Below are 126,550 nucleotides of genomic sequence, written 5' to 3'. Positions count from 1 at the left end.
GCAGTCCTCAATCAGTCTGTTAATGGAAAAACTCCGATCGACGAATGACCACAGACAAAGAATAGGATCCGTTGAAAATAATGCTGCCTTCCGAGAAAGTGTGTATAAAAATATTATATGCTTCAAAGTGAATAATAAATTATGTTTGTTTGTTTATACTTTTCTTATTACAATTCAAAAATCCCTCACCCACACGCACAAGAACACGCACACGCACACACACACTTACTGAGGTACTCTCACTCTCAATTTACCAGAAGAGTTCAGGTTAAATTTATATATATTGAAAACTAATATAAACAAAAAAAAGATTTTGAAAAAATAAACAATATAACACACGTTCATGTAAAAGATAAAAAAACAGTCAAAACTAGTATTTCTCGTACATATTCGTTTTTTAGAAAAGTACATTTCTGACAAAAAAATCGGGATTGCATTTTTGTTTTTATTATATAGTGAAATTTTACGTCTCACTCGAGAAATATAATATTCCCTATTTGCTTTTTTCAAATTTGAAAGGGACATTTAGGGCCAGGATGCCGAATCGATTATTAAAAACGCCATCTTGATTTTCGTTGAATGTTTTTTTGTCCCTTTCAACACCCTCTGCTTTTAAGTTGAAAAAATAAAATTTGTATTTAATTTTTTTTCTACTCCCTTCTGTAAAATATGCAATTATACAAAGTGTCATTTTGCGACGTCATTTTCGTTACCCACAGATCGGAGCCTCTTCGAACATTTCCGAGATATTACCGCACGGGTTTGGGAGCAATCGTGTATTTTCGGAAATATTACTGCAGGGCTTAAATTTTGACAGTAATGTCAGTGAATGTAAAAAGTATAATATGCAACACGTTTGGTAAAATTTTTAAGTCACTCGTTTATTAAACACTCGCTTCGCTCGTGCCAAATAAACTCGTCAGTCAAATGCCGTTTACCGAAGTGGCTCGGATCCCTGGAACAAAAACCTCACGTGGTAAAGTGGCGCTTCCCTCACGCTAAATCAGTGAATTTTACAGAAGGGAGTAGAAAAATACTATTACAGTACAATCAGTCAGTAGCCCGGTTCTTTGCCCACAATTTTTTAGACACCCAAATTTTCATATATTTTGTTGTTTTGTTGGTAAATAACATAATAACTGAATATCGAGCCAACAATTTTAACTTTCATACATTTTTATGGACGAGCTTTACTTGATGGATACATTTTTTCAAAATCGCACGAATAATCGATTTGAATAATCGAACAAGTAAGGCACAACTTACTCATTGGGGTAAAGCATGAGACAATAGTATATTATACAACAAGTGCGGTAAACAACAAACAATATACGAGTGAGATAAAGAGCTTACTAAACGTGTTGCATACTATACTTTTTCTACGACCATCACTAAAAAATCATAATTTAACAAATTAAAAATAATAACAGATTATCGGATCATTAAATTTCTAGTTGGCATTAAAGCTATTCGTTTATCGTTCCGATCGGTTCTGCTATTGTTGTCTCTTTTTAACTTTTTAAGTTTGACGGAGAGAAATATATTATCGGATATGTCATATAAACAACGGAATAAACACAATTTTAAAACGCTATGTTGTTAGTTTCACTTTTACAATCATCCAAAAATCATTCAGGGATAGAGCGTTTAAGATCGCATAAACCGAAAAACCGGTCTTAACCTTCAATTTGGTTTTGTTTCTAGGTACTGATGAAGCATGGATATTTGAAAATCGTACAATTGGTCTTGGAAACATATTAATATAAAAACTGTAAAAACCACTAAAGTGCATGTAAACGGTATATAAAATTTCTGTGGGAAACTTAAATTATAAATTTCACTTTACTTACCGACTAGTCCATTAGATTTTAATTGTAGCTTATAGCACGCAGTATTTAAATTGTTTGATATATTGCATAACATTTTTCTGTGTATTAGTTTTTGGGTACATTTTTACAGAATTAACAAACGTCAAAATTCAAACCGTGTTTTAAAATCTCCTAAAACATCCGATTGCTCCCAAACCCGTGCGGTAAAATCCCGGAAATGTCCGAAGTGGCTCGGATCTGTGGGAAACGAAACTGTGGTGGTACAGTGACGCTTCCCGCACGCTAGATCGGTGCGTAATTAGGCATTTTACAGACTGGAGTAGAAAAAAGTATTTTTTTAGTTACATAATCCCATATCTAAAGTGCCACTAGTTTAAATCGTGCAAAATAGTCTCAACTTGCCAAAACGTTCTTCTGGAGTAAAAAAAAACATTAATAAAGAAATTTCATTCAAAAATTTACAACGTGTGGGAGGGTTTTTTTCAAATAAATTTATTGCAAACAGAACGACAACGTACCTGGTGTCTGATATTGGTAGTATATATATATATATATATATATATATATATATATATATATATATATATATATATATATATATATATATATATATATATATATATATATATATATATATATACAGGGTTTTTCACTTAAAACTCCGCACCCCAATAAGTCCAAAACGAAAAGAAATATTTAATTTATGTAAAAAGTAGTCAAAGTGTGGGGTCAAGTAGATATTTCCTAGAGTTTAAAAAATTCGACGCCTGCAAAGAGCTGGGCGTCGCGACGCGTCGAAAAATTATTCGATTGCAGAGACTTTGGAAATACGCACATACAAAAGTACATATTATTTAAAAACTTTTTTGTTATTTACTCAAACTTATTTACTTTACCCGTTTCTAAGTTATACCGATTTAAAGTAAACATTTCTTGATTAATAAAAAATGTGATTAACGCTTATTTTTACAAGTATGCCATGAATGTTAGTTACTATGGCAACCATTGTTATCGCAGTTGTTTTAAGTGCAATTACAAACGTAAGTTGTTATTGCTGTATCAAAAAATTGTCACATTTTGTCACAAGAAATATCCAAATTTGTTCGGTTTAAAAAAAACTAAGAATTATTATGTGAAAATGGTGCAATTTAGCAATGAGGAAAAAGTAGACAGAGTTTACGCACGGCGTTATCCGCATAGAAGAGTCCCCAATGCAAAAACCTTTTCAAGTTTATGTAAAAACTTAAGAGAATATGGCAGCTTCATAAAACCTAAAAGAGATAGGAACAGGACGGCTACAAATGATGAAAATACTGCTGCTGTAATTCAGCAGGTTGATAATAACCCCAAGATATCCCTATCAGAGATAAAAGAAAATACCGGTGTTACCATAAGTTCTTCGTGGAGAATTCTACATAGAAACTCTATTCACCCGTACAAAAGTAAACTAGTTCATAAACTAGAACCAGGCGATTATGCTAGAAGAATGTATTTCTTAGCGACATTGTCCGATTTGTATAGCCAAGATGCAAATTTTCTCTCGAAAATTTTATGGAGCGACGAAAGTCGATTTCAAAATAATGGAATCGTTAATAGACACAACTGTCGTTTTTGGTCCGAAAACCGTCCTCGTTGGATTACAGAAAGAGGTAACCCACGAATTTTTAGTATCAATGTTTGGTGCGGCATATTAAATGGATTCCTTATTGGACCTTACTTTTACGAAGGAACTTTAAATGCAGATCGCTATTTAAGATTTCTTCAAACTACACTTCCGGAACTATGAGAACAAGTGCCTCTTGACACTAGAATGAATATGTGGCTACAGCAGGACGGAGCGCCTGCACATAATGCCCAAATAGTAACGAGGTATTTGAACCGAGAATATCCCAATAGATGGACATTACACCACCAGATTATTTTCTTTGGGGCTGCCTAAAAAACGTTATCTACGAAGAACCTATCGAAGATATGGCCGATCTCATTAACAAAATTAGTGCAGCGTGTGCCGCTATCACAAGAAGGACTCTCCTACAAGTGACCCAAGCTCATCTGTTAAAAGTTTTTGATCGTTGTGTTCGAGCAGATGGACATAATTTTGAACAAAATTTTTGAAATGTCTTATTATGTAGTTAATTGCAATAATAATTTTGGTTATTAACTTGTAGGTATTTTACTGTTTTTTCATTTATTTATCATGTTATCAGAACTAAATCGATAAAAAATAATAAATAAAATCATACTAAAATAGTTGAAATCTATTGTTTGTAATTGCACTTAAGACAACTGCGATAACAATGGTTGCCATAGTAACTAACATTCATGGCATACTTGTAAAAATAAGCGTTAATCACATTTTTTATTAATCAAGAAATGTTTACTTTAAATCGGTATAACTTAGAAACGGGTAAAGTAAATAAGTTTGAGTAAATAACAAAAAAGTTTTTAAATAATATGTACTTTTGTATGCGCGTATTTCCAAAGTCTCTGCAATCGAATAACTTTTCGATGCGTCGCGACGCCCAGCTCTTTGCAAGCGTCGAATTTTTTAAACTTTAGGAAATATCTACTTGACCCCACACTTTGACTACTTTTTACATAAATTAAATATTTCTTTTCGTTTTGGACTATATATATATATATATATATATATATATATATATATATATATATATATATATATATATATATATATATATATATATATATATATATATATATATACTCTTATTCCTATAAGTTACTAGAAGCTCTAAGACTTTGGCAGGCCTGAGTGGCACAATCTTGTAAGAATAAAGTAAATATGACTACCACTAAATGATGTTGTCTCTAAGTTCTCTTGCCTAAATGTTTCGGTCTAAATGATAATACCAAAACATAGTTTAAAACTATTTAAAAACAGACAAAGCTTATCAAAGTTTTTAATCAAACTGTAAATGTTTAAATAAAAAATCTTTAGATCTTCAATTTTTTTGTACTCGCTATTACAGTAGCTTATACTTTTTATTTCAATTGTATCAATTTTTTTCTTTTTCAAAGTTTTGTATGTAGCTGTCCATTTTGAGTTTTTATGTTTATAATGATAACATAAGTTAAAATTTCAAAATCTAAATCTATGAGATAAACAAGTAAAATTCACAAAAAAAAAGAAATAAAAAATCTAAAAACAATAACAGACAGTCAATAATTATGACAACAGTGAGATTTAAAACGGTAAAAACTAAATGTCTAAAAAAATAATTAACAACTACAGTAAAAGCATAAATAATCAAATTTGGCAAAAAAAAAACATTCATCCTAAGAGTAAGATTACGTAGACACTTAAACCTAGCTTAGCGAATTTAATTAATTTTTTATTGGTGGTTTGTTGGGTTAATGGTTTGTGACCACTAGATTGTGAATTTGTTCTGGGGTCTTGTTTTTCTTAGTTTGGGAGTCTATGAATTGAAATTATTTGTTGGTCTGATGTTCTCTTCTTACTTCTTTTAGCCCTCTCAGTATGTGGGGTATCCTCTTCGCTTACAAATACTTCTTCGGAATTCTTAAAGTCTTGAATTGGTGTTTGTGTTGAGGGATCACCGTTGTTCAGAAACAGGTTGTGTTTATCAACCTATCCAAAAGCAGAAAGTCTTCTTTGTTTAAGGTTTTCAATGTTTCAATGTTATAATATTCGTCATCTACTAAGAATTTATTTTTCGAAATTTTCGCTGCACTCTACATGTACTTTGCAGCCCTCATAAAATCGTAAAGTAGTGTTTTTAAATTTTCAAAATTGCCTTCGTTCTTTTTTATTTCATTAATAAATTTTGCCAATAGAGGTCTTTTTGTTTCATGCTGTTTACGCCCAACACGAAACAAATTATCAAGTTCTGCTTTCCTCATATCAACTTGAAGTTTTCATTTAAAAAACTCAAGCAAAATCCATTTTTCTGAAATATTTTGTACTTCAGGCAGTCCAAAAATTGTTATGTTCCTCCCTTTGTCTTTCTTGTTTTGACTCAAGATAGATTCTTTTAATTTTCAATTTTCTGCTTCTAAAACTTCGACTTTCCCTTTCAAGCTTTCAAGTTCTTCCTTGTAATTTTTCAGTTCAGATTTTATTTCCTGTACATCCTTGCAAATTTTGTTATTACTATCCCGTACGCCTTTCAACAGTTCAAAGATTTCATCATTTGATACTATTTTTTAAAGTATCTTATCACCACGGGTACTGTTTTTTGTTTCAATACAGAACGATTTATGTGAGATAAAATTTAGCAAAATAACGCTTTCGTTATTATATTAGGGAACTTACGTACAGAATCACTTTTGTACCAAAATTTTGGATTGCACTTTTAATGTAAGCACTTCTTTTTCTTTTTTTTTTTCTTTTTCTTGAGAAAAACATATGTTTTCGTAGAGCACATTTTTTTGTTAAATTGCTCACATAATTATTTAGAACTTTCATAATGTAATCCCCTGTATCTCCTATGCTTTCCGATATCCCCGTGTTATCCTATCCTTATATTGGACACACTGTATTCGATGAAAAATTGTAAACACAATATTATACATTATTTACTTAGTTGGCATACTTGAATATGTCCATTTCGATATAAATGTGATGGAAAAACTCCACAACTTTTCTGATAACTCTGAAAATTTTAAACAATTAGTTTAATTGTGGGTGCTTCAATTTTTAAATATATTTGAACCTTGAGTTCTTCGAATCGGCTGTACCATGGATCATTGTATTTGATTCCCATACTGAAGAGATATTTTTTATGAATTTGGTAATTTTTTAATATTTCTGAGCGGGTGTTACTACAGCAAGAGTTATGTTATTTTAATTATTGTAATTTATAGTTATTCGCGACGTACATTTTGGAGATTGCTTTTTAATTAAACAAACATTCATTTTATAGCACATTGAATTCCAATCATCTCAATTTTACCTACCTGAAACCGTTTTTTAAACTTTTGAACAATAACCATTTACTAAACACCATAAAACTTAACATTAAGCCTACAACAAGAATTCAAAATCCGACCCCTAAATGACACTTAGTCGAAAGGGTTCTTTAATGCTTTCTTTCTTTGAGATAGTCCTCCGGCAGATTTCACCGTAATATTCCTGCACAAATGGATATTGCTTTTTTCGTATTATGCCAAATGGCGCAAAGTCAAAATTGTCTTGGCATTCGAAAGTTTCATCTTATGTTTGCTAACTTCGACGTCGTCGTCGGCGTCGCCAGATTGTGCACTCCTTAAACTCATCATATGAAAACTGCTCAGAATAGCAGATTTTTTTCTGAAAAAGAACGAACCCAACGTTGGTATCACTGATTCGGTCATGATCTCATACGCAATGTCCTTGTAGAATTGCACTTACCGTTTGGCATAATTAAACGGAAATACCAACGATAGCGGTTTTTTCTCGAACAAACCCGAGTTTATTATCGACAAATTTGATTGGAGCCTCTGATCCTGAAGTGTTTCCGGAATATAATCCGCTTAGAAAATTGAGTATATTGGCAGACCGGTACTGTCCAATTCTTCAATATTCCTTATGGGATCTTTGTACTTAGGTGTTAAAATGTCGCTCATCATGAGGGATCTCAACAACGATGACGTAAAGGAACCAGCCAAAAAATTCTTTGAACGGCATTGTCAAAAAACTTCCGTAGTACATAAATATTGAATTGGTGATATTGTGGGATTTAAAAATCATAATATCGACGACTGCCAGTGCTAGAGTAACCACTGTAGAAAGCATAAATATCTTATCGCATAAAATCGTAATTACATAGGTCCAACTAATCAGCAATCGGGGTTTGGGAAGTCTCGACGCTTTTCCATACTATAAGCTTGTCTAGAGCGGCATCTATGGCGTTAAGGTGCAAGTTTTGCAGCTTATCGGGAAATAACTCACCGTATTTTTTCGGTCCGCTTTAGTTTATTATTTTTGAGTCGTGCTTTGTTCCCAGAGTACGTTAAAAAAATCATTCACAAATTTCTAGTCCTCGATTTCTTCGCACAGTAGAAATACAAACTTGCAGAAATTTCGCACCCTCCATTTTTTTAAAAAAGATGGCCAATATCACTACCGTTCTCAGCATATTCGGTTACAATAACCTCTATGTTGTACTCGTCGTTAATAACCATAGAAACGAGTTGCTTAAATTTGTACATTTACTTAAATTGGAACAATTACTACAATTATGCCCATTTCCCAACCTTGGCCATATTTTTGGTTACTTTTGGTTAGACAACGGCACTTAAATCGGTCAAATTTATGACAACAATTTGGCTCGAATTATTACATGAGTTATGTCCTGCCGGAGTATGTTATCCATTAAATTCTCGCTAGATATATTGATGTAAGCATAATATTCTTTTAATGTGGTCGGTTTACGACATAATTTACGAAAGGGATCATCATATTTAGATCTACCAAAATGAAACTCATATGCAGATATTTAGAATTAGAACAAGTCTTTATTAACGATTTTATGACATAATTTGTTTTAATAATTACCTTCCAGCAGCCTAATAATTATTGAGTTTACTTTGTATCATTAGGCTGGTTTTTAGAATGCTTTGAGTTATTAATAATGCTACATGCTTTTTACTGTTATTGTTATTAGTATTGTTAATTTAATATTAATTTTGTTACTTTGCAACCTTCATTAAAAAGTTTGCTATTATTAGTAGAACTATGATAATATTTGCCTCTCAGTTACTTGAGATGGGGGCCATGATGGCGATTCCTGTACATACATAAGGGAATAAATAAATACTCATGTGACCTAATTAATTTTTTTAATTAAATAATTAATAATTAAACCTGAACAGAAAGTCAGATATATGGTTAATTACGATAACATGAAATTCAATATAACCAAAAATGAAATCCTATATACAATATCAGTTTTATTACAAAATAGCCATTTGGAGGTTTAATTTAATACTCGTGTTCAAATAACAAGAAAATGTAATAAAGAAATAAACCACTTTATTTATTTGTCTTCTATACTAAATTAGTGGTGAGGTTTTTTGAACACTGAAAACTTTACCAAAAGGCCACATTTGCGTGTGTACTATTTATGTTAGCCAGTGATGTCTTCGGTAGTGTTTGAATGCTATGGCCAGAAGTTAATGCTAGTAATGAAACTAGTGTGTAACTAAAATTTTGTAACCTAAGGATTTTAAATTATTGACAATCTCCATCAAAATCTAAAATATTTTGATCTGAACTATTTATATACAATAACAAAAAATGAGCGTATTATGTTTAATGCGATCATTGAACTTTTTTTTAATTTCTAAGAGATATAATTAAACATTTTGTAAGAAATATTCTATAGGATCTGAGCTTGTTCTTGTCAAACAGTTATTGTATTGCTTCATTACCTCTCCGGATAGGGAGATCATAATTGTAGATACTGTTTCCTCGGGAATGCCCTTTAACCAATCAGATCTCCATAAAACTTCCCTGCTATCAGAAATGTCTTCTGCAGAAAGGGATTCAATTGCTCAAACGGGGAATAAAAAATATAATTCGTGTAGGTTAACTATATTTTTATACTTAAATGACTTATTAAGTTGCAAATATGACAATATGTCTTTTTTATCACACAATATGCAGAATTTTCTTAAATAAGTTCTTTAAGTGTGTTTAGTAAGAGTAAAACGATCGGTGGAGACAATCATCAGTCTTTTTTTTTCCACAAATATTCGGAGATTCGTATTTGGTATGCCAGGTTAATGTTTGTTCGGTATTTTAATCCGTCCGCTTCCTCCAACCTTGCGCTTCCAAACAATTAAAAAGAATTATGTTTTGTTAGAAAACTGCTTTTAATTCGAAAACATTGCCGTGCAGGTGTAGGAACATGATATATAAAAACTATATAAAAAAAAGTTTTTGCAATTTTTTTCTAAAACGGAAGAATTATAATTTTGTAAACCCTCTGTCCATCGCGGAAGAGGAACAACTACAAGGAATTTGTTTCCAGGATACTAGAAAATTGCGGGCAAAATATTAGTCACCGAAATATTCAACTAAGCTAGCAATAATAATTTAAATTAGGGACTGCTCGAGCCAAAAAATAACCGTTAAAGAACCGTTAAAGATATAGAGAAATTGATTTGCAAAAATGATCCGAAAGTGACACCGGAGAGAAAAATATAATTCCTAGAATTAACTACTTATCTCAAACGCAATTTGGAGACCTACATAAATTACAATTTGTGCGGTCGTTATTTAGGGTCTTAATAAAATTGATGTTTTTGCAAAACACTGTATATTTATAATGATATATTATAATTGGACTTCCCAAAACTGGATATTTCCATTTTTCAAAATTTCTCGGAATTATATAATACAATAATACAACTTATTATATTTTTATTTTGAATATTTTGCTTCTTTATCCAAATTGTATTACGGTTTCCCAATAGGAACATTTAATATTTGGCATTAACAATTTTATATATGCTTAAAATGGTTAAAAAATTCATAGATCGACAGAAAGATTATTGGGAAACCATTTACAAACTTCAATAAAACTTACCTAATCTAAATGTTTCTCTATCTTCCTCTTTGTCAGAACCCACAGACGCTTCTTCTCATTGTTTATTTCCTTTTAAAAAGAAGGGTATAAATCCTACGAAAAATTGTACTTTATTCTGTTATTAACGCAGTCGACCCACATCCCGTATAAAAATACTAAATTTTTAAAAACATTAAATTAGTTTTAGTCGTATTTTTTCAATTACATAATTGTGTTTGACAAACTCCACAAATTATCTGTTCAACCAAAAAAATTCACCGAATTCAAATACTCATTGGAATAACTACATTATCCCGTAAAAGAACTGGTTAGTTGAGATCGGATGATTTTTTTAAGATAAGATAAGATAAGATTTTTAAGGCTGAAAAGATATTTTATAAAAAATTTGCCAATTTTGTAATATTTCTTCCCAAGCCAATGTTGCCATATCACGTATGATTATTTATATTTTATTTAATATAATTAATATAATACATAATATAATATATTTTTATATTATATTATAATTAACCATTCAAGATTAGATATTTTTGAGAATTGATCGATTTTGAAACCATCCCATTTTCTAATATCTAGTTTTTTTTTAATTTTGCTTTTAATATTAACCAACCAAAGATGACAAAATTCAAGGTCAAGCCGACAACAAATATCATAAACTTCCCCGAAAAATAGTGCAGAGTCAAAGTTGTCTTGGCATCCGAAAGGTCCATTTTGTTTGTTAACCATTAATTTTAAAACTCTATCTGAAACCGTTCTTTAAACTTTTGTTTTTTTAATATTAACTCTATCACAAAAACTACAAAACTCAATAACAAGCCTACAAAAAGAATCAAAAATTCGCCTGCTAAATGACGCACAGTTAAAATGGTCCTGGCATCCGAAAGTTTCGTTTTATGTTTAGCTCTGAGATCGTCTTCGACGTCGCCAGATTGTGCCATTCTTAAACTCATCATGTGAAAATTACTCAAAAAAGCAGAATTTTTTCGGAACAAGAAGGAGCCAAAAGTTGGTATTACTGGTTCAGTCATGATCTCGTAAGGAAACTCTTTGTACGCAATGTCCTTGTAGAATTGAACGAACCGTTTGGCATAATTGAGCGGTAATATCAACGAAACCGGTTTTTGCTGGAGCAAAATCGATTTTACGATCGAAAAGTTTGATCGTTGAATCTGATCGAGAAGGATCTCCGGAATGTCTTGCACTGGAAAAACTGAATAAACTACCAGGTCACTGTGATCCAAGTCTTCTATTGTCCTTATAGGATCTTCGTACTTGGGTGTTAAAATGTCGGTCATCATGAGAGACTTCAATGCCGCTCCAATAACAACGATATAGAGAAACCAACCGAATGCGGTTGAAGATCGATACCTACCGAATTCCTTAAAAGGCATTGTCAAGAAGCTTCCATAATACATAAATATGTAATCAGCCATATTTTTACTTTTATAAATCAAAAAGTCTAGGGTAGCCAGCACTAGAATGACGACCATAGATAACAGGAATATCGTTTCGGTAAAGACCGTTATTATATATGTCCAGCTAGTCAATGGTCAGGGTTTAGGAACCAACGCTACGAAATCGTTGTGCGTGGTAGGGTAGGAGTATTCCACTAGATTGTTTGAATATGGTAGCATACCAACCAAGACTGGACAAAACTCCACCATTCCCTCCTCCAACAATTTCAAGGCTTCCAATCTGGACGATTTTCCAGTCAAGTATGTAATATTCATAGTTCCATTGAGCGCTTCTATTAGATTGAATAACATCCTTTCAGTGACAGATGATGTGTCAATGCTTTGCCCAAGTATAAGGTCGACTTGGACGGCATTTACCAAGTTAAGGTGCATGTTTTGCAACTTATCAGGAAATATCTCACCGTACTTTTTCGATCCGCTGAAGTTCATTACTTTTGAATCTTGTGCATACGGACTGTACGATACTACTTGTAGACTGAAGTAAAAATAAGCCAAAGTCAATGATTCTATGATTCCAAAGTTCGTCGAAAAAATGATTCACAAATTGCTCATCACTGGGTGTCTTGCACAAAATGAAAACAAATTTACAGAAGGTTCGAAAAAATGAAACATCCTCCATTTTTTTAAAGATATTTCCAATATCCTCGCCGTTCTCAGCAAAAACAAAAAACCATGTCAAATCGGTTACAACAATCTCCAGATTGCACTCGTCGGTGATAACAATTTTTGTAGCCGTTCGAGTGTCGGCAATGAACCAGTCGCTAAAATCTAGGCATTTGCCCTCTTGTCTTACTAGAATTATATCTTTTGCGTGGTACTTTCTCGGCAGGTATGAAAGAAAATCTTGTAAATTTGAAAGAGTAGTCGCCAAAACTGCAAAACTGCATAGCGACGGGAGAACTAGCAAGATCCCAAGCCTGGCCATATTTTCTATATTGAAATCACATTTTTCCTAAAAAATATTTCCGATAACAAATTTCTTTCACTAATATTATGAGATATACCCTGTCATAAAATAAATTACCATTTTGCTAGATATATTACTCCATTCAATTAGTATAATTTACAAAAAGAATGAGTAGCTTATTGACCCGACACCCGCCCACGGCGACTGATACATTACGAATATAAGAGGTTTCTGGAGTATCATTGAACTGTATTCAAGGAACATTAATTTATTAAAAACTTAAAAAAAAAATTACGCCGAACGAAACGTCTTAACCTCTAAGCAAATAAAATGTATTTAGTATATACAGACATCATTTTTAGAATTTATGCCCTCAATTTGCAAGGTGCAGATATTTTTCTCCTAGTAGCTTAATTTTAGTTAGTTTTGACAAAATGCGTCACATCTGAAGTAAAAACTCGCGAAGTGACAGTGAGCGGCCATGTGGATTGTTGAAAGCCGCAAAATCTTATTGGATGAAATTGAATGCACATAGTCCATGTCCATTGTCAACGAAGTAGGCAACTTTATATAAAGTGATCCATTTTTCAAAGCATAATAATATAAAATTATCAACAATAGAGCTGTTCCTATTTGAAAAAAAAAAGTCTTTCGTCTATTTTTCCTTTAAATTTTATTAGGAAGTCAATCAAAAATACATAACAAAGTCTTAAATATAAAATAATATGCAGGGTAATTTTATTAATATACATATTTAGTATATTTAAAAAATCAAAAGTCCAAGTAATTCCAAACAACTTTTGTGTTTCAGTTTTTTTTATATTTTTTATAGGATCTGAGATAAGATGTCATCCTATAACAGACGAGCCGACCGTGACATTTATTATTTATATTATAGCACATTGGATCCCAACCATCTCGATTTAAAATCTGTATTGAAATCTTTTTTGAAATTTTTTTTTAACACTAACTCTATAACAAAAACAACAAAACTCAACAACCAGCCGAAAACAAGAATCAAAAATCCGCCTGCTAAATGACGCACAGTCAAAATTGTCTTGGCATCTGAAACTTTCGTTTTATATTTAACTTTCATATCTTCGTCCACGTCGCCAGATTGTGCCATTCTTAAACTCATCATATGAAAACTACTCAAAAAGGCAGAATTTTTTCTGAACAAAAAGGAGCCAAAGGTTGGTATTACTGGTTCGGTCATGATCTCGTAAGAAAACTCTTTGTAGAATTGAACGAATCGCTTGGCATAATTGAGCGGCAATATCAACGAAACCTGTTTTTCTTCTAGCAAAATCGAGTTTACACTCGAAAAATTCAATTCATGTATCTGATCCTGAAGGATCTCGGGAATGTCTCCGATTTCAAAAGTCGTATACACTACCAGGTCGCTGCGATCCAAGTCTTCTATGGTTCTTATGGGATCTTCGTACTTGGGTGTTAAAATGTCCATAGTCATGACAGATCTCAATGCCGCTCCAACAACTATGACATAGAGAAACCAACCGAACGCGGTTGAAGATCGGTACCGATTAAATTCCTTGAAAGGTATTGTCAAAAAGCTTCCGTAGTACATAAATATGAAATCCACAATATTTTTACTTCTGAAAATCATAAGATCCAGGCCGGCCAGTACTTGAATGATGATTACAGACAACAAGAAGGTCTTGCCGCTTAGGATTGTTACTATATAGTTCCAACTACTCAGCAGTAGGGGTTTGGGAACCAACGCTACAAAGTTATTATACGTAGTGGGGTAAGAGTAACCTTCTATATTGTTTGCGGGGGATAGCATTGCAACCAAAATGGGACAGAACTCAAACTTCCCCTCAGTCAGTAATTTCTGCATATCCTGCCCGGCTGAATATGTGATGTTCATAGTTCCATTGAGTGCCTCTATTACAGTGAACATCATCTTTTCGGTTGCAGATGACGTATCAACGTGTGGTCCTACTATAAGCTCGACTAGAACGGCATTTATCGAGTTATTGTGCAAATTTTGCAGTTTATCAGGAAATATTTCACCGTATTTTTTTGGTCCACTGAAGTTCATTATTTTTGACTCTTGTGCGTAAGGGCTGTACGAAACTACTTGAACACTGTAGTAGAAGTAAACCACTACAAAATTAATAATTCCCTGATCCCAAAGTGCGTCAAAAAATGCATTCAGAAATGAATCATCCTCGATTTCTTCACACACGATAAATACAAACTTGCAGAAAGTTCTAAAAAATGGAACACCCATCATTTTTTTATAGAGACCGCTAATATCACTACCGTTTTCGGCAAAAACAAAAAACCATGTCAAATCGGTTACATCAATCTCTAAATTGTATTCGTCGGTGATAATAACTTTTGGAAACGCTGGAGTATAGGCTAGGAACCAGTCGCGTAAATTTAGGCATTCGTACTCTTTATTTACCACTATTATGTGCTCGTCCTGATACGTTTTCAACAAGTATGAAAGAAAATCTTGTAAAGGTAAAAGAATAGGCTGAGAAACTACAAAACAGAATAGCAATGAGGGAATTAGTAAGATCCCAAGCTTGGACATGTTTTTGGCAGTCTGACACACCGTAGTTTTATGATAAAATACATTGGTCATATTTCTGATAACCGTTTCCATCGAATTATAGTATGAGTTATATCCTGTCATAGTTATCCATTAAATTCTCGATATATGAATTACTGTAATCATCGAAATAATCTTTTAATGTAGCCAGTTTACGAGATAATTTCCAAAAAGAGAGTAACAAATGAACGGAGAAACTTTTCCCACAATTTTTGCCGTGAAGGCAAAATATTAAATATATTTTAAGTTCTTGTCTCTTTCACCAGGGCCCTGCTTTCTATATATAGAGAGAGAATATTACGTTTTCTACAACATTTTTCAAAACTGAGTATTGACATGAACTTGCCCTTTTCATACTTATATAAAAGTCCATTATAATGATTATTGTTTTGTTTCAATTAAAAAACCGTTTACTGTCCAGGTATACCAATGTCATAAGCTCTTTCATCCCCTTGTTTTCCAACCTCCATTAAAGAGTTTGGTATTAGTATTAGTAGTTTGATATGTACCTCTCAGCCACACGGGGATTCATAAACGCATTTGTCTCTACTAGGATAACGATTAAATTAATTGAACGTAGAAGCTATGTGATTTGTTTTGATTTTAAATTATTCCGTAGGTAGGAAAAATCTACACACATTCTTCGATCTGCAAAAAATTAATTATGTTCAACCACGTAAAATTACAAAAATATTTAGATTTTTCTGAAGGATTTATAAATTCATGTCTTTATGTATTCCACCTAAAATAAGCAAGTAGGTACTAATTAACGATTTTTGTATAATCCCAAACCTGTTTGTTACGCAAAAGACGGTCTGACCCAGAATAATTGCTTATCGTTCTCCACAATTTTTCGAGCTGTTCAATGACAGTTATTGATACCCAGGAAAGGAAAGCATAAAACACATAATATTTATACATATGCAACAGATCAATAACAGTTAATTAAAAAAAAACAAAATAAATGTCGATCATTCTAGAAAGGCTTAGGCTATCTAGACTTTGCCAATGATCGTCTTCCATTCGCCTCATCTCATCAGAAACTGTACAGCCCATTGAACACATTGCTGCTGGCCGGGAAAGTGTTCATGAGAATTCAGGACAGTCTAAAGTTCTACTCACCAGGCAAAGACGCGATGGACTTTTAAGTGACATGATTATGAAAAACACTACATATGCCTTAAAATACACATAAACTTTATTTACAATTCGTGTGCTCTGATTTAGTGACCATGCACACGAACATGGCAATGTCAGTTTTAATGAGGGGAGATCTTTTTAGAGCCGACGACCATGATGGGGCCACCAAAATTGATTTCAACCTTTTGAAAGGGGCAAGATATTTGCAATAATTTAGAAAATCGAAAAAAATTTGTAAAAATTTGGTGCTAGTGCTCTCGTTTTTCAAATCAGATATGTTGCAACCAATGTCAAACTGCTTTATTTTTAACTCGGGATTTAATAAGAACTTAGAGCCATTCCACCAAAGGTTGGATTTTAGAATGACTTGTGGAACTAAACCTCTTGAAGCAATATCAGCGGGATTGTCTGCAGATTTTACGTGTCTCCACTCATAGCTTTGTGTCAACTCTTGAATTTGAGATACGCGATTGGCTACAAATGCATTCCACCTACTGGCGTATGATTTACACCAACTTACCAATTTGTGAATCTGACCAAAGACTGACAGAAGCAATGTCTAGTCTATTACAGTAAGCATTCACAATTCGCTCGTTTAATTGGGTTAAGAGCAACATAGCGCATAATTCTAATTTTGGAAGTGACAGTTACTTGATGGGAGCGACTCTGAACTTGGAAGACACAAGGCGCACCAATACTGAATCATCATTCATGCTAGATCGGCAAAACCATGCATCTCAATATTCTTGATTTTTCTGTCCAACAAGAGCGGTCTGGGTATGTCAAGAAGTATCGACTCTTCTGCGACTTCAGCGTCTCAACATGACTTTTGAAGCCAAAGTTTTTGCAAGAGAATATTGCCCCTGACTATAATAGGGTTAACAAGACCCAGTGGGTCAAAACGTTGTGCTATTGTGGACAAAATTTTTCTTTTGGTTATTGGACCTTTCAATGATTTATGTGGTGTCGAAATTAAAAAAATATCAGATACAGAGGTCCAAGTTAGACTAAGAATTTTGCTTGGGGAATCGTCTAAATTCGTGTTGCGTGTAAGATCCGCTGTGTCAGGCATGTGATTAAGAAAATTCTTTGAATTTGAGGACCAGCATGATTCATAATACATGTTCGTTGAACAAAATTGACAAGTCTATCTATCGTCTATATAACAGTGGTTCAACAATGCGGCTTTATACCGAACGTTAACACTTAAAGCTTTATACGTTTAAAGGGGAGCGACGGTTGCTCACGCCGAAGTATGTTCTGTAAGAAGATTTGTGTGAGATCAACTCTAACTTGTTTATACATTTTTTTGATATCACAAGTTTGCACAAACTTGAAGATTCTGAATCTGCAAAGTATATCATGAAATTCCGGTTGTACTTAATAACCTTTCAAAGTTGTATCGTTTAGGGATATTCCAGAAGAAATCAAACAAGAAGCGCCAAATACAAATAATTTGGTAGTCACGCTTGAATCTTTCAAGACGCACAAATGAGGGATGAAATATTTGTTGGGGGTTTTCAGAGTTAAAGAGATTTCCTAGCGTGTCCTGTATTCGAAGAAAATAGAGGGATCCTATTCGAATCTTCGTTCTGGTGTCATAAATCTTTCTGATGCACTCGAGAAAGAATTTCGGAGTTTCTCGTATTCTGTGGGAGATTTAAGGGGAATACAAACTTGATATCTATCACCTTTTAAGATTTTAGTAGTCGAAGTGAATATTTTTTCGGCAACGGACTCTCTTTCATTTAAGAAGGTCTTAGACGGCATTTACTCCAGTTCCCAGAATTTTGCGATTGTTTTTCTCTCGATCAGAGAGAATGTCGTAATAGAGGTCTGCTCCAATGAACATATCTATATTTTTGGGGATATGAAAATGTGGATCTGCAAGTTCGATGTTTTCTGGTATTTTTAAGGAGTGAACATGAACTTCTAGTGTAATTTGCAAGTAATCTTTGGAAGAACTGCACACGTGATCTTAAATTCCACATCAGGATTGATATCAGAGTACATAAAAATGTTTACCATTATATGTGCCGCTACACAGTTTTTGGAAATTCCGGAAATAGACAACAGAAACTGTTCAGTTACAAAAGAGCTTTGACTGGCAGAATCCAAAAGAGCCTTGCCTTGAATAGGAGTTCCATCCTTCAAATACACTGTGACTAAAGCCGTAGCTAATAGTATTTGAAAACTTGATGTTGAAGCGTGTGAAAGAGATTGATTTTTAGGACTTCTCAAGTCAGAAAATGTCGACGGATTACTAGAGTTGCTCGAAAATGTTTGTTGGGCACAGCTAGAGTTTCTATGAGTTTGAGCAATAGACCTTGAAGCATTTGATACCTGTAAAAGGGTATGGTGATTGGAATTTTGGCATATATATTGTGTTGATCGACAATTTTATTGCCTAAATGAATATAACAAATATTGTATGACTCTACAACTTCCTGTTTTTCAGACATCGGTATGTTTTTAAATCCGTAGCAAGTATAAATACGATGGACCTTCCCTAGTGCAATAGATGCATGAACTTTGATTTTGGTGTTCTAAGCATTATTATTTGTATATAAACTAGTTTTATCGTTTTTTTTAAATTTGGTTCCAGAAACGAATAAATTTTCTAAAGAAACACAGCGGCTATCAAGAAATGTAAAGAAATTGTCCAAAGTCGATAAAGCGTGTTTATTAATGTTCTTACCTCTCTCCTCCTCAAAAAGTTTCTTGGATGTGTAGTCTAGTTTCTTTTGGAACAAATTCCCATAAATAGTTCAAATAGTTGTTTATCAAAGAAATCCAGATTTTTTGAATATTTTTCTTACAATTTACTACAGTCTCTTAAATTCTGTCCATTACATTTTGTTACAGTCGGCAAATCTAATAGCGAATTTAACACATGGTTTAAAAGTAAACACTTCGTAACACTAAGGGTATCTATGAGTTTTAAATTTTCACCTTTCAAATAAGATTTTTTAAGTACAAAAATCTTTGAATGTCACTTAAACCAGGGTTATTAATAATTAGCGCATTAAACAGCTGATAAAAGGCCGTCCAATCATTTAGATTATTCCAAAAATGGTTGATTTGATCTCTGGTAATTTAACAGACGGTATGTTCGAGACAGAGTTAGAGCGTGTTGAAGCATGAGGAGTTCGTTGATCATTGATAAATCCTTAAAAAAAGCGTTTCAATACAATCCTTAACATCCCTATGTTCTGAAAATACTTTGTCTAATTTATCATCGCGCAGTTGAAACTCAATTTTTTTTTGACAACATCTTGATTGAAGTTTACCCAGCTACAAATTCTGGTTATCGAGCTGCTTAAATGCGCTCTTTGATTTTTTAAATCTTCAATCGATTTGGTTGACATTTTAAATATATTCGAAATTGTTTAAAATGAACATAGAAAATGTTTTAAATCCACAGTTGCAAAAACCTGTGTTTTACTAAATGTGGTTGTAAATGTTTTTCGCAGAAAGGCAATAAATACAGTGAAATGGTGTCACAACGCAAAGTGTGCACAAATTTAAACAGGAAATTGCGACGAACGCGTGTCCAACCTCGCGTCAGCTATTTTTCGAAGGTGAAACGAACTTGGGAGCAGCTCCGCTGCAAAGTCTTCGGGACGTCGACTCTATCGAAGGAGCTTATTTGGTTGCAGAAACCTTGCGATGCAATGAGAGTGAAAACATTTTTTCTAACTATCCAAATATCCGGTTGCTATGGACCAAACAATGAGGGAGAAACTTTTCCATTTGCTTCGCCACCATCTAACGGGGTGTTTGTTGAGGGTGGGGACTGGGGTTTATTTTTAAATTATAGCCGTTTAACACAACACAAACTATATTCAGTTACAATGCGACGACGGTACAAAGTTAAGACGTTTAACAAATCGGTTTAATTCGCGTAAATCACGATCACACAACTTGCGTTTAAACAAAGACTAAATTCCCCAAAAAAATCTTTTGAGAGGCGAGCCTAAACAGGACACCGAGTTATAGAGAAATATATTAATAGTGAAAAGGGCTTAAAGAGAGGACGATTTTCACGTGCATATTGTCAAGGGCGATCGTGGTCGACTGGCTGCTTTTTGCATATAAAGCGTGATCAAGGGAAGCGATCAACGTTGCCACGTCTAACGCTAAATTAGCGTCTTAGGGTATTAGATTGTTTCATCAACACCTATTTCTAGTTAAATGGTCTGGGCAAATGAGTTATGTGTGTAGAAATCACTGTTTAGAAAGAAAATGGTGCACAGTGCAGATTAGTTAGTGCAATGTAGAGGCATGCCTGGAAAATTATTACCTTCTCTACGAAAATATCAATACCGCCCGCGGTGCATCAATTTTTACCTTAGTAGGGCCATTATATTAGTTTTTATATTAAAATTGTTGTGCGGTATCGAAGGACCAGTCAAAATTTTGAGAATTTCACGTTTTTTAATGGATTTATTGCGAAGAATAATAAATGAGTACAATCGTAGCTCTAAGTATCGCTGTTGTTATTGCACTTGCGGGAGCTTAACGACCCGTTATCCTGTTCGTTTTCGTTCGGGAAAGTTCGGTCAACACAGTTGTCGGTCTGGGCGCTTGGCGCGTGATTTAAAATTTGAAATTAGTCACATTTGCACTAACAAAAATCTTTTGATATTTTTTATAAGTTGTGGTGGTATTCCATAATAGAGGCATCACCTGGTCCATTTTGCAAATTTTGCAATTTGCAAATCAGAAATTTATTGTCCTCCCTTCATTTTTTTAAAGATATGACCAATATTACTACCGTTATAGGCAAAAACCAAAAACCACATCAAATCCATTACAATAATTTCTAGATTGTACTCGCCGGCGACAATAATTTTTGGAGTAGGGTCAAGGTGGCAACAATGGTCAGGTCGTGCACAATGGATCACACGCTATTCCTGCGAAAGGGACAGAGATATCTGCTTTCTCTCTCACTCGTTACTTCTATTCGGCAACGGAACTCGTTCGAACTATTTGGTGTGCGTCGTTGGCCAGGCTGATTTGTGCTGATCATTGTTTTTGGTTCTTGGTTGCAAAAATACGAATTAGAAGGTAAGACTTGAACCTTTCTATCATGTATTTTCATATCTATAACTTAGTGCTGGTATACGTGCCTTAAAATGTACTTAATTAGGCTTATTTTCCTGCAGAAACTTTTGATTAGTATGTTTAATTTACGGCTGGGTACAATTTTTAAATATTAATGGCGTCCTAGTACACAATGGCTCAGTCTTCGTAAGTTTTTTTTTTCACGCAGTGTTTGTTTCCAGAATGCCACGTCCAGAAAGGCCGCGAACAAGAGGGAACACTGCCGCAGCTAGTATGAAGGCAGGTTTATTAAGAATTGAAATGGATGATAGCCTCCGCAAAGTGTCTGGAACAACTGGAATTCCGTTTACAACATTAAGACGGTATTATTTTAAGTCAAAAGCACAGGGCACCTAAATAAATAAATAAATTTCGAGTTCCCAATGTGCCTGACATATCTTTCGTGAAAGAAGATGACGTCAAATTGATATTACCAAAGCCAATTTGTAGTGGCAGTACCTCAAGACAGCAGTCTTTCTATAGTTTCCCATTAGATTTATCTGCCCTCAACGTTAATTAAGTCATTTTTTAATTCTGTTTGTTTGTTTATTACTATAATCTCTAATATCAGAAGTTATGTTTATGTCGATTGTTATTGCGCCTAGATGTAAGAAATCAACAATATTTTCAATTTTAATTTAAGTTTCGTTGTGTTCTTTTTTTCTAGTCCTTAGGTCAGATAGTTTAGTTACTGGTTATGACCTAGAGAATCAAGAAGCTGTCATTTATGTTTTGTTCAAGTTTAGTCGTTACCAAAGTGATATGTGTTTAGTTATTACTAAAAGAGTGAGTTATCATTTACCTATTCGTACTTGACTTATTAGTACCTAGTCTCAAAATATAGTTGCTAATTATAATCTAGCGAATAAGGGATTTGTCAACCAATTACTTATATACCTGAATTTGTTTTATTTTTATAAATATAAATAAAAAATTATATCCATTTTAGTATGTCCATTCTTTAATACTTATAAAAATAATTATCCATTGTGTACTCCAGTGATCCATTGTTTACTTAGGGGTGAGCCATTGTACCCTAACCTTAGTACACAATGGATCATTTGCAAACTTAAAAAAAAATGGTCGTCATGATGCAACCAACCTATTATGTCAAAAAGTAATCGTGGGTAATTAAAGTAGTGGAGCCATAGTTTGTTGAAAATAAAATGAAAAGTTATAACTTTCATAACTTTTTTGCTACAACGTGTCAAACAAAAATTGATCCATTGTTGCCACCTTGACCCTATTTGAAGTATAAGCTAGAAACCAGTCTCCTAATGCTACACATTTATCCTCTAGTCTTACTCCAATTATGTCTTTTTGCTCATTTTGCTCATTTTGCTTATAGTATGAGTTATGCCCGTCGGGTGCGTTATCCATTAAATTGCTATAATGTAATTTAAAATAAAGTTCACACGCATCACAATCGTGCCCAAAAGTCATCGGTTATCAACTCTCTTGTTTACAGAACCGTAAAACTATCTCAGCCCGAGTCACTGAACCCAGAATTAAAACACCTTACCGCTCTTCTTCTCTCTTCTCTCTCTAATAATTTCCACATTAAAGATATTAAGCGTTCGATCAAAAAATACACTTCACCGCAACCTTCTAATAGCAATGAGGCCGAAAGCAATCCTACACTTGCCACTTACATTCAAAATATCACTGACCACATATCAAAAGTCCTAAAGAAGTATAACGTCAAAACCAGATTTACCACTTGTCCAAAATCTCGCGACATATTCGGTCCGTCAAAGATAAAATTCCTCAATACCAGGAGTTTACAGCGTTCCATGCATATGCGGCAAAGAGTACATTGGAGAAACCGGACGAAAAATATCAACTAGGCTTAAAGAACACGAAAGAGCCTTACGACTAAGACAAAGAAACTCATCAGCTGTTGGTGAACACAATCACGAAACCGGACATAAAATTTTATCCGATAAAACTAAAATTGTTGCATGTAATCAATTCTTCTACCAACGAAAAATCCGAGAGTCTATAGAAATCTATAAACAAACTAACAATCTTATCCACGACTCTGATCTTTACCTGTCACCAACATGGGAATCGGTCATCCGAGACAATGTTTCTGCCCCTCATTTAGCTCCGCCCCCCTCAAACAATATGTAAGCAGGTACAGAGTAAAATAGGAGCCAGTTTCAGTCAAGCTCTGAAGAAGCCAACAGGATGATTGGCGAAACGTCAGCAAGTTCGACTCAGCAACAACCGACGCAAGAGAAATCCAGAAGTTTTGTAAAAAGTAAATACCAATATTTAAATATTGTTTTTTTAATATTGTTTTCTAAGTTCTTGACGGTTAACTTATTTGCAGATCAATAAATTATTGTACCAAATTAAGAAAAACTGTTAATTTAGAAATTAATGTCATTTTCAATTATTTTCTTTTACGAGGCCAACTGAGGCATCATATTACTATGTTGTGTGTGTTTAATGTTGGTCTAAAATGGGCCGATGTTAGTTATTTGGAATATTTAGGAGGAATAATTACTGTTTAAGTTTTAATAAGAAGAAGGATTTTTACTTTTTTTTTTAAATTATAAAGAACACAGACTACTGCGAGGAGAGTTGGATTCGTTACTCGTCAAAATTAACATTTTCTTCAGACAGCTATTTACAAATCTTCTAGGTCCCTTCTGCATCGGCTTCTTTAGAGCTTAAATGAAGCTTGCTCATATTCTATTCTGAACCCACTTATACACTGTTTGAGAGAGGCGGAGCTAAAAGAGGGACATGAACATTGTCTCGCATGACTGATTCCCATATGAAAGGTAAAGATCTGAGTCGCAGTTAACATTGTTTTGTTGCTTATAGATTACTCTGGATTGGCCACCTCCCTCAAACAATATATAAGCAGGTGCATACATGAACATTGTGTTGGATTTCCAAATTGGTGAAAGACAGAGTCACGGTTAAGATTGTTTGGTTGTTTAGAGATTTCTATGGAATTTCGGATATTTCCCTGGTAGAAGAATTGATTACATTTATTAATTTTTATTTTGATCGAATGAGATTTCGGTTTCATTATTGTTTTCGGCAACTGCTTAGTCGTATATTTTTTGTTCTGCTTATCTGGTTAGTTTTGACATAGCTCTTTCAGATATATTGCAATTCGGGAATCTGGAATCAAACCTATTCAACCGACTTGAAAAATGCTTGTGTGGAACATATTTTTCTTGTAACGGTCAAATTTATGAACAGGACCAGCTGTGAGATCTCCAGTATGGTTGGCGAAACGTCAGCAAGTTTTATCAACCACCGACGCAGGTAGAATGCAGAATATTTGTAAATAGTCTTACATTATTCTGTGAAAGTTTCCTTAAAAAAAAATCTTCAGAAATCTTTGCTAAATAAGTTTGATAAACGCCATATTAGTTTATTTAGCACGAACAGAGCGAGTGCTTAATAAATGAGTGACTGAAGAAGTTTACAAGGGGTTGCATACTATATGCGAACCTTTACCATCAGAATTGACAAACCAGAACCCTAGCTAATATATCAACGGAAATATCCGAAGTGGCTCGCAGCCCTAGTCTTTAAGCCACACTGTATAATGGATATTTTAGATCAGGAATTTGAAATGGAGATTTTTTTTAATGAATTTGGGAAAAGAATTTAGGTGGTATCCAAGGAACTAACTTTTTATCCCGAGGCAAAAGTGTATAGAAAATATGTCGAAAATCAAAAAAAAGATACTTTAGTTCAGAGGTTTATAAACTAGTTATGCACTTTGAGAGTATATTTAGAAAAACATTGTTACGGCTTACGTTTAAGTACATTAAAAAAAGTAATATATCAAAATATTGTTCGCTGGCAGTGGTGACAAATTATTCCGGACTTTACTTTTTATCCCTCTCATTCCTTGATGAACTTTATTTTTATTTATATCTTAGGGGACATTGCATTAGATAAATCTTCAGCGTCATTAAGCAACATTATTAAAATAATGTTTTAATTAAACAAAGTGGCACAAACAAGTTTTGGTTTTTTATATGCGAATATTATGCAATAACTTCTAAATCTTCTTTAATTTTTGGGTACATTTTTAGAACTATTACTATCTTCTGAAAATTTCTGCTAAATACTATTTAGAGCGTTGTTCGAAATATTAAAAATTTCGAATATAAATATTTCTATTACAGATATATTCAATATAAATGGTTGCCTAATGCAATAGGAAAAGAAGTTGTTGGAATTTTCAAAATTAAAATATCATTTGCTAAATACTTATCTAAATAATTGGGTAATAAAGTATTTTGATTTTATCGTCTAATAATATTATACCTATATTAATAATAATATGTCGCCATTAAAGTCCGCAACATATAAAAAATATTTGAAACTATTTTATTGAACGATTTAAGTTCTTGTCTCTTGCTTTTAATCAAACCAAAATAAATGTGATGTCTCTGTTTTGGTAAAATTGATAATTTTGAAATGAATTTTGATGAAAGATATTCAATACAAATGTTTTTTATAATAGTTAGTTTCTTTTCTTCATTTTCCCCTAAGATAAAAATAAAGTTCAACAAGGATTGAGAGGGATAAACAGTAAAGTACGGAATATTCAATATTGTGTCACCACTGCCACCGAACAAGATTTTTTTTTGAGGTACCTAAACGTAAGTCGTAACAATGTTTTTGTAAATATACTCTCAAAGTGCATAAATAGTGTATAAACCTCTGGACTAAATTCATTAATCTCCTTTTCAAATTCCTGCTCTAAAATATCCATTATACAGTGTCGCTTAAAGACGTCAGTCTGTTACCTACGGCTACGAGGTACTTCGGATATTTCCGGGCTAATGAAAGACTATTTACAAATATTCTGCATTCTACTTGCATCGGTGGTTGATAAATCGAACTTGCTGACGTTTCGCCAACCACCCTGGAGAACTCACAGCTGGCCCTGTTCATAAATTTGCCCGGTATAAGAAAAATATGTTCCAGGCAAGAATTTTTCAATTCGGTTGAGAAGGTTTGATTTCAGAGTCCCGAATTGCAATATATCTGAAAGAGCTTTGTGAAAACTAACCAGAGAAACAGAACATAAAATATACGACTGTGACAAATAAACTCGTAAGCAGTTGTCGATAACAATAATGAAATCAGACATTAATTATGCAGTCAATTCATCAGTCAATCAATGTAATCAATTCTTCTACCCAGGAAACATCCGAGAGTCCATAGAAATCTCTAAACAACCAAGCAATCTTAACCGCGACTCATGACCTCTTTTAGCTCCGCCTCTCTCAAACAGTATATAAGTAGGCTCAGGTAAGCGAGTTTCACTTAAGCTCTGAAGAGGCCATCAGGATGATTGGTGAAACGTCAGCTAGTTTTATTTATAAACAACCTATGCAGAAGGGATCTGGAAGATTTGTAAATAGCCTTAAGAAGAAAATGTTAATTTTGACAAGTAACGAATGCCGATGTCATCGCAGTTGTCTGTGTTCGTTATAATTTTATAAAAATTTAAAAAATCCTTATTTTTATTAACATTAAAATAGTAACTAATAATTATTCTTCCTAAATATTCGAAATAACTAACATCTCCGTGTGGGGATTTGTCAGTTACCTCCATTGGGTGCGTCCCTATTGGAATTCGGGGAAGCTCGCTGGGTCTGCAAGCCAGCAGATTCAGAAGGTAGTGGGGATATAAAATACTCACCGTGAAACAAAAACTGACCTGGTCCTCCAGGTTGCGAGTTAAGGCATTAGACTGGTTCTCTAATACTTGGAAAAATATAAATATACCAAAACGCCTAAACAAGGCCTCGGATCACTTGGACGACGAACTAAGCAACGAAAATGGACGATGAATTTTGGCACATGGAATGGAACGAAAAATTGATTTGGCAGCCTTAACGGAAACCAAGAAAAAAGAAAAAGGTACCGGTTTTGTCGGAGACTTTGTCCATATATTTTCCGGAGAGTCAAAAGAAAAGAGAGCAGCGAGAGGAGTATCAATACTAATAAGAAAAGATTGGAGGAATAAAATAAGTAATTGGAAAGCTGTTGATGAAAACATTCTAACAGTTAACTTGAAACTACATAGCCATAACATAACAATAATCGCAGCCTATTCACCATCAGAAAATATTAGATGGAATATTTACAAACACTGGACAAAATAGAGAAATTGTGATGACTTCAATGGAAGAACGGGAAAACAACCAAATAGTCCAATCGTGGGACCGTATGGAGAAGAAACAATCAATGATAACGGCGAAAGGCTAATTCATCTTTGCGAGACCCACAACCTAAAAATAAAGAATGGTTTCTTTAAACATAAAAATATCCATCGCTATACATGGACACAGAGTACTCGAAACCTTAAATCCATCATTGACTACGTGATTAGTCGACAGAAAAGAAATTTGCAAATTTACGATGTGAGAGTCCTAAGAGGGAGCACCTGCAGCTCAAATCACTACTTAGTGAAAGCCAAGATAAGCCTTCATTTTCGAAAAACTCTAAACCTTCAGGGAGTTCAAAACAATAACATGACATCCACGGAGACAATTGTTACACCAAAATACAACGTTGACAGTTTTAGGGATGAGAGCACAGTATTTCTTTATCAAAGACGGCGGACAGTAAACTGCTCAGTCCTGATGGACACACGTTTGACGAAATCTATGAGAACATAATAACGAGTCTAACAGAAGCTACGCAAGAGGCAATAGGAACAAAAAGGAACAGCACCAACAAAAAACATTGGTGGAATGAGGAGATAGCGACAATGGTTCAAGAAAAAAAACAAAAATATCTGAAATGGCTGTCTACAAAAAATGAACAAGATCTTGAAGGATATAAATACATAAAGAGGAAACTAAAAGTGCAGATTAACAAGGCAAAAAACGAATCTTGGGATAGGAAATGTTAAGAGATTAACAACTATATTGGAGAAAGAAAATGCTCAGAAGTGTAGAAATTCATATCTACTGTTAAACACTACAAAGATCTACTTAAGGAATCTAGACCAGAATATTTAACTGAATCTCCAGGACACTTACAAGGAGAAGAAGTTCCCCAGAAGGAATATACTCCGAAATGTTAATATGGAACTCACAATCTTTTCAGAAATCTGTCAATTATTATTAATAAATGCTTGAATGGACATCCCGTTCCCAAGGAATGGAAAGTGGCTCTTATCTCCTCTATTCACAAAAAAGGAAATAAACTGGAATGCAATAACTATCAGGGCATTTCGGTTACAAGCACAATGAGCCGACTGTACGGCAGAATTTTACGTGATCTCATTGAGGAAGACTATAAAGAGAAAGAGGAAGAAGAACAATGTGGTTTCAGAACAGGAAGATCATGTACTGATAATGTATTTACCCTAAAACAAGTTATAGAAAAGAGAAGTGCCGGGACCTTGGAAACGCACCTAACATTTGTTGACCTACAAAAAGCATACTACACAGTCCCAGTAATAAAGCTATGGAGGGTCTTAGAGCAATCCAACAATAATCACACCTACCTAGCAGCCCTTAAAGAACTATGTAGGGAATGAAAATCAAGAATAAGGGTCGGCCAATGCATTACGGAGGAGTTCGTGGTGAATAAAGGACTACGTCAGGGATGCTGTGTCTCCCCCACCCTTTTTAAAATATATGTGGCAATGGCACTAAAAAAATGGAAAAGAAAGGTTCGGGGCATGGGAATAGAAATTGATGGTGGATGCTGGTTTACTCTTCAGTTCGCAGACGACCAAGTCATAGTAACCAATGATAAAGATGATATGCAATATATGATTCGAAAACTAATAGAGGAGTATAAAGAATGGGCTTGATAGTCAACATGGCAAAGACAAAGTATCTATCTAGAAATCCTTCAATGTCAGGAATATGAATATCTGGGCATCACATTCGACAACACTCGAACAGATGCAAAAGAAATAGAAAAACGAATAGTCAAAGCCAAAAAAGTAATAGGAGCTCTGAATGGTATCCTATGGAGCAAAGAAATATCCAAGAAACGGAAATTTAATATCTATGAAGCAATGGTAAAAAGCACCCTTCTATATGGATCACAGACATGGAGAATTTCCGATAGACATAGACATAAGAAAAGGGTTGAGGCTATCGGGATGGATGCATTTAGAAGATCAATGCGCATTTCACGAAAAAAAAGAATTAGAAACGATACCATAAAACAACGGATGGGATTAGAAGGCACAATTACGCAGGATATAGTGAAAAACAACTTATTTGGTACGGACATCTGGAAAGAATGTCAAATACCCGATGGCCGAAAAGGATACTCCACTAGCAACCAATAGGTAGAAGAAAACGAGGCAGGCCAAAACTAGAGTGGCAAAAAGCTATGCATACGCCTACATATCAGTATCACAAAACTTCAAAAAATGATCTTTGTAAAATATAGCCAAAGGAAACCCAACGCCATCTCTTTTACAAAACACAAATATTCATTAGAGCAATCATCGAAATAATCATATAATGTGGCCAGTTTATGGAGATAATTTACAAAAACGGTTTTCGCCATGGACACGAAATCTCTATTCCTGTAGGGACCCTAATTTCTATGGTAGTACAAAGTTATGCCTGCTACAAAATTTTTCCTTTTCATTGAATTTAATTTGTTTAAGTAATTGTGATATGCAGCCTGTAACGCTGTAACGCGTAAGTCAAAAAAACTGTAAAAGGGATTTGCGACCCGTCGTCTCGAAATGTTTAATCTTACCGTAACAATAGAAAATTTATTAACTTTCGTAACATTCTTGCGAATTTTTTAAGCTGCTGAAAATGGTCTTCTTGGAGATATATTTTGTAAAAATTACACACATTAAAAAAGTCCACGTATTTAAATTTAGATTTTAGGAGTCAGTTTTCTTAAATCTTTTGGAGCATTTTGTACATTATATTTTTTTGGAGTAGCAAATAAATCAATCCATGTTTTTAAAATTTCTTCTAAAATTGTTCCGACAGTAACTTGCTTTAACACATTGAGCATAAGCAACATTTTCGTACACAGAGAGCGTAGTAAAATGGTAACTGTTACCAGACAGAATACAGCTATACCTTCCACAAGCGTTTTCTTTCTGAAACGCTTTTAATTGGTTGGAAAAATCATTTACTAACTGTCTTTGTCTTTCAAGTTTCAAATTCACATCATTCAAATAGCCTGTAAGGTCAACCAGAAATGCTGAATGAAAGTAACATATCCGTTTGGGCCACCCAATTCAGATAGTGGATAATGATGATTTGCTTAAAATCCGCTATCTCGTTTCTAAGAACGTAAAACCATTTCACCATCACAATAATATGCTAATTTATCATATTCGCCTGATATTTCATCCAACAGCTCCTTGAAGTGACGATGGTTGAGAAATCGATATCGAATAAAATTTATGATTTTTACCACCACATTCAAAACATTCTGGAATCCAATGGACTTAGAACACAAGTTATGATGGTGGATAATACCATGAAGGTCTATCAAATCATCAAAATTCCGATGAAACCTTTAGCCGACGATAGAATGTGGAGCATCTATGCATATTATCACTAATTTTGACCATGGCAAGCCAATACTAGCGGTTCCTTTTAGCTGCTGTAAAGCCAGCAATATATCAGTAAGAATTTATGAACACCTCAAATGAATATAACTATTAAACTGTTATGGATATATCGGTGCTCTCATCTAATGTTATTGAAAATGATTCAAAACCAGCCATACGGTCAGTCACTGTTGTTTTTTATTATACGTCGGACAACAGTTAGACTGCCAAACTACCTATAAAACTAGCTTTCACAATATTTTCATGTTTATGAAAGATTTGTTGCTGTTTTTCCAAATTTGAGGTAACATTCTGGATTTTGTCTTTTATTTGTCCTGTCAGTGAATGCAGCATCCTATGCTTGAGTAATGTCTCTTTATATTGAATTCTTTCATCACAGGAAATAAATAGGCTTAACATTTTGCAAGATGAAAAAGAACTCTTTAGTTCATTTTTCTTGAAACTGAAAACTTTTGCATTTACTTTTCCTTGCTTTTTTTTTTCGTTCGATAAGAAAATAATTAGTAAGCACTGAAAATGCACTTACACAAAAGAAATTGACTAGAACTAGCAATTCATTAGGTTATCGTTTTCGAAGTTACCACCTCGATAGCTCGCAATAAGAGTAAAAACAGCGACTCAAAATGAATAACAAAACTTGCATAGTGAAAATTTTTCTATCACGCTCCAACGAAAAACTCCAAGTTTTGGTTTCTGAATACTATTTATGTACTTTTGAACTTAAGCTCCAGAGAATCTGATTTCTGATAAAATGTATGAATTACATACGACCATCTTGTTTTTGAATTTATGCACTTAATTTGCATAGTGAACATAATTTCCCCTATGATGGTTAGTTTTAGTTAATTTTGACAAAATGCGACCACATCCAAACTGAAAACTCTCGAAGTGACTGGGAGCGGTCATTTTGATTGTTCACCACACATATTCAAATGTCCATTCTCAGAGCATGTTTCTTTTTGAGGAGAAAACAAGACCTTTTGTCAATTTTTCGTTTAAATTTGTAATGTTATTATGACCACATATATCCAAGGCTTTCAGTATAAGAAATCGTCAGATATATTTTGACCTGCAAATGTCACTTCTGCCATAAAACTTAAAATGTCTCAGAATCGTCAAGACTGAGATATAGGACATTCAAATAGGACAAAAAAATAAAAATGCCTTCATATACAGGGTGATTTTGTTTATATAAGAAAGTCTGTCCACGAAATTGCACAAATACAGTATTTTTTAAAGATTATTGAACAGAGAATATTTTAATTATTTTATAGCATATTGGATCCCAAACATTTAAATTTAAAATCTGTATCTGAAACCTTTTTTTAAACATTTCTTTTTAACACTAACTCTATAACAAAAACAACAGAACTCAACAACAAGCCGAGAACAAGAATCAGAAATCCGCCTGCTAAATGACGCGTAGTCAAAATTGTCTTGGCATGTGAAAGTTTCGTTTTATGTTTAGCTTTCATAACTTTGTCGACGTCCCCAAATTGTGCTCTCCTTAAACTCATCATATGAAAACTAGTCAAAAAGGCGGAATTTTTTCTAAACAAGAAGGTGCCAAAGGTTGGAACTACTGGTTCGGTCATGATCTCGTAAGGAAACTCTTTGTAGAATTGAATGAATCGTTTGGCAAAATTGAGGGGTATTACCAACGAAACCTGTTTTCCCTCGAGTAAAAGCGAATTTGCCATCGAAACGTTTGATCGGTGTATCTGATCGAGCAGGATATCGGGAATGTCCTGTGTTGGAAAAATTGAATACACTGCCAAGTTTCTACGGTCCAAGTCTTCAATAGTTCTTATAGGATCTTCGTACTTGGGTGTCAAAATGTCGGTCATCATGAGGGATCTCAATGCCGCTCCAACAACTATGACGTAGAGAAACCAACCGAACGCTGTTGGAGATCGGTATCCATTGAATTCCTTGAAAGGAATTGTCAAAAAGCTTCCATAGTACATAAATATGGAATCAGCAATATCTTTACTTTTAAAAATCAAAAAGTCTAGGCTGGCCAGTACTAAAATGACGACCACCGACAACAAGAATATCTTATCGCTAAAGATCGTTATAATATATGTCCAGTTACTCAATAGTCAGGGTTTAGGAACCAACGCTACGAGATCATTGTACGTAGTAGGGTAGGAATAATCTACTACAGTGGCGAAGTATGACAGCATACCAACCAAAATTGGGCAAAACTCCACCTTTGCCTCTACCAGCAATTTCTCGCCTTCCATTGAGGATGATTTTCCTGTCAAGTAAGTGATGTTCATAGTTCCATTGAGTGCCTCTATTACAGTGAACAGCATCCTTTCGATAGCAGATAAGGTGTCCACGCTTGGCCCAACTATAAGTTCGACTTGGACGGCATTTACCGAGTGACGGTGCATGTTTTGTAATTTATCAGGAAATATCTCCCCATACTTTTTCGGTCCGCTGAAGTTCATTACTTTTGAATCTTGTGCATATGGACTGTAAGATACCACTTGTAGACTGTAATAAAAATAAACTAGCACAAAATGTATGATTCTATTATTCCAAAGTTCGTCGAAAAACGGATTTACAAATTGCTGGTCGCTAGGTTCCTTGCACAAAGTGAAAACAAACTTACAGAAAGTCCGAAAAAATGAAACGTTCTCCATTTTTCTAAACATATTTGCAATATCGGTGTCCTTGTCAGCAAAAACAAAAAACCACGTCTTGTCAGTTACGACAATCTCTTGATTATACTCGTGGGTGATAACAATCTTAGGAGAAGTTGGGCTGTATTCTAAAAACCAATCGCTTAAGTGTAGGCACCTGAGCTCTTGTCTTACTAGAATTATATCTTTTGCCTGGTACGTTTTCAAAACGTATGCAAGAAAGTCTTGCAAATGTAAAAAAGTAGACTCTGAAACTATAAAGCAACAAAGCAATGAGGAAATTAGATAGATCCTAAGCGCGTTCATATTTTTTATAGCGAACTGGCATTTTCCCCAAAGGTATCCATGTTTCCGATAACAATATTTCATAATTTATCCTATGAGTTATGTCCTGTCATAATTTAAATTAAATTTCGCTAGATATATTACTCCTATAACCGAAATATTTTTTCACTTAGTCTAATCTACAAAAGGAACCATATCGCCAGAAAATGATATATAATAATAATGATCTTCCGCGCATACCCCTAAATGTCACACGCTAAATTGCACTTTACTTCATTTTCTTTTTAACCAGCGATCTCCACTAACTAGATTTTTCACTTAAAATTTAATGGGACCTGTGCACATTTTAACAAAATGCAGCCGAAAATTGCCACATCAAAACAACAACACTTCAAGAACCATTACCAGATCTTTTTAAATGTACCATTGTTTTCATAGAGACTTTATCATTATGTATTTTAGTGTTATTCTTCAGCCAGAATAATTACAAGTCGGTTTAAGTAGCACTGAATAAGAAATTAATAAATAAAACTACTTTGGATCAAACGATGTGTTTTGATTTAGCGTAATTTTGGTTCATTCCTACAATTCCCTTTCTAAAAAGATAGTGTGTGAGTTTCTTCAAAGTTGACTGTATTAATTATGCAGTACCGGTTCTGCAGAATGTAGCTATTTGAAAATACAGAGAAAAACCTAATACACAATTCTTCGAAGCTGGTCAGTTTCTTTTCTATTTTTCAATTAAGATTGAAAATGAGAGGACGATAATAACAGAATGAATATAACCAAAAGCGAATAACCATGCCAGTTTACATATCTTTTTGTTACACTTAACGGGTTTCGTGCGATGAGCTGCACACTAGCTATTTACATTACCACTAAACATGATTCAAAACAATTGGAATACTCTACAGCTAGTGACACGGAAACGGGTTTTATAATTATTAAGTGCATAGTCTCTAGTTTTAATAGCTAGATATCATCTCACTCACATAAACTTAAATATCATCCTATAAAAAAACATAAATAATTTAAATATTTTGATCTCACAAACTAATTCTAAGACTGATAACAAAGGCAAAACTAGAGGCAAAACTATTGACACGTTTGCCACACGAATACCGTTGCTTTTAATTTGAGGTTTTTTCAGTATCAAATGTAATCCAGTAGCTACCGGCATTTATTCTCCCTTTCGTGATGACTCACCGGTCTCTCGATTCACAGCGTTATTGTAGAGGTCGTGTTGGGTTAGGTCTTATTGGTTGAAAACAATATTTGATAATGACTTACGCAAGTGTATATTGAATGTTACTTCTCAATTTTTATACCTATTAATACTTTCGACCGTTGCTTCTAGTCGCTATTACATATCGCTGCGGAAGCAATAATTAAGATATTGACCCGCTGCTACTGCTACTAAATTTTTGATAGACAACAAGTTATGCGGTGGCATTTTAAACTTAACGTTTAGCAACAGTTTCTTCAATACTGTCTAAACTTCCGCAGCCTTGGCCAATCCTAATGAAATTTAACAGAATAAAGTTTCAAACGCATTTATTTGAATCGACCTACTCTGTTATTCTTTTACAAATCTATGTTTCTAAAAAATAAATTATTTTTATTTAGCTTAATTATTCTTTCGGGCCCTGATGGGCAATACTCGTTACTATTCTACGTCAAGAACAAACAAGTTACGAGATCGAGAAGTTATTAAAGTATATTCTGAATTTCATTCAGTTTATGTTGCGTAATGTACAAAAACATTAAATTTTATCAAATTGCCACTAAGTCAGTAAAACAATACTAATTAGGTACTGCGTAATAAAAAGTAATTAAGTAGTATAATACTTAAACCGCTTCCCATCAAACATTATCATTTTTACACTTTTGACTAAAATAAGACGCTCTATACCAGTTTAATATATTGCAGTGGTTAAACTTAATTTCATATACGGATTAGCGAGTTGTGTTAATTATAATCAATATAAGAAAAATAAAACTAGTCAAAATTAGATCTTAAAATACCCAATTATGCACTGATCAACGGTGCGCAAGTTTTACTTTAGATCGTGAATTCGTTGACATTGACGTCCTTAGTCACTCCATTGTTTCATAATATACTATAGACAGCTGATATTACTTGTTCCAAAATCATTGTTACACCATCATTTAATTTATTGAAGAACAACAATTGGAAAATAACAAAGTAGCACTTCCATAAATTCTGGCTCAAGCAGAGAAATAACAGAAATAATCAATCATATCAATCGGATATCCAAAAGCGTTTCCAATTGCCTCATTGGCCCCCATATTGTAAAATATACATCATTGATATAAAGACAAATCCGTTTTTCAAGAAACGACCGTTTCACGATGCGCCCTCTGGCATTGAGGTGGGAAAGGAAATCGGTTACAATATAGAGATATCCCCATAATCGGTGCTGACTTTAAATAACATGCCAACAGATCTAAGCGTTTAAATGATATGTCTAAATTGTTAAGAGTAGCAAAGGTTTGCCATGCCGGATATATGCAACGTTGTCGTTTGTGCTTGAACATCGCCGCTTTAAAATATGTAAATTTAATTTTTTGTAAGTGAACGAGGTCTTATTTATTTATTTCATTTGACATAAGACTTATCTTCTGTTAAGAACATATTAAGTCATGTTCGTAGTACAACTTTACTTACAAATAAAACAATTAAAATATTTTTTTTAGATGAACAAATCTTGGGTATAATTAAATGTAATATTGTTAGTATGAGTAAACATGGACATGCACATTGCAAAATACCTATGAGCTATACTTACATATTTACGTATTTGCAACCTAATAGGAAATCTGACAACGTCACATGCTACGGCGATAGGAAATTTGTCCCGAGGAATCGAAACAATTTGCTTTGGAAATCCTTTCTTTTACAGAAAAGCGGAAATGCAGCGGGAATATTCTAAATATATTATAAATTCGAAGTCATTTTTTCGCCAGAGGTCCATAAAAGAAACTTAATTTGTTCTTATCCTAGGGTGGCCAATTTTATGGTTAGGCGGGTAATGCGTGATTGTGTGTTGATTTCATACAATTTTTTTTACGAAGAAGAAAGTTTCTTCACTGAGATCGTAAATGCGAAAGAAACAGTTTGCAAAATATACCTACAAAGTGGTCCATATTGAATGTCCTGTAAATAGATAAGAATACTGCACGAAGTTTGGTAGGTGATCATAACATGTAAAATTTTAAATATATTTTTAGAAATGCAACGTTGTCAGGTCTACGCGAAATCAATAACAACTTTCTTTCGAAACATTACAACAAATTCAAAATCAGTATACTTGCTTTATGGAGGGTAAGATTTTCGAATTCGGTACTGGTTTGAACCTAATTCCTAAAGAACGGAAAAGGAAATATGGAAGTGACGAAAGATTAGACAAAGTGAGAACTCTGACTCCTTTTTTGTAGTTAGTTTTGACTAGTTAGTTATCAATGAGTACATTAGTGGTTTTGAAATGTCTTTTCAAGTCAGGTGCTTAACAAATCGAACACCAAACAGATAATAGCAAATCATCGATGACATTGCAAAATTTTAACAAAATCTTTCAAAAAATGTAAAACATATTATAAAAAAGCTGTTTTGTTTTTAATATTTCACACCACGTTTATGGACATATACACTAAGCATTTCATACGTTTATATAAACTGTCTTTCTTTTATTTGAATGAGGAATCTCTAACCATAAATAAAAAAAGAGTTTTTCAATTTTAATAAAATGGAACTTTTAGTAAACCTGTAATATAGTGAGATATATACAGAGCCTAGGTAGATGTTAACAAGTTATTTATAATTTTTGATAATATTCAAATCTGCCATAAAACCTTAGAATACGTGTTTAATTTTACATTCCAAACTTTAATGTGGTTTTGTGTTTGAATTTTATTAGGACTTGCGCAGCTAACTTCAAAATTTAAACTGCTCAATAAATATATATTAACATAGATAAAATGGTATTCAAAGTATAGATAGAAGATAGAAGCGCTTTTTCGTAAGCAATGTTTACTTATTTGATAAAAAGGTATTACGAACAAAGTTCCGAATATTTATTTTAATTGATTTAAATAGCATCTGGTAGCTCCAGTATCGAAATGAAAAATGTTAATTGCCCAATTACCAATTTAAATATCGACGATTCATTTTCGCTTTCGACTCGGTAGTTGAACTTAATTTACTTTTTCCTTTGCTTTTTATCTTATGCAGCACGCACTTAGTTTCGTATGCATTTGCATAAAACCTCTTTTGCCTCATAGATATGAATTCGAATCTGTAATACAAATACATGGAGAGAAACAATAAAGTGTATGCATTACCTGGGAAATGCGCGTCATAGGAAAAAAGTGAATTGTATAAAATTTTTGCTCAATAAACGCAAAAATTCGATGATAGAAAAAGATCAGTGTTTCTTTGTTCAGTAAAAAGATAAAAACGAAGATTTTCGGTTCACCAAAATCCAAAGCAAATTATCGCCAACAACGTATTAAGAAAGATATAAAAATTATAACATGTTTTCTTTATTCGTTTTTTATCAATTTCGAACATTTTGCAGGTGTTGAATGAAATGATGTTTCGCAGAAATTCACCTAATAATAATTGTTTTTCGTTTAAGGCTTATTCACCTAGGTATTAATATAAAATGGTGGGGGTGATTCAATATTTTTTTAACAAAAACAAACTTGGTCTGGTTGAAAAAAGAATTTGTTGCTCGATTTATGTTCATCTGATCTTAAGAACCAAATTGGTCCACTTTCTTTTCATCAATTTGGTAATACATTTTTTTAACGCAAGTCTTGGTGACGAATAGTAACTTGTACACTGATGCGGCCACCCTGTACAGAAGGTGACAGGCAATATCTACAAGACCACTCGACCCGGGGGAGCTTTTTTTCACAAAAATCAAACATTTTCCAGTCAGTAGAGGTAGAGATTTTCCGAGTGTCCATATTTTTGCACGTTTCCATTTTTTTGAGGGGTAGAAATTATTTAAACAAAATATTCGGTTTGGTACAAATTAAAACAAACATAATTGTATGGAACACTTAATGATGTTATATTATTTAAATAATAATAGCGACCGTAACTATGGTAAAACTGATGCACCTCAGGTGGTTGTGATTCGTACATAACGAAGAATGATATTCCGTCCATGCCCCTAAATTCCACATACTAACTTGCGTTTGACTTTTTGATATTGTATATGTTAAGATGCATCCAGACACAGTCGTTCTGTTTCCGCCGTTTTTAAATAAATATACGCTGCGGGTTGATTTTCTCGAACATTCTCTACGACGGCGAATCACAAAATTGTCAATTTTAACTACCTTTTATGTTGCCAGGTGACTCACTCAACAGCTTCTACAGTAGATATCAGGCCCAATAATACTATTTATCTCTTACATGGCCTTCTATAGTTTTTATTTGGAGTTAACTATTGAAACGCCCTTACACTTTGTAAAACAATTAAAAATTTAAATAGTTAAAATTTAAACTATGTATTTCTTAGTGGATTTTTGTAGTGCAATTTTCCAGAAATTCTGTTTTTTCTCCCCTCCCCCCCTCAAGCTCAACATTTTTTGGGGCAGAGAATGAGAGAGAGAGAGAGAGAGAGAGAGAGAGAGAATGAGAGAGAGAGAGAGAGAGAGAGAGAGAGAGAGAGAGAGAGAGAGAGAGAGAGAGAGAATACGTTTTGCTCTCGGCTGGGCCAACTGATAGAGGGAAAAAAAATAAATTGAATATATGTAAGTATATGCTAACATAAAATTACAAATATAACTTCATAATATACTAAATAAACTTCACAATAAAAGGACAACAAATTAAAAATCATTAAAATACAATCAACTGGGCAGAGTCAAGTAATTGATTTACTTCAAAAAATTTATATAGCCTCTCTTTTAACAGGATTTCAAAAACTTTAGAGAAAACTACAATGATAGAGATAGGACGATAATCGACCAACATTTGTATTTATAGGGTGCCTTAATAAAAAGGGACTGACGAATTCATCACCCTCCGAGGGGAGCGGAAACAACAAATATGAACACTATTCAAAAAACTTTAACGGATAGCAAAAAAAACGTCGCTGACCATTCGGGCCCATCCGGCCTCCCTACCGCCGTGAACAGGAAAAAACCTTTAAAACTAACACAGACTAAACACTAAATCCACTCAATGGGAACCGATTTCAAAGTTTTTGGGGACGATTACAATTGATTCTGTCGGAAGCGAAGTGAGATTAACCCGCCATGTCCAATGCTCACGACAGCGGCAGAGAATGAACCATGTCGAGCTGCCACAAGATGTGCACGCGAAATTACTTGTACCTGACTATTTAAAGAAAATCCCCTAAGTAGAACAATGATTTTAATTGAAAATAATATTAGCAACTATCCTTTTTTTTCTATTATACAATGAGCTCGCGTCTTTACTTAGACCTCTGCCCAGATTATTCCATATATCGACGAGTAAATTAGGCAATGTTTGCCAGTCATTAAAATCGGACACACAAATACACGCAAGGCTCCCGGTGGGAATGGAACCCACAACCTCCGACAAGTCAAGTTGGCAGATCTAACGGCTTAACGACCGAGCCATCCTCGGTCCCCAACAACTATCCTATTCATCTTGTAGGATGTCTTCGGTCTGTCATCAGTTAAGGTCTGTGGCATGGTTTGACAGAGTTTTCCCTTCTGTGATCTGTGGTTATGTGTCACTTAAATGAGATCAATCTTTAGAACCTCAGTAGTTAATTTTATTTTATTATTATAAAAGTATCTATAAAATGTCTTATATCACAGGTCCAGAATACGTTCTCTACGCCTGTACTTGTGGCCTTTTAAAGCCTATCACTCGTCTATATTTATGTAGATATTGCAGCGAGTTACGCTGCCACTTTTGTCTCTGTCATGAGGTACACAATAATATCGAAAGTAAAAGATTTTTGACTTAATATAAAATTATTTTAGGTCGATACAATCTTCTGCGGCAAGTGTTCAGAAAATATTCCATCGGCCGAAGCCCGGATTAAGAAAAATCGATGTGCTAACTGTTTTATTTGCCCCAGCTGTCATCAGGATCTTTCTACAAGGAGCGCTGCCAAGGGACCTGTAAACCCAGATGATGCGAAATCTCCTATTAAGAAGACTCATTACTTGTGTTGTTACTTCTGCAGGTGGAGTTCCAGAGATGTGGGAATCCCAGACCAGCCCTCTGGTATTATTTTAGTTGATTATAGTTATAGTATATTAACTATTGTTTTTTTAGCAACTGGAGGATGGCCAGTGCGTGAAAATGTACACGCGAATCATCTTCAAGAATTGCTTGATACATATAAACAAATGATGTCAGCAGGTAAACAACAAAAGGAAAATGATAAAAGGAAACATAGAACAAAATTTGTCAGTTACACGGTATAGTATATTGTCGATCAAAAAGGTCTACTAAGTCTTTATCATGTTTTTATGTTACATAGGATCGAACAGGAGTCACAGCATCAGCACTTAGAAAACGTTTAGGTTTGCCTGATGTGCCCCACACAATGTTAAAGCAGCCAAAACCCCCCGAAAGTGCTGTAGCCAAAACTGAAGTTGAGGACTTACCAGATAATATCTTTACCAAACCTGTTAATCTTTTAGAAGGTTGTAGTGATTATTGGATAAAATTAAAAAGTTAAAACTTATTTTTAGTCACAACAATTGAACAGAGATTATTGCAACCTGAATCTCAACCAGAGACTATCGACAAGTTGTTCCCAATTCATAAGCAGTTGTCTATCAAACAGTCTTTGAGGTGTCGTCGATGTGACCACAATGTCAGCAAGCCAGAGTTCAATCCAAATTCGGTAAAATTTCGAATTCAGCTATTTGCTTTGTAAGTAGAATTTGTTGATTAATAATCAACTCAATGAATCAATGGTTTTTAGTTACCACATTCCGGAAATTCGCATAGTGACGATTGAACCTTTAAGGGCCGGTATTACTTCTGAACTTATTTTAAAGTTTACAAATCCAACACAGTATCAAATTAGAATTAAAATTTTGGACTTGGATTTGGGAGGGCAGGCCCTTCTGTGCGAACAAGCTGCAGAGGAGGTTGCAGAAAGTTTAGAGCAAACCTTATCTATGGAAGAAGTAAGTATTAATGCTTTTCCAAACTAACATATCTTACAAATAGCAATTATTTGAATTTATATGTTTGCCAGTGATGATGTTCTGTTCTATGGTGTTTTTTATGCTCTTTCATTATGATGAACGTTTTTTTTTATTTTTTACTAACTACTACTCAGTTTTATAACAAGTGACCAAAAAAAAAAGTAAAAAAAATTGTCAAGTTCATATCTATGCCACTAGGGCATTATAGCTATGGTCCGGTAAATAATGCATTTTACTAAAGCAGTGTTTTATTAAAAGCTGATAACAGAATATGGCCATTGTAATATCTAATTCCATAACTATAACACCCTCTAGTGGCATGGATATGAATTGAAAGTTATTTTCAGTATTTTATTTTGATCACTTACATTTTTAAAAATTTTAACGCAAGTCTATAATTTGTGGTTTCGAAGATAATTTTTGTTGACCCTATACAAGGATTGTTTCTTTGACGGTGTAGGATGTACTTGATGCTTCCTAAGATAATTTTGCAGTAAATAAAATTCCCAATTTAGGCTTCATGCTCAGAAGAAATCGTAATTTTGATAGAATTCGGTTATATAAAGAATAATATCAGGGGTCCAAACCTCATCTCTAACAGTAATTTTAAAAAGCTCTTTTCTGACCCATGACGCAAGTAGTATAAGTACTAAAAATTTATTGTTGACTGTATTATCGGCTTAGATGAATATTTCTAAAAACTTAAAAAAATATGTTTTTGGCACAGTGCCCTAAGGATTACAGAATTGGCAAAGTTTTGTGTGTTGATGTATTATAGAAAATTTAAGACACATGTTTTTATTTTGCAGGTGCGCTCTGTTGTGCTAATTTTCTTGGTAAGTATTCAATGAAATTTTCTTTTTTTTTTAGAAACAACCGACCTCTCTTCATTCGTTGCCACTATCTTCGAGCCAACCCAGCAGTCTATTGAGCTTATCATCCAAACAACCTTCAATTACAATCAAACCCAGAAAAATTATTCAAAAAGTGAACTGCGATATTGCAATGCCAGAGAGTTCTTTTATATTGCTGCCAAGGGATGATGCAGCTGAATATGACGATTGTGGAGATCCTCATAATATAGAAGATGATATTAAGTATGAGGGAATGAATTCTTTCTGTTTTTTCTCTACATTTCTTTTTTCAGATTGGTAAAATTTAGAAAATCCAACAAAGCATTTATAAAATTGGCTGCAACTCCAAAAGTTGATGCAGCGTTGAATGATGAAGTGGTCTGTGGTTTTACTATATCTGCTGTGGCTGTGGACTCGGAGTCCTCCCACAAATATGATCACAAAGTGAGGGTATTTGTAAGATTAGGCAATATTGTTGGTTCTGGGTGAATAATATTGTAATTTATTTTAACTGTATTTAACACCAAACTTAATCTTGTAATGATTAATTTTTTGTCTTTTTGAGATTCATTTAATTTAATAAATCAGATAATAATTATTTGTTTTCTTTTGCTCATTAACCAGTTTAGAAAATAAATGATATAACAATACATGCAACTAGGGTAGGATCGCAGTTATAAAAGGAACCCAAAAGAAATTTCACATAAAACGGTAGTTTGTGCCAGAGGCTTTAGACCTCAGCATGCCCATTTGATCTCTTTAAGCTCATGCCTTCTTTATCATGTATTTTTAGCATTCTAATTAGTAAGGTGATAAATTTTGGATATCAAAACAAGATTACCCAAAAATTATATAACTGCAGCGCAAAAAATGAATGAAACTCTTAAAAGCATTTCACATAAGCTCATTCCAGACAAAAAATTACTTGGGAAAAAGTACATTGACTGTGCTTTTCTTCAAAAAAAATTGCGATTTGGTCTACTCTTTGTATTTGAAATACCCTGTAACGCTATGAGATAATAAAAACAGAATGTTAGATATTTTTACGTAGCACCCACAGGCGTACTCAATTTTTTTGGAAAAATTAGATAGGAGTCATTTATAAATGGAACACACTCTGTATATTTTTTAAAAATTTCATTGGGCCTTTTATAAGTTTTTCAAAAATGTTAAATTGTCTGGATATATTACTATTCTCTACCTGCTATTTTATCCTAATTTTATTCCACTTTGTTAATGTTAATTTTAGAAAATTATTTTTTTATTTTTCTAAAATTGTTTTTATTCTAATCAAAACTAAATAGAGTACTTTGGTTAACTATGTTAAGTGAAATTTTGTGTCAATATTAACTTTGTAAGAGCTTGTAGAAAGGTTTACCACATAACAGGAAAACAATATATAGTACCTTAGCCATTGTTTTTATTTCAACACAAAGATACAAAATCAAAGTCGTAACTTACAACCTACGACCTCTGCGACCGCCCTTTCTACGAGTCGAGTCAGATGGGATCGGAGTAACATCTTCAATACGTCCAATTTTCATATTTGAACGGGCTAAAGCTCTCAAAGCACTCTGAGCTCCCGGACCTGGAGTTTTCGTTTTGTTGCCCCCCGTAGCCCTCAATTTAATGTGAAGTGCTGTGATTCCCAAAGATTTGCACTTTTCAGCTACATCCTGCAATAAAGGAAACTAGATTTGACGCGCTGGAGCTATTAAGGCTTTATTCGGGTTTGCGCCAATGGTGTTCTAGAAGCGGTCACTTTGCAAAGACAAGACGTTTTGTTAACAGGACCGTTTAGAGACCAGCAATTTGGCGTTTAAGTTTATTTTGACACAATTCTAGGACTGTTTTAGAACCAAACCAGTCAATGTTGTTTCAAATATTTTGGAACTGCTTTTTCTTTCTCAAGTACTCACAAATAGGACCAGAATCTTCTGTTTTTTTAAAGATGGAAACTTATAATAAACAATTAATTCTGGACAAATACAAGAAATTCAAACAATCTGAAGATTCAAATTTCAACAAGAAAAATTTTAAGTCTATTGACGCAATGCTACACTTCTTTAATTATTACTTTTGCTACTTTTACTTATTTCAATAAGAGAAAACATGAACTTCAATTAGTCAAATTTTATTAGTGGCATTAGTTAATTATCTCACTGCCCAGAAAAAAATTGGGGAGCTAAAAGCTAACAATCTTAACTTACACCTGGTATTTCTCAGCTGAGGATAGTTAAAGTGGAAATTATAGCATTTTTACTGTTTTAAATTTAATTTTATTGATTGGAAAAGAAATTCATCGAAAATTATAGTAGTGATGAAAAGTGTCTACATATTACTATGTTTTTGGTAGGTTGTGATAAAATTTATAAAATAATAACTTGCAAAATCTTTCTTTTACTCTATTCTGTGCAATACTGCCCCTCATTTGTTCCAAGCATATTCAGATTTCTTTTAATAATAAATCCACTGTCCACAACACAAAGTGCCCCTTTATTTGCAACATTTTATATACCTTATAAATTCAGACGGTGGCAAAATGCTATTATTTTGTAAATAAAAAGCACACTATTTTAAATTACTGAGGGGCTAGACCAATAAAATCGTCAGCGTTTTGATAAAAGGACACTTAAATAACATGAAAACATCAATAATAAGCTCCTTCCTGTACAAAATTTTCAACAATCCTTAATAAACAAACTTACTTGAGCAGCTAACATAGCAGCATAAGGGGAGGCTTCATCTCTGTCGGCTTTTACTTTCATGCCTCCAGTCACTCTAGAAATGGTTTCCCTTCCAGACAGATCAGTAACATGCACAAATGTATCATTGAAACTAGCAAAAATATGTGCTACGCCGAAAACGATTTCGCCCTCGCGAACCTGGGGTCCTAAGGACACTTGAACTTCCTCTTTCTGAACTTTTCCCTTTCGTGGAGCCATGATTCAAACTAAAAAATAGAACAATTGTTCCCGTACCTCAACTACCTAAAATGTCAATCTGTAATCATCGCCACCAGTGACAAACATTTTCATAAAAATTAGTTTTTGAAGAAGTACCGCTAGGGCAACAAAGAAGTGTAAAGTAATATTTTTGCATTCGTACGGCTTAATTTTCACGTTTTAGTAAATGAAAAAATACCTGCAACGCCTTTCTTTACAAAAAGCTTTTGAAGAGGTCGCCACGAGCTAGAAACTTTGTCATTTTAATGTCAAATTTAAAATGTACAGAGATAAATAAATGGTAATTTAACACGTTTGCAGATTCTTGCTTCCCGATAAAGCATAACCGAGTGTGTGACGTACATGTGCCCTCAATTCCAAGATTTGTCTTTAATTACATGGGTCTTTAATAGCAACTTGCTATGCGAAATTGATTGCATTAATCCAAAATAACAGCAGCAATACTTGCTACATATTTTATGTTGGGAGTATTTTTGAAACAAAAAAAGTTACTTTTTTTAGGAATTTATTATACATTTCGCAAGGTACCTTCGATCATCCTGTTAAAAGGTTCGATAGGAGGGAAGCAAAGACCGTTTTTTTTTCTCCGCATATATTTTTAGAGAATATTCGTTGGGCCATGTACCCAAGGGCAATAGTCGTCACCCAGTTGCGCCAAATACTTATTTAAGGAAGCATTAGGAATAACAGTTCCGGAAAGCGTAATTTTACGAAAACATTTTTCTAGGAATGAACAACCACAGTTTTGTTTTTAATTAATATGAAGGTTAATAACCATATGGCTACTAAATATATATAGGCTCTGTCTATGCTGATAATACTGGAACTTATGAAGCAACGATGAAAACATTTTTGAGGAAGTCCATTCAACATGAGCATGCACAAGATTTAAAATCTCGTTTTTAACCAAGGAGTCTATTAGCTAATTGATTCAGTGAGCGAAATCGGCTCGTCCTAAAGTATCAAGATGAGATTTATTACAAACAAAAATGGTTATTCTCCACATAACTATTAGAACATTGAATTTCTTCGTAACAGTAATGGCAATGGCAAAACTATAGATGCCAGGAGAGTGCATTAGTAACCATCCATGCATAATCCTTGATCAATGTCGCATAAGGGCGACTTATCTTGGCAGGTTTGCTTATCTCTATTAGTTTAGTGATACATAAATGAAGATGAATTTGTCTGCCAATTTTTATTGACGGAAATATTAAAAAACATAGACCAAATCTTGAGTCATTTAATAATAAATTCACACAAAAAAAATACGGACAGGCCCTATAACAATAATCAAACAGTATTTCAATGTATGGGTAAGTTAACAAAACAAGAAATATCACAGTACGCATCTTACAAAACTAGTTTGTCAAAACCCTTTTTTCAGATAAAGCCATTGCTTTTAATCTTAATGACACAAAAACCCCAAAAATTGCTGGAATTACAGCCACAAGAATCACAGAGTGTTCTCCAAGCTTATCGGCCAAAATTCCACTCAGTAATGGTGTGATAAACCTGGAGATAGACATAACACTGTTTGAGGCTCCTGATAATGACCCTCGATGCAATCCTGAAGTTTTTGCTAGTATCAATTCCATAGTAACTACTCGCAACACAGTAGATGAAAAAGAGAGTGGTATTAGGGCAACAAGAAGTATATATAAATTAGGAGCAATATAGATTGTCAAGATACAAAGAGCTAGAATAATAAAAAAATGAAAAATCCTTGACAAACAATCACCACTTTTGTATAACCCATTTATTTTGTCCAAAAAGAAGGAGGAAAAAAGACCAATGGTGCTAAAGTAAGATATGACATAGCCTATTTGCTTTTGAGTAAGGAGATATGTCTCTTTAAGTAGCAAAGACTGGTTAGTAAAATATGTGGAAACTGACAAACCAAATAAAAAACGTAATAAAAATGGCTCATAAAACTGATTCCAATCAATGGTATACATATCTGCAGCAGATTTTCCTAGTTCATGTATGACTTGAGTAAACAGATTTTTTTCTAACTCTTCTGTGGTGTTGTGGTTGTCATTTTTCTTATTTGAAACATCTGGTAAACATAATATCAAACCTGGAAAAGATTAAATAGGCCAATTAAAAATTCCGATTGTGAAAATGTGTGTGTGCAATTCAAAATCTTACCTATATTAATGAAAAACAATAACATCGTAAGCAAACCCACATACATGAAGCCATTTTCAAATTCTGCCAAATGACCTCCAATAAATGGTCCAAGAATAAAACCTAATGCAGATACTGCATTCGATTTTCCAAATGCTTCAGTCTGATTTTCAATAGGTACGATATCTGCTATCACAGCCTTGCATATGCTTTGAATGTGCTTAACACAACCTCAACATATGAAAAAGAGTTCCTAGACATAACAATTCACATTTTTGTATTATTTAATTACCTAATACAATCCTTATTGCAAAAATAAATGATAGGGAATCTGTGACACCCAATAAAGCATAACAGAGTCCACATATCAGTGATACTTTTACCAAAACAGATTTTCTCTCTTTGATGTCACTCCATCCTCCCTAAATATTTAAATAAAATATTCTATTCAAGTGAAGTACTTAATAGAGACTTACAACTACAGGACCTGACAAAACCTGAACTCCTGAATAAACAGATGAAAACACACCCACTAGTGTATGAGAAGCGCCCAAACTTCTTAAATGCGTGTTTAATACAGGAAATATTATCCCAATAGCAAATAGATCCTAAAAAAATGGTAGGACTTGGAAAATTTACCAACATTTTTGGGGCAAATAAATACCGTAAAGGAAATTAAATATATCACATTTAGGGCATTCTGAATTTTCATCCTGTCCTAGTTTACAACCAGTATGTCAATGAAAGAGTCATCCTATTAAATTAAGAATGGAGGTCTTAAGTGATAAACTAGATTAATTCGCTAGTTATCATTATTTACCTAAAATCCATTTATTTAAATTTTTCGAAATTATCATAACACATTAATGTTCCATGCCTTAGATAATGGAAACATTAACAACCAAAAGCCAATTCCTTTCTGGACATTACATTTCATAGAAATGTAACCTGGTTTCGCATAACAGGTTACTTTGAATGGTTGAATTTCAGTCAGCTGTTTGGTCGCTTTTTTATAAACGCTTAATTGGGCTAATCTCAAATTTCCGGCATCTGCCGATGAAAATTTACCGATAACAATTCTTTTACTCACACAACACCTCCCGGTGGCTCCCGGTGGGAATCGAATCCACAACCTCTGGCAAGTCGAGTTGGCAGGTTTTACGCCTTACGAATCGAGCCATCCTCGGCCCCGTTGGGTCGTTTGTCTTATTTAATTTTTGGAAATCATGAAACTAAATCACAGAAAATGTTGAAACTGAACGATATACTTTGTGCCTTTTTAAAATTTACTTGTAATTATCAAATATATTTAAATTGGGAATGTAAGGTATTTTCAGTAAAGTGTAATGATAATTCCGTAAATTAAAACAAATCTTTACGAAAATCAGAAAATCATTAGTCATTAGGCATTAGTCTAACGCCAGTTTGTGAGGTCACGCATAACTTTCAGTTAGTTAATTTCAAGTATATTTAGGTAACATCGCCTAAAGTCATGTTTGCTATTATTCTATGGTCTCTGGTCATCCAAATAAAAGCATGGCGTTCCCTTGAGGGGGCATTGAATGTTTTACCTTAAAAACCGACGAACTAGAGCCGGCAACATTGGATTGCGGTCAAATGTTTAACTCCTTCTTATACTTGGGTGAGCTTTTATAATTTAACTTCAAGGAATTGAATATGTATTTCTGGTTAGTTATTAATTTGTTTACCCCCCGTAATTTGTGTGCCGTTTTTGTAGATGAGACGACAATGGAAACCCTTTGGCTTTAAAAAAGGACTGGTTTAAGATTTTTTTATAATATTCTTTTTTGGTGTTTGGCGAATAATTTTTGCAGAATAGAAATATCACTAAAAAGAAGAGGAGAAAATAATGTTCCTACTATGATATTGCTATGTTAGCCTAGAACATTGATGGTAAGCACGAACGACTTAAATGAAACAAATTTCACCAGTGGCGTAACTAGTGAAAGAAACTGACTCAACCAATTTTTAATTTATTATAAAATAATATATAATCATAACGAATCAGCTCACAAAAACATCTGTGGGATAATGTTGCTTGTATCTTTTAAGATGATCTTCCATATCAGCCTTTTGTTTTCTAGAAACGATAGTATTTACGACGTAATTCATATATTTTCTAGTTTCTTACTTGATGTGTTGCGGCATAAATTTATAAACGCCTTCATACATTTCAGTCCACCTGGGTTTCAGTTTTTTTTCGCCGGCGTTGAAAGCAGTCAGCACATTTTTTCTCGATTCCTCAATCAGAGCTTTTTCTTGTTCGTCGTTCCATAAATTTTTGGTTTCCAAATAATATCGCAATTTTTTGGTTGGATAGTCATTAGTCGCCCACTGCGATACTTCTGTTGGCGACCTATAAGCCGAACTGTCATCGGAAGTCGAGTGGTCTCCGACTCTACGATATTTAAACAGTTAGTTAATATAATCCCATTCGAACAAGATCCTTTTTAAACCTGTATGTAAGCGCCTCAATCAACACCGGTTTATTTTGTTCGCTAGCGTAGTTTTTCGCAAATTCGGTAGCCTTGTAAACCGCCAAAACGTCGTTCCCGTCAACTCTAATTGTGTTTATACCGTACCCAGGCCCCCTGGCGGCGATACCGTCGCCTCTGTATTGCTCATTGACAGGGGTGGATATGGCGTACCCGTTATTCCTGCAGAAAAATATAACCGGACAGTCGAGCGTTGCAGCAAAATTTAAAGCAGCGTGAGCATCTCCTTCAGATGCAGCTCCATCGCCGAAGTAACAGATCACTACCTGTTTCGTACCTAAAGCCAAACCAAAAATCACCATTCCAATATCTGAAAAACGAACCATTTTTGGAGCCTAGTTTACAAGAACCTTTATCTTTATTTTAAGATGTAGAATACCTCTAATTGACGTACGTCCAATTGAAGTGACATCTAATTACTATTACTATTTCTTATTATTTAATCCTATTAAATATAGGTATGGTGTAAATGGTAAAGAAAACACAGTTCTGTAACAGATTTGACGAAGAGATTTGTGCTTTTGTATAAAAATTAAAATACCTTTTAACGCGTAAGCAGAGCCAACAGCTTGAGGCATTTGCGTTGAAAGCGGACTGGATATTGTAACAAAATTCAATTTTTTGGAACCATAATGAACAGGCATCTGCTTTCCTCTGCCGGGATCGTCAACGTTGCCGTAACATTGATCGACAAACTGCTGAAGAGTATATCCCCTCCAGAGTAACACCCCAACTTCGCGATATTGCCCGTAAACTACATCTTGAAGCTCGAGTGCGGCGGCACTGCCAATATGGGTGGCTTCTTCTCCGTAATTTGTCATGTAGAAAGATATTCTCCCTTGTCTGGTATGTAGAAGATGTTACACATAGAACAGAGCATATGACACCACATGTATACCTCTGAGACTCATACAAAACCTTATCCATTGAATTTAATAATACCATATCTTTGTACATTTTGAGTAACGTTGCATTTGGCAATTTGGGATCTTCGGACGGAACCAGGACGTTGCCTTGCCTATCCATGACTCGATAAACCGGTATCGGCCCATATGAAGACGGTTTCGTAAAATACAGTGATTCTGTCCACGATGTTCTTGCGCCAGGAAAATCCGCTACTTTCGTCGAAAGAAACTTCTGTAATTACATTTATTTATTAAATGATTTTTTTATAGTAAACAATATACAAAAAATTACACTGACAGTAAGATGATGGTGTGTTTTCTATTCCATCCCAATTTGAACGATTTTTTCATCTAGATCTAGAGATGTTTGAATTTTTTGCCAGTGAACTCGATCTAAACGGAAGTGTGAGGCAAATGTGATTTAGAGGGAGACTAGCAGTCGTGGGTATTCTTTTCTTTGTTACAGCAAATAAGTATAATAAGAGAGTGTTTTATATTATTTCCCAATTTTTCTACCTGATTGGTGTTTTTGATGGTGGTTGGAAGATGTGTTTATATTACACCAATTGCACATGATTTATTTTTATTTTATAAATCAATAATAACAAATAAATGAAAATATTAAACAAAACACAAAATAACCATAAAGCGAGTTACATAAATAAAATTATATATATATATATATATATATATATATATATATATATATATATATATATATATATATATATATATATATATATATATATATATATATATATATATATATATATATATATATATATATATATATATATATATATATATATATATAATCTTCATGTAATAATGAAACCGACTACGCCACTGCTTTCCGAAATGAACTTGGAACTCGGCGTAATTTTGTTAGGTTATTCGTCAGAAATTCATACAATGAAATCATTGAATTATTTGTATTATGTATACATATAATTCAGCAGATGAGATACATTTTCTTGCTTACCTGGTAATTCTTTTGCTTATTTACTTTCGTGAGAAATCTAACAGTTTTACTTAAAACCATTTTCAACGGGTTAGGAAACTTTCACTATTTAAACAAATGGAACAATATGTAAACCACTTTGATGACGCTATGATAATTGCTGATAAACGAGGTTTTTGTTTTTGTCGTTTGACCTTAAGAAAATTTGATTCATGGTGAATCCGAACGAATGACATACATCTGTGGAGAATATACAGGGTTCTCGGGAATGGTAAAAGATACTGGATGCCTCAAATTAGCAAAAAATGAAAGGGCCTTATTGGTTCTTGACGAAATAACCATATGACTTAAAAACGTGTTTCGACTCTTGATAGCGTTGTAAGTTTTTGTGTTATAAAGAATTTAGAGTTTTATTGAGCGAGTGATCGGGTGATATTCCATTTTAAAAAATGAAATGGTTTCTTGAGAAAATAATCATATGACTTAAAAACGTTTTTCGACTCTTGACAGCGTTGTAAGTTTTTGTGTTATAAAGAATTTAGTGTTTTATTGAGCTAGAGAACTTTTTCATATTTGGTAGACAATCATAAGAGGTGATGATATTTATTTTCGAAATATTTTGGTGCAATTATATTCACAAAATTATTTAGAAAATATGTTCAGCATTGAATTATTAATCAACCCAGACAATATATATATATATATATATATATATATATATATATATATATATATATATATATATATATATATATATATATACAGGGTTTTTCACTTAAAACTCCGCACGCCAATAAGTCCAAAACGAACAGAAATATTTAATTTATGTAAAAAGTATTCAAAGTGTGGGGTCAAGTAGATATTTCCTAAAGTTTAAAAAATTCGACGCCTGCAAAGAGCTGGGCGTCGCGACGCGTCGAAAAATTATTCGATTGCAGAGACTTTGGAAACACGCGCATACAAAAGTACATATTATTTAACAACTTTTTTGTTATTTACTCAAACTTATTTACTTTACCTGTTTCTAAGTTATACCGATTTAAAGTAAACATTTCTTGATTAATAAAACATGTGATTAACGCTTATTTTTACAAGTATGCCATGAATGTTAGTTACTATGGCAAGCATTGTTATCGCAGTTGTCTTAAGTGCAATTACAAACAATAGATTTCAACTATTTTAGTATGATTTTATTTATTATTTTTTATCGATTTAGTTCTGATAACATGATAAATAAATGAAAAAACAGTAAAATACCTACAAGTTAATAACCAAAATTATTATTGCAATTAACTACATAATAAGACATTTCAAAAATTTTTTTCAAAATTATGTCCATCTGCTCGAACACAACTATCAAAAACTTTTAACAGATGAGCTTGGGTCACTTGTAGGAGAGTCCTTCTTGTGATAGCGGCACACGCTGCACTAATTTTGTTAATGAGATCAGCCATATCTTCGATAGGTTCTTCATAGATAACGTTTTTTAGGTAGCCCCAAAGAAAATAATCTGGTGGTGTAATGTCCGGGGACCTCGCCGGCCACCTTACCGGTCCATTAGTACCAAACCATCTATTGGGATATTCTCGGTTCAAATACCTCGTTACTATTTGGGCATTATGTGCAGGCGCTCCATCCTGCTGTAGCCACATATTCATTCTAGTGTCAAGAGGCACTTCTTCTAATAGTTCCGGAAGTGTAGTTTGAAGATATCTTAAATAGCGATCTGCATTTAAAGTTCCTTCGTAAAAGTAAGGTCCAATAAGGAATCCATTTAATATGCCGTACCAAACATTGATACTAAAAATTCGTTGGTTACCTCTTTCTGTAATCCAACGAGGATGGTTTTCGGACCAAAAACGACAGTTGTGTCTATTAACGATTCCATTATTTTGAAATCGACTTTCGTCGCTCCATAAAATTTTCGAGAGAAAATTTGCATCTTGGCTATACAAATCGGACAATGTCGCTAAGAAATACATTCTTCTAGCATAATCGCCTGGTTCTAGTTTATGAACTAGTTTACTTTTGTACGGGTGAAAAGAGTTTCTATGTAGAATTCTCCACGAAGAACTTATGGTAACACCGGTATTTTCTTTTATCTCTGATAGGGTTATCTTGGGGTTATTATCAGCAGTATTTTCATCATTTGTAGCCGTCCTGTTCCTATCTCTTTTAGGTTTTATGAAGCTGCCATATTCTCTTAAGTTTTTACATAAACTTGAAAAGGTTTTTGCATCGGGGACTCTTCTATGCGGATAACGCCGTGCGTAAACTCTTTTTGCTTCTCTACAATTGCATCTGCATTCTCCAAACACCAGTAACATGTCTACTTTTTCCTCATTGCTAAATTGCACCATTTTCACATAATAATTCTTAGTTTTTTTTAAACCGAACAAATTTGGATATTTCTTGTGACAAAGTGACAAATTTTTGATACAGCAATAACAACTTACGTTTGTAATTGCACTTAAAACAACTGCGATAACAATGGTTGCCATAGTAACTAACATTCATGGCATACTTGTACAAATAAGCGTTAATCACATTTTTTATTAATCAAGAAATGTTTACTTTAAATCGGTATAACTTAGAAACGGGTAAAGTAAATAAGTTTGAGTAAATAACAAAAAAGTTTTTAAATAATATGTACTTTTGTATGCGCGTATTTCCAAAGTCTCTGCAATCGAATAATTTTTCGACGCGTCGCGACGCCCAGCTCTTTGCAGGCGTCGAATTTTTTAAACTTTAGGAAATATCTACTTGACACACACTTTGACTACTTTTTACATAAATTAAATATTTCTTTTCGTTTTGGAGTTATTGGCGTGCGGAGTTTTAAGTGAAAAACCCTGTACATATATATATATATATATATATATATATATATATATATATATATATATATATATATATATATATATATATATATATATATATATATATATATATATATATATATATATATATATATATATATATATATATATATATATATATATATATATCTATATATGCTGACATTATATTCCGGGATATCATCCGTTCGCTTGTTGAACTCCGACTGGAATCCTGCAGACGTTTCGCCAAAATATCACTTGGCATCTTCAATGCTCGCGCTCCGAAAACACTTCGAACTGTTTTCGGAGCGCGAGCATTGAAGATGCCAAGTGAGATTTTGGCGAAACGTCTGCAGGATTCCAGTCGGAGTTCAACAAGCGAACGGATGATATCCCGGAATATACCACTTGTCCAAAATCTCTCGACATCTTCGGTCCGTCAAAGATAAAATTCCATATGAGATGCCAGAAGTTTACAGCATTCCATGCATATGCGGCAAAGAATACATTGGAGAAACCGGACAAAAAATATCAACTAGGCACAAAGAACACGAAAGAGGGTTACGGCTAAGACAAATAAACTTAGCAGCTGCTGCCGAACACAATCACGAAACCGGTCATAAAATTTTATTTGACAAAACTAAAATTCTTGCATGTAATCAATTCTTCTGCCACCGAAAAATCCGGGAGTCTATAGAAACTTACAAACAATCTAAAAATATTAACCGCGACTTAGGTCTCTACCTGTCACGGTGTTTATGCCCCTCATATATAAGCAGGTACAGAGTAAAATGCGAGCCGGTTTCAGTCAAGCTCTGAACAAGCCAACAGCAAAACGTCAACAAGTTGCAAAAACCGACGCAGGGGAAATCCAAAAGTTTTGTAAAAAGTATTACAGTAGCCTGTGGAAGATTCTTTGAAAAATTAATATTAGTATTCATTTTCAATTATTAAGTTGTAAAAAAATGGTGTAGATTTCACTTTTTATGCAAGTGCAATATTTGTGGCAAACATATTGCATTAAAATTAATCAATCGGGCGACGTATTAAAGAAAACATCTACACAAAGAAATTAAGTTTAGCAAAGAGCTTTAAAAACTAACAAATCTACCAAAACAAATATAATAAAATAAAAATATAAAACAGTTCGCAAGAAAGTCTTTTCCAAAATATGGCGAAAATATGAATCGCCTTATACCCGCTGTGCACCGTCATGTTAAAAAGGAGAAGCGTGTCCTAAATACGATATCTATTTATATGTACTTTAATACACAATCAATCGGGCAACGTTGCTCGGACGCTCAGAAATCTGCGCAATAAATGAAAAATATACACAAGGACGCTGGGATGCTGGAATATAAAAGTTTTCCCGTGTATATTGGACGCTAGCAACTCATCTCTATGAAAGGACGCCGACATATTAGTATCACAAAACTTCATAAAAATGATCTTCATAAAATCTGGCCTAAGGAAACCCAACGCCATCTCGTTTACCAAACTTAAAAATATTCACTTGTTAAAGTAGGGATCTTGAAGAAAACGATACTGGACGCTAAGAGAGCGATCCATGAAAGGACGCTCGGAAGATAGCGGGATCTAAATATATATATATATATATATATATATATATATATATATATATATATATATATATATATATATATATATATATATATATATATATATATATATATATATATATATATATATAGATGTTACTAACTACAAACATCTCCGGCGCTTTTCAAAAGTTTATAGTTTATTAACTGTTTATAAGTTATCTAATATAATAAAAGGTAATTTTGTTTTGAAGTCAGTGCAGAATTTGTAAAAACAGTTTTTCAAAGGTTTCAAAGGTAGTTTTTTAAGTTAAAGTTAGTTCTTAAAGATAGATTTTTATGAAAAACTTCTACCTGCTTATCTGAAACTGGTCGCTAAAGTGTGTTTCCAATAAATATTCATTTATACCTCTTTGGGTGTCCCATTCTCCTTTGCACATGCTCAGACCATCTAAGTTGATTTATTTAAAATGCCTTCCGTTAATTTCTGCTTCTGCTTCACTCAAACAGTTGTCCATTTACAGATAGGGACTGTAGCTTCAAGCATGCAATTAAGTTGTTTAATTGTTTGTTTCCCATGAGTATTTAGGTGCTTAGTATATACATGCTAATATACACGCCAAATCAATGATTTGGTAGCGAATACGGTTGCGAATGAAAGCGACTTTCTGTGGAGGAGAAAAAAATTCTCCCTAATTATAACACCACTTAAGGAATTTCTGGAACATTTCAATCATCCCAAGATAACGAGTTGTATGATTTTTTCTCTGTTAAGTAACAGAACTACATAAAATAATGATAAAAATTGAACTATGTGATGAATAAATTCACCTGTTTTCTGCCATTTAACGGCAATGGACTTTTTGCTAATAACAGGCTTATCGAGATATATTTGAGAGAAATGGAAAAAGTTTTTGAGGAAGTGGACACAATAGAAAGAAAAACATATAAATATGAAATTAAAATATTCAATGAAAGACTTCAATGTTTTAAGGAGCTTCAAATCCCTTCCTTTTCCCTCAGATAACTTTTTTAAAGCTATTTGACCAACTACTTTGTGAAATTTAAATTTAGTGTAGGGTTGTCATTTATAATTTGACCGTACCCTTATTAGACTGATTTAATTATTATTCGATTCATATTTTTATTGTTTTATAATTTCGTGATCGTGACTACATCTGGTGGATGCCTATGTGTTATTGATAGTTTAAAATAAATAATGTCTGAAACCTTCACGAAATAAACCTTGACCAAAATCAACCGAGTTGCCGTTAACCTAGATTGATGATATCGTTCCATTAATTTTTGATTACGACCTTTTGGAGTCTTAGAACCCCATGTTCGAGTCAGATCATAATAACCGGGTCGGACGGGTGCACGTGCGGAAAAATTTAAGATTCATAACTCGATTCGAAAATGTTACGGGAAACTCTGGAAATAATAATTGGTTCATATCGAGTTTACTTTATAAAAAGGGCAGGTTCTTCGATTTGACGGATATGTTGCAGACATGCTTTTTGGTGTTATGTTTGTGATTTGTTTGGTTTTTAATTATGCTCAGGCAGACAGTTTTCCTTCTCTTCTTGCTACGAATGCTACCTTGGGTAAGTTTGGTTTTGAAAATTAGTGCAAAAACAGTTTGATAGATCATTATACTATGAGAATTATAAAGCACTACCAAAGTTTTCAAAAGAAGTTGTAAAGTTAATTAAACATTAACCGAAGAGGGTAGTAGCTTTTTCCGCTAATTTAAAAATTCGATTTTATTTGTGTGCATTTATGAATAAATACATACCAACAGTTTCAAAATATCAAAAAATTTAAGATTTAAGAAAATAAAAACAATGTTTATTATGTGGAAATTAAAAAGAGTAAAAAGAGTAAAAACTGACCAAACAACAAAAAGTGCCAGTTTCCAGTTCTTCTATTCGTTTTTTTTTCGTTTGAGTATTCCGTAAGTATTGTTCTTGACACAGTATCTACCCTACAGCACGTACATAGTTGAATTGCCTGGTTATTGATTTCGATAAGGCCCTTGACAAAATACAAGAAGAGACTGTGAAAAATTAAGACAATTAAATACAGACAAGATGATAAAACAGACTTCGGCGTTTTCAAAAGTCAAGTTAAATAAGGCGTAAAATAAGACCAGAAAATAGGGCAAGTATCGCATTTCAATTATCTTGCATGCGATATTATTTATGGTTCATAAATTTTAATATATGTGACGAGCGACTGAAATTTGGACGTAACGCGTAAGTTGAAGCGTAATTATCATCATCTTGGGGAGACGGCTAGAATATTCGACCTCTATCGCGAGAAGCTCCGCTCCCTAACAAACTAGTAGTAGAAATATAAATAGTAAATAGTGACTTTGTTAAGCGAGTTCAAATACATTGTGAGTTGCGTTAACATATATGCAGAGCGACTTGTTTAATGAAATGCTTAAAAGAATTAAACATTTTCGATAGAAAAATACGTCCCTCCATCACATAATAATAGAGAAATATTGATATCTGCGACACTGAATAAAAAATTGTGAAATAGGATGGTGCTTCACTCCTCTCCAAAGCTTGACACCCACGCACTGAATCTTAACTTTGACAGAAATATGGCAATGGCCCGTCCTCCAAAGAAATTAATAAAAGCGTTGTAATAATTCAATAAATGATGTCAGTTTTCAAAAAATTGAACAATATGTAAATCTGGAAAGTCCAGTTATTCAAATGATCATAAATTTTGTTTGAAAACTGACAATGGAAACACAGCAAATTAATGTATTGTCTTTTAATTCAAGCCGTCGTACTAGATCGAGAATATCTTGCTGAGGAATATGAAAACGTACGACTAAAAATTGAAGAGTACCTTGTTTACGCGAAGCGAGAGATTTTACGACATGGAGGAGTGAACGTAATCTACTATAGTTGGACGGCAATTAATACAAAGCGAGGTAATATTCGTAGGGTACATAAAAATTTCTTTGAGTATTCTGACATGATCGAACCGATAGTTTTGATTAAAATTAACCCAGTGATAAATTAATCATCATTGATCCGACCATGTCTTATTTGAATGCCAAGTAATACAGGAAGAAAGTTAAAATTTTAATTATTAAATTGCAGATTTAAAATTTGTTAGCTTTATATCATTTGCTACAAGAAAACGAATGGGCAAGGTTTAATGTGTGGTATTTAATATCAAATAGGCTGCAAAATCGGACAATCTTGCTTATATTTACTTTTTTATATGTAAACGTTTATAGCAACCTTTTAACTTAAAAATGACTGAGAAATCACCCTGTAAACTAACGGGCACTCATTAAATAACACCCTGTATATTATACTTGAGCCAACGTATGGTATCGTAGATCAAATAAGAAATGATGATTACTACAGATAGATTAGGGTAAAGAGAGACTGTAATACTACTACTAATTATTAAGCATCGTCGTAATTGTGGAAAATTATGCTCGACTAACTGAAAGGAGTTGGTTGCCTGAATTTAAAAAAGGGATGATCATCTGAGGCTTATAAAAGTGGGTGAATCTGTTTGATCTATTTGTTTATACCTAATTAAAATTATATTTCTTATTTAAAAAATAAATAAAAGCAATGGAATTCTAAACAAATATGCTTGTGAATATTTTAATTTTTAATTATTTAAATCACTGTGTGATCATTAGTGCTTGATAATTATAAATGAAATTTATAATTATTTAATTAATTTAAATAAAATTATTTCTGGAAAATTGCAGTTCGAAATCTTCGTCCGTTTGTAAGCTAATCACAAGAACAGTTTGATATGCAAAAAAAATCATAGTTTCCTGACTTAGTAATTTGTTGTAGGGTTTGGTAACAACGAGTTTTCATGTTAGTCATATTTCGTAGTTGTCTGTACACCTTGGCTTTATAGATGTTCAAAATGACCAATATTTTGCAATATTGATCTTAGATTCGTTCAGCTGTACCAATTTATTAGTCTGCATTGAAACTTACATCAAATGTGATATTAGAAGTTCTTTAAGTTAAGTTCTTAATTTTTTTTTTATAAAAATTTAATCTACTATTGGATTACGATATTAAAATTATATAGATGCATATCAAAATAATTTTTATAGTATTGAGAATTGTACGTACATCATACGTTGGAAACCAGACACAAGTGGCTTATTCGAGATGAAGGCGCACAAGAGAACGATAATACAAATATGTTAACGCATTATACTGGTGAAATACTTTTCCTAACGAACCAAGTATCTAGGTTTATTAACGTCGTTATCAATATGATAAGTGCATCCAATGTAACTCTCAGATCAATGGTATTCGAAACATCATCTAGAATATGGTGACGAATTTCATAAACATATTTTGTAGGAGATCTTGATCTAGAAAAGAAAATGACTGCATTTCCAAGGGTCAATAAGATCCATGTTACTTCTGTAACACCAATCAACTAAGTTATTGCATTTTTTATTAACAAAATCAAAAAATTATCAATTAGGTATTGAATTGACTAACAGGATACCCATTGCAGATATTACAGCTATACTGAGTATAGCTTCTTGTTACGATACATGGAGGTTATTTCACAACGCCCGCAGCGAAAATGTATTCCACATGGCGATTTCGGGTAAAAGCAGTTTAAAACGAAACTGATTATCCTGGATCACTTATTAATAATTATAGAGGCCGACTGTCCACGATTACCTTCCGACGAGGCCATCACCGTTCCGATATTAGAAGCCGGACAAGAAACTCCTCAGCTATTGTTGGATCTACGCACTTCGAATATTTACAAATGGAAGGAGATCGTACTAATCTACGACAACACCATAAGTAAGTAACGATAGTTTGAACAGTTGTCACCAGCGTTCACATATCGGTATATTTTAGACAGCGATTTACTAACTAGAGTAATCAAATCGTTGACTAAACCGGCTAATAAAATGTCAGCTTCAGGGATATCTCTAATGGAATTGATTGATTTTGCGACTATGGACGAAATACGCCTAAATATTAAGTATAAATTGTCGACAATCAGTTCCACACGGGTCGGTGGTAATTTCTTAGTAATAGTTTCGTACAAACTGGTCGACTTAATAATGGAGTACGCTAAGCAACTAAACTTGGTGGACATTAAGAACCAGTGGTTGTACGTTATATCTGACACCAACAGCAAAATCAGCAATATGAAAAAATTCAAAAGACTGCTGAAAGAAGGCGACAATGTCGGCTTTGTTTTTAATTCGTCGGTATCCAGTCACATGTGTGAAGTAAAACAGATACCTATTTTTCCTTGTGAATTCCAAAAAGTATTAAGTTTAAGGGAGGAATGGTGTGTCACGTCGAACAAATTCTTGGCGATTTCATATTGGCATTGGATGATGCAATCGTTGATGAATTCGAAATGGCCGCTCAAGTTTCGGAAGAAGAATGGGAAGCCATACGACCTACAAAACTGGAGAGGAGCAACTTTCTGCTTCAGAAAGTCAAGGTGCTACTGAAACGCCGTTTTATCAATCAACTGATTAATCCATATTTATCCATTTTCAGAAATATCTTGTCGATCTCGGGGCCTGCGATAATTGCACAAAGTGGACTTTACAGACATCAGAAACCTGGGGAAGGGAGTATCAGACCCAAGACTACCAGTCAGATTCTATCGCAGAAATATTACCTGTGGGAACTTGGAGACCTAGTGACGGTCCCTCGATGAAGGACGAGTTATTCCCTCACATCGCCCATGGCTTTAGAGGCAAAAACTTACCCTTTGTATCATTTCACGTGAGTATTCTGATCAATTGATTTCTATAGAGCTTTGAGATGCCTGTCCTATATAAAGTTCTAAAGGACTAAATAGGTCTTTATTTTTAAATTTGGTAAATGGGTATAGTGCGTCATGATCTATCTTTCTGAAGTATTTACGCACTTGTAGCGTTGCCAATTCAACTGGAATTAGATGACAACTTTGAAGATTCAAGTGGAGCAGCATATATAGCACGTTTTCTGGTTTTGCGCAAAATTTTGCGTAACGCTTGTTAATATTTGTCTATGCCCATCTCTTTCCCTGACTTTAAACAAATGGGATGATTATCTGAGGCTTATAAAAGTGGGTGAATCTGTTTGATCTATTTGTTTATACTTCCATTGCCTTTAATTGAAATTATGTTTCTTATTTAAAAATTAAATAAAAGCAATGGAATTCTAAACAAATATGCTTGTGAATATTTTAATTTTTAATTATTTAAATCACTGCAGCTTCTAAACAAATAAATAAAATTTGTAATTATTTAATTAATTTAAATAAAATTATTTCTGGAAAATTGCAGTTCGAAATCTTCGTCCGTTTGTAAGCTAATCACAAGAACAGTTTGATATGCAAAAAAAATCATAGTTTCCTGACTTAGTAATTTGTTGTAGGGTTTGGTAACAACGAGTTTTCATGTTAGTCATATTTCGTAGTTGTCTGTACACCTTGACTTTGTAGATGTTCAAAATGACCAATATTTTACAATATTCATCGTAGATTCGTCCGGCTGTACCAATTTATTAGTCTGCATTGAAACCTACATCGAATGTGAAGAAGTTCTTTAAATTAAGTTCATAAAGTTTTTTTATAAAAATGTAATCTACTATTCGATTACGATATTAAAACTATATAGATGCAAATCAAAATAATTTATATATTATTGAGAATTGGGCCCCATAGCAAACGACTTTAATTTTCATTTCAAAAGCGATTCTGCGTTTATTAATATCAGATAAGTGGTTTTCGAAGAAATTGTTAATTTTTTGATTCACCCTATCAATTGCGCCTCGTTGTTGTGACACGCAGAGCTTAGCTTTTGATTAGTTTTAAATTTTCGTGAAGGTTTACGTCAAGTGGTTTTAACGAAGCGCTTGCTTATTTTTCCAGAATCCGCCTTGGCAAATACTAAAAACGAACCAAACCGGAGACGTGGTCGAATATGGAGGTCTAGTGTTTGATATAATCAAGGAACTAGCGAAAAATTTGAACTTCACTTACACGGTAGAGATCGTAAAGACGACTAACATCAACTCAAACTTATCAAAGTTTACCAATGAAACCGCGACATCAGCCGAGACGTCAAGCATAACCACTTTCAACATTCCCCGTGGTATCTTGGAGAAAGTGCACAACAAAACGGTGGCGCTTGGCGCATGCGCTTTTACCATTACAGAAGATAATAAGAAGTTAATAAATTTCACTGTGCCTATAAGTATTCAGCTCTACACTTTTTTGGTAGCCAGGCCGAAGGAGCTGACTCGAGCGTTATTGTTCACTTCGCCGTTTAAGGGTGACGTAAGTACTCATAGCATCACTTACTTAAATATTGACGATTCAGTGAGGCCCCTGCAACAATAAATGGCATTTGAGTCACGAGTTTATTTGGCACTAGCGGAGCGCAGCGAGTGATTTAAAAAGTTTACCAAACGTGTTGCATTTTTTACGACCGCTAGCTTTGGGGTACATTTTTGCAAAGCAACGTGAATGCATCCACCGACATGACCTCAGAATTGACAAACGTCAAAATTCAACACGTGGGAAATGTCTCCGAAAACATCTGATTGCTCCTAAACCCGTGCGGTAAAATCGTGTAAATGTCCGAGGTGGCTCAGATCCGTGGGAAACGAAACTGACGTGGTAAAGTGACTCTTCCCGCAAGCTATATCGGTATGTAATTAAGTATTTTTTCTACTCCCGTCTATAAAATATCTAATTACACACGGATCTAGCGTGCGGGAAGCGCCCCGCTCGTGTCAAACAAACTCACGAGTTTATTTGACACGAGCGGAGCGAGTGTTTAATAAACGAGTGAGTTAAAAAGTTTACCGAACGTGTTGCATACTATAGTTTTTCTACGACAGTCAGTTTTTGGGTACATTTTCGCAAAACACGAATACATTTACTGACATGACTGTCAGAATTGGCAAACGTCAAAATTCAAAGCGTGAGAAATATCTCCGAAATCATTCGATTGCTCCCAAACGCGTGCGGTAAAATCCCGGAAATGTCCGAAGTGGGAAACGAAACTGACGTGGTAAAGCGACACTTCCCACACGCTATATCGGTGCGTAATTAGGTATTTTACAGACGGAAGTAGAAAATATACTATTTACCCAAAAACTAATGGTCATAGAAAAAGTATAGCATGCAACAAATTATGTGATAGAATATGCTGATGAAATGCTAGCTTCAGTATTCCCAGTATCTGCGACGCGACGCTTGCATAAAAACTTTATATATATAACAACTTTGTACATTGCGTCCAGTTCTCCTTGTAGCAGGTTAAATAAAACCTCGTAGTTCTATTTGTAATATAAAAAGTGTTTTTTAAAAACGAGATCCTTCGTTAGAAAACCTTAACTGGCGCAGTCAGTAGGATTTGGGGTAGTTTTCGGTCAAAGCCACGTCATCGGGACGATTTGATCGCGAAACGTGGGTTTCAACCCTTAGACTCCAAAACGAACCAGTGATAGACTGTCTGACAAACCCAACGTGATTGAGTTCGACTGAGGGCAAGGAAGGCAAGAAATCACCCCCGCAAGCAGTGCTACGCAAGGAAAATTCCAATAGGAAGAATAGGCTGACGACTAAGAGAAATCAAGGTTAGTGCCCAAAATTCCTATTGTTCTCCTTTCATCTTCCCTGGTTAGGACGGTGGAAATAATTTTAAGGATTCTTAGTTTTAAGTTCAATTTTAAGAAATTTCAAAATCAATTAAATTTATGAACGAAGATAAAGACGTCGACAATTTAAGTGCGTTTTTTACTTCGTTAAATTTAGTGGAAAAGAAAGTAGAGAATAGTCAAATCAATTTGAAAATGAATTCTAATCAATCGTCGAATTCAGGTGTAAATTACACTTTGTTAAAAATGTTTATAGATAGTATTCTGCCATATAATGGTGATTCCAACACTTTAAATAGTTTTCTATCAGCTGGAGATTTCCTTTTTGATACATATGGTCAAGGAAACGACGAAATTTTAAAACAATATTTGTTAAGAACTATAAGAATGAAACTTGTTGATCGCGCACAAATTCTAGTAGGCTGTAGAATGGAGTTAGTAACGTGGGACAATATTAAAGTAGCTTTGTTAAATTGTTTTGGCGATAGACGAAACTTAGAATGTTTAGAACAGGATTTGTTTATGGCCACCCCCTTTAAAAATGAACATCCTTTAGATTTTGGGAAAAGATTACAAGTTTTAAGAAGTATCCGTGCTCAAAAAATTAATGCATTTCCTGCCGATACCATGGATAATGCAAGCAAAGTAATTCATTTACGTCAATACGATCAAATTTGTTTAAGGACGTTTATTAGAGGATTACCAGGACAATTACAAAGTATTATAAGACTTAAAAATCCGAGCTGTATAGAATTAGCTATGACCCAAATTATTGAAGAGGAAAATTTTCAATATACACAAAATATCTTCAGAAGTCCAATTCAATCAAAAGTTTTACCTAATACTTCTATCGAACCCGTTAAACAATTTTCACAAAATCCAAATTATCTCCCCAGACTAATAGTTTTCCCAGAGATCCAATTAATATGCCTCAACCACGCGAAGTTCCAAGAAATTTTCCTACAAATAGGCAAGTTTTTGGCCCACCTAAAAACGTATTTAAACCGACAGGTCAGATACCTAACAATAAACCCGAACCTATGTCAACAAGAACAAACTATACTATACCACGTCAAAATAATCAAATTAACCATTTCAAACCTACTGGCCCTAGAAATTTTATTTCGCAAGAATTATACCAAATCGACGAAAGTAACGCGGTACAAACAGATGAAACATCTGCGGTATTTCAAAATGAAAATATTCACCAAGACGAATACTCTGAAATTGAATTTTCAAATCAAACTGAATACTTTAATGACACTCAAAATTTTGACGAACACCCTGAAATTGAAAATCAAATCTCTCAAAATTTTACAACAACGAGCCAATGCGACTCAACGAAATGACATTAGAAATGTATACCGAAATTAATAATAGTTTACCGTACATCCAGATTAAAGAACCCGCAATTAAACTTTTAATTGATACTGGTTGTTTTCACTCGATTCTTCGACCTTCCATTGCAGAAAAATTTTATTATGAAAAAATATATCATTCCCCAACTATTATTAAAACAGGAACTGGTGAAAAGGAAACTCTATTTAAAGCAGATATTCCGGCTTTCCCAGAATTAAAGGCTAATACCAACCTATCTTTTATTCTTTTTGACTTTCATAAATTTTTTGACGGTATAATAGGATTAAACGACCTAAAACGTTTTAATTTTTCTATCGATCTTGTCAATAAACAATTAAGGAATAATACAACTAATATACCAATTTTATTTAGACAACCACAAAACGAAATATATTGTATTACTGTGAATGCACACGAAATTGTTAACGTAAGAATTCCAGTAACACAAAACAATGATGTTATTATTCCCGAGCAAGTCATTGAAGGTCTCTATTTTCCAGAAACACTTACTACTGCAAAAAACGGTTTTGCGCAAACAGAAGTTTTTAATTACACTGAGAAAAATATAACGTTAAATTTCCCACAACCTCTAAAAGTTTTATCTTTTCCGGACTTTCATAAAGAAAATTTTGAACTTTTTAATTTAGAACACATCTTATCAAAACATAAAGAACAATTTAGTAAATGCGACATTTCCAAAATAATTCGTTGCGAACATTTAAATTTAGAAGAAAAATCTGCTATAATAAGGCTTTGTAAAGAATATAACGATATTTTCCATCATGAAAACAAAAAGTTAACATTCACCAATAAAATCAAACATTGTATAAGAACAACGGATGAATTGCCTGTATACACTAAATCATATAGATACCCCTTTATCCATAAAGAGGAAGTTCAACGGCAAATTAACAAAATGTTAGACGACGGCATTATTAGACATAGCCAAAGCCCTTGGAGCAGCCCCATTTGGGTAGTCTCGAAGAAACCTGACGCCAGCGGCAAGCAAAAATGGAGGATTGTTTGTGACTTTCGTAAGGTAAATGAGAAAACGATAGACGACCGCTATCCATTGCCTAATATAAATGATATACTCGATAAATTGGGAAGGTGTAATTATTTTTCAACTATCGATCTTTCATCTGGTTTTCATCAGATCGAAATGGATCCGGAATCAATTGAAAAAACAGCCTTTAGTGTCGAGAATGGTCATTTTGAGTTTGTTAGAATGCCTTTCGGATTGAAAAACGCCCCCGCGACATTCCAGCGCGTCATGGATAATGTTTTGCGTGATGTACAGGGAAAGGTTTGTCTAGTATACATGGACGATATCATAGTATTTTCGTCATCCCTAGAAGAACACATCAAACATCTTAAACTTGTTTTCCAAAAACTGCGACAGGCTAGACTAAAAATTCAACTAGATAAAACGGAATTCCTACGAACCGAAGTAGAATTTTTGGGTCACATAATAACAAAAAACGGAATTAAACCGAATCCCAAGAAAATTATTGCAATCCAGAAATTTCCTGTACCGAAAACAGCAAAAGACATAAAATCCTTTCTAGGCCTTCAAGGATACTATAGAAGATTTATTAACGGATTTGCAAAACTCACCAAGCCATTCACAAATTGCCTAAAGAAAGGAGCGACCATCAAACACACGCCAGAATTTCTAGAAGCATTCGATCTTTGTAAAAATATCTTGTGCAATGATCCAATACTACAATATCCAGATTTCGAAAAACCTTTTATATTGACAACGGACGCCTCTAATGTTTCTATAGGAGCGGTTCTCAGCCAAGGAAAAATTGGTAGTGATCTTCCCATAGCCTTTGCCTCTAGGACATTGAACCCGGCTGAAAGCAATTACTCAACCATAGAGAAAGAATTACTAGCAATGGTGTGGTCAACAAAATATTTCCGACCATATTTATTTGGCCGAAAATTTGTGATAGTTACCGATCACAAACCTCTACAATACCTGTTTAATATGAAAGAACCAAATTCCAGATTACTAAGATGGCGACTAAAACTGGAAGAGTTTGATTACATAGTTCATTATAGGAAGGGCAAACTGAACACTAACGCTGATGCCCTATCACGCATCGAACTAAATATGATAGATAAAGAGTCACTTTTCGGAAATCCTGGAGATATTAATGAAGATATCGATAAATACATACATGAAGAAGATCAAAATATAAGCCTTGAACAATTGGAACAAATTGAAGACGTGTTTAACCCTCTAGAAAATGTAAACACTCCAAAAATTAATATCATCTCGGACATTCAAATTAAACCGCCAAATATTCCTAATACTGGTAAGACAGTACACTCAGCAGCTGAAGATCCAATATTAAATATACCAATTACCGAAAATATTTTAAATACTTACTCTAATCAAATAATATTTAACCAAAAAACAAACGGTCGTTATCACGTGATTAGGAGTTACCCATTCCAAAATAAATCTAGATTTTCGAAAATATTTTAAATACTTACTCTAATCAAATAATATTTAACCAAAAAACAAACGGTCGTTATCACGTGATTAGGAGTTACCCATTCCAAAATAAATCTAGATTTTCTGTTTATTTAAGTCAAAACTATCAAAATGAAATAATTAAATTCTTTTTAGATTATTTGGATCCAACAAAAATGTACTGCCTTTATGTACAAAACACCGAAATAGATTTAAATCGAGAACTATCTGTTTTGTTACCAAATACATTTAAAAACCGTGCTTACAAATTGGTAATATCGAAAACTCTTTTAACTGACGTCACTGACAGGACAAAACAAAAAGACCTAATTGCATATCATCATGAAAAAACCTGTCATCGAGGAATTAATGAAAGCCTAATAGCATTAAAAAGGCTCTATTATTGGCCAAATATGAAAACTGATCTAACTGAATATATTAATAATTGTGACACGTGCCAACAAACAAAATATGATCGACATCCACCAAAATTAAAGTTTATGTTGACACCGACCCCTTCTGAACCATTAGAATCCATCCATATGGATACTTTTCAAATATGTAACGTAAAATTTCTTACAATTATAGACGTATTTTCACGGTACGCCCAAGCTTATCCGTTAGAACCCGCTTGCACAGCAATTGCTATCTTAGACGGTTTAGCGACCTTTATAAGTCATCACGGCCTACCTCAACAAATAACGTGTGATAATGGTACGGAATTTAAAACGTCTTTGCTTTTAGATTTCTGTAAATTGCATAAAATTGCAATTCATTTTACAACTCCCGGCAATTCTAATAGTAATAGTCCAATAGAGAGATTTCACTCTACTCTTGTTGAATTATATAGGGTACTAAAATTAAAAGAACCTAAAGAAGCCGCTAAAAATTTAATAAAATACGCCATTATAGGTTATAATTCATCAATGCATAGCGTAACAAAACAAAAACCTTTTGACGTTATTAATGGAAAAGTAAACGGTTTAGATCCCTTTGATTTAACGGATGAAATCATTGTAAATAATTATATCACAGATAGACGTGAAAGACTAAAAACTATCTATCAACAAATTTACGAAACATCGTTAGAAACAAAAATACGTTTAAATGAAAAACAAAACGAAAAACGAGAAAATCCACCTGAAATGAAACAAAATACAAAGGTTTACGTTACTGACAAAACAGCAAAACGTAGTAAGGACAAACCCCGAAGAAAACCTGTTATTATAGATCAAGATATTGGGAATAAAATTATTACAAAAAATAAAAAAATAGCTACGCTGTTATTAGTGATAGCGAATAATGATATTGAAGTTATCCCAATTAAAACACCACTTCTCCCCTTCCGCTTAGGAAATGCTCGAATAATTCAACATCAACATACATTTTTGCATTTTGTAGAAACATCTCAACTTTTTAATCAATTACGTAATTTAGAATACGCTTACGCTGTAATCTCAAAATCATTAAACTATACAAATAAACATAATTATCAGAATGTACACTATATTAATGGAAATAATTTACTTAATAATGTTCGATATTTAATTACTCAAGTAAAATTTAAACTTGGTAACATAAAACCTAATAACCGTACAAAAAGAGGTTTAATAAATGTTGTAGGTAAATTATCGAAATGGCTTTTTGGCACTCTCGATTCAGAGGATGGACAAAAATACGATAAAATTATCACAGAACTTGTGCGTAGTAAACATTCATCTGACATCCAACTAAAAAAGCAAACCTCGTTGATTCAACAGCTGATTGACAACTATAATGATACTATAACACTTCTACAGAAAAATCAAGAAGCTATTAAAAAACATATAGACATTTTTGAATATAATTCAAATAAAACTATTACTGACATAACTACTTTCATTAAAGCTCAAAATACACTAATGCAAATTATTCTAAATTGCCAAAGTTTTATAACTTTTTTGGATAATTTAGAAAATGCCATTACATTTGCGAAATTAAACACATTACATCCTGTAGTAATATCGGCGGCTGAATTAGAACAAATAATTTTTAAATTGACTGTTCTCTATGGTGATGATCAAATTCTAATTTTTGAAAATCAAAATAATTATTATCAGTTAGCAAACTTACAAGTTAAATTTACAAAAGATAAAATAATTTTTGCCGTCCATATTCCGATTTTTCTTAAAGATATTTTTGAAATATTCCACCTGTTCCCAGTACCTGTGAATCACTCCTTAATTATACCTAATTCACCCTACCTAATATTGGGCACTGACATGCAACAATATCAAGAATCAATCTGCCCAATCATTGAAGACACCTACGTTTGCGAAAATCAACTTACCCAGCCCATCGGTGATTGTGTGACAACCCTCATTAAATATGCCGAAAACAAAAATTGCCACGTAGTCAATGTAAATGTTTCAACGCATATAATACGACCAATCACTAGTAGATTTGTTTTGATAATACCATCGGAACAGAAACTTAAATTACACATGAATTGTCAAAACAAAGAAATAGCTTTTATTGAAGAAGCCCGCCTAATCAATGTTCCATATAATTGTGGTATAAGTACCCAAAATACTGAGCTTTAGAATAAAGAAGAAATTTTTAAAGCAAACCCATTCTCACTGCCACCCATTAAAATTGAAAATATGGAACATCACGATGTAAAGTACCAGCCACTCCAACTACAATCGATTGATCTCAATACGATCAAAAAACTACGAGAAGCTGCGAAATCATCGATCCCCGACATTGGTTATGAAATTCATCCAGTCACTTGGAGTCTCGCCACTTCAACAGGAATGATGTTTATTTTAATCTTGTTAATAGTTATAGCATGGAAAATCTACAAGAGCCATTTGCTGCAAGATTCCAAGAAAACCCAGAACGACCAGTCTTCCGAAAACAACCCTTCGTCCCTGTCCCTTCGGAGGGAGGAATTATGCTGATGAAATGCTAGCTTCAGTATTCCCAGTATCTGCGACGCGACGCTTGCATAAAAACTTTATATATATAACAACTTTGTACTTTGCGTCCAGTTCTCCTTGTAGCAGGTTAAATAAAACCTCGTAGTTCTATTTGTAAAATAAAAAGTGTTTTTTAAAAACGAGATCCTTCGTTAGAAAACCTTAACTAACACGTTCGGTAAATTTTTAAGTCACTCGTTTATGAAACACTCGCTCCGCTCGTGTCAAACAAACTCATAAGCCAGATACCGTTTACCACACTTGTTGTATAACATACTATTTTCTACTCTCGTCTGTAAAATGCCTAATTACACACCGATCTAGGGTGCGGGAAGCCTCACTTTACCGCGTCACTTTCGTTTCCCACGAATCCTAACCACTTCGGACATTTCCGGGATTTTACCGGACGGGTTTGAGAGCAATCGAATGTTTTCGGAGATATTTCGTACACTTTGAATTCTGACGTTTGTCAATTCTGACAGTCATGTCAGTGGATGTATTCGTGTTGTTTTGCGAAAATACTAACGGTCGTAGAAAAAGTATACCGTGCAATACGTTCGGTAAATTTTTTAAGTCGTTTATTAAACACTCGCTCCGCTCGTGTCAAATAAACTCCTGAGTCAAATGCCTTTTACCGCGTTTGTTTCATAATATACTATAAGTCACTCTTTTATCATTATGCACTAGTTCCGCTGGTGCCAAAACTAAAATCGTCACTCAAATGCCTTGTTGTTGTACTAATTAATTCAAGTTAAATAAGAAAAGCAGCCTAAAAAAGTGCTGCAAATAACATTTAAGTCACGAGTTTATTTGGCATGAGCGGAGCACAGCGAGTTCTTAACAAACGAGTGACGAAAATTTACCAAACATTTGCTTACTGTACTTTGTCTACGATCATTAGTTTTTGGGTAGTTTTTTGCAAAACAGCATTGTGTATTTTAAAAATACATTTACTGACATGTGACTGTCAGAATTGACAAACGTCAAAATTCAAGCCGTGGGTTATATTTCCGTGGGTTCTTCTGTCATTTTTCACAAAACACGCACTACAAAAACTCCGAACGTAACTACGAATAATGTTTTACAGATAGAATTTGTTTAATTTTTAATGCAACTTCACATTGTTACTAGTTCAAAACAAAAGCACCAGAAATATTTATAAGTCCGAACGATTTTCACCGACAGATCAATTTTATTTTATTTAATTTTTAATTAATTCCAAATACGAGGCATTTTTTGTAGACCTGGTTATGTCTTGCGGCAACAATTATTTCCATGGGACCGATACTGTTTTATATAAACAAGATGAGCCCCGTATACGAATACAAAGGTGCGAAGATTAAGGGTGGTCTCTCGACAGTACAGAACTGCATTTGGTATATGTATGGCGCTCTTCTGCAACAAGGTATACTGGTATAAGCGGTGTTCCTCTATTTATTCAAAATGTTTTTGCTGATGAAACGTTGTCTATTCGATTTTTAGCCGATTGGAAAAATATTTATTATTCCAAAATTTAAGTTAACACTTTTCTATAAAATTTGAATACTTCCAATTTTAAATCTTTCATTGGAGGGGCAATGTCAAAGCAAGTCATATACAAAAATTATCAAGACGCAATAGCAAATTGGAATAATATTCAGCAAGAACTTGCTTTAAAAATCAAATTTCTCTACATACATCTTATCTACCGCCGTAAATCATTCTACTATTTGGTGTGATATCATTTGGTGGCATACCTAACTTGTTAACATAGAGTTTCTTCTGCATAGGTGGTATGCATCTTCCTTACGCCGACAGCGCGAGAATCCTAGTGGGATCGTGGTGGTTGGTAGTTCTAATTATAGCAACCACATACTCCGGGAATTTAGTAGCTTTTCTCACATTTCCGCGAATTGACACCCCAATCACCACCCTTGAAGAGCTAATTCGTTACCGAGAAACGGTTACCTGGAGTATAGCAAAAAACTCGTTTTTGGACGACCAGCTGAAGGTACACAATTTGTTATTTAGAAACTTTTACCCTATGCAGCCCATAACCTTTTGATTTGCAAAAATTTGCACTTTCGGTATATTTGCAGAATGGTCATATGTCCTGCTGTTTCTAAAGATCAGGCTAACGTAGCTCGGGTTGTGAGATTCTACGTTTCACTCAATCCGAAGAGTTTAATAGAAAATTGTTTTTTGTCAATATTGTTTAGTTAGTGGTGTTTCTGCATAGTGCAAGTTATTTAGATACTATAACAACCGAACAAAAACAATGTCTGGGATTTTGGGTGCTTCAGAATAACGTGCCTAAGGGTGTTAAAAGAAAAATAAAAATAAAACAATGTCCTAAACCTATTAAGTTTTGAATTTTTTGACCATGCAGTACGAACCTTTTCCCGTGAAAATAGTACATTTTGTTGTGCATAGCAAAATATTCGTTCAACAAAAAATATCTAGAAATCAAATTTTCCCTAAAATTATTAGAGCAGCGCCCAAAAACATTAAAGCAAATTTCATGAATATATTCAATATATCAATATATTTAACCGAAACTTAGTTGTAGCTCAAAATTTAAGACTTTTCGGGCGGAGGTTTATTAGATATTTTCTTCTCAAAATTGAAAATAAATTTAGACCCTTAACGCTCCGCAACTTGTTCTGACACACCCTGCAAGTGCTATGTGTGCAATAATAATGATAACAGAAATCATTCCCAACTGTACTTTCCACTTCTTCATTTATAACAAATTTAGCTTGCCATACCTATGCGAATTTTGTCAAAGTGCGTAATTTTTTTCTCAATAATGTATTTTCAGGATACGATTATATGGGGACCTAAAATTTTTCTATTCTAATAATATTAATAATAATACTATGTAATAGACAATATTTTTAATGTATTAACTTCAAATTAAAAAACAAAGTTTATCTCAGTACTCACGTCTATAAGGTATCCTCCAAATTAACCCAAAACTAGAACTACTGATGAGAGTTTAATAAAAATTTACCACGAGAGGGCATATAAATAAACCAGAAACATAATGGTTACACTACACCAATTAGATAAAATACCTACGTTTTAATGGCCAGACAGATTAAGTTTATTTCGAAGACAGAGTACAGTATAAACATTGCGGGAAAAAACTTTAAAACATTAAGAAATATGTACATATAAATGCTTCTGACACACACATTTGCGTGCGGCAGTTCCTCATTAGTTGGAGATGATTAGTTTTCTGATGTATCGTTGTGGATCATTATAGTTTTGCATTATGTAATTGTTTAGTGATAACTACAATTATTTAGAGTAACAAACAACAACCATTTTAAGAATCCAAGCTTGAATAATTTTTACCCGAAACTTTTGTAGACCAGCACCGACGAAACCTACAAACTCCTCTACGATGAACAAATAGAAATTGATGATCAAAAGCTGTTGCTAGATAAGATCAAGTCAGGGAAGCACGTTTACATAGATTGGAAAATTAAGCTGCAGTATTATATGAAACAAGAGTTTTTAATTAGTGATACCTGCCTCCTTACTTTGGGTGAGCACCACTTGATTTTAATCCATGTTTGCTTGGGTTAGTTTGATATGACCACAACCAAATAACAGTTGTTATTTTTTTCATTATAAAAAAATAAAAACAGACTTATAGAATGAGAAAATATCCATTAAAAAACAACATCAAAAACGCAGCAATCTTTCAATCACATTTTGAAACTCTTCCAAATTTCAATAATATCGGCAAAGGAAAAAACTCCAATTTTCTTTCTTTTCGACATACAACTTCTAAACTGTTGATTGTTTATTAATTATTAAAAGGCGTCAATGGAATGCTGAAACATATTTTAATGGTACAAATAATGTGAAATTATATGTGGTCGATATAAAAGACTGAACTATTTTTAGGATCAGATGAATTTCTAGATGAAAAAATTGCTCTAATTGTGGCACCTGACACTCCTTATTTGAGTAGGATAAATGAGGAGTAAGCTAAAAAACAAAAATGACAACGCATGTGAATTCTATACAGATTTTTTAAGGATAACTAAGTTGCATCAGGTGGGACTGATTCAAAAATGGCTCGAGGACTACTTGCCCAAAAGGGACAAGTGCTGGAAGAGAAAAAGCTCGGTGGAAGTTAACAATCACACTGTCAATATGGACGACATGCAAGGCAGTTTTTTCGTACTAGCCCTTGGTAAGGCTCGAGTTTTATCCAATGATTTTTTTTATTATTCTGAAAATAGACCTTAAGTTACTGTTAATACACACAGTTTTTTGTGAATAAGAGCTTTCCATTTTTGTGAGTATTAATTCGAAACCCACTGCATTTAAATTATTATTAGGAATATTTGTGTTTTTAAAGTATCTTTTGTAAATTTGTAGATATTGTGACATAACTGTGCATTCGGCACGATATGAACGAATTTAATGGTGACATCTATAGGAATATTATTCCATTCTTCTGTAAACGCTTCGTTGGTGGATACTTTGGTTTGACGCACGCACAGATGTTCTATGAGGTTAATATCTGCATATCTGAATATCTGAATGTATGCAGTTGTTGTCGAATGTTAAAAAATTAACGAATCTTGTACTAGTGTAGTCACCTAATCGCAATTTTTGTATACTGGCCAGGTAAACATGGTGGTCCATAATGTCTTCTATAAAAGTAAAACAGCTGATATGCATTTTCAAACTACAACATTGCCGTCATCATGGCTAATGGGTGGACCCAGATGAACAAGTTTAAATGGTGTTTTCCTTTTCCTTTTTGCCCACTCTCGTTTGCCCACCGTATAGACGGTGAACATCACATTTTCTCAAAACTTTGTAAAACACTTTTTTTTTTGCAAAAACTAATCGTTTTGCTCCGAAATGGAAGCTTTTCTTATCAGGACTCAACTTAGGTTTATTCATTATTTTCCTAATGGTGCTTCCTCACCAAGAGGTAACTTCTTGAACAACCAGGCTAACTATTTTTGAATTTTACTGAACAGAAATATTGTGGGCAAATAGCCAAAAGTGGATGTGTTTAGCTAAAATGTTAAAATGCAGTATTCTCGAAAAATTTGTATTAAAAACAAAAAAAAAATTACTCCACCAGTAGAAATCCCTTCTATTGGTCGCAAGTGAATGAAAATGGGAAAAAGACAAGATTATTACCTACAAATTTATTTTTTGTGAGTTTTCACGATGCTAGTAAATTAACGAACTCAATCTACCCTTTCTTACTTTCATTTTATTGCAGTCGATAATAAATAATAGCTTTCTTGGAACAGGTAAGTACGATAATGAAATATAAGAGTGGAACTACTTTTTTAACCACTCTATTGCACACCATTGCAATTCTATTTAAAAGGAATTTATTATTTCTCCCTGTTTTCTTTCAATTCCTTTCATTTTTTTTAAACCCCGATTTGGGTTTTTGGTTTCCATCGAAATTTTTATTGAATAGAAATCTTAAAATCTGGAGAGAAATTTTTTTTATTTTTCAAGAACGGAGTTTTACTTTATACAAAGTACCGAATTGTTTCGTGTATTTTACCTATAGTTGTGTAACACTTTCATTCACCCATTTTTAATAAAACTTTTTTTACTATTTACAAATAGTTTCAGATGACGTGTAATAAATGGAAAATTTTTATGTTTTTTAAAAATTGGACAGGAAAAATAGGCTTACTTGTTAAACTCATGCGGCACTATTACAAAAATCATATAATCTTGTTTAGTAACTAAGTAATAACATGTTTGTTCGTTAATATATATCAGATGTAAGTATATTTGTTTTTATTTTATTTGTTTGTAATTAATATTCACAAAAATTAAGTTTTGTTTTGTATTAACAAATAGTATGAAGATTTTTTTGATAGAGGGTCTTTTAGAAATTTTAATGTTAAAATTGTTTTCCTATTTTAGGGTTCTTCATAGCATGTTTGATCATCGCATCGGAGAAATTGTGGTTCAAACAAGTAACAAAACAAAGGGAAAATGTACACGAATTTATTTCATGAATAATCCCATCCCATCAGGTTATATAGTCATATTAATGTATCAAGTTTATTTCTACAAGAATATCTACGTTAGTTTGAGGGTGTATGAAAATAAATTTTTTAACAATAATGCAGGTTGGCAAAATGTTCCTTGTTTTTGAAAGTTGAACCCCACGCTCCATATTTGTCCTCTTTCTTTGAGGTCGTCTCATTTTGTTGCTTCTTGGAATTGGCTGAAGCGGCAACGGGTTTTCTATTATAAGTCGGTATGTTATATGCATATTTATCAAAGTGATCGAGTGAATACTTACTTAGAAATATCCCAGTTGTTGGGTAACTGTTTTGACAGTGACGAGTATTTTGCGCTTTGAACCATGTTGAACGATGAAACACGAAAATGAGTCTAAATCACTAAAAAATGATATGCTCGCAGCTGTTAATGAGTAAACACTAATAAGGCCTCGTTTTCCGGCCTATCGCTTTAGGGCACGTGGTGGATTTGAGTCAGAACTTGAAGTTCCTTCCTGTTGCCCGAGTTTCCTCTCCTGCTACCCTTTTTGGTGCACAAGTTCTTCTCTAAGCTGAAAGTTGACAAAAGAGCGTATACATGTCTTGGTTTTAAGAATACCGACATGGATTACCTAACAACCTGATGAAATTTGGAATTAACCAAGAACTGGAGAACTCTCATTGACACATAAATCGTTTGAAAATAAAGAAATAGAAAACAAAACTGGAAATAACACTCGCAGCGCGCAGAACGAAATATACTAAACTTGGTTCGCTCTTTCTGAAACGTTTTTATATTGCGGGAAACCGGAAAGTTGCAAAACTTGATTTTGATATCGCGAATGTTAATTTGTCTTCGTATAAATTTTAATTTATTAAAACATTCCACGTTTCTATTAGCTGATCTCGACGCTTTAAAAACACAAACATCAACTAGTTGTTTCATTGAAATTTGTTTTGTTGAAAAATCCTTATTAGTGACGTAAGATAAAGAAATTTATTTCCTATACTAACGTGCATTATTACACGTACAAGAACTAGATATTAGTTTTTCTAAAATTAAAATGAAATTACCACTTTTGCTTTGTTTACAGGACTATGAGTAGTTAGTTTGTCTCTCATGGAATATTTGCAAATGTTAGTAGTCGACTTCGATAATTCGATAGCAAACCAATGTCCCACTTGGTCGAAAATGTTCTCAGAGTCGCAGTGTTGTCAAACCTACTTAGGTCATAAAAGTTTAGAATTATTATAATAATTATGTGTAAGCAGTCAAAAACTTATGGAAGTAAGAATAATATGAAAATGAATGAATTTAAAAAAATCTACCAATTACAATACAACTTATGGAGAAATAATAAGGGACTCTAGAGTGTTTTCTAACAGATATTATTTTGTCCATGGTAGGTATTTTTATTTTTAAGTAAGACAAATGTATTGTGTTCTTATGATGGCAGTCCTTTCATCCTCATTTATTGCAGTTTCTTTGCTTGCTGTACGTCGCTATGGTGACCTAATAGGGCCGCGTTTAGCCTAGTGTACAAGTCGATATATTGTTGACTCCAGTCATATTGCAAATATTTTTCCAATTCCGAATTTTGCGTTTTGGTGGCGAAGAGCTTTGAATACATTGATCATAATAATACTCTCATTTTTAGAAAGCGCAACCTAAAAGCGATTGCCTAAAATTAACTATAATTCTAATTTTAAACACAAACTGGTCAATTAAGGTCAACTATCGATTCGTCTACTTGCCACTTTCGGGGAGCTTGACAATCATCATACAGGGTTAGTAAAATGTACCGGGACGCTTAAATATCCAAAAAATTTCATTCATTACTTGGACGTTTTTAAACAATCAGAAAAAATTAACATCTCAGAATTTTGGAAGTTTTTGAATTTTCAACTTTAGAAAGGTATCAGATTTATGAATATCATCAGAAATCTGACATTGCTGTTAGCATGTTTGAATGCTAAATGTTCGAAAAACCGCAGGTATTTGAGTTTTATCGTCCCAGCTTTGGCCGTTTTGGGGATATTAAAGCGTCCTTTACTTTTTACTGCAGAATTTTAAAATTGTGAGATGTGACGTAAAATTCGTAAATTTGACAATATTCTAAACATTCAAAAACGCCAAATATTGAATTTTATCGTTCCAGCTTTAGCAGTTTTAGGGATATTTAACCATTACGTTACTTTAATACCAATAAATTTTCCAGTTCGATAATATTTTATAACTCTCTCGAGTTAAGAAGCAGTAGAGATATAGAATTAAAAAGATAGTTTCAAATTAGCAGCATGAAATTGTTATTTTAAATTATCGTGTGTTTTATAGTTGTTTTGTCTTATTTAAGTGGCCAAGCCTTCAGAGTAATGCTTATGTTGGTTATAATCAAAATTTGTACATTTGTAGGTAAATAGTTAAGGTTAATTGAATCTGTGAGCTTATTAAATATCCCTTATCAACACTTTTTATTGTTGACTTATATTTCAGTTTTAGGAATGAATGAAATAAAAGGTTAGTTTTGGCAACATTCATCCTTCACGGTGATGCTTCGTAAGGAAGTGGGGGTATATATAGCCCAGTGATGGAAAAAATACAAGCAAACATTTTTTTTAACCATGATTCTTTCCTAAAAGTGTTGGTAATTTCAATTCGCCGTTGTGTAGTCTACAGTCAAATGTTATAAAATAAATCCAGTTTAAGATACAAATATTTTGAAAAATTAAACGAATTAGTAGTTGTGGGTATACCACACACTGTAAGTATTGATGTTGCTAGTGTATTCTCATCTCATAAGCCATATTATACTCAGGGTACCAAACGAGTAACTAAAAGAGATAACCTCCGAAAGTCTATTATCTATAAAATCCAAACCAAACACCTTTGTGATGAATCCGATTGCCAGCCTTCCACATCAAGACGCAGTAACCCAACGGTTTCAAAGTGAGTAGAGTCCTGGTATTGTTCAACAGATTTACATCAGGTTGTGCTTCGTTTGTCTGACATATTACCACGAAGAGAGGTCGACCTAACATCAATGCTCAAACTGTTTCTAAAGAATCGTTTCTGTTTGTTTTTTTCTGCAATTTTTTAACTAGGGTAATATGGACACCCATATGAATGTTTTTATCATATTTTACTTTAGTTTGAAATATCTACTAATGTACCAACTAACATAGTTGGATAATTAGGCCAGATGACAAAAAAGTTATGCTTGAAAAATGTTTCACAAAACACTTGTTGTTTGCTTGTACCAAATCAGCAGCTATTGAATAAAGGCAAAATTGCTATAAAAATAGAACAGAACGCCGCACGCAAGGTGTGGAAAAAATGCATAATCAAAACCCATGAATAACCGCTTATAAATATATTTTCATATCTTGCCAACAAATTACAAATCAGGTACCAGAACAAAACTTTCCCATGCAGGCTGACGATACCAAGGACCGTTATTGCATCATCCTATTCGCGTATAAATCTCCACTCAAAATTTTTACGTAAATTCACACCGACGACGTGATCACAAACGTTCTTGGCCGAATACCATTTCGACAAACCTCAATTCAGATATTTGACTTCTTTTGAATAAATGTAAAATGCGCAAATTTTCATTAATTAACCTACTATTTGCGGCTGACCAGGCTGCACAAATATTTTTAACAAAATAGTCAGATTCTAACCCCGTATTCTAATCCCGGACTAAAAGTGATAAAAAATTAAAATACTCCCAGCTCGAAAGTCACCTACTCTATAAAATTTACCCTGTATGCGTGATCTTTGCCAATGTGACACATATGAGAAACACGAAAAAAACACCCAGAGGTTAAATCGGACGGAGGACTAGTCGAGCTTGCGTTGACCTTCGGAAGGACAAGCCAGTTGGTACAACAGTTGTATCAAGGTACGGGTTGGTCTTCCCGTCATTCGACCCTTTGTCAGATAAGAGTAGTTCTTATGTTCGCTTTTGAAGCCGACTCCCGTCACGTCGAAATGGATCCAGTCTACACAATCTATGAACTCGTTCAAAAACGCCGCCGCTATGCAGGAGGATCCGTGCCCGAGGCCTTTATTGTTCACGTCGTGCGATCTGAACTTTGTTACCTTGTTGGTGAAGTATTTCCAAAGGGGAAGCCGCCAAACCCTGTCCCCAGTTATCACCCCCGCCTTGCGAACCTAAAAGTGCTTGTTTGTAAATGGCGCGATATCTACGACATATTTGCAAGAGGTTTTGGTAGTAACATTGCCAATTTTGGTTAGTTTTCGGTCCTCTTATCACCATGGCAGAAAGTTATTTATACATCGCTATAAATCGTACTGTCTACTAATCTTGCTAACTTGTCGAGAGTAGTACAGGGGTGGTTTACTTTGATTAATTTGTATTTATATACTTCGCAAGTTCAGTTCAATTGGGTGCCCGCCACTGTTCTTTTTGTCGTTCTTTCGAGAATTAAAAAATGCGGATTGCAAAATCCACTGATACTGCAATTCAAGGACCCGTTCGCATCATAGGTAAAATGAGACTATTTCCATCTATTTTAATTGAAAATCCTCACATGGCCGAATAAGTATTTTATTATAGAACCACCTTATCTGAACATATATGAGAAAAAATTCATTCCCTATTTCCTAGACTCGAATTTAGCTAAAAAAGTCTTGGCTCAAACGAAAGTTGGCTATCTGACAACGTTTGGTCGCTAACGAGTGTTTAATAAAACAACGCAATTTAAAAAATGCTACGCAACCTTTATATGGAATATGAAAATGTCAAACATTTTTTCTACTTCCTTTTCTAAAATACCCAATTATAACCGAACTAGTGTGCGGTATCATTTTATCACGTCAGTTTTCTTTCCTACGGCCAGGAGCCACTTCGGACATTTCCTGGATATTACCACACGGGTTTGGGAGCAATCGAATGTATTCGGAAATATAATCCACGGCTTGAATTTTGACGTTTGTCAATTCTGACAGTCACATGTCAGTAAATGTATTTTCAAAATACACAATGCTGTTTTGCAAAAAACTACCCAAAAACTAATGATCGTAGAAAAAGTATAGTAAGCAAACGTTTGGTAAATTTTCGTCACTCGTTTGTTAAGAACTCGCTGTGCTCCGCTCATGCCAAATAAACTCGTGACTTAAATGTTATTTACAGCACTTGTTTACGCTGCTTTTCTTATTTAACTTGAATTAATTAGTACAACAACAAGGCATTTGAGTGACGATTTTAGTTTTGGCACCAGCGGAACTAGTGCATAATGATAAAAGAGTGACTTATAGTATATTATGAAACAAATGCGGTAAAAGGCATTTGACTCAGGAGTTTATTTGACACGAGCGGAGCGAGTGTTTAATAAACGAGTGAGTTAAAAAGTTTACAGAACGTGTTGCATACTATACTTTTTCTACGACCGATAGTTTTTGCGTACATTTTCGCAAAACACGAATACATTCACTGACATGACTGTCAGAATTGACAAACGTCAGAATTCAAAGTGTACGAAATATCTCCGAAAACATTCGATTGCTCTCAAACCCGTCCGGTAAAATCCCGGAAATGTCCGAAGTGGTTAGGATTCGTGGGAAACGAAAGTGACGCGGTAAAGTGAGGCTTCCCGCACCCTAGATCGGTGTGTAATTAGGCATTTTACAGACGGGAGTAGAAAATAGTATGTTATACAATAAGTGTGGTAAATGGTATTTGGCTTATGAGTTTGTTTGACACGAGCGGAGCGAGTGTTTCATAAACGAGTGACTTAAAAAGTTTACCAAACGTGTTGCATACAATACTTTTTCTACGGCCGTTAGTTTTTGTTGTTTTTCGCAAAACAACACAAATACATTTACTGACATGACCGTCAGAATTGACTAACGTCAAAATTCAAAGGGTGGAAAATATCTCCGAAAACATCCGATTGCTTCCAAAACCGTGCGGTAAAATCCCGGAAATGTCCGAAATGGCTCGGATTCGTGGAAAACGAAACTGACGTCGTCCCGCACGCTAGATCGATGTGTAATTAGGTATTTTACAGACGGGAGTAGAAAAAATGGAAATGTCCGAAGTGATTCGCTTTTCTGGGATATTACCGCACGGGTTTGGGAGCAATCGGACGTTTCCGGAGATTTTGCCGCACGGTTTGAATTTTGACATTTAGCGTATTGTTTTGCAAAAATTTACCCAAAAACTAACGGTTGTCGAAAAAGCATGTTTGATATTTTTTTACTCACTCGATAATTAAACACTACCTCCGCTCGTGCCAAATAAACTAGTGACTCAAATGCCGTTTACCGCCGTTGCATAAGGTATTAATTCCATTACTTGAAATATTTGTTTAAAAACAAAGTAAAAATATATTTTCGATTTTTCTACACAACTTCCCGCCTAAGCGCCTAAGTGATACTAACGTAACTAATACAAACAAAACCAAAAAAATGTTATAGCAATTTAAACTTGCTTCCTTCATTTCGTAGCAGATTTCACATTTGTTTGAGTCATCAGAGTCTATTTTGAGAAATATGCAAATGTGCAAATCTAATTTTATTGCGAAAATACCAGATCTGAGTAACATCAACATTCACAATCCAGATTTCGATTAATTCTCGATTTATTTGTTTGTTGTTTTGATGTTTACCACAGCGGTATCACTATTCAAAAAATGTAAGTCAGAGAAAGATTTACGGTATATTCTTTTCGCGCATTCCAGCACCACGGACCTACTTGAGACTAGCATTATGTCAAGTTATTCTTCGTGACTTAAAACATGTGCAAAAACGATGAAACGTAAACATGACGATTTTTGGAACGTTAACCTCTGGTACACGGAACTGCACGAATTAAAATTTATAAATATATCTAACAACTTGGATTTTATGTGGACTGAACTGGACTGCAATTAAACTTGGAAAATTTTACATCAAACTAATAAAAGAAAATTACTATACGAATTTGGGTTTATATCTACCTGTTATTGTGTTTTTAGTCAATAACAGGCAGCGCTAAAAATTTGCCTTTATTGTATTATCCAATACAAATAGAAAAAAAAGAAACAATAACAAGTCTGTTATTAAACAATAAAACTAGATCATAAAAGTAATGGAGCCCAACATACCAATAGAGCAACTAGGTATATATGAATTTTAAAATTCAAATTTTTGCCTAATGCTCTTTGGTCTACCTTGCTGAAAGGAAAGTCGGGGTAAGTATTGGAACATTTTAACTTATTTAAATTATTATAATTTAAATTTTAACTTAAGCTTGTACTACTTTTCTGATATAATCGCATAAAAAGTATATTTTTTATGAGATATATATGTTTAAAACTAACCAAAATTGATTAACAAACGTTGCAAAATACATTTTGAATAAAAATTGTTGGTTTACAGTTGATCGCTTGAAAGACGACTTAATTTGTCTCTAAACTCACTTATCAAATGGATTTTTCTAAAACACAGAGATTTACCTTAAGGTGGGAAGCATTATAAAGTCTATTCAAAAACCCTATCAACAAATGAGTGGGCAGACAAGTAAATTTTAAATTAAACCTTTCGCACCACAATTTTCAATCATTTTAAAAGCTTTATCGACACTGTGGGTTTGTCTATATTATATAAAAGCTACCAACCTGTGACCACATCGTCTGAGAATTGCAATATACCCCACTAGCCGACGATCCCAAAGCAGCCTTAACGCCGGGAGTTAAACTGGCAACATCGATAATTAGCCGGGGTTGAAAAGCCATTTGGCCGTAGACCAGAGCGTCCGCAAGTACCAACCGACCTTCGTTGTCCGTATCGGTGATCATGATGGACTTGCCGTTCAAACCCATCACCACGTCTCCGCATTTCATTGCCATACCTATCGAAGTATATTATTGTTCATGTAGGTGACATTACTTATAAGTGGTGCAGGAATAGTTTCTTATCACTAATATGTAATAGGTTACATGCCTAATGCAAGACATGTCACTTCCATATAAAGTTGTCGTCAGAAAAATTCATCTTTCATTTATACAATAATTTCTTGTTTCTATAAGCCACATTAATCAGTGAGTTGTAGGATATATTCATTTAAAATTTAAAAAATTGTAGTATAATTATCCATATGCAATTGTATAATAAACAATGCAAACTTTATTTTTTAATAAAAGGTCTCACCAACCACATTAGATAATTTTCTTCACAATTTGAGCGATATCATTCAGGAATAAGTTTAACAAGAAACTGTCACATAATGCATCGAGGAATTCACAAAAGAAAAGTATTCAATGACTATTATATAATAATAATAATAATATTAAAAATACATTTATTATGTCACAATTTCAATAACAACAATAAAAATGATAATAACAAAAATAATAAAATATATATTGCAAAACAATAAGAAAACATTTAGGTAAGGCAAAATTTATTGATATATATTAAGCCTTTACCGAGTGCTTTTATATATACTTTTACTTTTATACTTAAACTAGCAACAAATCATTTTTGTATTCAATTTACTATAATTCATTATTATTAAATGCGTTTTCGCATACGAATTCGAAATCAAAATTATTTTGATTTTTTTTCAATAATGTAATAAAAACAAATCAATAATTTGTTTTTTTTTTTTTTGAAAATAGCTCTTTTTGTTGTTTTTAAACAATATTTTTTACACTTATTTGCTTGATTAGTATTGTTAATATTATTAGAGTATATATATATATATATATATATATATATATATATATATATATATATATATATATATATATATATATATATATATATATATATATATATATACAATTTATAATACAAAAATATTAAATTTAATGTAATATATTTTACTTTTTTAACTCTTTAAACCTGTATTGGATAAAAAGGGAAAAATTGCAATGCATAAGTAAACACTAAAGAAGATTGTTCGAGTGCAAGAGACAAAAAAGCTCGAATATACACATGTGGATCACTAGTGTAAATCGTAAACTAAGTTTACACTTTGCACTTGCTTAAAAAATTGAAGTAAAATAAAGACAACAGAAGTTCGAAGTTTTGTCGTTCAAAAAAAATATGTATATTGAATATTGAAACTAAATAAGGTCAAAGAACTTAGACACGCTTACCGCTCGGCATATTTTCGCACAATGGTATAACGGCCTCGATGTTGATGGGGAGGCTTAAAGCGGAAGCAGCGCGAATTGCAGCTATTATCGCAGCAGCCCCGACCATGTCCGCCCTGTAGTTATCCATCCCTTCGCACTTCTTCAAGCACAAGCCGCCACTGTCGAAGGTTATACCCTTGCCGACCATCAGAACGGGCTTCTGGTCTTGATGTGCACCGCAATACGAGATTTCAACGAGGACGGGAGGCTCGCAGGAACCTCGCGCGACCTATCAAAATCAAACCCAAATTCTCGTAAGCACACGTTCTCATAGGATGTACCCACAAACTAACCAAAGCTTTATATTTTCGTAATAACAGTCTTATTTAGTAATCATATAATAATAATAATAAAAATAATAATAATAATAATAATATTAATAATAATAATAATAATAATAAAATAATAATAAAAAAAAGAGAATGAGAAAAATACAATAACACCATAATTAAATAAATTAAAATAAATTTTCGCAGTTAGATGAATATTTAGCAAGACTTCTGTAGTTTTTGAAACATATTATTAATCTAGGTAAGCGATCGTTAAAAATATCACTGCAGTGACTAGGCGAATTGCATCGATCGAGCATAATCGATACAGGGGGAGGAGGGAATCTACGCAATAAATTGGGGAGGAATTCTTAATGTGAACGTCAGAGTTCAGTCAGCAACAATCTATATAAAAATATTTAAAAAGCCGTAAATTAAATATCAAGATTGTGGGTAGACACTATCCCTAATAAAAGCAAGAAACTTTACAAACGTCTTTGAACGTACTAAAAACACCGAATATGAGTTAAATAAATTGGTGCCCAGATTATGGAAGCATATTCAAGCCTTAAATCCAACCAGCGAATAATAAAGTTATAGCAGGAATGCCAGAAAATGCTGAAAAGTTACCAAAAATAAATCCATGTGATTTAAGAGAACAATTGACTATTATATCAATGTGTTGAACAAACGAAGGCTGTGAATCGAAAGTCACACCCTAATCTCTAATAGAGCTTACATCTCGGTAAAGTAGTGTTATTTAAGTTATAGAAAAATGAGATAGTTGCAATATTTTGGGTGTATGAACAGACTGCACTTTGAGATCTTGAGTGCAAGATTATACTTATAAAGCTGGCTTTGAACCGTGATAGCATCTTCGTAGGATATAATTTTTTTATTTATCTGCAAATAGTATGTCGATATTTTCTAAGGAGTAAACCGCAGCTTTGCGTGTATCATCCGTACAAAATGATCTCGACCGCAGACTACGGTTTTGTGAAACTAGGATCGAAATGTGCACCTTAAATAAATGAAGCCACGTTTATATACCTTATTTCTTCGATCAAAATCTTAATGAAGCTCGATATTTACAATTTCTTCAAAATGACTAAATTCTTACTCTCGCACTTTCTTCAATCAGTCTGATATTCCAAAATAAACAGATTCAATGTCAACAGGATGGTATCGCCCCATTTTGCTCGACTCATGAGTGAACATATTAAAACAGTATTTCCTGGACAGACGTCTGGGATATTTAAAATCAAAAGTGTATGAGTACTAAAAAATTTAGATGATTTAAAATTGAAATTAAAAAATAATCTGAGTAATGTTGAAAGGGTTCTAAACCGATTAGCATATTTTCAGAATAATGGTGAGCATTTTTACACCTAATATAAGAATGTCTTTGAGACTGTGGATCTTATAATGAGTATTTTTGGACATTTTGGGTTTAAAAAAATGGAGAGAAATCCATCAATGGAATTTGAAATATCAACTCTCTCCCTATTTTTATGATCACAGATCACAGAAAACCGAAAAGGCAGAGATAACACTCAAACAATCTCAGAAAGAAACGATTTGAAGGAAATTATAGATGTTACCTTTTGCCCTTTTAAAATGTTGATGAGAAATGCTCTTCTACAACAAAGCATGTAATGACAAATACAAACATTAAACTGTTATGGTAGTACCCAAAAACCAATATCTTTGTTTTTCAGTTTGCGTCTCAGTACAGAATGTAGTTTTAGACTTAAAGACGTCACGTATATCCAAAGGAAACCGGTGTCATTGGATCAGGTATACACCGTTGCCCAGAAACATCGTGAACAATGTAATTGAGAATTAACGCCAGAAAAGTTATTTGGCATCACCATGGATGACAGACAACAAACAAACCAAACAACAAATAATAAATTATAATAAATTGATTTGCCTGGCAACGCTAGATTCCTAGTGAAATGTTGACTTAACCGATATTATGTCCTCCTTGCACGACAAAGGTAATATGAGATAGAAACTAGTGTAACTTTTACGGAGATCAAGGAAGTAGAAAATAATACTGAGTTCTTGATTTTATGTTTGCCATTAGTTGAAAGGAAAAGGAAATGAAACTGATTACAACCAACAACCAATTTTTATTTTATAGAAACTACGTTTGAATAGATGTTTCCAATGTTTAAAAGTTTTAATGTGAAATGCAGTGAACAAAAATAATGTGACTATTTAAGAGGTCTTTTCTAATTTCTAATTTATATTTTGCAATTTTCTAATACCACACACTACAATATCTTATTTCTGTGATTTAACAAAAGAAAAATATATCTAGGCATAAGAAATAAAGCGTTTAACATCGTCTTTGAACGTCTCGCTGTAAACCTTAAGTAAGGACGACTTAGTAACGCGCTACGGAAACTTGTTGACAATTTTAGGACAGTTGATAATGCATCCTGGTGAATTTTAGCATGGAATGAAAAATAACAAAAGAAAAAAGAATACACATCCAACTCTTTGCTAATTACTCCTTGAACAATAGCCCGGGTCGACGATAATGATTTGCATTTGCATTGAGCATTTGAGTTCTGTAGGCACAATGATGTAAACAACGATTTCATTGTTGCTAATATTTTCTTTCCCTTACTTCCTTCTATCCACAACAAATAACTTGTTGAATACAAAACAAATAAGTTATTCCTTTTCAACAAAACTCCGGTCTTTGGCTGTAACCTAGAACGCTAACTGTGCTAAATGTACTTACCGTCAGAAAACAGTTCATCTTCTTGCTCTCCACCCAATCTTTATCGTGCACCATCACTTTTATTCCACATGGGCATAATTCGTTAACGGTTTCCTGAGCGAAATGCAAAGGGGTCATTTGATTGGCCGGCGTGTCCGATAGTCGTCGGGCCAAATTCTGAGATTCAGCTTTAAACAGTCCTCGCTGGAAGCTCTCAGCGTCGCTATCGTCGAAAAGCTCCAACGTGGGAATGGCCGTCCAATGTTGCCTCGATCGGTTCTCTTGGTACCTCCAAAGCGCTAGGGCACTTCCTTCTGCCGCTTGTTCTGGGTGTCCCAGACCTTCGATTAAGATCCTGCCGACGCATTCCCGCTTAAGGAGCTGCGCGCCAATACCCGCGGCTTCTCGCACCGCTTCCAGCCCTTCGTCGATCGCTTCCATTTCGTTGTAGCCGAGTTTTTCTTTACCCAAACCTACTATCGCGACCGACCAAAATTCCTTGTCCAAATTGTTGTAAACTCTACCTTGACCTCTTTTTATTTCGCAACCGCCGCTGAAAAAAATTATTTGTATTATAATTTTCGTTGGTACGTAAGTATTTCATTGAAATTATAAAGTCAAATTATGTACATAGGATTAAAAAAACCTTAACCCTATACCTAGTTTAATTTCAACGGTCCATGTGAACTAGGAGCACCCGTTTAAAATGCGATCTTGAAGCAGTTTTCTTTTTTGTTGTACATAAGAATTTAATTTACAGAAAAATGTTAAATACAAAAGTTGTTTGTTTTAACGTGCTGAAGGCTATAAAAATAGTTGCAATTACAAAAACAGCGTATCTCATACGTATCTCGCAGCAAGGAAACCAGACGAAACCTACCTTGAAATCTAAAAATAATATAATATAGGGGGTGTTCCATTTAAGATAACGAAGTTGTGTTGCACTTTTGTATTTCAAATTATTTGATAAAATAACAACTTATGCAGATGTAAAAGAGCCCGGCATAATTTCTTTACAAAAATTATTTATCAATGATAACACCATTTTAATCTTGAATTTGTTAAGTTTTTTATTTTGCACACAATTAATAATACTTATTATAGGCTACAATCAAATAATAATAATAAACTTTCTTGTTTTCAATAGAACATCCTCTATATTAAAACATTTCATACCCGGTACCTAATTTCTACCGTTTGACATATATTGAATTTTATGTCAATAATAACGACTGCGGGTCTAGATATATCTATCGATTTGTCAGACTTTTAAATGAAGAAATTGTTAAAAATATTTTATTTAGATAGTTCATTCAAATTTTATCATATTTAGCATTTCTTAAAAATTGTTTTTTTTATAAGTTTGCCTATTTCAAAAAGTTTATTAGCAATTAGTGATTAATAATTAGTGAATCCAAACAACTTTTCTCTTTAGGCTTTTTTGATATCTTTTAAAGGTTCTGAGACAAGATGTCATACCACAATAAGCGAGCCACCTTGCACATTTACAAACTTGTGTACATTGAGAAGGATTTCTTTTTTGTTTCAAACCTAATATGTGATTAACACGTTTGAAATTAATTCCGCCTAATTAATTAAAATTGCCAGATTTGTTTATATTTCGGATGACGGGCTAGAGGCTTTATGTCCAATAATACTTCAATTAGACTAGGGCACTAACTTGAACTGAATAAAATGAAAATTTTAAAGAAAACTATTTACATTTGACTACAGGAAAACTAGATAAATCAGGTAAAATCTTGACTTACGTTTTAACTAATTCCAATAATTTTCCATTCAGATGATCGTTAAATTTGCTTGCTGCTTTCGTAAATACGGGTTCCTCGTTTTCGCCATCGTACACACCGAGAATAAGTCCTTTCTATTTAGGAAACGTTCCATTAAAGTAGTTCATTATCGAAAAACGTCACATACCTTTTCGTCAGGACATTCGTCTGAACAATATCGCCTACCTTTGAAGGCACGGGGTAATTTCGACCGAAATACGTTTAATCTTTTGATATATCCCACGGCGGACATGTTTAATATAATTGTTCACAAAATAAGCATTTTACGTAAAAATTTTGGCAGTCTAAACATATGAAATTGTTTCGAGATTTTGTTTATACTGGTTGCCCGACGTTTTGTTTTTGAACATATGCCAACTTTAATTGCCAGGGGTTTTTATAAATCTGTCACACAATGTCAAAATTTGCGGAAACTATTTGCATAAAAACTTAGCATTTTGCAGTTCGCCAAAGAAGGTGGTGCGTATATGTAAAGTGGTTTTATATTTTGGAAGACCTCTAAAAAAGAAAAAGCTAATATTAAAAATGACAATGACGTTATGTATCAGATAAATTAGGAGAACGAGAATTGAATAGCCTAGTCGCAATAATAAGCGAATATCTGGGATAGAAAGGGATCGAATTGATTTTTTTATCTCCAGATATCGAAGCAACATTTAATGCGCTCCCGAATTTCTCTATGAACCCCAGAGATTGAATACATTATATGCAAATGGATACGCAATTTGCTACAAGATTTAGATTGAGGACTAGAGGCTTTCTTCAGGGAAACTACTGGCGAAAGTCGACTGCCGACTGTACTCTCACTGTAGGGAAAGGTCCAACATCCAGAACTAATACAGAAGAAATACAGATTTAATGAGTGTACACAATAATACTTTACTAAATAGTTTTATAAGACCGCCGTTCTCATATGCTGGATTTTTGCAAAGTTCCAGATCCGTTCAATTATTTTTATTGTTTGTATAGACGATTGATACCATTAGTCACAATATTCTGCTCACTATTCTTAAATACTTAGGTTTTGGGGAGACACCCGTAAATTTAATTAAAAACTACTTGATAGGGAGAAAGCAAAAGGTGGTCCTGAACGGGGTCGAGTCTGCTTGCCTAGACATAAGAAGTGGAGTTCCTCAAGGCTCAATTTTAGCTTCTGTTCCGTTTATTATTTTCACAACAAAATTCTTAGATTAGACAAGCAGCTCTACCACGTTTTTGACCCCTCTAGGTTGCAGCTTGAGTGCCAAAATATAAACAGTGACCTTGAACGAATTGACAGAATTTCTAAAGATCACGGTTTGCTTTTAAACCCAAAAAAATCTTCTGTAATGTTTTTGGTCGGCCGGTGGATGTTAAGCGTCTTGCTTCTGAAGTAATCATAAAAATAAACAATATTACTCTTCCACTTCAAAACTAAGCAAAAAAATTGGGGTTACTTTTAGATACAAAACCTCGTTTTGAAAAGCATATCTCGATTTACGCAAAGGGCTATTGACCGTTTAAAAAGGTTGCGCGATGCTCTTGTTCTCTCCGTGTTTAATCACTGTGATGTCGTATATGAGCCTTGTTTGACAGCTAATTCGTCACAACGTATTGAAAAAATTCAAAAATGCTGCTTGTCGTTTATTTACGGCATCCGCCGCAGAAGACCTATCAGCTACAAGCTGAAGGAAGCGGGTTGGACGAACATGAAGACGCTTGATCCATCGCTATTGTCTTTATTTCAAAATAATTAAGACAAAATATCCCGAATACCTCTCCGAAAAAATAACTTTCAGAACAGACGTGAATAATAAATTGGTTAAGGCTTTCGCGGCCCGTTGATAAGCTATTATCTTGATTCGGGTTTAAAGGCCGTCATCGATTGGAATTGAATTGAATTGAAGAAGCTCGCCACTCGTGCTAGCGAAACGTTAGGAAGTAATTCCAATCGACGACGGCCTTTAAACCCGAATCAAGATAATAGCTTAGACGTGAATAACTTAAATCTAAGATTTAAAGGGGTCATAGTTCCTCGTCACCGATCTGGTATATTTGAAAGATCATTCAGTTACGACTTGGCTAAACTATATAATGACGTGCCCCATTCCGTTCAGAATGCGACAATAAATTCTTTTCCAAATAAACTAAAAACGTGGTTATGCTCTAGAATTTAAAGAGAAAAAAAAATGGAAAAAACATCGTAGATCGCAGGAAGAACCAAACCAATGTACACTACTAGAATTCTTTAAAAATTTGTGGTACTTACAGTACTTTAGCCTCGACTTTAGTTAATAGTTTTTTTTATTTACAGAGGTAGATTTAGGTTTTTCTTTCTGTTATATAATTCAGTGGGTACTTAAAGCAATTGCAAACATTAATTAAAACCATGGTGTGATGTTATGTGTAAGGATAAGTGTAGGAATCAGCAAGCAGATACGTTTGGGCGCTGCACTCTTGCCTTTTCTTGTAATTTTACTTGTCGAAGTTACCTGAACAAAGTATCTTATTATTATTATTATTATTATTATACGATTACATCTCAACTCTCACTGGTTTGTTTTCACCCGAGGCTTTGCTTGCTGCGGGCTCTCTGAACTGGCGAGAAAACAGTTCAATTCCTCCCACTCAATTCAGAAACTTACGAACAATGTGGCATGTCTGTAGTATGACAGCCTTCTGTCCGTATTCCACGATGTTCGGTGGAAGTCCGATGTCTTTTAAATTTTTGGAGAAGTTTTTGGAGACAATTCCCTCCGCCGAAATTACAAATGGGTAGATAAACACTTTATTGAGCTGCCAAATATTTTTCAGTTCCACCGCCAAATTTTCGTATTTTTTCTGTTTCAGTTTTACTGATATTGTGGGAGAGTGGAACAGCGATATCAATTATGAGGGCATTTTTCTTTTCTTTGTCTATGCCGGAAAATATTCTATCCAGAAGTTATGCAGTCTGTCCGATCCCGGAGATTTCCAGTTACTGGTCTTTCCTATAGTGGAAGCAATATCTTCGGCTGTTATATGATCCAAAGTCATATCATTAATTGTCAGTGCGTGTTGTTCAATTTCAGCTATCCAGTCAGCGTCCCCTCTGAACTGCTTTGGTTATGACCAGATATCTCTCCAGTAATCGCCAAACGCGTGAAGGTCTGGTTTATGCTTTTGTGTTTCTTTTTTGTCTTTTTCTTTGCTCTCCAGTTTCCTAAAGAATTTATTTCCGATTCGATGTAAATTCGGAGTTCTGTTTTTTTCTTTTAGAGAGCTCATTATATCTTCGAAGTCTGGCACCCTTGGCCTTTGCTTGTTGCCTAAATCGGTCTTTCAGTTGTAAAAGTCTTTGTTGATGTTGTGCTGAGCGAAGGTTTATCCCAGCTGCGTTGGAAATGACTGCAATTTTCTTAGTGACTTTTTTAGATTGATTATTTTTTAAGTATTCATCTATTATATCAGCTTTTCCTCTGAGTCTGTCTATATCCAATTCTAGTCGCTTTCGCCAAGCTGGTGGTTTATTATTAATTTGGGCTCTAGTTGTTGGTACGTACATCCTTTGTGCGTTCAGCTCGATGACAGTGATAGCTGCACAGTATATTGCCAGGCGGGTTTCCCCCAGAGTGCGAGGTGAAGACAGATATTCGCCCACTGCTGCGTTGGTTAAGGCTATGTTCTCCTTAGCCTTGTCAATTTTCCTGAGTATAGGTATTACTGGACGAATTAGAGGGTCAGTAGCTTCATAGTAAGACAAAAGGCTATTAAATTTATCCGGTATTTGTCGATATTTTAGGTTTGCTTGGGGTTTCTTGTCTTCATCCGACATGTGCATTAGTTCCGTCTGGTGTTCCTGAATGTTGTTCGGAAGGACCTCTTCCTGATGATGATGTTGCCAATCTCGCGTCTAATAATCTCTAACTCTACTTTTGTAAGGTATGATTTTCTTATGATGACATTTTTCCTGTCAGCTAAGTTTTGTTCTGTTAGTTGTAGTTCCGGGTGTCGTTTAGAGAATTCGGCATGGAGTGAGTGTCTGCATCCTGGAAGTGGGTTATCAACACACCGGTTGACATAGTAGAATGCGCGCATAACGTCGTAGTTCAGTTCGCGGCTCCATTGTATACGTCCAGTGTGGCCTCTCCTACGGACAGTCCTCCTTATGGCGGACAAGCCAGCAGGTAGAGTGGCATTACTTTCTTCTGCCATATCGTCGTGTTCCACTTCTTGTTGTTGTCGGGCTTTAGTTTGTTGTTCGACAGGGGCCCGCCTCCTCAGCACCCTGCCACCGATGGATTGTATGCTGTCATATCCAGCGTCGACACCAGATACGCCCTGGCGCTCCCCAGGCAGCGGCATTTTTCCGAGGCTTGTAGTATTCTCCATTATTATTATTATTATTATTATTATTATTATTATTAATATTATTATTGTTATTATTATTATTATTATTATTATTATTATTAAAAAATTTTTCTCATTGGAAGATGGAGTCCTCTCATGTCGGCTAGGTGAGTAGCAAAACATGAAATGTGCGCTATTGAAGTTGAGGTTGATTAAGAACTCTTCTAATTATGTTGCAGGTAGCTAGTACCACAGACTTCTGCATTTCAAAGTAGGCGCCTGGTTTTACGGTGAGTAATGTCAGGTTGGTTCTGAGGGACTTTGGTATTTCTCCCATTGCACCGATCACTATAGGAACAATGTTAACCCTATCGACACGCCATGTCTGTTTTATGTCATCCGCTAACGATATGTATTTTTCTCTCTTTTCACGTTCTTTCTTCTGTAAGTTGTTAGGTGCGGGAATTGCAACGTCGACGAGGGTCACCACCTTATTTGCCTTGTCCTAAATAAGAATATCTGGCCTGTTATGCTGGACAGTGCGATCGGTCTGGACAGTTCTGTCCTAATATATCCTAAATCCCTCATTTTCAAGCACGGATTCTGGTGAGTATCAGTAGTACGGACACTTCTCTTTTAGAAGTTTAAGGTTGATGGCTATTTCCTGATGGACTATCTTGGCTACGTTGTCGTGTCTTGTGATGTACTCCTTCGGGGCCAGTATCCGGCACCCACTGATGAGGTGCTCAACATTCTCATGGCTCTCTCCACATATGCCACAATTCGTTGTTGTTACTGTCGGGTCCTTGATTATGTGTTTAAGATAAGACCGAGTGGGTGTGACCTGATCCTGAATTGCACACATGAAACCCTCAGTCTCGGGGAAAAGGTTGCCGTTCGTTAGCCAGCCAACTGATGCGGGTTTGTCAAGGTCAGCACTATCAAGCAAGTTTGGGTATCTGCCGTGTAGTTCCGTTCCCCGCCACTGGTTCTCGAGCTCGAAAATTGAATACTTAGGGTCGCACTGACAGTGTGTGACCTGCAACATGAGGGGTGTAAGTGATCTATCTAGACCTGTCACTGCTCGGTGGAGCGCTGAGCTCTCGCTTTTTTGATGGAAGTATTTCTGCAGCCGCTCCACCTGGGTCTTGTGGCATATTCGCAAATCCGAGAATCCCCTGCCTCCGATGTTTCGAGGTAGATGTACCCTCTCTCTCTCTATTATTATTATTATTATTATTTTTATTTTTATTTTTTTTTCTCATCGGAAGATGGAGTCCTCCCATGTCGGCTAGGTGAGTAGCAAAACATGAAATGTGCGCTATTGAAGTTGAGGTTGATTAAGAACTCTTCTAATTATGTTGCAGGTAGCTAGTACCACAGACTTCTGCATTTCAAAGTAGGCGCCTGGTTTTACGGTGAGTGTTGTCAGGTTGGTTCTGAGGGACTTTGGAATTTCTCCCATTGCACCGATCACTATAGGAACAATGTTAACCCTATCGACATGCCATGTCTGTTTTATGTCATCCGCTAACGGTATGTATTTTTCTCTTTTTTCACGTTCTTTCTTCTGCAAGTTGTTAGGTGCGGGAATTGCAACGTCGACGAGGGTCACCACCTTATTTGCCTTGTCATAAATAAGAATATCTGGCCTGTTATGCTGGACAGTGCGATCGGTCTGAACAGTTCTGCCCCAATATATCCTAAATCCCTCATTTTCAAGCACGGATTCTGGTGAGTATCAGTAGTACGGACACTTCTCTTTTAGAAGTTTAAGGTTGAAGGCTATTTCCTGATGGACTATCTTGGCTACGTTGTCGTGTCTTGTAGTGTACTCCTTCGGGGCCAGTATTCGGCAACCACTGATGAGGTGCTCAACATTCTCATGGCCCTCTCCACATATGCGACAATTCGTTGTAGTTACTGTCGGGTCCTTGATTATGTGTTTAAGATAAGACCGAGTGGGTATGACCTGATCCTGAATTGCACACATGAAACCCTCAGTCTCGGGGAAAAGGTTGCCGTTCGTTAGCCAGCCAACTGATGCGGGCTTGTTAAGGTCAGCACTGTCAAGCAAGTTTGGGTATCTGCCGTGTAGTTCCTTTCCCCGCCACTGGGTCTCGAGCTCGAAAATTGAATACCTAGGGTCGCACTGATAGTGTGTGACCTGCAACATGAGGGGTGTAAGTGATCTATCTAGACCTGTCACTGCTCGGTGGAGCGCTGAGCTCTCGCTTTTTTTATGGAAGTATTTCTGCTGCCGCTCCACCTGGGTCTTGTGGCATATTCGCAAATCCGAGAATCCCCTGCCTCCGATGTTTCGAGGTAGATGTACCCTCTCTCTGCCAGCTCGTGGGTGGTGAGCGCAGAATTTAGTTAGGGTTGTCCTTGTCGGCGTCCAATCGACGATGCCGAAGCTGTACGTCACTGCAGGGACGGCGTAGGAATTGATTGCAGTCGCCATGTTACGGCCTACCAATCTTGTTTTTAAGATGTGCTTGACTCTCTCTTTAAATCTCTCGGTGAGCAGCGTCTTGACACTTTTAGAATCTATTCCTCGCGCCTGGGCAAGACCTAGGTATTTATAGATTTCAGCTTTATCCAGCGTCGTTATTTTTCCACCACCACTATGTTGTGTAAGCTGATGGCCGTCCATCCGACGCCACTCTCTTCTATGAAGTCTGCTAACTTTACACTTCTCCAGACCGAACCTCATTCGAATATCATTTGAAAAGTTCTCGATGCATCTGAGCTGCCGGTTTAGTCCCTTCTCGGTGTCCGAGAATATCTTGAGGTCCTCCATGTACATTAAGTGGGAGAGCTTAAGTTCTTTATTAAGTGGATATCCTTGTTTGAGATTATTGAGAGCGGAGGAGAGTGGGTTTAACGCTATGCAGAACCAGAGGGCACTCAGAGCATCGCCCTGGAAAATACCTCGTTGGATTTTTATGCTGACCGGCGCCCCCTGGTCTCTCGGAATTATTTGCGTCTCCCACTGGTCCATAACATGCGTGAGAAAGTTGATGATTTTGGGGTCGACTTTATAGACAGAGAGGCACTGTAGCGGCCAAGTGTGCAGAACACTATCAAATGCCTTCTGATAATCAATATATGCAGTAAGCTATTGCGTTGCGGGTGACAACGTTGTCAATTGCAAGTTGTTCCTTACACCCCTGTGCATGCCGCCTGCACCCCTTCTGCTCTTCAGACAAAAAATTGTTATCATCCATGTGTTGGTATAGTTTGTTAGCTATTATTCCATTGAGAATTTTGTATATCGTGGGCAGGCACGTTATGGGTCTGTATTTTGAGGGATCTTTAATTGGGTAATCTGTCTTTGGGAGAAGGTAGGTCATCCCTTTCGTCAGAAAGGATGGCGCAGACTGAGGGTTATCCAGTATCAGGCTCAAGATGTCAGCAAGTTTGGACCTTACAGCGGTGAATTTCTTGTACCAAAAGTTCTGTATCCCATCCGGTCCGGGGGCTTTCCAGTTTTTAGCTTTCGCCAGGACTTCATTTAGGTCCTCTACGACGATCACTTGAGGCAGCATGAGTTTTATTCTTTCGGTCTTCTTTTGTTCGCACTTTATCCACTCAGCCGAAACTTTGTGATTGAAAAGGACCTGCCAGATGCCTCTCCAAAATTCCCTGATACTTTCTGGTTCCGGGTATTGGCCCTTGTCGTCGGTGGTTGATGGCGCCAAGTTTCTGTAAAAAGCACCAGGGCTCCGGTTAAAGAGGTTATTATCCACTCTTCTATGCCATGATTGCTTGTATCTGCGCAGTCTATTTACATATACCCGCAGTTTCTGCTTTAGCAGATCCACAGTATCCACAGTATGGTTTCCAGAGTCTCCGTATTTTTTTTGCACGTTATCGGCATGCTTTTTGACCCGTTTACTTGGTTTTCTGGGTTCAAGCGTTTCAGTGAATATACCGATCTCTCTTCTCAAAGTCGCAATTTTGTCCTCCAGTCTTCTCTGCTATGGGGGGAGTTTAAGCGTTTTTTTTTGGTGAGTTAGTGCTAGAGGAAGAGAATTTCAGCAGGATGGTTGCCACAACGGCGGAGTACACCAGATCATGAACAACAGTGAGGTCATGACAGTTATTAATTTTTAAAGACAGTACGTTGTTCATTGATTTAAGTATGTTCTTGGTGTCCCGATTTGTTCTTAGTCTGGGTATCCTAGGTCTACTAAGCTGGTCCAGGCCAGCGTACCTTTCAAGACATTCCTGAAGGGTCTCATGTGCAGACTGGTCAGAAGGGTTGACAAGCTGAGCGGCATTCCCTGAGGTATCATCCCGTTGTTCGGTTGTAGCATCCGCTGCGACAACGACTGTCCACTCCAGCTCTAGAGCCACCTGTTTTCTCATAGTTTGAATCACTTCAGGTTTAAGCCGGTGTTTTACAAATAGTTGTCTTCTTTGGTCTAGGATGTTCTGGATGGTTTTTCCCTGTAGAGCGGGAAATCTTTGAAGCATTGCTTCATGTAGTCTGTGGCCGTATGGGTTCTTATTGGTCTCCATTTCGGTTATGCGTAGATAGGTACGATAAAGGTAAGTATTCATGTCGTCTGACCATTTAAATCCTAATATTGTCCCCGATCATGGGAAGACGCTGAGTGTCTTCAACATTTAGCGGGGTCGGAACTTGTTCTTAAAGGGAGTTGTTTCGGTCGTTCCTGTTGCTTGTGTTGGTGGATTCCATTCGCAAGTCAGTGCCACCCGTTCCACTGGGGCCTGCGCCCGACTGGGGGTCTTCAGGATGCTTCCGAACAGAGGTAGTCTGGTCCTCTGCCACTCCCGAGTACCTGTTACGCCTTGTTCTGCCAGCGATCGCGGTTCACGCGAGTTGAGCTGCTACCACAACTCGCGGTGTGCTGATTTTTGTCCACCTCGGGTATTTTATTTCCCCGATACTCTTCAGTCCAAAAACTGACGAGCGTACCCCATCGCCAGGGGCGGCCCCCGATAGCAGTTCAGCTTCAGTCACGGGTTATTATTATTATTTTTTTTTTCCGAGGGATAACGCTGGGAATCTTACATCAGCCAAACACCAGCTCTAGCGTGCTGACTGTCCCACATAATGGGAAGACCCCGACGGGGATGCGCACCCGTCGGGAGTGCCGGATTCTTACCGGCTAAACCCAGCAAACCCTTCGTCTTCACCACCTAGCTGGGAACTGTTGTTCACATTACTTCCAGCTAGAAGGCGTGTCTGTGCCACGTGGCGTTCGTATCTCGGCTCCGTACAGGAGAATCGAGTGGGTTACTGTCATCAGTAGTTGTCGCGTCTTCTGTTTTGGTCCCCTCGTGTTTGCCATAAGGCGACTGAGTGCTGCAGTTTTTGAAGCTGCCTTGTTTATGGCGCGCCTGATGTGCGACCAGAACGTCAGCCTCGTATCCAGGTAGACACCGAGATACCTGACCTCGCCTCTGGTCGCCCTCTGGGTCCCGCCTACTGTTATTTGCACATTCGTGTCAATGTGCTTTCGTGTCAGGTACGTCAGTTCGGTCTTCTGTATGGCTAGGTCTAGCCCTCGTCCCCGTAACCAGTCTGTAATCTGTCCTAGAGCTCGATTCAGCCGGAGCTGCGCCCAACGACCGTCCCGTGCAACTATCACGATCACGACATCGTCCGCGTATGCTACTAGGTGCACTCCCGGTGCCATCGGGATTCTCAGGATCCCGTCATAGTCAATATTCCGCAAGTCCGGGCCCAAGATCGAACCCTGCGCCATTCCAGCCGTAAGTCGTCTCGTCCTTGTGCCTGTCTCCGTTTGGTACGTAAGTGTACGGTCCCGCATGTAGTCCTTCATAATGCGGCGGAGGTATGGAGGCAACCTGAAGCTAGTTGTTAGCTCCCCCACGATGTCCTTCCACCTCGCCGAATTGAAGGCGTTTCGTACGTCGAGTGTTGCCAAGAGCACTATTGGCCTGTCTTTGTGGGGCTTTGTCTGTGCTCTGTCGAAAGCGTCCACCACGTTCCATATCGCGTCTATGGTCGATCGGCCCTTCCTGAAGCAGTATTGCCTGTCGTGCAGGCCACCGGCATCCTGTACTGCCTTTGGATTCGAGGCCGGAATAGCAGCTCGAACAGCTTGCCCAGCGTGTTAGATGGCGAATCGGGGTCCCCACCTTTTTGAGGACCAATCGTGCCTTCTTCCATTCTTTGCTAAACAGGCCCACCCGCAGGCATGTATTGTACAGGGTGAGAAGCCACTTTGGGCGTTCTCTGGTTACTACGCGCAGCACTTCTGCTGGGATGCCATCAGGGCCGGAGGCCTTTTTTGCCGCTAGACGAGAAACCGCCTCGCCGAGTTCCACTCCCGTGCATTCTGGCCCCGCTTCGTCTTCGTCATCGTCTTCCGGCCACTCCTCTTCAGGATGTGTCGGGAACAGTCCGTCAACAATTCTGTCCATGGTCTGTTCGTCTTTGACCACAGGTGGCTCGTTCATACCCAGTTTCTGAGTTACAATCTTATAACCCAGTCCCCAGGGGTCCCGGTCCACCTGGTCGATCACGTCCTGTTGATTTCCCGTCTCAGTCTTTTGCGCATTTGTTTGTATTCGTCGGAAGGCCCCACGCCTTCCGACCTGCGCTGGGTGCGTTGTGCCCTTCGTCTGAGTCGGCGACATTCGCTTCGTAGGCGAACGATTTCGTCTGTCCACCAGTATTTGGGTCCTTTGTCCCGTGGCGTCTGCTTCCTTGGCATGAAAGCGTTGCAGAGCCTTCTCAAGAGACCCGTCGTTGCTTCAACCAACTGCTCCGTATCCCTCCTCCCCGCGATGGCCCCGGAAAGACCCGTGGCTGGATCAGGCTCGTTTCTTATATGTCTCAACAGTTTGTCGTGGTCTAGTTTCCGGACATTCCACCCTAATGGTCTAATTTGGGTCCGTCCCTGTGACCGTGGCGTCGTCCCGATGGTAAAGACGATATACTGGTGGTCGCTGGCTCGCCATCGCTCCACTCTCGGGACCAGTCTCGTCGACGCGAATGTCACGTCTGGGATGGATTCTCCGAAACCCGGTCTCCTGTAGGTCGTCACGTGTCCTTCGTTCACTAAAGCTAGATCTAGCCTCGCAGCGATTTCCAGCAGTAGCCGTCCGCGTTTGTACGTCGTGGTCATTCCCCACTCGATAGCCCTGCAATTAAAATCTCCAGCGATGATTAGCTCACCGGTGAGTCCCTCTATCGCGTCCTTTGTTCTCGAATTCCGCGGCGGTGCAATTCGGGGTAAGATACACACTGACGTATGTAACATTGGCTACTATGGCCCACACGTAATCTAAACCCTTCCCTTTTTTCTGAATGCCTACGTTCCGCCGAATCCACAGTGCCGCGGAGCCGGAGTCACTGTAGAGCCATGTCGGTGCGTCTTTTCGTCTGTATGGTTCACTCAGTATCTGAGGCAGCAGCTGATCAGCCAAACCACTGCCATTCAGATTGCCCTGTAGTACAGTCGTCATCTTGTCTTCGTTCTCTTTGCCTCCGTCAAAGCCGCTGAAAATACGGAGCACCGGGCAGTGCCCGGCACGTGGCCAACATCCTTCACGCCTTTTTCGACGCAAAGGAAGCAGGGCCCCGATAGCGAGCATGCCCTAGCTGCATGCTCCGGCTCTCCACACTTCCAGCAGCTCTTCTGTCGGTCGGGTCCAGTGCAGTCCTTCCGCGGGTGGCCTTAGCCGAGACACTTGAAGCATCTCTGAACCATGACCCGCGGTCTAATTCGGCAGTTTATCAGTCCGATCCGTATCCGTCCTTTTTCCAGTAGTTTTGTCGCGTCTGTACTGGTCACTTGCCAGATTGCCATCCTCTGCATTCGGGTATTGGGCCCAAAAACAGAGATTTGGCGATCTCCTGTCTTGCCGAGTTCTTTGTCAAGAGCGTCGGTCACGTCTTTCTTCTCTGTGAGACAGTCCAGATGCAAAATGTCTAACGTCACTTTGGGTGTCAGGTCTTTCAGCGTTCCCTGAGAGCCCAGCGCTTTCCGCACTCTTTTGCTGAAGTCCGTTACTGTACTGTCTTGTCCAGTCGACCTCGTTCGTATTAGTACTGATCCGTCCTTTGTTTTTGCGATGGTTCTCAGCTCGAGGTCAGTGCAGTCCATTCCTCTCATCAGTCTTATTATGCCCGCGTATGAATTCCCCTCGTTCGGTTTGATCAGAACCGTACCTCCCTTTGGCTTCGGGGTTGTGCGGTTCCGCTCAGAGGGGGGCCTCTGCGTCGGTCTTTCCTTTGTTTTTTCTTCTTTTTATTTGCCGTCCGGTTCTGCCAAGCTTCGGCTACTGGACCAGTGTCAGTAACTGCCGCGCTTGGCCCGGACTCGGGAGCCTGAGAGACCACGATTTGCCTCTTCTTCGGTATTTTCTGAGCCTTCTTTTTTTCCTCCGGCGACTTTCCAGACTCCTTGCTCACTTTCCACCTAGGGGGCGGGTTTTCGTATTCTCATTTGCCAGGGCGTCTCGGATCTTGTGCATCTCTTTCGAGATGTCAATTAAGCGGTTTATTGCCTCCTTGATGAAGTTCGAGACGTTTTTCTGCACCTTGAACTGGCCTTTGATTGTTCTGAGCTCGCTGTCCATTCTGGTAACTGCTGCCCCTAATTTGAGGTGCAGCGATGGTGTTCCAGTCGAGGCAGCGTCGCTCAGATTGCTAACAAGACTCACGACGCTGTCCGAACGTCCTCGTGGCGTTGGTAACGTCAGAGTCTGTCTGTCACTTGGCGCTTTCCCAGTGAGTCCTCCGGCCAAGTGGTCAACCGGAGGCTGGGTTTGCCGCGGATCGTAGGATGACGGTCGAGGGGCGCTCGGCGGCTGACGCACCACATCGACCGATACTTCGCTCGATTTTCGTGTCCTCTTGGTGTCTGTTTCGTTATTTGGTGTGAGAAAGACATTATCTGCTTCTACAAAAAGTGGAATTTTCATGCCTTTTGTTGGCGTTCTCTGTAGAGAGAACCGCCTTACTGTCAGGTCGTCTACAACTTCCCAGTTGTAGGCTGCTCTATTATCTTTATCAGTCAGCAGTCTTTTGGCCTCTTCTGCTCCTGCTGAGCTCCTTCGCTCGCCTTTGGATACGTGTGATTGGTCCCCCCCAGAATCCCTGGGACCGGCGCCGACCACCGGGGCTTTCACCCGATCGGAATCGGCGGTGAGATTATTACTCACCTGGGGTAAGTATTTCGTTTTTTATCACACATGTTTTTTTTAGGGTTGGTTTAAGGTGTCCTTTCGTAGCCCAGGTTCGTCGCCGGGTCGTTTGTTTTGGTTAGTCTAGGAAGGAATAGCTGTGAAAAGAGAGAGACCCCTAGCCCTCGGAACCTAATAGCATCGGGGTCAGAAGACAACAAGAGTTAGCCCAGGGGAGGCCGATAGGATAGAAGAAAGAAGAAGAGGAGGATCTCACCCATGACTAGTTGAAACAAGGTAAGAATCCAGCTAGGGCACCTCGGGACCGCCAGGCCCGTACTCACAAGTGTGAGCCCCTGAGGGGATTATTATTATTATTATTATTATTATTATTATTATTATTATTATTATTATTATTATGATTATTATTATTATTATTATTCCAATACAACATAAAGCAATGGGTTCAGTGACACAGAGCAGCTATATGACAAAAATATTTAGATAGTTCCTAAGCGGTGTAGATTCAGAGTATTTAAATTTGTTACCAGAAATTCGTCATATAGGCTTTTCTTCTTTCCTTACTCTAATATTTATATAATAATAAAATTCATCAAGCATGCGAAAAGTGTCACTTCGGTTGTTTCCGGTACTCTAGTCGGGAGATTTTAGCCATGGCATTTTCACTTTGGCCAGTTCTGGCGGTCACATTACACGTCACTCAGCGAATATACCCAATAATTAATAGTCAAAGGAAAAGCGTAGTATGCAACATGATAAACTTCTTCAGTTGCTAGTTTATCAAGTACCCGTTCTCCACTCGAGCCGAAATAAATAATGTTATAGATCGATTGCCTATTTAAAAAAAGTTTGCAGCTCAATAAAACGGCGGAAAAATCTTTCAAATTTTGTAATGAAAAGAAACAACTTTTATGGCGTATATTTTTCATTATATGTCATTGCCAAATTTTTCAACAAAGTTTAAGCGAACAGGTAAAATTATCAAATTTATCTGTATAAACGTATAAATGCATAAAAAAAATTGGAAGGTAAACTTATTGAGTCATGATCTTTTTAATAATATTGTGCACGCTCAAAAGAATTTGTCTGCAGTCCATAGATAAATATCTTATATTAATCGTTGTGCAGTCCAAGAACTGTAAAGGACAGTTACTTCTCCTAGCGATAGATTCTAGTCGACCGCAAAATGTCAAAATAACAGCATTGAATAGCTAAGCGATATGGTTATTCCCCTTTACAAATAATGTATGAAATCTCTCTAGAGTGGGCAAGATGACGTCATACTAGCAGTAAGCGGTTGCACTAAACTGGGAGAAATAGTTTTTTTATAAACTTTTTAATATTTGCCTACACATTGATACAAATGTCATGTTAAAAGCGTAGCATATGTAATTGATAAAATTTGATAGTAACGAATAATTTTCGAACTATGCCGGCAAAGGGCGACTGAACTTAATAATTTTGCTCAACCTCTGTCAATAAAACATTTAAATAAGGAAGAAGTGCAACAGACCACTTATAGGGTTAGTATTTTGTGCCTGTGCTTATTGCGTGATTATTGTGAATGTCATTTGTCAACTTCTTTTATAAAAAGTTCTTGTTTATCAAAAGTATTGAGCATTTAATCTAAATTTGTGATGTCAAGTTCGACTCAGAACCTGCCAGTTTCCCAGATTCTTAAAACTAAAAGTGAGCTAGATGACGAACCGAAAAAGAAATCCAGAGAAGATTGGCGGAAGGCGAAAGAATTAGAGGAAGCCAGAAAAGCTGGAACTGCTCCCGCTGCTGTAGATGAAGAAGGTAAAGATATAAATCCCCACATTCCTCAGTACATATCAAACGCGCCTTGGTATTATGGTACTACTGGGCCTACCTTAAAACACCAGAGGCCCCAAGAAGAGAAACAAAGGCAGTATTCTGGAATTGATGAATGGTATAAGAGAGGTTTGGATACAACGAAAATTGTAACAAAGTATCGAAAAGGTGCATGTGAAAATTGTGGCGCTTTGACTCATAAAAAAAAGGATTGCATGGATCGTCCTAGAAAAGTAGGTGCCAAATATTCTGGTACAAATATGTTACCTGACGAGTTTGTACAAAAAAATTTGGCTTTAAGTTTTGATGGAAAACGGGACAGATGGAGTGGTTATGATCCTGGCGAGCACAAGTCAGTTTTGGAAGAATTTCAAAAAGTGGAGGAAGCAAAAAGGCAATTAAAAGCAGAAAAACTGGATGCAAATCAATCAGATGAAGGTGAAGATCAGGATGAAGACAAATATGTAGATGAGGTGGACATGCCTGGTACAAAAGTCGATAGCAAACAAAGAATTACTGTGAGAAATTTGCGTATAAGAGAAGATACAGCAAAATATTTGAGGAACTTGGACCCAAATTCTGCCTATTATGATCCTAAAACTAGATCGATGAGAGAAAATCCCAATCCAGGGGTTGATGAGACGTAAGCTTAGTTGATTTTTCATTTTTTTCAATATAATTTATAATATATGTCTTTAATTATTCAATAACTGAACATTTCAATTGATTTTTTATTTATTTTATAGTTACCAAGGTGAAAATTTTGTGCGCTTTACTGGTGATACTAAAGGTCATGCCAAAGCACAGTTATTTGCTTGGGAAGCTCACGGGAAAGGTGTTGATGTACATTTGCTAGCAGAACCTACAAAGTTGGAACTTTTGCAAAAGGAATATGAAAAGAAAAAAGAACAGTTTAAAACGAAAGTGCAGTCAAGTATTTTGGACAAATATGGTGGCGAAGAACACTTGGATGCTCCTCCAAAAACATTACTGCTGGCCCAAACTGAGGATTATGTAGAATATTCTCGATCAGGTAAAGTAATAAAGGGGCAAGAAAAGGAAGAAATTCGATCCAAATATGAGGAAGATGTTTATATAAACAATCACACAAGTGTTTGGGGTTCATATTGGAGAGGTGGTCAGTGGGGCTACAGGTGTTGCCACTCTTGTGTAAAGGTGAGTAAATTTAATACTGAGTGAGACAAGAGATGGTGACAATATATTAAACAGTTTTTATTAAAAAATCTGTATTATTAAACTATAAAGGTTGCAGATGAACATTTTTGGTAATGGGTATTTCATATTTACAATATATTTAGTTATATCAATTTAAAAAATTATTTCATTGCTGGGATATTCTGTTAACTCAACTATTATTTATTTTCACAGAATTCATATTGTCTTGGTGAAGCAGGAAAAGCTTCTGGAGACACAGTTATTGAAGATAAATTCAAAGAATCGAAAGAATTATCTAACATTAATGAAGGCAAACCTAGTGAAAGCTCGAGTTCTTCTGAAGAAGAAAATGATGTTAGGTCAAAGACAGAAAAGAAGAAAAAGAGAAAGAACAAAAAAGAGAAGAAACGCAAAGAAAAAGATAGAGATAAGCTTGATGAAGCTCTTGAAGCAGAAGAGTTGCACCAGAGAAAAGCTGACGCATTGTTGAGGTTAGATGAGAGAAAGAGACCATACAATAGCATGTTTGAAGTAAAGAAACCTACTGACGAAGAAATGGAAGCTTATTATCTCAAGAGGAAAAGAGGAGAAGATCCTATGAACCAATTTATGTAACATAAATAACAGGTGGAAATATTATGTATATTATTTAATATAATTGTTTAACATGTGATATATCTTCTATTTTTTGTGACAATAAATTGCTAAAAATATTTTCTACTGCCTTCAGTAAAATATCTAATTATACACGGATCTAGCATTTAGGAAGCCTTATTTTGCTACATGAGTTTCTTGTTTCATGGACCCGAACGGCTTCTGACATTTCTGGGATATTACCGCACGGGTTTGCGAGCAAAAAGTATAGAATGCAACACATTGGTGCCAAATAAACTCGTGACTCAAATGCGGTTTACCACACTTCTTGCGTAAGGTTCACTTGTGCCATTTAGAAACCTAACTTTTTTTTTTGCGGAGTTCAATAAAAAAAAATAATTGACTTGCGATCCAAATTCTTCCCTGATATTATTAACAGGCAACAAAATTGACACCCGACTAGAAATATGGAATAAAGCAGGTTGGCCAAAAAATCAAGTCTTATAAGGATGCCACTGAAAAGATCCAAACATTTTTTTTTAGGACTACTTGCACAAAGGGTTGTGACTTTCTACCATTTTATAACTTTTTTCTTTTATGTTATCTTCAATAAAAATAATTGACCATCGAAATCTGATTTGTAATAAACGCAGTAATATCCAGAGTGCCGCAAGATAATGTGACAAATATCTCCTTAATTTGACATAGCAAAATTAGCAAAATTGTTTTAACGAGTAGTAGTAGTGTTTTATCCAAGGATATATATTTTAAATACATTTTTGAATTGTACAGCATAGCAATAAAAAATATATTTTTAAAATGTTTATTTGTAAGACACTATATGGTGCCATCTACGAATCACTAGCCGAACAAATATCTATGGTATTAATTTCTCTTGAAATGCAAATTTTGCAGATTTCTTGGAGCGAGAAAAAAGCAATTAAGCGGTACCTATCAAACAGTTTTTAAATAGTTCTGTTGTTTAGGGCCAGGCATCGTCACTGCAGTCTACGAAGCCCTAAATTTGAATAAAAAATAAGTTTTTCGTTCCATAATTGATAGATTTATCTAAATCTTCGTTTATATTAGGTTCCTTATAATAATAATGTTCTGCAACAAAATAATTAGGGTCGTGGTTTACTATTTTCAAAATTTGAAGAATTATTCACAACAGAGTATCTATGGATATCTTTAAAGTTAATGTGATTTGAAAAAGAAACTCTATTTTGTAAATGTTTAAAAGATCACATGGTGTATTTTCGAAAGATTAAGTCACCCTTTTGGTGTACCTAGCCTTATTGAAATAAAAATTAATTTATACGACTGTTCGATATATAATGAGCATGCAAGATTAGTAGAATGCTTTGCACATACCGGAGTATACTTCAGAGTTCTTAGTTCTTAGCGAGTTTGTTTTGTTTTCAAGTACAAATGATTGGAACATTAATTTTTTTAACAACAAATTGTATTAAAAAAAAATCATGAGCACTTGAAAATGAGAAAAGATATGTATATAGCATCCAACATAATAAATTAAGAACAAATTCAAGTTTCTTATGTCAAAAACCACCACGTATGTTCAAAAACCATGCGTTGTTTAGGAAACGCTATGAAAACTCTATGTATCTCGAAAGTTAAGCATTTTATATAACTTTTTACTTTAAAAATACTTGAGAAATTACCCTGTGAAATATCGGATACTTATTAAAAAACGGCTTGCATGCCAGATGGTCTGTCCAAATAGTTTTGGTTTTTCCAATTTAATAAATGAGTGACTTAAAAAGTTTACCACACGTCTTGCATACTATACTATCGTTAATTAGTTAATTCAAACAAACAAACAAAACAAATTAAAAACAAACAAAATTTCAACAATTTTTGTACTTTCATATAAATAGTTCTTATACGGCTAAGGTACTACCGCAAAGTGATCTGTGACTAAACTGATAGAGGAGCCTCAAAAACCTTATTTCACCAAATTTTCAGAAAGCTGCTAGATAAAACATGTTCCATCCCCTTTTCTAAATTATTAAATATACTTTGACAAAAACGTGGATTTTATTTTAAAAAGGGAAGAGACGGCTAGCAGGTAAATTAACGCGCAATAATTTATTTTAAAATAAGGAAGATGGTGCCGAATTTATGTAGTGACGGCAACACTTTGCTACTGTTTTACTTATAAATGCCTCAATTGCTTCTATTGGAGTACCGTAAACCATCGGCTATAGGTGTCCTCATAAATAAAAATCTATTGGATTTAACTCAGAGTATCGAAGTGGCCAAGCGGTGGACAGGTATACTAAACTCTAGGGTGCATACATTTATTTTGTTTCGTACATTTAGAGGAACTTTTTCTAACAGGATCGTTAATTCTTATTGAAGAAACTCCACTGGACTTAATAATTTTAATCTGTTGCGGTAAAATTAGTTTAGATATTAACAAAAACAAATAGTTATGTTTATCTTACAACTTTTTTCACCACTACTACATGCTCCAATCATAATGGGGAAATTTTGTCGAAATGTTCCTCCCTCTCCCCTCAGTGGTAATAATGTGCCTCGTACGTTTCGCTGGCGCAGTCAGAATCACCGAATCGGAAGTGTGAATTTCGTTATTACGTAACTCTTATTGGCCAAACATTGGCAATGGGGGAGCAGCGGCAACCGATTTGTATCCCCCTCGCAGCGGGAACCGTAATTAAATCTAATTAGGCTTGGACGAAATGTATTTTGTGGATCGCGTAAACTATTTGTTCAATAAACATTTCTGCTGGTTTTATTGTGCGTTTGCGATCTTTCACACACAAAAACAAAGGAAACTGGAATGTAATAGTACATATGCGAAAATAATGTGATATCCCAAAAAGGAAAAAAAACGAAGACGTGGAAAAATTCGATTTGAAGGTAAATAATAATAATAACAAGTAATAAGAGTAATAAAACCTCATTATAAAAAATCATATTCTTCGTCATCTCCTCTTGAAGTCATAATTAACGCATCGATGGTTTCATCGATCAAGTAGCCAGAAGATCCCACATTTGCTCCTCTTCAATGACATTCTGAACTGCATTTTGTCAGTTCTTAGTGACATGCCGGTGTGCATGCGCATCTGTTATAACTTTCAGGCCGTATCTCATAAAACGATGTTTGTATAAATTTTCAATTTCCTGTGTTAAATTATCTTCAAATTCGAATATTTTTGGCAGTTAACCAGTCGATAATTTCTTGTTTTCTAGTATACTGATTCAGCTGGAAGGTTTTTGATCACTTCATTAGTCTTCAAAAACATCCGAATTCATGTTCTCATTCATCAAAATAAAAGATTTTTTTGTGCTCTCTTTGGTACTAATTTATACTTGTCAAGTGTTTAATAATTTGTGTTTTTAGGCAAAATCATTTGTTAAAGCGTCCATAAAAGTTTTCTAGTTATTAACGGAATACTGTCATCCCGGCCAAACTCCATTTTGGAGGTTCCACTATCTTCCTAGGTGGACTTTCCAACTCCAGTCATTCGGGAACACTGGTCTACAGTTTCGTGTCCAGTATAATTCGGATAATCGTTTTGTATGAAATCATGCACATTTAAAATAATAACTTTTTCGCTCACTGATACTGAAGAATCGGAACAGCTTTACTAATCTCGTAATAAGCATTACTAATCTTTTTAATACTGCACCATAATACTACACTACGGGTAAACAGAAAATACTGATGCGTTAAACTAAGAAGATATACTTTTTACAAAATTTGTGGATTCCTCCTGCGTCGGTTTTTGCTGAGTCGAAATTGCTGACGTTTCGAGAATCATCCTGTTGGTTTCTTCAGAGCTTGACTGCAACAGTTTCACGCAGGAGGAATCCAGAAATTTTGTAAAAAGCATTACAGTAGCCTGTGGAAGTTTCTTTGATAAATTAAGAAGATACACTTATACAGGTGCTACCGTAGGTATATTTTAATTACTCTGTGATTAAAGTGTTATTCATTATCATTTACTTTATCATAAAGGAATAATGATATGCCATATATCACGTAAGATGGTAAGCGATCAAAACGTGATAAAACATTTATCAAAAATGACAACAAACTCTATTTACATACTTAGCACTTAGCCGGGTTCAAGTAAATAAAACAGACCACAAACTAAAAGCAACGTAAACACTATAGTGTAGTTTGATGAAAACGTTGTTTAGTTTGTGCACAAAGTGTAGTCTCAATCTGTAAACATTGATATCTAAACCTCTTATTTACAATTTGGAAGGATTTAGAGCCAAGCAGCTATATGTACTACAATGTTCTAACCTCAAAAAGTACTATGTGTTGATTTCTTTAAACTGCAGGATGAAACATCTTTCACAACCTTATTGTAGTCAATGGTTAGGACAGTATATATAAGTTCTTCTTCTTCTTCTGAAGTTGGCGCTGCTACTAGGCAATTTTCCAGCACTATTTCGAACTGCCCCAGATAATCGAGAATGTTCTCCTAGGGAAGTTTACTTTTCAGATTTCTGTTTCTGTTTAAGAGACATTTAAAGCTGTTAAGGAGATAAGGTCAGTTAGTAGGCAGGTTCAGAGCTCCCAAAAAAAAACACAGACAAACAGGCAAGACTGTCACATCTAAAAACAAAAAAGGACAAACAAATTACAGCACTATGGATCTTGGGACGGGCGTGCCTGGCCTAGGATGGACCATGGGACCAGGCTCGTCAGATCTGAGACAAAATAACCTCGACTCCTAACTTAAAATTTTATCCTATTATAATCTAAAGAACATATGACCATTTGTATGATCACCGCACTCGGGGTGCTTAAAATATTTTCAACACAAAGTGGTAAGTTAAGTCCGAAACTTCTAAAGTTTACGTATAAATTCACGCCCGGGACCTTTGTTATAGGGCACTCGAAAAATATATGATTAAGGTTCTCAACCCCGCCGCACTCGCAGAAAGGAGAGTCCCTAACCCCTATCCGGGCCAGGTGTTCCCCCACCGCGCAGTGTCCAGTTCTCATTCTAATTATAGTAGTTATATGGCGTCTGTCTATGTAGGCAATTTCAGAAAACCATCTTCTATTAGGAAAATTATGTTGTATTAACTTTCTATATCTTTTACCTCTGTCTTGTATTGGATTTTTCCACCGTTCTCGAAAAACATTAGTAATATCTCTAACAATTGTATTCTTCACGTCATGTAGTTTCATATTCAAGGGGATGTTTAGGTCCTTTCCTATTTTAGCCGGAGTATCCACTTTTTCTTTACCTTCAATACCCGAGTACCCCGGTATCCAGGCCATCCTAATATCTACTCCCATACTTTTAGCCCTCATCATCATCTCTCGGACCTGTAACGTTATGTAGTCCATTTTAGTGTCGGAATTTCCATTTGAAATTTTAGAGATCCCGCTTAGAGAATCTGATAAAATAATAACTTTTGTGAAGCCTCTTTGTAGAGCAACTCTTAGTCCCTCCTTTATTGCTATCGTCTCTGCTGAGGCAATACACATTTCTTTGTGAAGTTTTGCCGAAAATTTATAATTAATTTTTGGTATATAAACACCAAATCCAACCCTCTCACCCTGTTTAGAGGCTTCAGTAAATACCAGACAATGTGTTAGGATATATTTCTCTATTTTCTCTCTAAAATGGGCTTCCGCATTTTCTCTATTTATATTTAGCTTAAGTGGTTCGATCACGGCAATAGAGTTAAAAAAGTCTACGTTAAAGCACGGGAAAGTCGCACTCGAGTAAAGTCTGTTACGGTAAGGCAAATACTTCTTAAATGCCTGTTCTATCTTCATCTCTATCTAAATCATCTCCGTACATACCATAGTAATTTCGGAGATTATCTATGAGGTCTGTTAAAGGGTGGTCCGCAATGGCTAGGACTCCAGCCAGAAAGGACACTGCCAGTTTTCTCCTCCTTGTATCCAGGTCCAGTTCCGATGCTTCCGCCAGCAAGACATTCGTTAGTGTTGACCTCATACATCCCAGCGCTATTCTCAAGCCTTCAAAATGAATCACATTGTACTTGTTAAGTGCAGTCTACACGTTAATATAGTAGTATAGGTTAATATAATAGTATATAGGTTAATGGTCAAAGCGATAATGACATGGAGAAATTTGTTGGCAGCCGGGATGCAGAAATGCGAGTTAGGTACATGCTGAGCATAATGAACAAAAAACAAAAGGAAAACAAGATCTGTATACCTGCAAAAAAAATTTCAAAAAATCGCGAATAAGAAGCAAAGGAAAAGAAGAAGCAGAAAGAAAGTTGGAACATACTATAAATATGTAAGTCAATACTACCTAGCAAGCCCGATCTTAGGCCAAACTACGTTGCCCAAAACTAACCAAAACTAGGTTATACCGAGACCAATCCAGTTCATCTGTAAGAACAAAAAGCGAAGAAACGAGAAAAAAATAAGCAAAAGTTTTATGATATGCAATATTTGCTAAATTTGTGGTCAGTTTTTGTTCCTTACCACGTTTCTTATGAACTAGTTTGGCGCGAAATCGGGTTTGGACAGGTTACCTGTGTTAAGCGGTGAATTACTGTACTGTATTTGAAAACGTGTCAATGATTAAAAATAGCTTTATCTACGGAGAAGCAAAACAATTCAAAATTGGTTCAATAGGTCGATTTAATTGTTGTTTACCCAACAACTTCAAGAATTTATTGCCATTTGCTTACACCTCTTCAAATTACTTGCTCCTCAATCTCGCCCGTTAAGTAAAAAAGTCACTGACATTTTCAAATGCGTTTTTCTGCGTTCGAGAGCGTAAAAAATTAGCAAAGGTATCGAATTTTATGCAAATATCTTCACGGGTTTCGAATATACCATATATCCAGACTTTCGTAGGTGTAAAATTAAAACAATATTAAAGTATCCGTTAATATGATGTTCCTGCGTTAATGTGTGCAACATTCGGAAACTTGTCCTCGTATTTTCAGAAAACCCAAACCTAAACAAAAGAACGTGAAAATAAATGCGAATCCGCGCGATAACTGAAAGAAAAATAAGAGCGCTTGACAAACGACCCCGCAAAGAATTCACTTACGACTAATTTCGGCGGTGACAAACCCCATTGTCGATGTCTTTCTCCCTCTTTCTGTGCCGTTAGCTAAGTAACGCGCCAAATTAAGAGGGTCCTTTTCAGAAAAACCGGAAACAATAACACATATTCGCATTTATCTTCCGGGACGGCTTGGTGGGAGTTGCGGCGCGGTCGACCCGAAGGCTTTTTACCGTCATACATCACGCGACGCGTATCAGTTTTACTGATTCTTTATTTCTTCTTGGTCGGGGTCGACTTTTCGCCGTCACTTAAGACCGATTTATTTCGAGTTGAACAATGGCAATTTTTCACTCGGTTGGTCGGAGAACAAATTTAAATCTAATGTCCAGTAATTAACTATATAGCAACTATGCGAATAGAATCATAAAAAACTTGATATCAAACGAGCAAACAATAATCAAATAGTGGTTTACGTAACAAATCCTGAAACGGTCGGGTAGGAAAATTTGCCTGTTAGTCAAGTAAAAGCGCTTAGAGAGCTTTACTTTTGTATTGTACTATTGTAATTATTTTTCTTTCTACTCTAACATAATTTGTTATTATTAACCTGATTCAAATTATCAGCTTAACTGCTTTAATCTTTTCAAGCAAATTTTTGCGCAGGTACAAAGATTAACCTAAATTCTCTATGCGATATATCTTCAGATCATAACCTAAAGCTTAATGCCATTGAGACAGTGACCATATTATTTGGACCATAAATACAGGTATACTTTGTCAAAAATTATCTAAAATTAACAATTAATGAAGTTGATATGGAGTTTAAAACTAAATTAAAAAATCTGGGGCTATTTATACTAATCTACGATCCACAGAACATCAAAAATGCCTCTATCAATACTCCTATTGGATTGCTCAGGACACTCTCTCCAAATGGTGAAACAATGAGTTCCATTCTTAAATTATCTCTATGCTGATTTAGTTTATAATTAAGTAAATAGTACCATTACAAGAAAAAATAGTCGCGATTTTGATTTCAACGTAACACGGCTTTATTTTAAAGAACTTGTATATAAAGTTGCTAAATTGAACAATAAATTAACAGCAGGAAATTTAAACGATTTATTCTTACCTAATTACAAAAAAGGTAAGAAAAATGTTTCTTGTTTATGTACGTGAGTGTTCCTTTTTTTTAAATAAAAAATTTTAAGTTTAAAAGTGATTCTTCTCCTATTATCGCATTTTTTGTTAATTTGTTGTGATGATATGGTAAATATCCTGCTTTTTGGATATTGAAGACACAATAACAATAGTAATAGTAATAATAATAATAATAATAATAATAATAATAAAAGGTCAGTTTCGCACGTTTCCGATACTTTGGCTTGGGGTTTCGGAACGCTCGAATGTTTTTGGTAGATTTTAGCCACTGATGATATTTCGACATTTGTGAGTTATGACGGCCAGGTCACACTCCATTTAGTGAATGCATTCGTGTTGTTGCATAAATATACCACATGATCTTCTTCAGTCACTCGCTTATTAAGCACTCGCTCAGCTGCTCTCGTTTGTGAAAAATAAAACTCGTGATTAAAATGAAGTTTATTGAACTTGTTTTATTATTGTTGTATATTATATTATCAACATTAATATTAAACCTACCGCAGGTATTTGAAAATTATTTGTTGATGTGAGATTTTTGGAATACAGCTTGTTGATAACATTTTAGAGAAACATCGATGAGAAACTTGGACTAAGATTCTGTGTATTATGAATGCAACATGCAACCTATAATGAACAAAACTTTAGTCATTATAAACTGTTCAATTTATCGATATTTCTTTTATTTAATACTTTGCTATATATCCTATTTCTTCGTGAATGTTGTTATTTTCAAATATTTGTTTAGGTCGATATTTAACGTTGATGATTTTAGCATTTCTGCTTATTATCTTCTTTGTTTTCAGGCACCACAAGTCCCGCAAGTATCAAAAAGAAACCAGTAAAAGCTTTATAAGAGGAGAGCCTGGAATATGGGTTACAGTATTATTTCTGATGCACCTGTAGATATCTATTGGTAAACGTGTCGGTTACATTTACTTTAGTAATCGTAACCGCCTTATAGGTGACTGGATTCTTCTTTTCATAAGCATAGTTTTAAGTCTGTGTGATTCAGTATGTGCGATGTTTATAAATTTTGCAGTGTTGGAGATTTCGTATTGAAGCTAAGTGGCTTTTGCAAGTAAATTTGATTTTTAGCGATCAAGATACAGCAACAGATTTGTACTTTTAGATCTTGTTTTTAAATTTGCACAGTATAAGAGCAAAAATATTTATGAAGTTATAAAGTTGTTATAGGTTACTTCTAATATGGGCCATTATTATGTTTTTCTACTCCCGTCTGTAAAATACCTATTTACCCACCGATCTAGCGTGCGGGAATCGTAACTTTATCGCGTCAGTTTCGTTTCCCACGAATCCGAGCCATTTCGGACATTTCCGGGATTTTACCGAACGGATTTGGGAGCGATCGGATGTCTTCGGAGATATTTCCCACGCTTTGAATTTTAACGTTCGGCAAATCTGACAGTCATGTCAATGAATGTATTCGTGTTTTGCGAAAATGTACCCAAAAACTAACGGTCGTAGAAAAAGTATAGTATGCAACACGTTCGGTAAACTTTTTGACTCACTCGTTTATTAAACACTCGCTCCGCTCGTGTCAAATAAACTTGTTAGTCAAATGCCGTTTACCGCGCTTGTTGCATAATATACTATTTTCTACTCCCGTCTGTAATAGTATATTTTCTACTCCCGTCTGTAAAATACCTAATTACCCACAGATCTAGCGTGCTGGAAGCGTCAGTTTCGTTTCCGACGAATTCAAGCCATTTCGGACATTTCCGGGATTTTACCGCACGGATTTGGGACCGATCGGATGTTTTCGTAGATATTTCCCACGCTTTGAATTTTGATCTTTGTCAATTCTGACAGTCATGTCAGTGAATGTATTTGTGTTGTTTTGCAAAAATGTACCCAAAAACTAACGGTCGTAGAAAAAGTATAGTATACAACACGTTCGGTAACCTTTTTAACTCACTCGTTTAATAAAAACTCGCTCCGCTCGTGTCAAATAAACTCGTGAGTCAAATGCCGTTTATCGCACTTGTTGAACAATATATATACTATTTTAATATGGGATAGCCCATATTTGTAGCAATATTTAAAATAGTGCGCTTTGTTTTAGAATGCCGCGCGAAATACTTATGGTAACTTCCAACGTGAACACCAGGAAACGAAAGACAGAGGATATGAAAAGGGCTTTACAAGCAGTAATAGAAAAACGTATGGATACTCTAAACGCAGCTAAAACTTTTAGTGTTCCAAGGACTACAGTACAGCGATTAGCCAAAATGGATCATCTTAGTGTGGAGCAGGTTGTTTAGATTAAATTTGAGTGAGGTACAGTTTTGAATTCGGGACATGAAGTGACATTGGTTCGCTATATCCTTGAAATGCAAGCCAAGTTTTATGGTTTAACACGCGAAGACATTAAACATATGGTATTTACCTTGGCAGAAAGAAATGGCATAAAGTATCCATTTGGAAACACAAAAGCAGCAGGTAGGGGCTGCCTAGATCTATTTTTACTAAGGCATAAAAATACCTTGTCAATTAGAAAACCTACTGCCGCAACTTACGCTCGCGCCAAAGGGTTTAACAAAGAGTGTTAACAACTTTTTCACACTTTTGCAAGAAGAGTACGAAAAACACAACTTTCCCACTGATCGCGCATTTAATGTGAATGAGACAGGCTTTACTGTGCTTCAAAATAAGGTCGCTGATGTAGTCCGTCGTAAGGGTAAAAGACAAATTGCCTCTTTAACCTCCATCGAGAGAGGCTCTTTAATCACTTTAATAGCCTGAATGAGTGCAAGGCGAGACTTTGTACCACCGATGCTCATTTTTCCTAGAAAAACTATGAATATTGAAAGGCACTCCTCCAGGATCTATATCAGCAGTTCAGCCTAGTGGGTGGGTTCAGCCCATGTCGTTCGCCCAGTGGTTCAAATATTTCATCGACACGGTTGTGTGACGCCTGTTCTTCTAGTCTTAGATTGACATTACAGTTATACGTGTAATTTAGACGTCATTAATATGGCGAGAGAAAATCATGTTGTGATAATCTCATTACCCTCTCATTCAACTCACGAACTACAACTCCTTGACAAAACTTTCATGGGTGCGTTAAAGGCTAACTACAGTGAGGAGATTAGGCAATATATTCGTCACAATCATCGTCCTTTATCGCAATAGGATATTGGCGAACTGCTCGGAAAAGCCTATCTTAAAACTCAAACCGACGAAGTTGCAGTTCAGCTAGCGCGGAATTCATCCGATTAATAAAAATATACTTTCAGAAGCGGACTTTCTTGTTGCTGAAATTGAAGCAGAAAAAGAACACTGCACCGCTGAAAAAGATATTTATGACGAATGAGATTTCCTGTTTGGTTTCACAGAGAACTGCAGTAAATACAATCAGTTATAGAGCCACCCAGTCAAGACCACATTCAACCTGGAAGAAGAAAAATATTCTCACCCTTTGACATCTCACCGGTTCAGATATCTAAAAAGAAAACAACAAATAGGCCTAGGAAAGCATCACAAGCAGCGGTAATTACTTCTTCCCCTTACAAAAACGAATTATTGTTGAGCACTGCCAATAAAACCACACAAAATATTAAACCAGTTAAAAGATAGATTTTTTCTCAATCAGCAGAAAAGATCTTGTTTTACAAAACACCGAAGAACAATAGAAAGCAGCAAACAAAGGAAGATTCTGAAAGTGAAGATGACGAAATGCAGTTTATACCAACCAATGAAGACGAAATTGATGATATGCCTGGACAAAAGAAGCCAGATGATTTAGATGCAGAATATATATTTTGTGAAGGCAGATTTTCTGAAGACTGCGCAGGTAAAGTCTGGATTCAATGTTTAATGTGTAATTTGTGGTGTTATGTCGACTGCGCAGGCGCTGATAGAAACGACTATGTCTGTGACTTTTGTCGCTTTGAATAATATTTTTTGTGAGTTAATATTTGTAGACAAAAAAAAAAACATACTTTCGTGAAAAAACTTTTTTGTACTCCCGTCTGTAAAATAGCTAATTACCCATCGATGTAGCGTGCGGGAAGCACTGTACCACGCCAGTTTCGTTTCCCACGATTCCAAACCACTTCGGACATTTCCGGGATTTTACCGCACGGATTTGGGAGAAATCGGATGTTTTCGGAGATATTTCCCACGCTTTGAATTTTGACGTTTGTAAATTCTGACGGTCATGTCAGTGAATGTATTCGTGTTGTTTTGCGAAAATGTACCCAACAACTACCGGTCGTAGAAAAAGTGTAGTATGCAACACGTTCGGTAAAATTTTTAACTCACTTGTTTATTAAAAACTCGCTCCGTTGCGCTTCGCTCGTGTCAAACAAACTCGTGAGTCAAATGCCGTTTACCGCACTTGTTGCATAATATACTATTGTTAGGTTCTACTTGTTCGGCAGAAAAAAAGGATATACACCAAAAATTTGTCAGATATGTCAAATAAACCAAATGATAGCCCATATTTGTAGCATTTCCTCTAATAATTTGATAATTTTACCGAGTTTGTTCAAATCCTCAAAAATAAAGAAAGAAAGGAGCCTAACCAAGGAAAAATAATATCTGAGGAAAAAAAAAGTTACTTATCCGGTAGAAAACATATCCGAACTTTCATATAGATAATTTCTGATTTAATAACTCATCAATAATTAACGAAAAATCTGAAGGCACGTTTTATGTTCCGGAGAAAGCAGCTTATATCGATAAGAAACAATTCATATTTAATGAAACTGTCTTATTAATTTTCTAATAAATTAATGCACCCACACATCTACGTTCCTTTGTTATTAATGATGTATCCGACAAAACATTTAAATTATATTAATATTCATTTAATCTCAGGATATTCTATCGAGATTTGGTTTGGGAATTTGAGCAATGCTAGAATAGTGCGGGTGCCAATGAAAATTCAACAGTCCACCATGAATTTTTTCCTTGAGAGTTATTTAATTAAAATAATTGCTTTCGTACAGAAAATGTAAACAGTCATAGAGAAAATTAATGAGTTTATAAAATTAAAATTAAAAAAATATAGAATTTTTTTTGTGATTAAAATATGTAGATGTAGAGTATATATTTGGAACATTTATTAATTCAGTTTAAATAATTAAATTTGCAACAAAAGATATAAAAGTGTTCATGACTGATGATGAGTTCTGCCAGAACCTGACGGGAAGGTAACATGCACCCGTGCTAAACTCCGATCAGAGCCTGGTAGTTCTCTCTAAGGTCGGAGCTAACATGGCTTCTGTTTTAAGGAACATGTAATTAATTCTAATACTCGGTAGCACTGTCGACACAAAGGCAAACCGATAATGCCCGTCTGGGTATTAGGAAATTAATCTATAAAATAAATTATGGATAACTCGCTCTCAATTATGCCACACATACTATTTTAAGCAGGTTTCAAATTATTAGTTTAGACTTAGATAAAAATTAATGTTTTTTATGTGTTTGTCATGTCATTGGCCTAGAGGCGCCTGACGTTTTATATTAAATACTTATTTTTATATCCCAACCTACCTAGGAAAACGGATTTATTCAACAAAATAGCAGTATTTCTAAAGACTAGTCAGATGGTGACTAACGAAATATTGAGTATGTTTCGACTAGTTATTGATATAAGTAAACAATGCAGGAAACTTGGTACATAGGCTGCTTTTATCATACTAGCAAATGGTCATCACCAAAAACGATAATCATGTTTGGGACAGAAAGAATTACAAAAACACTTAGAAAGTTTTATGGTAGTTTCTCAATATTGAATTGGAGTTATTGTTTATTAAATTGTTGATGTAGGACATTGCTTCCTCTGAGTAGTCCGAGTGATCATAACATAATAAAGTTTGTGAAGTTATGTATTTGCAGAATGGTTTGCAAAGTTAGTTGCAAGTTGCAAGTAAATGAAAGTTAAGTTTGCTTACTGATGAACACTTTTTAGAATCGAAACTAGGAGTGAACAAAAACATAAAAAGTCTTCGCGTTTGTACTCAAAACGCATGATTTACGATTTTAATATCTGTTCTTTTTTTTATATTACAGATAACCCTATAAAGGCATTAAAAGTGTGTTGGATATTTTCTGGAAATTTTTTAATCAAATCTTACCAAACGTACTAGAATAAAAATGCTTAATTATTGTTGTCTCTTTTGTCGATTTGAGCAAAAGAACTATCGCTCTTCTAACTACTAACGTAGAAAATCAAAAGTGGGCTATGTAAGTAATGATAATATTAATTAAGTATAAGTCCTATTTAATTAGATAAATTGTATAATATATTATAAAAGAAAACAGGTTTTTTTTCAATCTGTTTTTTCAAAACTCAAGATGTGGCGCTTTCATCCAGTTTTGCTAGTAATTTTTAATCGGCACTTAGCTAATTTTTTAAATCGCCACTTTTTGGCTGTTAACTGTTCATTTAACATACTGCTTAATTGAAAAATATGAAAGATTTGGTTTTTCTGAATAGTATTTTTACGAATATACTATATAATAATATATAATACTTAATAAATATCAAAATAATAAGAAAACAATGCGTAGTTATATCTGGGTATGTTGGTACTCCCGTTAATCAATCTCTTCATCCACGATAGGGCAGAAATCATAAAGTGTTAACTTTCTCTAAAATAGAAAGAACATTAATGGTATGACGTAATTTTGTTAGATAACTTACATAATAGTGTTGAGATCTAAAAAGAATGATTTATCACTAAACCCCCAAAAATAACACCTTATGATTTTCGGATTGAAACAAAAGGCACTGGTATATAATTATTTTATTTTTTTCGACTCACCTTGTAGACACAGATGACAGAAAATTAAAATTTAACAATCACATTGATCAAATTATGGACTCAGTTCACAGGATATGCGGTTTTATTATTCTCTGGCGGTCTCGACATTAAAAATCTATTGATCATGTCGATGTTGTTCAGAGGCGATTTCTAAAGCAACATAGCCTTAAGCTTGATAGCACGTACCGAACTATTGGGACACCCAACTCAAAACTTTTAAGGCTGCATAAATATTATTCTCTAAAAACAAGACATTCATGCGATAGCGTATTGTTAACTTACAAACTTCTTGAACGGCTTCTGCAGGATTTACTATGCAAATAAATGTTAAATTCGAAAGAATAAGTAAATAAATAAATGACTTACTTTACATAAACCTATCCATAAAAGTCATTCCGGTTAACTCTGCCTTATACAGTGTCCGGAAAAACAAAAAAATTAAGGACCGGTTCGAGAAATTATCAATAAAGTTTTTCAAAAATTAAAAAATTGCGGTGTCAAAAAAATATTTCTAATGAATTTTATAAAATAACTTCTTTCTAATTTGTCGATTAACCTTACATTTAGCAGTTATTGCCAAGGCTATTTTGTAAATTTAGACCAAATTTGACGGAAAACCCATACTGCCAGAAGGCCTTAGCTGGTCATGACCTTAAGAAAATGTGCTCGAGCTTTTTGCAATTTGCAAAAATCTTAAAATAAGAAGTTTGAGGACATTTTCTTTAGCCATTTGGTACGAACTATTTTACGTCAAATTTACTCAAAAAATACAATAGAACATTGGTAATAAGTGTGCTAAATTCAAAGTTCATCGGAAAACGGAAATTTCATTTAAAAATTTTTTTTTGCAGAACTAAATTTTCTTTTCTTTTTCGATTTCTTTTCTGGTAAGCTGAAACATAATAAATTTAATTTAAACATTGAAGCAAATTTCATTGATTAGTAAAGCTGTATTATAAGTTAAGTGAATAGTTTGTACCTTGCTCTGTTATTGCGCGTTATATTAAATACATAAATACATAAATAAAACAATAAATACATAAATAAATAAATAACTAGGTAATTCGGTACAACTCATTGTTTCTTTTGAGCACACGCGTACGTCCTTGTAACCGGATATGTTTACGGGAAACCTCGTTCTCGGGTCCCAATCCATGAATAACAATATAAAACGATCCCCCAATCACCTTATCGGTAAACATATCGCGAGCATACGGGTTACGTTTGTCCCCGATTTCAGCCCTGCTTGTATCCAATAACTTCTCCTTTACACGCGGGGATTTGAATTTAAATTTTGTTCCTTTGATATGCATCGCATTAGCTTGAATTTAATTGTTTCATTTTATTGTCATCTGCGTTGGCTGCAAGTAATCTGACTCTGCGTGCATTTGCTAATGTGGGCTTATACTCTTACGCTTTTAGGTACAGTTGGATTTTAACATTGCTAAGTTTTAAAGTCCAGGTTTCATGTGAAACTCTATTGGGACAATGATTTAAAAGAAAATTAATAATTATAAATGCCCAAGAACAAAGTATTATAGTATCATTATAAACTTCGGTTGCGGTTTCACAATTTCCCCCAAAAATTGTTGGGTTTTCCTTGGTTAGCGTGGTTGTTAATAATAAAAAGATTTCCTGGACGGACTTTACATATTTCAGAAAGTCGAGGGGACCTTCTTAACCTCAGGACTAAAAATGGTCCTCGGTCTTAGACGAGCGCGACTACCAATGCTAACAGGACTAGGAGTCCTAACAGGGCATTGCCATCTAAGAAGAAGAAGAAGAAGAAGAAACTCCAATTCATCTCCTAAGAAAAAAAAACACCAAAACAGCTATTTAACTAAGAGGTTTTGTTCATATCTTGCTAGGATGAAATCAATATACAAAACGTAAGGAACGGCGAACACACTTACACTTATTTGCAAATCATCACTCCGAATTCATTCAAAATTGTTTAAAGTTTTGAATTTTTTTTGTCCCTATCCACAATCATCATCAATTTGGTCCTTTCTTCTAATTTTTTTTGTACAAAAATGTTATGAAACAAAATGTGGTTACTAAGTAGGACAAAGCATTCGCAATATTATTTCA

General features: G+C 35.1%; 10 protein-coding genes across 17 annotated transcripts; 3 read left to right on the top strand and 7 right to left on the bottom strand.

Moving 5' to 3' along the window:
* The first annotated feature begins 40,844 nt into the window (after positions 1–40,844).
* LOC132700772 (dynactin subunit 4) lies at positions 40,845–44,544 on the top strand. The gene is made up of 8 exons (XM_060668297.1): positions 40,845–41,059; positions 41,115–41,361; positions 41,413–41,558; positions 41,621–41,786; positions 41,835–42,018; positions 42,071–42,278; positions 43,170–43,396; positions 43,447–44,544. The coding sequence occupies exons 1-8, from the start codon at positions 40,931–40,933 to the stop codon at positions 43,640–43,642; spliced, it is 1,503 nt and encodes a 500-aa protein (XP_060524280.1). The 5' UTR covers positions 40,845–40,930; the 3' UTR covers positions 43,643–44,544.
* Positions 44,545–44,556: 12 nt separating this feature from the next.
* On the bottom strand, positions 44,557–46,426 carry LOC132700775 (small ribosomal subunit protein uS11A). Its single transcript, XM_060668302.1, has 3 exons — positions 46,298–46,426; positions 45,862–46,106; positions 44,557–44,829 (listed from the first exon to the last, which is right to left on the bottom strand). The coding sequence occupies exons 2-3, from the start codon at positions 46,096–46,098 to the stop codon at positions 44,611–44,613; spliced, it is 456 nt and encodes a 151-aa protein (XP_060524285.1). The 5' UTR covers positions 46,099–46,106; positions 46,298–46,426; the 3' UTR covers positions 44,557–44,610.
* A 1,006-nt stretch (positions 46,427–47,432) lies between these two features.
* On the bottom strand, positions 47,433–49,699 carry LOC132700774 (major facilitator superfamily domain-containing protein 9-like). 4 transcript variants are annotated; one of them, XM_060668301.1, is made up of 6 exons: positions 49,127–49,699; positions 48,914–49,003; positions 48,726–48,857; positions 48,542–48,671; positions 48,271–48,480; positions 47,433–48,199 (listed from the first exon to the last, which is right to left on the bottom strand). In XM_060668301.1, exons 2-6 carry the CDS (start codon positions 48,959–48,961, stop codon positions 47,481–47,483), a joined length of 1,239 nt encoding a protein of 412 aa, XP_060524284.1. In that variant the 5' UTR covers positions 48,962–49,003; positions 49,127–49,699; the 3' UTR covers positions 47,433–47,480. The 4 variants fall into 4 exon arrangements, with proteins under 4 accessions (XP_060524284.1, XP_060524282.1, XP_060524281.1 ...); XM_060668299.1 differs by having other exon boundaries at positions 49,070–49,698; XM_060668298.1 differs by having other exon boundaries at positions 48,914–49,069; positions 49,127–49,698.
* A 526-nt stretch (positions 49,700–50,225) lies between these two features.
* Positions 50,226–52,852, bottom strand: LOC132700654 (2-oxoisovalerate dehydrogenase subunit alpha, mitochondrial). Of its 3 annotated transcripts, none has more exons than XM_060668119.1 (6): positions 52,653–52,852; positions 51,664–51,902; positions 51,307–51,608; positions 50,727–51,075; positions 50,402–50,668; positions 50,226–50,350 (listed from the first exon to the last, which is right to left on the bottom strand). In XM_060668119.1, the coding sequence occupies exons 1-6, from the start codon at positions 52,710–52,712 to the stop codon at positions 50,275–50,277; spliced, it is 1,293 nt and encodes a 430-aa protein (XP_060524102.1). In that variant the 5' UTR covers positions 52,713–52,852; the 3' UTR covers positions 50,226–50,274. The 3 variants fall into 3 exon arrangements, with proteins under 3 accessions (XP_060524102.1, XP_060524103.1, XP_060524105.1); XM_060668120.1 differs by having other exon boundaries at positions 50,727–51,042; XM_060668122.1 differs by having other exon boundaries at positions 51,721–51,902.
* A 5,564-nt stretch (positions 52,853–58,416) lies between these two features.
* Positions 58,417–78,536, top strand: LOC132700525 (ionotropic receptor 93a). Of its 2 annotated transcripts, XM_060667900.1 has the most exons (14): positions 58,417–58,634; positions 59,828–59,980; positions 61,564–61,659; positions 61,716–61,865; positions 61,923–62,302; positions 62,356–62,523; positions 62,583–62,813; positions 63,946–64,353; positions 73,728–73,890; positions 74,255–74,475; positions 75,840–76,017; positions 76,383–76,461; positions 76,517–76,674; positions 78,396–78,536. In XM_060667900.1, the coding sequence occupies exons 1-14, from the start codon at positions 58,541–58,543 to the stop codon at positions 78,488–78,490; spliced, it is 2,574 nt and encodes an 857-aa protein (XP_060523883.1). In that variant the 5' UTR covers positions 58,417–58,540; the 3' UTR covers positions 78,491–78,536. The 2 variants fall into 2 exon arrangements, with proteins under 2 accessions (XP_060523883.1, XP_060523884.1); XM_060667901.1 differs by lacking the exons at positions 73,728–73,890; positions 74,255–74,475.
* Positions 78,537–78,780: 244 nt separating this feature from the next.
* LOC132700526 (uncharacterized) lies at positions 78,781–79,269 on the bottom strand. The gene is made up of 2 exons (XM_060667902.1): positions 79,111–79,269; positions 78,781–79,050 (listed from the first exon to the last, which is right to left on the bottom strand). The coding sequence occupies exons 1-2, from the start codon at positions 79,158–79,160 to the stop codon at positions 78,951–78,953; spliced, it is 150 nt and encodes a 49-aa protein (XP_060523885.1). The 5' UTR covers positions 79,161–79,269; the 3' UTR covers positions 78,781–78,950.
* Positions 79,270–81,841: 2,572 nt separating this feature from the next.
* Positions 81,842–92,771, bottom strand: LOC132700596 (cytosol aminopeptidase-like). Of its 2 annotated transcripts, XR_009618660.1 has the most exons (7): positions 92,567–92,771; positions 92,401–92,513; positions 90,653–91,184; positions 87,590–87,857; positions 86,105–86,337; positions 82,244–82,655; positions 81,842–82,181 (listed from the first exon to the last, which is right to left on the bottom strand). XR_009618660.1 is itself a non-coding variant. In XM_060668018.1 (6 exons), exons 1-6 carry the CDS (start codon positions 92,669–92,671, stop codon positions 82,323–82,325), a joined length of 1,584 nt encoding a protein of 527 aa, XP_060524001.1. In that variant the 5' UTR covers positions 92,672–92,771; the 3' UTR covers positions 81,842–82,322. The 2 variants fall into 2 exon arrangements, 1 of the variants encoding a protein (XP_060524001.1); XM_060668018.1 differs by having other exon boundaries at positions 81,842–82,655.
* Positions 92,772–98,488: 5,717 nt separating this feature from the next.
* LOC132701424 (uncharacterized) lies at positions 98,489–99,751 on the bottom strand. The gene has a single exon (XM_060669305.1). It carries the CDS (start codon positions 99,749–99,751, stop codon positions 98,489–98,491), a length of 1,263 nt encoding a protein of 420 aa, XP_060525288.1.
* A 100-nt stretch (positions 99,752–99,851) lies between these two features.
* LOC132701423 (uncharacterized) lies at positions 99,852–101,274 on the bottom strand. Its single transcript, XM_060669304.1, has 2 exons — positions 100,876–101,274; positions 99,852–100,727 (listed from the first exon to the last, which is right to left on the bottom strand). Exons 1-2 carry the CDS (start codon positions 101,272–101,274, stop codon positions 99,852–99,854), a joined length of 1,275 nt encoding a protein of 424 aa, XP_060525287.1.
* A 6,154-nt stretch (positions 101,275–107,428) lies between these two features.
* Positions 107,429–109,624, top strand: LOC132700659 (pre-mRNA-splicing factor Slu7). The gene is made up of 3 exons (XM_060668132.1): positions 107,429–108,358; positions 108,462–108,891; positions 109,105–109,624. The coding sequence occupies exons 1-3, from the start codon at positions 107,538–107,540 to the stop codon at positions 109,504–109,506; spliced, it is 1,653 nt and encodes a 550-aa protein (XP_060524115.1). The 5' UTR covers positions 107,429–107,537; the 3' UTR covers positions 109,507–109,624.
* The last annotated feature ends 16,926 nt before the right edge of the window (positions 109,625–126,550 follow it).

Source organism: Cylas formicarius, unplaced genomic scaffold, assembly GCF_029955315.1.
Source record: "Cylas formicarius isolate icCylForm1 unplaced genomic scaffold, icCylForm1.1 PGA_scaffold_4__25_contigs__length_36172078, whole genome shotgun sequence".
NCBI lineage: Eukaryota > Metazoa > Arthropoda > Insecta > Coleoptera > Brentidae > Cylas > Cylas formicarius.
The sequence above is the reverse complement of the archived record's forward strand: the minus strand, read 5'-3'. Positions and strand labels throughout refer to the sequence as shown.

What these genes read in the sequence shown, in the direction of transcription:
- LOC132700772 (XM_060668297.1), top strand. Translation starts at nt 40,931, where the DNA reads ATGTCTTATATCACAGGTCCAGAATACGTTCTCTACGCCTGTACTTGT. An exon ending in ACTTTTGTCTCTGTCATGAG is followed by an intron (nt 41,060 to 41,114) that starts GTACACAATAAT and finishes AAATTATTTTAG; the next exon opens with GTCGATACAATCTTCTGCGG. An exon ending in AAACCTTATCTATGGAAGAA is followed by an intron (nt 42,279 to 43,169) that starts GTAAGTATTAAT and finishes TTTTTTTTTTAG; the next exon opens with AAACAACCGACCTCTCTTCA.
- LOC132700775 (XM_060668302.1), bottom strand. Translation starts at nt 46,098, where the DNA reads ATGGCTCCACGAAAGGGAAAAGTTCAGAAAGAGGAAGTTCAAGTGTCC. An exon ending in CTGCTATGTTAGCTGCTCAA is followed by an intron (nt 44,830 to 45,861) that starts GTAAGTTTGTTT and finishes CCTTTATTGCAG; the next exon opens with GATGTAGCTGAAAAGTGCAA.
- LOC132700774 (XM_060668301.1), bottom strand. Translation starts at nt 48,961, where the DNA reads ATGAAAATTCAGAATGCCCTAAATGTGATATATTTAATTTCCTTTACG. An exon ending in TATATTTAATTTCCTTTACG is followed by an intron (nt 48,858 to 48,913) that starts GTATTTATTTGC and finishes CCATTTTTTTAG; the next exon opens with GATCTATTTGCTATTGGGAT. An exon ending in ATTGTTTTTCATTAATATAG is followed by an intron (nt 48,200 to 48,270) that starts GTAAGATTTTGA and finishes AATCTTTTCCAG; the next exon opens with GTTTGATATTATGTTTACCA.
- LOC132700654 (XM_060668119.1), bottom strand. Translation starts at nt 52,712, where the DNA reads ATGGTTTTAAGTAAAACTGTTAGATTTCTCACGAAAGTAAATAAGCAA. An exon ending in GTTTTGTATGAGTCTCAGAG is followed by an intron (nt 51,609 to 51,663) that starts GTATACATGTGG and finishes TCTACATACCAG; the next exon opens with ACAAGGGAGAATATCTTTCT. An exon ending in TTTATGCCGCAACACATCAA is followed by an intron (nt 50,351 to 50,401) that starts GTAAGAAACTAG and finishes TATCGTTTCTAG; the next exon opens with AAAACAAAAGGCTGATATGG.
- LOC132700525 (XM_060667900.1), top strand. Translation starts at nt 58,541, where the DNA reads ATGCTTTTTGGTGTTATGTTTGTGATTTGTTTGGTTTTTAATTATGCT. An exon ending in TGCTACGAATGCTACCTTGG is followed by an intron (nt 58,635 to 59,827) that starts GTAAGTTTGGTT and finishes TTTTAATTCAAG; the next exon opens with CCGTCGTACTAGATCGAGAA. An exon ending in GGCAATTAATACAAAGCGAG is followed by an intron (nt 59,981 to 61,563) that starts GTAATATTCGTA and finishes TACCCATTGCAG; the next exon opens with ATATTACAGCTATACTGAGT.
- LOC132700526 (XM_060667902.1), bottom strand. Translation starts at nt 79,160, where the DNA reads ATGAGAGTTCTCCAGTTCTTGGTTAATTCCAAATTTCATCAGGTTGTT. An exon ending in AAATTTCATCAGGTTGTTAG is followed by an intron (nt 79,051 to 79,110) that starts GTAATCCATGTC and finishes GTCAACTTTCAG; the next exon opens with CTTAGAGAAGAACTTGTGCA.
- LOC132700596 (XM_060668018.1), bottom strand. Translation starts at nt 92,671, where the DNA reads ATGTCCGCCGTGGGATATATCAAAAGATTAAACGTATTTCGGTCGAAA. An exon ending in TTATTGGAATTAGTTAAAAC is followed by an intron (nt 91,185 to 92,400) that starts GTAAGTCAAGAT and finishes AATTTTTTTCAG; the next exon opens with CGGCGGTTGCGAAATAAAAA. An exon ending in AGATGAACTGTTTTCTGACG is followed by an intron (nt 87,858 to 90,652) that starts GTAAGTACATTT and finishes TGATTTTGATAG; the next exon opens with GTCGCGCGAGGTTCCTGCGA.
- LOC132701424 (XM_060669305.1), bottom strand. Translation starts at nt 99,751, where the DNA reads ATGGACCAGTGGGAGACGCAAATAATTCCGAGAGACCAGGGGGCGCCG.
- LOC132701423 (XM_060669304.1), bottom strand. Translation starts at nt 101,274, where the DNA reads ATGGAGACCAATAAGAACCCATACGGCCACAGACTACATGAAGCAATG. An exon ending in TACTTAAATCAATGAACAAC is followed by an intron (nt 100,728 to 100,875) that starts GTACTGTCTTTA and finishes CCCCCATAGCAG; the next exon opens with AGAAGACTGGAGGACAAAAT.
- LOC132700659 (XM_060668132.1), top strand. Translation starts at nt 107,538, where the DNA reads ATGTCAAGTTCGACTCAGAACCTGCCAGTTTCCCAGATTCTTAAAACT. An exon ending in AATCCAGGGGTTGATGAGAC is followed by an intron (nt 108,359 to 108,461) that starts GTAAGCTTAGTT and finishes TTTATTTTATAG; the next exon opens with TTACCAAGGTGAAAATTTTG. An exon ending in GTTGCCACTCTTGTGTAAAG is followed by an intron (nt 108,892 to 109,104) that starts GTGAGTAAATTT and finishes TTATTTTCACAG; the next exon opens with AATTCATATTGTCTTGGTGA.